Source organism: Leiobunum rupestre, chromosome 1 (assembly GCF_980474605.1).
Source record: "Leiobunum rupestre chromosome 1, qqLeiRupe1.1.hap1, whole genome shotgun sequence".
In the NCBI taxonomy this organism is placed as follows: Eukaryota; Metazoa; Arthropoda; class Arachnida; order Opiliones; family Sclerosomatidae; genus Leiobunum; species Leiobunum rupestre.
In genome coordinates, this window is record NC_143384.1 from 23,835,639 (window position 1) to 23,978,922 (window position 143,284).

A 143,284-nucleotide genomic window follows, 5' to 3' on the forward strand; every position below is an offset into this window, starting at 1 on the left:
TTTATACCGAAGAAATAACTCAAAAGTGTTTAAAAATACATAGAAGGACAAAAAAAAATGTCTTTACAGGCAATAAAGATATTCCGCGAGGGAGGTGCCGGGCGGAAAAGTGTTCAACACCGACGGGGCATTACCCCGCTGTATCGCGATTGCTATCCGCTGAGTCAAAAACGACGTGGAACGCGGCTCCCCGGTAGCTTCCCGAATTCGACGACCAATAGAATGGACCAAAGCCAAACCGTCGCGGCCGAAGGAGCCAAGACATTCTACCGCCACTGCTTTAAACAAATATCGGTGTTCAAGCCCGGAGTACTTCACTTTTTTCTTCGACTCAGCCAGGGTGGCGGCCCAGAGAGGGGCTGCGGACGAAGACGCCAAATATGACGGAGCCAAAGGGTCAGTGCAGGTAAAGTCCCACACCAACGATTTTCCGCCGGTCCATGGAACAAGGGACATTCCATCAGGCCGCTTCCCGTCGTCGCGCGAGAGACCCGGAGGCTCCAGAATGGATGGGACACCCGCGGAAACCAGAGCACGTTTAAGAATATCATTAACTCTTCTTACAGCTCAGGCCGTGTGTCCCGTAAGAGTCGACCTGGGCACCACAATTACACGTGTGAGGCACGCAGATGCGGGCCCCCAAACGCAGACCGAGAGAAGGCGACGGAAGCGCGTTCAGCCAAGAACCGGATTCCTTCGAGATAACCGAGAGAAGACGGGCTTTATCGCGATCATTGACTGCGCCATTGGAAAGTAGCATCGCGGTACTGACATTAACCGGTCCTTCCCATACTCTTTGATGACTCCAATGGTCTGGAGAAGGTAAAACAGCCTCCGTCAAAAGTTCCCAATGGCGAAGAGCATCGCGAAAAACCGGGTCCGGAGAAGAAGCAAAATAGGACGGAAGAATATTTTGCACCAAATCAGCGACGCTGGAGGCCGACGACAAAAACCCCGGAAGCGCGAGTTTTGAGGCATGACGAATTCCAAGGCCGCCTTTAGCCACGGGAAGTGACGATTGTTCCCAAGGAGCTTCATCCATAAGCGTATTGGTGACGTCTTGGAGTGATTTTCGAAGAGTTCCATCGAAAGACCTGAGGCCATCTTCACAAAGCCACTCAGGAGCGCTGCGGAGAAGATACGACAACCTCGGAATGGCCAAAGAGTTTTTAAGCAAGAAGAAACCATGATGCGCCGAGATGTGCTCGAGGTTTCTCGCCATCACCTTTAAAGCCTCAGTCTTACTAGCTAAGCAAGAGGAAATAGCTTCAGAAGATAGTGGCGCACCGAGGAGCACGTAATTTGGTCGAGACAAAATTTTCATTCCAGGTGCTGCCGCGGCGAACATAGATTTAAAATGCTGTTCGGTAAATCCGCCCGAGTTAAGAATTAAGAGCTCGCATTTCGACGGGTTTACTTCAAGGCCAATGTCTGACGAAAGCTCCTGTAAAAGATGAAGATCTTTCAAGACGACATCAGGAACATCACCCAAAGACGAATCATCCAGGTACCACGTATTAAACTCTGATTGCATACGGCAAGCTACGTTCTGCACGAGAAGGCAAAAAAGTGCCGGACCCAAGGGATCACCTTGCTGGACACCCCGTTCCGAAGAAATAAGAGCCTCCCCATAGGTAAGATGCGTCGGGGCCTTATAGCATTGCCGTAAAAACAAATACAATTCCGGATGGTCCCTGTAAACCCGCTCAAGGAGACGATCTCGGCGGATCATGTTGAAGGCGTTCAAAAAATCAATTTTTAAGAGGACTTTTGGATCTGGATGTGGATGGTTAACAAAGCGGCGAGCAGCGTGGGAATCGGCTTTGGCTCCGCCCGGAGTACCAAAGCCCAACTGCGTTGGGCGAAGAAGTGGCCCGAGTGTTGGCGCCATGTGTGTGCACCCCAACTTAGCGACAAGACGGCGAAGGGTGTTGCCGACGGCTACGGGACGGATGCCCCGTCTTTCTTTTTTAGTGCGCACAAAGAGGCCCCATATAGAATGGGACAAAGCTCCGATGGAACTTGGCCAGCGAGCATGAGGTTGCAGAGGTTGGTTAGAGAATTCAGCAAGCTTTCACCGGCCGAAACCGCTCCAGAGCCAATCATATCCTTCAAATGTTGAGGACGCAAACAATCCAGACCCCACGCAGAGCCAGAAGGGAAAGAGAGTACAGCGGCCTTGACCTGGGAGGCAGCCACATTAAGTACCGGGAGGGCCGATAAATCAGCCGCTTCGAACGCGTAATCTTGGTGCGCGGTACCAGAGGGGTGTTTGCATTTTAGGATGTCGAACGTTGCAGAGTCATTGGGCGCGAAAGAGTCTTCCGAGCAGACGACGCGAACTGCGCCGGTGACATCTCCATCGGTGAGCTTAGCGGCCACGACTTTACCAATATCTCTTTTTTGCGTGACACTTTTTTGGCACGAGGCTTGTGAATTGCGCGAACGGGAAGGGTTAACTGGACCCTCTTGAAAGCTTTGGATGTTACTTTTAACCAACGTTGTCAGGGAAACTTGTTTGCCCGCCGACACGAATGGAACTTGAAAGCAAATCGAAGAGAAACAGAATAAACTCTTCCAAGATACCAGGGAATTATCGCGAACGACGTTGTTTATAACGGTTGACAAACCCAATGCCGCCATGTTTCGCGCACCCTTTGGAATACGACGAATAACGCGCTGGGTGGACTTCAGATTAGCGAGCAAACCGACAAGGTCACCATACACTTCGGCAGATGAGGACGAGGAGTCCGGGAGGACTTCCGACGCTGCGGAAGGCTTAAGTTATTCCAAAACTCATAGAGATTTAGTTAACAAAATAAGCTTTTATAAGTTCCCAAGTGATCCAAGTTAGTTATGATGAAGTTGAAACCAGGGTTGGACATAAGGATATTTTTTTTTAGTAGTCAGCCTCACTAGTGAGCCTCCTATCTTAACTTATTTTAGTATTCAATGGCTAGTGGGGGTAAAAATGGGGTATAAAAACTAAAAGGACAGCCAACAATTTGCTTTACCCGTCAGAATTAAAATAGGAATTTATTATCACTTGAGTTACATGACTTTGGCCGATCACAATTTCATTTAAATAAAATGGGATTGATGAATGATGAATTTATGGTACGCCATATTCGCCATTCTTTATGAATATTTAGGTAAATTTTTCACTAGTCAAATTGACCAGTGAGCCCCCAGATTTCGATTTTAGCAGTCAGAGCATTTATTTTAGTTGTCAAATGCCGTGACTAGTGCCTTATGTCCAACCCTGGTTGAAACTAGCCCAAAACTAAGCGAAACTATAAAGTAAATATGGTCTTAACCAACTTGTTAAAATGGGAAAACAAAAACACGTGACTACCATTTCACAGCCACGATTCGGTAACTTCAGAGACCGACTTTACCTTCTCTGGTAACTTGTTCTCATAGTTGGCCGTACGACGGTAAAGAAAAAAATTCCTTCCAGATACTGCAGACATCTAATTAACTTACACCTTTCTTTTACAAAATGTTTTGAATAATAATAATAATTAGATAATTTAGATGAATCGATTAATATTTAAACCACCTTTAGCAAAATAAAATGTATAATAGTTCGTATTTCTTAGGGTAGATGGCGCTGCAGTTCTTCAAAAAGTCACGTGACTACCATCTTTTCAGCCCCCCTAGACTTTATAGTTTCTATTATGTCCAGAGCTTTCGTAGTAAAACGTCATCGATACGTCACTCGTGACGCAGCAGCAACATCAAAACAAGAAGGGCAATGTTAGTTTATAGAGAGGCCTTTTGCCCCTTCAGTATCGACGAAACCATGGACGAATGGTTTCCTGGCCAGCTGTGGAAAAAACCAACTCTGGAAAATTTCGGGGTAGAGCCCAGGAAACGAGCTGGTGAATAATACTGTGCACTTCCCGAGGGTTATTGTTGAAAGGATTATGTTGACAGGCGTTGGATAATTGGATTGGAAAATACCCAATCTCAACACGTAGAAGCTCGTCCCAAAAACATACAGGCTACATTTGGAATTATACTCTACATTTTCAACATTATTTACAAAATTGAAATCACACATCACACTTTGAAATGATATATACATAAAAATACGATTTAGTCCCATTTCACCCAAAATTATTTATCCCAAACTACTTTTCACCAAATCCCATTTCTCCCAAGTCCATTTCACCCAAATCTATTTATCGGAAAAAAATATAAAAACGACATCATACGATTCTTCGAACTTCTAACCCATTTCATGTTAACCAAAACACCAACTGCGATTAATTTAATTTTTATCTCTTTTTTTACTGTTTTTTTTAAAGATTAAACATACAATAGAAATGTATTCAAATTTAAATTAATTTTTATTTCTTTTTTTACTTGTTTTTTTAAAGATTAAACATACAATACAAATGTATTCAAATTTAATTTAATGCCATAAATAAATAACTTTATGAATTTCGGGTGAAGTGGGAATTGGAATTAGTGGCTTTGGGTCAAACGGTACCACTCTTATCTTTTGGATAAATAGATTCATGATAATTCCCAGTGATATTCAGGATAATAGACCGAACAAAACATTCGTAAATTTTACATTATAAATAAAGATACTTGAATTTAAATATCATTTTTGCATCGTTTGCTTATATTTTGATTTAAGAAAAAACGTTTTTAATTTGTCTGACAGTCAGTAGCAGACGCTAGATCATAGGCGCTACGTCGGAGAAGCTTGCACCGTTACTCCATCTAGACTCGTTTCGGTCGCGAATAATGTCATATTAATCATTAATAATTAATTAATATATTACTCCTTTTAAATTAAATTTTTTCGTAGCAGTATATTCCAAAAATATTTAGAAGTAGTTAGAAATTGGGAAAAACCATTAATTTATACCGAAATTTCGGAATTTCAACATTTTTAACCAATTTAAACTCGAAGGCCTATTTGGTCCGAGTTTGGTTTAAGTTTTGTAATTTTTCCAAATTCATCTAGGTTGTAGCTTATTTGCCCTGCTTTTTTAATTTTTGTGTACTTTTATACCTTTTCACGTTTGTCAAACTTCATCGGTGGTTTGTATTAACTTCTATAAACTAAAAAGAAACTCAGTGAAGAACTTAAGTTAAATAAAGTAGTTAGCTATTTTTTCTAATCAAATTTACAGTATTTCTTAAGGAAATTAGACCAAATAAATGTTAAGCTTAACCGATAATTTCACTGAAATTTATGAAAATTAGCATTTTGCGTTGATTCTATGTACTACAACAGAAACACAATAAATTATGTGGACTACACTAGACGATACACTAAATAGCACGAGTGTAGCCCATAGTTCCCACTAATTGTAGAAAAATAATAATAATATAACTATTAAAACAAGTAATTATAATAGGCAGCCTAACAGTTAATAAGCAAATGGAGCCGTATAGCAACGGTCTATACTGTACTATAGACAACCTATTTTAGACTACTTTTAATTAATTGTTTATAGTCCTTATATCAAAAACTTCGCTCTGCGATGGCCGGGAATCGAACCCGGGTCAACTGCTTGGAAGGCAGCTATGCTAACCACTATACCACCATCGCCTTGTATAATAGGCGATCTAAGTTACGCTTTCATAGGCTAGCTCAACTTCATCGTACTCTACAGACGCGTTCTTCCGTATCTCTGAGATTTATCGTGTTATATGGAGCTGTCACGACGTCAGCGTTACGTCAGACTCCCACCAAAAAACAATGTGTTTTTTTAAGCACTTGAAAATAATGCTGAAGTTAGTAAGTTACAATTAAAAATAAATTAATTTATTCAAAAATTAATAATCCTATAGAGAAAGTTCTTACACGTAAAATTTTATAAAATTTTTATTTTGAACGCATAGTTTGACAACAATTATTGTCACGTAATAGATTAATTTCATTGGTTGAATTTCAAATAGTTGCATATCTCAAAGAACTTGTACACCGAAAAATTAGTTGGTCAAATTCGGTGACTAAACTATTTGGCCCTTAAAAGTTGTATAGTATGAACGCCTCTTTATAAGCTGTTTTGTGCGAGGGGGTAGCCAGAGTTCTGATTTATAAATATTTCTAGATTTTCTGAAATATCGAAAATATTCCGTTTATTTCTCGAGATTTCTAATATTTCTTTTGATTTCTCGAGATTTCTTATATTTCTTTGATTTTTCGATATTTCTTTTGATTTCTCGAGATTTCTAATATTTCTTTTGATTTCTCGAGATTTCTAATATTTCTTTTGATTTCTCGAGATTTCTAATATTTCTTTTGATTTCTCGAGATTTCTAATATTTCTTTTAATTTCTCGAGATTTCTAATATTTCTTTTGATTTCTCGAGATTTCTAATATTTCTTTTGATTTCTCGAGATTTCTAATATTTCTTTTGATTTCTCGAGATTTCTAATATTTCTTTTGATTTCTCGAGATTTCTAATATTTTCATTTATTTCTTGAGATTTCCAGAAATATGGAAAATATTTTCATTTATTTCTCTGGATTTCCAATATTTATCCTGGATTTGCGATATTTTCCTTGGATTTTGATTTCCGCATTTCTATCGGCATGGTGATTAGAAAATATTTGTCCAAATAAGCGGATAACAGCGGAAATAAAAAGGCGGTTTTAGGAGTTGATTTTATAAAATAAGAAGTGGTCTTGCCCAACGTGTTAAAATGTTGCTCTTATATGTCACCAGACACGGCTTTATTATTTATTTATTCGCACGAGTAATTTGCACGCGCACTACAAAAAGCTAATATTCCTCGCGCACGAGCGATTTGCACGCGCACTACAAAAAGCTAATTTATTCCTCTGGCGACTGTAGCGCGCGCTCGTAGACTTGTAAAAGTAAGAGACTGTGACGTAAGAGCCACATTAAAACAATAAGGCCACGTTACTATTGAGCAGTTTCTCCTGAAATTGCCTTTTTTAAATCCACTAATTTCGGATACAAAGTAACAATGAACAACGGAAGTACGTCTCTACGCAAACTGAACAGGCTAATTACGATTAAATCTGTTTATTCCGATCTATTAAAAAATAAGGATTACCTATTCCGATTTTGTCAGTGAAACGTTTTTTTTTTTTATAAAAGTCAACCTAATACGTTTTAATATGGATATTGTAATTAATAAAACACAGTTTTGAAATAAAATTGTTTGCAATGTTTCTTTAATTGGAAGTCGCGGCGTGTCGCCATCTGATGGCGAAAAATCGAAATAAAAGCTTGCCTGAACTCCGGTTTCATTTTGACGACGGGATAATTTAGGGATTGCAAGTCTGACATCGTGGCGGCATCTGAAAGTCTTCGTAAGCTAACTTCCTAATGTTAAATAACCCTGCATCAATGTTATTAATGACAGTTTGATAGGTGAAATAAATGACCCAATTTTTAAGTAAACAATATTTATTTCAACCCTTTCAACAATAACTTAAAATCATCTCTTTATAGTATAAAATAGTTCTGCAAGGATTAAACAGGTTTTAAAAATACTTTTTTTAAGCAGGAGAACTATCAATAAGTTTTAAAGAAAGCGGCTGAAAATTAATTGAAAATAAAATGAATGAATAAGTTCGAACTACGAAAAAAAGGTAACAAAATATTAGGGAGTAAATTCAAAATTATTATCTCATTAAAGAGTTTATAAAGCTTATAAGGTCAAAAATAATACTGATTATTTTGTAAACTTACACAAAATAAAAAGCTAAAAAATATCAGCTTCCACATTTTCAATAACAATATTTAGTAAAAATTACTTAGAAAACTCAAGGACCGCTATCCCATAGTAAATTTGTGGTCTCCTCAACGTAACCGTTCATTTGGGGGTGGAAAAGGGGATGAACCGGAATTGGGTACATCTACCGTCTTGTTTTTCAATATTCGTTCGTCTAAAAATTCCTTAAAATTTAAAGGTATTTTGACGTACGTTGTGCCTAAAGTGACGTTTTTCTGCGTTTGAAGCATTCTTCCAAAAGGTGGCGATAGTAGATGAAGGTTACGTTGAGAGGACGTGTTTTGGAGATGATAGCAGTCCTGGAGAATCACTGATTTTCCTATGATTTGAACCTACTTTGGTATAAAAATACAGGAACATTTTTAAGTTGGCACGTTTTTCAGATTAAAAATATAATAACACTTAACGTAAAATTACGTTTTATATTTTTTTATAAGTACTTTAAACACAACTTTGTGAGCATGACTGGTATTAAAAAAAGTATAATATGAAACTCATAAAACGAAATTGAAATTTTTAAACCTGGGCTCTATGGGAACTGCGATTAATTAACGCATAGGGATATTCTGTAAACCCAGGAAATATGTGCTAATGGCGCTCAGGCTGCTCTCGCGCCGAGAAAAAACAACGCTGTATCTGCGCAAGCGCGAAAAACGGGGCATAGAATAGATTCAGATAGGAGAGACATCTGGTGTTGAGTTTTCAAACAAATTTTCGAGCATGATCTGTTAGTGAAACCGAAATTTATCACGGGTGGCGTAATTTACGTAGAAAAAAGTGAGCCCCGTTTTTCGCCCATGCGCAGTTAAGCCTATAGAGGGCTGTTAGCACAAGATTTTCGGTCAGTGAGAGGAATTTATAAGAGACAATAATATGATTAATATCCCTATGCATTAATTAATAAAAGATCAAAATATCATAATATTATCCCATGGAGAAAAGTAAGGAGTGGTTTTGTAAAATAATTCTAACGCCAGGATATTTATTGTCTCCGCCTGGCATCGTTATAGCACCTCTCCTAACCTTTTTTCTATGATTAACCTAAATCTAAAACTTTTTGTGTTTGATCAACGATGACGTAATACAGTTCAGTTCACATCAGAAGTATCCATTGGTTTAACGTCGTCGTACAAACAGCTTAAATTTGAACTTCCATCAAACAGATCAATGTTTTGAAAATCAGCATCTTGATTGGAAAAGTCGTTACAGTCTATAAGGCACATTGGGTTTTCATTTGATACATTCAAAGGCGAGCAGGAATTGATCTGAGTTGAATACGGTAAAGGAGATTTAAAAATAAGAGTCAGGTCTGAATGTCTTGGAATTTCTGTTCCATGTGAGAATTGTTTTAGTTCAGGCAAATCATTGCTGCATTGCCGTTGAGATTCAGATGTGAATGGTGAAAAACTGGTGGTGAACTGAGCTGGGTACGGCGGGGGTGAATCACGATGCGCGTCTTGTTGGCCAAGATTCGGTGAAGCAACATTTTTTATTTGTGCATAATTGGTTGACTGTAAGTTAGACGTGACTGAAAAAGGTTTGCAAGCCGAAGAAACTGAGCTGAAGTGGATGGAATATGGCTGTTGCAATTTATTGTGACGATTAGTTTCTGATAAATATTCTCTTTTTAAAGAATCTTCGTTTGGATGATCTTGATTTAAGTCAACTTGATGGACAAAAGGTTCAAAAAGTATAGGAGATTTGATTTGATCCTGTTTCAATAAGTTTCCGAATTTGGTGTTGAAAGCTGGAACTGTTGATGAATCTTGATTTACATTGTTATTATATAATTCCGTAAAATCTTTGATTTCATTGGAATGTACTCCAGACTTGATTAAACAAGACGCAAATGTTGGAGAGCTAGAACTGAACTGATTCGATTTACTGCCAGTGAACTGATCACAAGAGCTTGATTCTTTTTTAATTTCAACAGGCTTAAACCCGTTAAATGCCTGCTGATTTGTGTTTTCTATCATGTTCACAAACTGGTTTTTCCTTTCCTTTTCGCAACAACATGGTTTGGAATTTTCATAGTCGGATTTCAATTTTAGTAACAAAGGCTCTTTGTGGATTGGCTTTTCAACGTGTTCTATTTTCAAAAAAGGTGATGGTAAAGTTAAAGTCTTCGTACTGGTAGCTAACGTGACCTGATACGGGGTAGATTTTCTAGCTCTACCTTTTTTGGGCTCCAGCTTAAGTGTACTTGATGATAAATTATTGGCCTTTTCCAGTTCATACATTTTTGCGAGAGATTGTAAACGGGCAGAGTTTGATCTGAACTGAACTGGATTTAATAAAGATGATTGGGTCGATGGATAGGTTTCTTTATGGACCCGGTTAATTTTCCCGCGAGTCTTGAACTCAACTGAGTCTGGACAGCGGATTTGTTGTGGTTTAACTCGACTTTGATTAGCATTGGTGTAGTATTTGCCTATCTGACTAGTCTTACTAGTGAGCCGTTGAGAATGATTTGCTACGAAAACTGAATCCGACGAACTAGTTGAAGAATCGGAATCTGAATTGGAACTCAAAATGCTGGCACTACTGTTAATAGTTCTAATTGACATCTTGGGCACATTGGTTCTAGGTACGTCAAGGCTGTACTTTTTAACTACTTCGTTTATTGTAGTCCAAATTTCTTTGTCAGTTTTCCAACTAATTCCATTTTTATTTGGAATTGCTGTATTGGAACAATTTCTATTTTTCGATTGACTAGGTAGTAGATCCGAAATTGGTTCATAATTGAGAATGCTGTGGGATGACTTAGGTTGGTCTATGTTGTAAATGTTTGGATAACTAAAAGTGCTGCTAAATGATGGCAACTCGACTATATTTTTGGTGGGGTATTCTTCGCCCATTAAGGGCCCAATATCCGTTTCGATGTAATCCTTTTCTTTAAACCTGGCCAAGACTTCAAAACTATCGTCTTTTAATGCACTGATGTCAGTCACCATTACTGAGCATAAATTGTTGAATGTTTTTTGCTGGTTTGTACGCTTTTTGGTTAGATGCAAAGTGTCAAACTTAATTTTCGATGAAATATTATCAGTTTGATATTGAGGGAAAGGTGCTTGTGAAACAGTGTCGTGTAAAGACTCATTGGTTTGCATTTGAGTAATTAAGCTTTCGGGTTCGGTCTCAATTAAAGGCCTGACTAGTTCCGGTTTAATTAAAGCTGGACCAATGACGACCCCTTCAGCTTCCTTTGATGGCATAGCCATTTCTTTATTCATCATTAGGGTGGCTGTTTGATGTTCCATAGGTGGTAGCTTCAACGTTTCCAGCACAGCAAATGGCTTGCATAACTCACTTTGGATTGAAGAACTAATTGGAACTGTTTTGTTGAGATGTTGATTAAAAATTTCTGTTTGATTTAAAGGATTTGTAGATGGATTTAAAAGCAAAAACGGCCTAATTGTTTCAAGTTCATTTAAAGTTTTTGCTGTATCTTTTTCGGTTGATTGTGTTGTAGGAAACCAACGCTTGGTCAATTCATTAAGAATAGAAGGTTGCGAAGTTGGAAAATGAATTGGTGGTTTTTTGGCATTCTTTTGACAAGATTTCTTAGCATTTCTTTGAAGAACTAAAGCTTTCATCTTATCCTGCTGATACATATGTTTAGCTGCACTATTTTTATGGAAAGGGTTTGCTGTTTCATGTGACAGATAAATAGCAGGTTTGGCTGATTCATGTTGACTGACAGGCTTTTTTGTTTTGATCTGAGTGAAAGGTTTTCTCGCGTATTGTGTGGTTGAAGAGTTGACCTGTTCATTTTGAATGAATGGTTTTTCAATTTTATGTTGAGTGAATGGATTTCCAGTTTCGTGTTCAGTCAAAGGTACAACAATTTCATTTTTTAATTGAGGCTTTTCAATTTCTTGTTGAGTTGAAGGTTTGTATATCTGGTTGTCGGTTGGTGACTCGCTTCCATTTTGAATCAAAACCCTGATTGATTTTTGGGTAAATGCATTCATAGTATAAACAAAGGGTTGGGGCAATTGGACGTCATTTACATTAGGCTCACAACTGGCAGATGCCACTGCAAGTTTGCCCAAAGAGATTTCAGGCATGACAGGAACTTGAGGTAATTCGTAAGGCATAGGCTTTACAGCCATAAATTCAGGTATTTCGCAAGGCACAGGCTTTACAGCCATAAATTCAGGTACACGTTCATCTTGGGACGGATTATTGCAAATTTCTTGATGCATTTTGCTGACATGTCGCTTCAACGTAGGCGAGTAATGGCACGCATATTCACAGTGTTTGCAATCAAATTGAACCTTATGTTTATTTTTCGCAGGCTGAATTTTTACGGAATCTACAGCTTCTGAGGTTTTGGGAATGGGTTGACTGTGACTAAAACTACTTTCGCTATTTGTAAATTTTGGATTTTTACATGATGGAGAGTTAGGAGATGATGTTGAGTAAGTTCTGAATTTATCTAGTGGTTTAGCTTCTGGTTGGAGGTATATTTCATATAAATTTTCATCAATTGGAGATGTTAACATATTACACGAGTTGCCATTATTAGTATCATAATGTGGTGAAAGTCCATCATTAAATGGCGAAAAAATAGAAGCATCTGATGGAATGTTGGTAGATAAATCACCGTTACTGCTATAGTCAGGACTGGTGATGGGTGAAACTAGATTTGTTTTACATTTATCAGATTCCTTTACATTTTTGATAACCGTTTTTGTTTTTAGGTTTTCTGATTTTGAATGGCTTGAAACATCAGGAATCGCACATTTCCATGATGTCAATGGTTCGCGTTTCTTATGCTTGTACGTTTGGATGTGCCTCTTCAGTTCATAGTTGGTGCTAGTAGAATAGTCACATTCGTTGCATTTAAAAATTCTGCTGCTCTCTAAATGTTTGTTCTTGTAGTGCCTTTTAAAAGATTCGAATCTTACGTTAACATGCATGCATATTGGGCAAATATAGCCCTCCTTGTGGTATTCTTGCTTGTGAAGTTTAAATTCTTCACGCGAATTTAAATTAAGCTTGCAACAAATGCAATATTCTTTGAGTAAGCTGTTTATGCGTTTCATGATTCTTGGGTGGTGTAATTGGTGTTTTTTAATTGATTTTCATTTAATAAACCTATTTAAAAAAGAAATAATATTAGGAGCGAAAATCATTAAAACTCCAGATCACATGTAGCTTGACCATCTTGTTTATGCATTTTCATAAAAATCCATTGCCCAGCTTGTTATTTTAGAAATATCATTTAGCAATAGAGGGCAATACGGTACTAGCAATCTCGCGTGCCAAACAATATGGCGGCCGCTGTTTACAATTGGCGAGCTATCTTATAAGTTGTAATTTGTTTAAGATAAGTATACACTTGACTCTATATCTGGATATTAATTGGAAATTTACAAAATGCCGATAAAATACATCGGAAAACCTTCCAAAAATGTGGGTAAAACCCTCTTCGAAATATTATGCGAATTGAAAAACTTGGGCATTGGTCGAATGGTCATTAGAGGTTGGTTTTTAAAATATAAAGAACCCAGCTATTACATTATCAAGAAAGTAGAACCACAAATGGATCCGGTACGTTACAATTTGCATTTAGTTATAAATAAATGTCACAGATTTACTTACATTTTTTTGAGAAAAACCCATCAATCACCTCACCCGGTGGGCTGGTACCACGTTACTAGGTAGCCTTTTAGGCCTTTGCTGTATTACTTTTTTTTCGAAATGACGTAGTGTTGTTTTTTTCTCGGCGGTGCTGCCTTCTGGTTACTTTAAAAGGAACAATTTCACGCGTCAATTTTGAATCGATATTTACGTTGCTGTTTCGTTTACCAAAAATATTTTGTATCTTTGCAGGAAAATATGTGGGGTTATGTATGGGCAGAAAAGACTTTTAGAGGTGAAACTTTAATTTTGCTAAGATTCCTAAAATAATGTTAATTATCTGACAAAAATAGGTCTAAAGCTACCCCAACTTGAGCAAATACCGTCAACTTACGCTCCAGATTTTAGACTAATTCCCAAAGAAGAAGAATACAAGTTCCTGGAGAATAAACAAGTGGTTCCAATTAAAATTCTACCCAGAGACACCGAATTTCCGCCCTTGATGTCCGAGATATTACGGATAGACAAAGGCTTGCCTAAAGATACACCCCCACGATTGCCACTTAACTACCATGAAAACTCTCCTATGGCTTACAGAAAAGCGAAAGAAGGAGAAACACCCAATATTAAAATAACTTTACAACCAAATATCAACCCAGCACTATTAAAGAAAGTGAAACCGGTTGCTTAAACATTTTTGTGAATTTAGTGTAATAAAATTTGTCATAGCTTTAAAACAAACATAATTATTAAGCCTTGGTACATTTACGTTTTAACGCATTTCATTGCAATAAATTAGCGCAAATAATGTTGAAATAACTTCCTTCTGTGTTACCAACGTTACTATGAGGCCGGAAAATGACAAATATCTTACTCAACTTCTGAAGTTTAGGCTTATACTTTTCAGAAACTCAAGGTGCGTTCGATTGCAATGGAACCTTATCTCATCGAAGATAAGTTAAGACGGTATAGGCAAAGTTAGGCCCAAACACGGTGATGAATAAAGCGTTCGAGTCTCCAACACTCTTATCAGCGGCCTAATCTTTTGAAGTGCACATATGCCTTGAACGCCAGCAAACGTTGGCGGTTATTGGTAAGTAATTAAAATTAGTATATTTCGTACTTAAACTTGGCTTAAATTAATTACGATAAAGTTAAAGTAATGTAATAAATTTAAATTGTAAAATACAATGACAGCGCGCGACAAAACTAGTATTAAATTGCTTCGCGATACCGGCGTCACCATAAATGTTATCATCGCCTCGAATATTTTTAATTTAGCTTTAGGCTTAGAGTTAAAAAGACGAGAGGACGCCAACATGGGTACCCGTGAAAGGGAATATAACGTATAAAATAAAGGCGATTTACGCAAATCTAGATAAATATACAACTAGATAATACCTTCATTGTGATTCACTTAATCAATTTTTGACGCTCAATCAGAAGTGTGAGTAATGGCATTAGAATCTCTTTAGGAGACATTTTTGCACCGAAATCTGCAGAGCATCTCGTGATTTCTACCGTCGCGGTTACGAAAAGTAGATTCGAACGAACGCAAATAAGATTTTGATTTAGATTAGATACTTAACTTACGATATAAAAAGTTTAATAACTTCCTTTTTGGGGTAGTGAAGCTTTAATTTTAACCGCACCTCTTACCAAACCAGGTCAAACGAAAACTGAAACAAAATGGCCAAATCTCTTTTACTTGTACTTTTTCTCGTCGGACTAAGTTGCGGGTTTCATTTTCAAGAGAAACTAGAATACTTGAAAAGATTGGTAAGGAGAGAAACGAATAAAGTATGGAACTTGGATCAGTACCCGAACCCAAAAACCAATTTTGGAGACTGTAATAGACGTCGCCCTTCCATGATTTGCGATCCTGACAGAATTTTGACCGATGATCAAGGTACGTTTCGTCCATTGTTTTATATGTTGCTGTCGTCAATAAGACTTATTTTTAATTTAGAGGTTAATTAATTTCAGCGAATAACCTGGATTTTATAATTTCTCAAATTAAAAACGAAACCATTTGCGTATGTAGCGATTGTTCCCAGCCCAACTCCGGAATATCTGTGGCCGTCGCTGCTATGAATCATATGTACCATGATTATCAGTAAGAAAGATTTTAGTGTTCGACTTCGCGGAAATATTTATGTCGCATTTCGTTCTGAGTCAAACAAAGGAAAATGGCATACGGTAGGGACAACACGATAGTCTCTCAGCGTTTTCCTAGGACAAAAATGGAACATTTGTTTCAACGATTCGAGCTAAAAAAGAACACGCAAAAATTGTTCCCAGAGCCATCTTGAACAATTGGTCTGTTGAAATCGAGAGATCGGTTGCGAACTATTTCAGAGTGCCCGAGAGCAATAAACGAAACACGCGAAAATTAATCGGAACCGATATTCGAGCACGCAAACGGAACGAGAAAAGTTGATCGAGGCAGTCAAATTAGCAAATACCAGTGTAGCATTTGGCATTAAAAAATTGCTTCTTTTAGTATTTTCTGTAACTGCATGGTCCTAACTCAGTTTCAGCAACATACAAAAATAACGCCATTTTAATGTGTTGCTGAAAATTATTCTTCAACGTACGAGTAGTCGCTAGTCTATCGCTATCAGTGATGCTATGGGCTTGCAAGACGGGGTAAACAAGTATGACCTTGAGATATACCGTGTTTAAAGTACGGCCATTCAGTCGTCGAGATAGCGTCGGTACGACCTCGGGGAGCCAAGCAACCGTGCACGGGGTCTGCAAATACACTTACTATAACGTCCCCTTAAGGGGGAAGACTACAGTGGCCATTGTCTACTTTCGCGCTATTTCAAGCTGAACTCTTTTAATTTTGTATTATAACTTATAAAATTAATATTTATGTGTAGAACAGCCTCTTGTTTCGTGCTTAAAATAATTTTGGCAGTTTGAAATTTAAAAGTAATTAAGTTATTACGTTTTAATTCGGACCCCCGGGGCTAAACAAGATGGACAAGTGCCCAAACTACTCTTTAGTTAGGACCTTATATCTCGTTAACTATTATTATTAGAATGATCAAAATTATTTTAAGCACTAGAGGAAGATTCAGCCTAATAAGAAAAATATAATTAAATTATGTAATTGTTAAAACAGAAACGTTCAGCTTGAACTAAAAAGAGGCTTTTACTGTATTCTTCCCCCTTAAGTATATAAACTGTCATAATCAAATGACTAACAACAATAATTTTCTTTGGACTAAACTCAGAACGAAATGTTACCATTCACTTACTAGGGCAGAATATTTTGGTTGATATGCTCTAAATTCTCCAACTCTACCAATGGGCAATAGACGCTTCAATAAAACATCTTCAAGGAAATCGCCAAGAAATAATATTACCGAGAACCAGGACCTGAAAGTTACTGTTTATATAGTGCTTGTTGAAATAATGGTAACTTTTCAACTGTAAATAGAATGCCGTGGTTTTGTTAAGCCTTAATTATACGTCAAAAAAGCTACCTGGTTAAAAGGAAACCCTTTTTGCATACCGTACAAGTTTCCATTATTTCAACAAGCACTATATAAACAATAACTTGCGGGTCCTGGTTCTCGATTTCCTTGAAGGATGATTTATTTAAGCGTCTATTGTGGGAAATTTATTTAAACTTGATAGGTCCACATTATCCAATTCTAGCGACGACATGTCAGTGAAAGCCGAAGAGTTCGCAAAAGGACTGGCTAAGAGGTGGGAATTCGGACAATGCAAGGACTACATAATCATCTTACTGGCTACGGACGAGAAACAGGTTTGGTTTTAACAAAAAAGGCAAATGATACCGCGGAGATAGGACTGACCATAACCTTACTCCTCAGTCATTCATCGTCAGTGGAGAAAATGTCCACAGCGTTTTGAGTGAAACGAAAATCGGCGAAATATTTGAGGAGATAAAAGATCATTTTCGAACCGAAGCTTACTACCAGGGTCTCGAATCGCTCATCAAGTCCATTTACGATAACATTAAAATGATTCTCAAGGCCCCTACCAGAGCCGAGGACGAAACGAATCAGTCCAACGTGGGTCTAACGGTGGGACTGGTGGTCGGATTCGTGGCCTTGGCTGCTCTCTTCGCGGTCGGCGTTCTGGCAATTCGCAAAAGGCAGCAACGAACCGGCGGAGGTGACAAATTCATGTTCGACAGTCACAAAACCAGCGCGAGAAAGGATATTAACAAATCGAACATCGTCAAAGTACCCGTGGTTTTCCCGGGCGCGGTGTACCAACCCTGCAGCATCGAGGACCCGGCTGGTAATTTCAAACGAGGCAGCGACGAAGAAATCAACTTTGAGGAGGGCAAAAGTAGGTTTATTGATTCAAATTCACCGATGAATGACCAACTAGCGGATGTCCACAACGGCCATATTCGCCATGAACTGACCGCCGTTGAGGAAGAAGACAGCAAAGACATTTTGGAAGAGATTGACGTGGACGATCCCGATGAAAAGATTGTTTTTGCGCAAACGCATCCGCCTAAACCGCCTCGTACCTTCGAGACGGGACCCCGAGTTTAGATTCGCTACCTGGTGGCATTGGAGTTTATAAGCTAACTTTTACGGATTACCTCAAGGTAATTTGGTTCATATTGCAATCACTAGGTGACGCTTTGCAAAATTATTAAATTAAGCGATCCGTCAAGTCACTTAGAGCCACGTAGCGGTCAAACAGCGATTTTCGTCTGCTATTTATGAAACACCAATCGTATGCTTAACCATTGAGTTGGGAATATAGTCATACTAGAGGCAAATTTTGTATTTGATGCCTGGGGGTACTTTCTTGAAATCATGTACGAACCAAAACAGTTATCATTGGTCAGTGGCGTCATCTACCGCAAGTTAGCGGTGAGAATATTATAAGCCAGTGGCGCCATCTGCCACTAGCGTGAAACGAGTATAACAGACATTTAAAAAAATTATATTTTCTTTGATGCCACCGGTTCGTACATAATTTCAAGAAAGTGTTCCTCAATACTCTAGCCACAGCAGATAAAAATTGTGGCCCCAGACGCTTCCAACGTTAATCCTACAGTATATTCCCAACTCAATATGCTTAAAGGGCCACACTGGCCATTTAATTTGACCTTTTAAACGCTCATTTCCAGAATAGGATTGGTTGTATCTGCTACCACGTGCTAAAGTCGGGCCGAATTTTTTAAATGCCGGTGTGGTCCGTCAACAGACGAAAATCTGGCAATTTGGGAGCTCCTCACGTTGATCACTACGTGGCTCTATATATACTGAAAAAGCCAATTCCTTACTTCAAGTGCGTTAAAAAAAACTCATTCCTCGGTACTCCAAAATTAAAGCTATAAACTCCTGGTTTTAACCATTTTTGCAATTTTTAACGTAATTATTTTTGTCTTAATCTTTATTTCATTAAAGGGTCCTAAATGGGAAATTAAGCGAAGTAATTTTTCATTTTCTGTTGCATAGCCATGACTCAATTTCACGTAGAATTCTATCGCTAAAGTTCATTCGCCATTATTCTACTTCTGTCATTAACTTCCAATATTTCTTTTTGTCTTCCTCTTTTTCGTTCCCATGGTATTTAGAACACCTTCCATCTTGGTATATATATTTTTTAAAACTTTATTAATAATTAATATTAAAAGAGATGGGTGGTTTCCTAGTCAAATGTTAAATAATATTTAGTTTCGTTCGAAGTATATTTTAATAATATATTGTTCGACTTGTATTTTTCAAATTCAAGCTTGGTTTTGTCATTTGCTAAGCCTTGGTTTTACAAATATATAATCGAGAAATTTCAAAAATAATTTTGTGCGTGAATGATACCACTACATGTTAGTCTAAAAGCAGGTTAGTAAGCCAGCTAAACCCAAACATATACCGGTCATGTCTCACGCAAAAACGTAATTTTGAGATTGGTCAATAAGTGCCAAATGTTTGTTCACATCATGTAAGTTATAAATCTGGAGAATAAGTGTTAAAAATAAGCTTATTATGTACCTTAATAAAGTTTGTACGTCACAAAAATAGATACAAAAACTCATTTGTAATTTGAGTCAACATTTACATATTCGAAGTACGTCAAATATTGTACCACGTAAAATCTAATGTGATGTCCTAATTACTGCTTTGAACCTTAAAGAATCCTCCGGTGTTAGAAAAGTATTTAGCGTTGGCTTCATTGCCTTTTTTCTCAGCCGCGTGAGGATTAACAATTTCAAGACCCTGTAAGGGTGTGAAAGCAACGCTCGAGGCTGTTCCAGATACCGTCCTTTTGACCGTCGTGCTTCCACCATACACTTGTTGCTTTTGCAAGTTCCTCTACAAATTTTAAAATTTTTACTATACCGAAACGCATATTAAGACGAGGGAATCAAAGACTTACTTGTAACGTCTTTGAGATCCTGACTTTGGTTTTTTCATCAATTTGCGGAGCGCGGATTCTCCCAGTGCCACCTTTTCCAACCTGACCCATGCTGAAACCTAAATCATCTTGATAGGCATCTTCCTCGATCTGTAGAAATAGAAATTTCTTATAAAATAATTTGGAAAACTTCAATTTCTTAAACAAAATATAACAGACCTCTCCAAACGTCATTCTGTTAGCTTGACGTCTCAGCTCCGTGACTGCAAAACGTTCCTTCATTTTACGAACCCTCTTTCCGCCTCTTTTCTTTTTGGCTTGATCTATAGGCGCTGGTAATGGTTTGACTTGTTTGACTGGCGGAGGTTCCTGAAGTTTGTCTAGCTTCCTTTCAACTTCTTCACGTAAGCTGTGACCAATGTTGCCATTCGCAGATTGATGAAAACTGTCCACTCTTGCAGCAAGAGTACATTTAGCCGCAACTAATCTGGCAGCTTTCCGTCGTAGATCCTAATAGAATAGTTTGGTTAACCGTTATTTTGAATTAATACGCTTCGGTATATGGTTAGTAAAAATTATACAGCCGCAGGTAATAAAAAAATTAGTCTAGATTAAAAATATGCCTTGCGTAATGTATGAATACAAATTGAGAGGAAACTCGCGTACCGAAGGCGTATTCTGAACAATATCTGAATAATAAATAAATCCAGTATGTGGTAATATAGCAGAGGTAGAAAATCCACTGAGCGTTTTCTTTTGGGACCCCAAAACTAAAATGTTGCAGGCTGGCATTTTTGATAAATTTGTCAAACCACCAGCGACTCCCATCAATTTGGCAGCTATTGGGGCTCCAACAATGGTCGAGATGTTAGGAGCAATGAAAGACATTCTTGATTCAACATAAGCGTATATCTGCATTTTAAAGTTGTTTAGCTCAACAGCCATGTCGCAAGCTTCTGAAACGGTTTTAAGTTCATCTTCGGTGAGTAGCAGCCTAAAATATAAAAATTTTAAGACAACACTAATAGTAAAGGAAAGTAAAAAGAAGAAATTCTAACCCTTGCGTTGTTGACGCTGTAACACTCACTACCATAATAGTTGCTGGGGTCAACATTTGCAGGAGAATTTCATTATTCTTCGCTTTATCAAGATCGTTACCAAGTTCCTTAAAATAATAATAATCAGCATCAATTAAAAATAATGGACTGGATGTAATTATAATCTACATCATACTTACTCTAACAGTTGAAACATACTCCATGGCTCCAGGAACTAAAGATTCCAGTTCAGGAAACCTTTTTGAGTATTTATCACGGCAGAATTTGTGGATTATGTCTAAAATTTGGAAAATATGCATTAGCTTTAGGCATAAAATTAAATTTAGAAATATCTCGTACTAATTTCATTATCAATTTCCACAGCAAAATTATTAGCTTCAACTATAAGTTGGTATTCTGGATCTGATTCGACAGGACCAAGAATTTCATTACGATTATCTTCTATATGTTTTGCTATTTCTTTCATTACCTGCTTCAACTATTGAAAACAAAATGTTTTAGAGAGAATGATATTTGTTTCAAAATATTGAAACACACCTGTTCACTATCCCTCAGTTTGGCAATGGAACGTATGGATTTCCCACTCGTGTCCACCTCCATAGCAATGTCTTCCACATCTTCAATTTCATCTTCTTGGAGCAACTGTTCTTCCTCCGCTTCGCCGCAATCTTCCAAATCAGCCAACAGCTCATCAGCTAACGACATTTTTTAACTGTAAAATGGCACTTAGTTGAAAAAAAATGACCCTTTGCAATTAAATTTTTGTAGTTTAAGCTTATTGTAGTTTTCAATAAGACAAAAATGATAATAATTCGTTTGTATTTACACAAAAATGGAACATTTACATATTTAATTTAAAGACTATGAACTTTCATCATCAGTTTCAGTTTCCATCCCGTCATTAATCTTATGAGCCAAAAACAAATTTATAAGTTCTTTAAACCTATTCTTTACACTTTCTAATGTTCTATTTTTCAAAGTTTTGGACACTTCTTCAAATGAGGTTTCAGATAAACCTTTGCTAACATGAAGTTTCTGACAGGTTTTTAACAAAACGGCATCTTCCTCTTTACTCCATTTAGGAGAGTCTGGTGCTTTAACGTATGAATCATTTGAAACATTTTCAATTTTAAAAATGTCCGCAGTCTCCGATATCACGATGTTAGGTTCATCCAAATCCAAAGGTTCGTCACAATTTGACTTATCATACTCAATTGTATCTTTATCATCGTCATCTTTGAAATATTCGCTTAGTTGCATTTTGGAATGACAGATTATTTGAGCTGGTTTCATGGCTTTACCAGCTTGAGTCTGCAAGTACACATGGCCATCGATGAATCGAAGTCCACATTTTACGCAGTGCTTGCTACGATGAAGCATTCGCAAATCAGAAGTATTAAGGTGGCAAGAACATGGACATTCTTTTCCACCATATGGATCTTCAGACTCAGGTACAAATATTTCTTCAATACCATCGTCATCTTCATCCAACATTTCCGAATCACTATCGGGTAGTTTTAACTCCTCAAAATCAGCCATTAAAGTTTCAGGAGGTTGTTCTTCAGGAAGTAACAAGTTAAATTCTTCAATTAAATGACTGCGTCCCCGTAAGAAGGGGTTAACAGCTGCGTGTAGTTGATCTGCAGTCAACCCATTCTGCGTTTCAAGATGTTTCAACATTTTAAGTACTTTTTGTAGCTGTTGAGGTTGCTGGCCAAACTGAACTTCTAGTTTACGAAGGAATAACTGGGATTTCATAAACAGATTATGGTCTTCAAGTCTATTACACTCTATCGCTTGTTCCGGTAATAAGAAGGCAACAAAGTCATTGACTAGGTTTGGATAGTTGGTAAACATTTTGCTTATGTCATGGTACAATTCAACAGCTGTTCTACTATTAGTTTGAAAGTCGTGCATTGTACTTAGAAATAAATCAAAAGTTTCGGTATCTTCAGACAACGCCTCTTTCACTTTTTGAAAATACGCATTTGCATAGGCTGTCTCTCTAGCTTCACGAAGGGGGTCCGATTCTACCAAGTCCACAGCCAATAAGGGAAGGGTGGATTCCAACTCCTTCTCATGCCTCTTCTTTTTCTTAACATTCAATGTTATTGGGTTTTTCTTGCAAATTGTACTACTTGCTACCATGAGCGCAGCTAAGTCCACCTCATTATCAATATTTTCATCTTCATTATCATCCCCTTCTTCACAAGTATCAACTTCACTTTGAGATCCAGCTTCATTGGCAACCTCATCTGGACACAAAGGCAGCCCGTCGGGGCTTGGAGCATCAGTTCTCTCCAATGAATTAATTTTAGCAGCGGTGCTAATATTAGTACTATCTTCAATATTTGGTTGCAACAAAGAAACAGCTGTCGATGAGGAAATACTGGGATCCTGAATATTCGAACCTTCAACTGGTTTTGGTAGTAAAGATCGATATTGTACCGGATTTTCAAGTACACATTTCTTTACAGGGGATAGAAAATTTAACTGGCCACGAACAACAGCGCGGCTGTTTCTCATTCCATACTTTTTCAAAATTGAAGATATTTGTTTCATTGGCGAGCTAGATTTCAAAGGACTTTTTGGAAGCCGAGGTAGTAATGGTGCCAAAGGTTTATTAGTAGTCGGTGTTGTCACACGGACAGATCTCCTTCTTACTGGAGTTAGGAAGGGACTTGGCTTAGGCAAATTAGCTTTGACAGGTGTGGCAGGTGATATAGGTATTCTCCACTTTCGAATGAAATGCGAAAGCACCCAAAATGGCATATTTCCTGTCGATTTTTGGTCTTTGGGTGCTAAGACAGTTGTCGGATCAAAGGATGGTATAGTGAAAGGTACCAGCGGAGCTTTACCTTGTTTGAAATAATGGGCAATAGGATTATTTTCAGTCGGTTTTGTTTTGCGATTTTTTATTCTCAATTTAATGTTCTCCTCAGTTTTATTAGGAACTAGGTGAGTTTGAATCAAATGAGATACCTTAAACCCTTCTATACGAGAGAATTCCTCGAGCCCATATGCAATAAGAATGTCTTCACATGGAAAAAAGTTTATTTTCCCTACTGCGAGAGGTTTTGGATTCATCATAATACTTGGTAAGAGCTGTGGGTACATAAAGACTTTGCTACTTGCAATTACTTCCTGTAGTGGTTTTGGAATTTTTCTAATAGCAAGTCTATCAGAAGCCCTACTTTTTTCAGATTTAAAACTCTGGGTACAGTCAATTGGCTTCTTGTTCAATTTTGTTACTATATCAATTGCTGCTGGAAGATTATAAGCTGCAAAGGCAGACTTGCGATGAGGCTCAAGGAACTCTTTTTTGGAAAACTGGTCTAGTTCCATCAACAACGTTTGACAAGAATCCGAGTGCTCTTTCAACTTTGGATCAGCATGGGTTAGAACAAAAGTTTGCGTTAGTAGCTGGACATGCATTCTCATTTGTTCTTCCAATCTCGCAGTCATCTCCGGACTTAGGAACATTGAATCGGGACCCAAACTTGCGTTTTCGTCTTCTTCTTGCGCAGTGGTACCTTCTGGAGTTGAAACATCTTGCATCTTTGACGGGGAATTCGTATCATCATCCTCATCCTCTTCGGCATCCACGTACAGTTCAGCTGTTTCCAGCAACTCTGCAATAAGTTCATTTAGTTCTTTCTTTGAGACTTTAACAGCCCTATCATTGCGTAAATCCCATTGGTCAGTTGCTTCAACATCATCTTCTATAAAGTTATATTCAGGATCATCATTAATTTCATCTTCAACATTGTGCTCCATGTTTGGAAGAGGCTTGATAAAGTCACTTAGAAAATTCTTCCAATCATCATCATCACAATCGTAATCAGAATCATACATATCCATGGTGATATCCGGTGCAATAAACGCAGCTTCAATACTTTCTAATGGAGTATCATCTAAAGGTAACTTTGACCTCGTTCTGAAGGATATTTTATCATCTGTTGAAAGTTCTGGTGAAAATAACATCTGACTACCCTCCATATTTTCTGGTTCTTCCGCAACAATAACCAGCCTGCTTTCATCTTCCGACTGCGCAGATCCACTCTCGTGTTCATTGGCTGGTGGATCATTTTTAATTTTGGGTGAGCTAAAATCACTTAAGTTTGCCTCTTCATCTTCATCTTCCTCAACATCTGCAGATGGCTCAAAATCATCATCGTCACTTTCATTCTCAGGAAATTCATCTGCTAGTAGCTGGTGAGCTTTTTGACCAGTTTCACCTTCATTTTCTTTGGATTCATTAACTTGTCCCTTCAGTTGACGTATCTTAGAACGAGTTAGCTTTGGTTCATAAAATGCTTCGGGTACTTCTAGGTTACCACCTCCTTCAGTCTCTGAATGCATTGTATTCCACACCATGGCTAAAACATGTTCGTTTGTTATCACGTGGCGTAATATACTACGGACATTCCTAGGTGTTAATTTATTCTTTTGAGCTGTTTTTTCCAATACAGTATCAATATCTTCTTTCATGCCTTCTAGAATGTTTTCAACTTCAGGTTCTACATTGGTTTTCAATTTCTTACGACCTTTTTTGCCTGGTTTCTTTAATATCCTTTTCAATGAAGGTTGAGCGGAGCTAGTACTGGCTATACTACCATCAATTTCTTCATTCTCCGATGATTTGTCTGGAAACTCTTTTGTTGATATTATATTTCCAGCCTCTTTCAGTTTGATTTCTGGAGCTGCATTGCTATTTATATCCTTTCCATTATCACCATCTTTATCAATGTTTTCTGTGCACGCAATAAACTCCTCTATGCTTTTCAATACTTCATTCTTAGAATCCTTATTAGGGTCAGCAGCCTGCGTTTCATCATCTTGTAAACTTTCCATGGCTTCCATTTTTATATTAATAATAAATTAGGATTTATATTAAAAAAAAAAGTGTTCATAATTTTCGTGGAAACTGAAGGCTCCATCTTCACTGATGGCCTAAAGCACCAAATAGAAATGGAACAACACTGATAGTATAATTCAACTGTATATGTCAGCCTAAAATACTGGAATGGGAATTTTCAAACTATGTTTACAGTAATAATACCTTTTAATATAAAAGAAAATATTTTGGATTTAGTATAATTAAATCACAATATGCAATTTTTAAGTTATTGCGTAATACCAAGTATTGCATAATACAAATGGTATTTATTTTTTCCCTACAAGAGTAAAGAGTTAAGACAAGATTGACAGTACTAAGCCTTGGACCCACAAGGAACTTGAAGGAAGCGTAGGGGCATTACACCGATTTTTTTTAATAAATGCCGGTATTTTCAACCGTCTATATTAATTGAAGGTTTATTTTGAAAAGGAGGAACCGGTTCAAAAGCGAAACTCACCAAATATCCTGCAAGTATTTCGTGAGACAAAAATATATCTATGCCCAAAAGCGGCTTTCGAAAGAGCAGACTGGTAAATGGGTAAATTAAATTATAATAACAAGAATGGATATCACACAGATAAACGGGAAACGAGAATACCTTAGTTCATTTTCACCAGAGTCTGTTATATACTCTATGCTTTCCACAAAACACCCCTTTTCGATAAAGAGCAGAAAGCTTATCTTGTTTGTTTATAAACCCTAGTAATTTTGTTGATAACGGCATTAAAGGTCGCGCAATATTTGCTAATTAACGTAAGACGCGTTAATATGAATGGAATATCCATAAAGCCCCTTACAACCCTGCCATAGAAGTACCGTATTGCGAGTCAAAATGGACACGCATAGCAAATAAAATCACATCATTCTAAGTAGAAAACCCCCTAATTTTTGCGTTATCTCGCGAATGAAAAGGCGAAAACTAATTATCTAATGTTACCAAATCTTGCTATACTCTAAAACATCTTGGATTCTACCAACGAGCCAATGAGCGAGGCGACTAGTATTACCCGCCAATGGGATCCGATCGAAGGAAATCTCCACCTGAGATGACATCAGCCAAAACACGAGGGTGCTCCATAAAACGGGGGAACATGTGCTCTTTCTACAACAAAATTCCGTTAAATTCCTCCGGGATCGCGGCTTTAAAAGCGAGATAAACATTATTATTCAATACAGTCTCTTAGTAAACTTACAGCAGATCGAATATAAGATTTTTCGCGCCTAGAGTTTTCAGTTTTTCCCGGATAATTTTAAAACGAGATATAAACCGTCCTTGGCAAAAGCGCGAAAAAAAGCCCAGTATCGATTAAAGGCTAGGATAGATAAATCGTACCTACTCCGCGGAGGGGGAAAGTGCAGGAAATCGTTAACACGATGGTAGAAACGGCGAATAAACTTCAGCGGCAGTACGGTCGCGTTTGCAAGAACGAAGTGCGGAACACGGACGAGTCTCTCTACTCCGGCTCGCCTCCGCTCAGCACGCTGTTCACGGCGCTCGCTCTCAATATCAAACCGGACCAGTACTACAGTACGTCGCCAAAGATAAACAATAACTATTTCCCTCACGACTTGAACTTTCTCGCCAACATGACGGACAACGAATTGAACAAATTCGACACTCTGCGAAGGGAAGACACTTTAGATCCGTCGTACGCGCCAAAGGTGCTCCGGAAAAACAGTCTGATTACGCGGGTCGAGTCCGAAACATCCTCGGAAGTCAAAGTTTTGGTGCTCTACACGGGAGGGACCATCGGTATGACGCAATCCCGGAACGGCTACACGCCGCATTCGAACGTTCTGGCCAATACTATTTCGCGTTTCCCACAACTCCACGACTCGGAGTACGCTGAGAGGAACTTTAAAGGAGCGGAAACGCCGCCCTTGGTGTTGCCGGAAACCGGGGATCCGTTTCGCGTCATCTACACCATCTTCGAGTACGAGCCGCTGCTGGATTCGGCTAACATGACCATGGACGATTGGATAAGGATAGCGTTGGACGTCAAACAACACTACGAAGATTTCGACGGGTTCGTCATCTTGCACGGTACCGATACCATGGCGTACACGGCGTCCGCATTGTCCTTCATGTTGGAGAATTTGGGCAAGGTACGAACTCGAAGAATTTTCTCAATAGGACTTTCTATAAGTTCAGCAAGCGTAGCTTATTTTGTTTTTATGTAGCTTATTCGTTCAGTTTATGCTTTAAAACAGGGTGCCTTGTCGAATATACTCTTATGTCCAGGGCTTTTCGTAGTAAAACGACATCGATACGTCACCCTTGACGCAGCAGCAACATCAATACTAAAAAGCCAATGTTACTTTATAGAAAGGCCTATTAAGGGTGAAATTTGCCAAATCGGTGAGCGTAGGGATGCACCGATATATCGGCCTTTTTTCAATATCGGTATCGGCCAATATCGGACCGGTATTAGAAAAATATTTAAAAATTAGAAAATTTTTGATTAACTAACTAATGATAATATTTTATTTGACTGGCCGCGCCACGTACTCCAGACTTCATAGGCTAGAACTTACCTTCTTTTAGGGGGTTACGAGTGAAAACAAATTGATTAAAGCTCATGTAAGCATTTTAAATTTAATGTTATTTTACATGATCTATCGTGTTTTCATAGAAATATGAGTTATGAAAGATCGGTTTGTGTGAAAGAAACATACTGGAAAAGAAGGCAACAAGGGTATAAAAAAAACACGTTCCAAAATTCACAGAAAAGCACGTGGCCGAGTTCCGGATGCAAGAAGCAGGAAATTAACCATCCCCCTGACGTCAAAGTCACCTTTCGAAAATGGTTTTTGATTGGTTGAAAAAGAGCGAAATCGCCCAACTGAGCGAAAAAAATAGAAATGAAAATCGCCACACAAAACCGAAAACCGACGGAATTTCCGCCCGGCGTCGACGGAAATTTTCGCCCATTTTCCGTCGACGCCGGGCTTTTTCGCCCAAAAACCGCCAAGTGAAAACCAGGCTTTAACGGGGATTTTTTGCGTCAACGTTCACCGTCTTAGCGTTTTTTTTTGTCCTAGTGAAAATAATCCTTTATTTTGCGTCGGATCTTACCGTCGTGGCGTTTTGCCGTAGTGATAACTAGTCTTAAACAGTAGTATACCAGATCAAAAGAGAAAGAAATTTAAAGTTTTTACTATATTTTCAGACTGTAGTCATAACCGGATCTCAGATACCGCTATTCGAGCCACGCAGCGATGGACGCGATAACTTATTAAACTCTTTAATAATCGCCGGAAACTACAGCATACCCGAAGTCAGCGTTTTGTTCAACAACTATCTCTACCGGGGTAATCGTACCAGTAAAGTTAGCGCCAACAGTCTCAGCGCCTTTGATTCCCCGAACCTGAGCCCCTTGGTTCGCATCGGAATCAAGATACAAGTGGATTGGGCCAACGTTTTCCGTTCCCCCAACATCGAGAAGTTCTCGGTTCACACCAAACTGAATCGAAACGTAGGCCTGCTTCGGTTGTTTCCCAGTATCACCGTCGAGGTGGTCCGGGCGTTCTTGACGCCGCCGGTGCAAGGGGTCATACTTCAAACCTACGGCGCCGGAAACGGGCCTTCACTGCGGAAGGATCTCCTGGACGAGCTGAAACGCGCGACGCAAAGGGGCGTCATCATAATCAACATCAGTCAATGCCCCACGGGAAAAGTCGAAGCGTCTTACGAAACCGGGGCGGCGTTGGCCGACTGCGGCGTCATAGCGGGTTCCGACATGACGCCCGAAGCGGCTCTGACGAAACTGGCGTACGTCCTAAGCAAAGACGAATGGTCGATGCAAACTAAACGCCTGATGGTCGAGACGAATCTTCGAGGGGAACTAACGGTGGCTAAGGAAGTCAAACTAGAAGACTTGGATCTAATTACGGCGGTCATGAAGACCATGCGTCTAAGTTCCAGCGAGGAAATCAACGCCTTGAGGGACGCCTTGTACCCGGTCATCCTCTGCACTTTGGCGTCCAAAGGGGACTTGGATAAGCTGGAAATAATGAGGCAGTTTGGCGCCTACTTATCGGCCTACGATTACGACTTCAGGACGCCGTTGCACGTCTCGGCGTCGGAAGGGAACATCCTGGTGACCAAGTACTTGCTGGAGCACGGCGCCAGCGTTCACATGAGAGACAGGGAATTTAAAACGCCGATGATGAACGCCATAGAAAACGACCGGCACGAGGTAATTGTCCTCCTGAAGAAAGCGGGCTCGCATCTAGTCCTGCCGCCCCAACAAATCGCCGAGCTGCTCAATTCGGCGGTCAGGAATGGCGACATCAAGAGGTTACAGTCGTTCCTGTTGAGCGGGGTCACCTTGAACGAGGCGGATGGCGCCAGTAAGACGCCGTTGCACGCGGCTGTCGAGATGGAGCAAGAGACCGTCGTGCGGTTCTTGCTGACGAACGGCGCCGACGCGCATTTGAAAGACATTTACGGACACACGCCGTTAGATGTCGCCAATATCCTAAATAGGCCGAAGTTGGCGGGCGTCCTAGAGCACCACGTCAAAAGGTTAAATTTCGAAGCGGTCAGGGCGGCTACGGAGAAACCCGACAAGAACGGCGACATTGACGAAAACACGAATCCCGTTGAAGATTCTAACGAAGACTGACTACTCTTATTTTAGTTAACACGCTATTTAATAATTAAGTTTCGTCGATTATAGTTAACGAATAGTTTAACCTATCCTTAAATTTGATGTTAACTGTAGAAGTAAATGATAAATATTTGACGGTTACAAAGATTGTATATAGTATTATATTGTGTAACTAAACAATTATCTATTAACAGGAGAATTTAACGAACTTTTAAAGATCACTAAGTTGAACAGTAATAACGTTCCTATTTGTATCAAAATCTCGGTGTAAATGCCTGCCATTTTCGTTTGTGGGGGGAGAAACTAAGTTAAGAAAAAACTAAACATTTTCCATGGCCAAATTTTGTTCTTTTAAACGTTGTAAAGGGTCTGTTTTTGGCTTGTTTTAAAATAATAAAAAACGAATTTATTTTAAATTAAATTATTTTGTTCTTTTTCATTTCCTTTAAGATAGCTTCGAAGGGTTAGTTGATCGAGTATTATTATATTTTTAATTTATTTCAAATATTATGAGGCTAATTAAATATATTTTTGTAAATAAATAATATTAACTAATACAGGTATTTAAAAATAGGCTTATTCCCAGGATTGGAAAAAAAACACTTTATTTAAACCACACTTTTTTTTGGTTTGAACAAGGTTTTATTTTAAATTAGTTTACATTGTCACTTTTGTACGTTTTGTTAACTATATTTAACCAAAACTTTAATTTGATTTAAAAGAGTTTCAAAAATCTTAGATTAAACGAAATTATATTTTTATTTAGGAAAATATTTTAATTTTCTGTTAAAAAAACGTATTTTTTTATCGGAAATAAAAAATATGGTTGTTGTTTTAGTTTAAAGGAAGTATATTTTAAATCTAAAACTCATCTGCTATAAGCGTCAATCACCTTTATCTTCTGCTAAACCTCAATTATTAAATATTCTGTTCAATAAATGCAAATTTTTTGACCTCGATGAAGCGAGGTTTAAAAATAGACCAATTCTGATCACAGCAAACACGAGAGCGTCGAGGGGAAAACAACGGTTAGGAGGCTGGTAAAAGTAGGTCAATAATTCAGCTTGAAAGGGTGGGTACCTTTCATTCAACGCTATGTCAAAGCGTCCGGAGCCCCGTATTTGATATTAATTGCGACTCAAAAAAAAGTATACTTTAATCGTGACTAACTTCGCAGTTTGCTTTTAAGATAGGGGGTGGGTACATTCTACGTTGTAAAAGGCTTTGGGCGTACAGCGAAGTTAGCCCCCCAGGATAAAACAAACGTCCGTGTCAAGTATAAAATTCACGTAGAACGACTAGTGAAAATTAGACAACACAATTTGGGGTGGAAAATTGCTATTAAAACGGTGACTTTTAGGATTAATAAAAGGTTAGGCGTACGGAAATGGTTATTACGATGATGGTTTTGCCGTGTTTTACTCTTTATATAGGTTACGTAATACTCAATTTAATTTAAAAGGTTTTTCGTTTGTATGACAAGTTATGTTTTGGAATTTGGTTTAATGGTTACCATAACAAAAAAATTATTAATTATTTATGGAGCAATTAAGAAATATTTTCATTACTTATTTTAAATCGAGTTTTTAACAAATTCTGCCTCATACATATGGAAGATATTAAATATTCAATGGTAACTGTAGCATAGAAATATTAATTATTTATGGAGCTATTTAGAAGATATTAAATATTTAATGGTAACTGTAGCATAGAAATATTAATTATTTATGGAGCTATTTAGAAGATATTAAATATTCAATGGTAACTGTAGCATAAAAATATTAATTATTTATGGAGCTATTTAGAAGATATTCAATATTTAATGGTAACTGTAGCATAAAAATATTAATTATTTATGGAGCTATTTAGAAGATATTAAATATTCAATGATAACTGTAGCATAGAAATATTAATTATTTATGGAGCTATTTAGAAGATATTGAATATTTAATGGTAACTGTAGCATAGAAATATTAATTATTTATGGAGCTATTTAGAAGATATTCAATATTTAATGGTAACTGTAGCATAAAAATATTAATTATTTATGGAGCTATTTAGAAGATATTAAATATTCAATGATAACTGTAGCATAGAAATATTAATTATTTATGGAGCTATTTAGAAGATATTAAATATTCAATGGTAACTGTAGCATAGAAATATTAATTATTTATGGAGCTATTTAGAAGATATTAAATATTCAATGATAACTGTAGCATAGAAATATTAATTATTTATGGAGCTATTTAGAAGATATTAAATATTCAATGGTAACTGTAGCATAGAAATATTAATTATTTATGGAGCTATTTAGAAGATATTAAATATTCAATGGTAACTGTAGCATAGAAATATTAATTATTTATGGAGCTATTTAGAAGATATTAAATATTCAATGATAACTGTAGCATAGAAATATTAATTATTTATGGAGCTATTTAGAAGATATTAAATATTCAATGGTAACTGTAGCATAGAAATATTAATTATTTATGGAGCTCTTTAGAAGATATTAAATATTCAATGGTAACTGTAGCATAAAAATATTAATTATTTATGGAGCTATTTAGAAGATATTAAATATTCAATGATAACTGTAGCATAGAAATATTAATTATTTATGGAGCTATTTAGAAGATATTAAATATTCAATGGTAACTGTAGCATAGAAATATTAATTATTTATGGAGCTCTTTAGAAGATATTAAATATTCAATGGTAACTGTAGCATAAAAATATTAATTATTTATGGAGCTATTTAGAAGATATTAAATATTCAATGGTAACTGTAGCATAGAAATATTAATTATTTATGGAGCTCTTTAGAAGATATTCAATATTTAATGGTAACTGTAGCAAAAAATTATTAATTATTTATGGATCGATTTAGAAATATTTTCGTTAGTTATTTAACTTATTTTAAATCGAGTTTTTAACCAATTCTGCCTCATACATATAGAAGATATTCAATATTTAATGGTAACTATAGCAACAAATTATTAATTATTTATGGATCGATTTAGAAATATTTTCGTTAGTTATTTAACTTATTTTAAATCGAGTTTTTAACTAATTCTGCCTCATACATATAGAAGATATTCAATATTTAATGGTAACTATAGCAACAAATTATTAATTATTTACGGAGCTATTTAGAAGATATTAAATATTTAATGGAAACTGTAGCAAAAATTATTAATTATTTATGGAGCTATTTAGAAGATATTAAATATTTAATGGTAACTGTAGCATAGAAATATTAATTATTTATGGAGCTATTTAGAAGATATTAAATATTCAATGGTAACTGTAGCATAAAAATATTAATTATTTATGGAGCTATTTAGAAGATATTAAATATTCAATGGTAACTGTAGCATAGAAATATTAATTATTTATGGAGCTCTTTAGAAGATATTCAATATTTAATGGTAACTGTAGCAAAAAATTATTAATTATTTATGGATCGATTTAGAAATATTTTCTTTAGTTATTTAACTTATTTTAAATCGAGTTTTTAACCAATTCTGCCTCATACATATAGAAGATATTCAATATTTAATTGTAACTGTAGCAACAAATTATTAATTATTTAAGGAGCTATTTAGAAGATATTAAATATTTAATGGAAACTGTTGCAACAAATGATTAATTATTTTTTGAGCTTTTTAGAAGATATTAAATATTTAATTTAAAATGAACCACCTATGGACTGCATTGCTCGAAGACCTATTGGTACGAGCTATTAGTAAGTTTTTAAATTTCTTCAAATTTGTTTAGGGTTTAGCTTTTTTATCCCTTTTCATTATGGACTAATCCTTTTAAATATTTAATGGTAACTGTAGAATATAAATATTAATTATTTACGGAGCTATTTAGAAGATATGAAATATTTAAATAATTACCAAACATAATTAGGTTGAAAAAAATTAAACATTTATTTATTTTAGTTTCAGCAAAAGCATATAAAATCCATCTAGGACGAGATGCTAATTCTGTAATCAATTGCGTAATCACTTTAGAAAAGTCAGAACTACATACTTGTACTGGGGCGTATGCAAAACGTATAATCTCAAAAGATATAATACACCTTTTTCACTACTCTATCATAGCGTATATCAATCATACTTTATACCTTTTGCCTATTCTTTTATATTTGATGAAAAAATGTTATTAATATGTTATATTTTATGATTATTTTTTTATCCGTACTGAAATTTAACATTTTTATACCTTATACCTTTATACTTAAGAACTTTTATTTTATACCTTTTCACTTTTTTATTTTATATCTTTTGAGATTATACGCTCTGACGCCTCCCCCTTGTACATGATCGCTGATGTGTACACCGCGTCACGGCCTAAAACTAACAGAGTGTCTAATTACTCCGCCTGATAATGTAAAATGTAAAAAATTATACTATTTTTCCTCCGAAGTTCCATGTTTCAAGTATCCTTAATTAACAGCAGGGTTGCCACAAAATTTTCAGATTATAATTCCCTGACTATTCCCTGACCATTTTAATAGATTTTCCCAGACTTATTAAGGCCAAAATTTTTCTTTTATATTTTACTTTTATCAGAAGTTAATAAATTTAGATGGACTTATATTTCAGTAAAAAGGTTATTGCAATGTTGAAAAAATTAGTCAAACATTCAAGGACATAAATGATAATCGTGGAATTTGTCATACATCTAGAGTTAAATTACCTTCAAAAAGTGCCCAGATAAAATTGAATTCCCCGACTTTTCCCTGAATTTTTACCAATTCTTAAAATTCCCTGACATTTCCCTGACTTTTAAGGCCCATTTTTAAATTCCCTGACTTTTCACTGTTTTCCCTGACGTGTGGCAACCCTGTTATATCTCGTTAACTATTAATATTAGAATTATCAAAATAATTTTAAGCACTAGAGGAAGGTTCAGCCTAATAAGAAAAATTTAATTCAATTTTGTAATTATTAAAACAGAAACGTTCAGCTTGAACGAAAAAGAGGCTTTTATTGTATACTTCCCCCTTATTTGTGATTTTTATTCATTTTATTTCATAGAAACATGAAGAATCTCCGTGAAATTTTTATATTTTTCTTTCATTAGAAGATAACGATATTAGTTTAATTTTACTGCCAAGGTTATAAAACCTGTACAACGCCTAGTTTTTAGATCACCTTCAAATATTTTCAAATTATAAAATTCCCTGAATTTTTACAAATTCTTAAAATTACATGACCTTTCCATGCATGGTTGGCTGATTTAAATCAAATTGATTTAAATCGTGATTAAAATCAAGATTTAAATCAAGTGTTTTTTTAATTTACAAATCCCACAATGTATTTCAATGCGGAAATAAAAAATGGGAAAAAATTGGTTATTAAAAAAAATAAAATTGACATAGGAAATCTGAGCAAACTAAAATATTTAGTAATTAAAAAAAATCCAATTTAAATAAAAAAATCGATTGATTTGAATTTTATTAAAAAAATCAAAAAAGTGCCAAGGCGGTTTCCCTGCCTTTTAGGCCTATTTCTAAATTACCTGACATTTTACAAATTGATAAAACTCCTTGACCTTTCACTGACTATTTGGGCCCATTTTTTAATTCCAGGACTTTTAACAAATTGGTGGATTTTAAAATTTATTTTAAATATGCCGCCATAAGCGGATAAATAAATTATTAAGCTTGTTTACTTCATAAGGTGGTATCTTATCGCCTGTTCTCGGACTAAAAGTGTACTCTTTTAACCCTAAAACGTTTTTTTCGCCTGTTCCGGGGATGAGAATTACTTCATCCCATAAAATATTCGCTTGTTCCGGAGTATGATTTTGTCTTCTGCAAGCCAGCATTTATCTGCTAAAAAGCCTAAAAAGGCAACCGGGAAAAAGTTTTTACTCCGACTCCCACTATAGAGTAATGGCACTGTGACGTCCTAGTACGTCACCCATGCTCTTTCCTATAGATAAAAAATTTGCGACCAAAATGGCGGCCATTTCCAAAACTACGGAGTGCTACTACTCTATTCGCCACCACAGAATCGGAGTAAAATGACGTCATAGCCTTACTCTTCTTCCCCTACTCGGAAATCCCGGAACAAGCGAAAAGAAACCACCTAGTATGTAAAGGTAGTGTAGCGCGCTGAAGCATAATTTCGAAATCGGTCAATTCATAAATTTGCCCCTACTTTTTAGGCCTATTTTTAAATGCCCTGAAGAATTAAAAATTGATAAAATTCCCTGACCGTTTATAGGTAGGTCTATTAAAATATATGGAAATAAGGAACAATTAAATAATGATAATAAGATTAGTCTCTTAGTCTGACCATAAGTTCAGCCTCAAAATGATTGGAACTTCCAATCATTTTGAGGCTGAAGTGATGGCGCACACTTTTTAAATTGGAAACGACCTTCTAAACCTAACGGTTCTACGAATTAATATTGAATGACCTTGAAGACATAGTTCACGGTCAACAGAACTTCCATAATTCATAGCCAAAGACCCCTTACCAGGGTGAGTTTGTCGTGCTACAGAATTTAAAATTTCACATTGTAACCCGGCCACCTGAATTAAAGGCTTCAAACGTCGCTTGATCTTGGAGGAATAAAACAAGTATACAGGAGTTGCGGAGAGCTGCGAAATCGGTTTCGTCAGTGACCGTGAACTCGCGCGAGACGGAGGGGTTCAAACGCGACTAGCGCCAACTGCATTCGGAATTTTGCAACTATACTCATTTTATATCATTGCTTTCGCGTCGTCTGATTTGTTTTGAAACATTATTAAATTATTTGCGCCTTTTTCCAAAATGACTCGTATTTGTTTGGAGGAATAAAACAAACCAGACGACGCGAAAACAATGCTATAAAATGTGAAGAGTTGCAAAATCCCGAATGCAGTTGGCGCTAGTCGCGTTTGAACCCCTCCGTCTCGCGCGAGTTCACGGTCACTGACGAAACCGATTTCGCAGCTCTCCGCAACTCCTGTATACTTGTTTTATTCCTCCAAGGCTTGATGACTTAGGCCTAAGGTGGTGCCTTGGGTATTAGCCTAGCTGATTATTATTTTTTATTTTATTTTATTAAGCCATTTAGACCCAAAATGTGACGGTAAATTCAATGGTTCTCGGGATAAATTTTTAATGACATTGAAGACCTGGTTCAAGGTCATTTAATTTTTTCTTATCAAATGACCCCCTGCACCGGCTATGCGATCTGAAAATATTATATTCCTAGCAAAAATAGATTTTGAATTATTAACAGTGGATAATCGTTTAGTGGATACCATGTATATTACCTTCTAACAAGAATTGTTAATTTTTGTTCCGGTAAACAACAGTTTAAAAACCGTTCATTTCTTTTAACTTTTCTACGATTTTCTCTAAATTATTCCCAATTATTTGTTCATTTTCTTACTAAAACACTACGAAACTAAAACCAAAACGTCTTCTTGGCCAAAATATTTGTACATAATCGAAACTAAAACTTTGTTTCTGGCTTTTGTAATATACAAAACCGAAACCAAATATACACATTTTAAAGTGATACTGATTTTCTATAGTTGATTATTGGCTAATAATAGTCTACTAGACACAGAGAGAGGATCTAAACTTGTTTTTCTGTTTAAGTATTTAACAAAGATGTTAAAGAGTCAAAGAAGTGTTAAGCCCAATAGGACTATATATGCCATTTAATTTACTAACTTTATGAATTTTAAAACCAAATCTATATTTAGTTAAATAAATCTTTGATTTTCACTTGAAAAATAGAAACGATTTAACCATTTTATCACCAAAATAAACTAGTATCTAACCATGTTAACAATAACAGAAGTATAGACTAGAATGACTTTGTATAGGAATTTATCTTATAGCTAAATCTAGCAATTTAACTAACAAAGGAGACCCCCCGAGGTGTAACACACCGTTTTGGTTCAAACTCGGGGGTTTGGTAGACCTTCATGTAACTTGAAAAACCCTAAAGGGAAATGTCTCCATAGGCAACCGTTTTGCCATGGCAACCAAAAATGTTTTTGACAAAACAAATAGGAAATTTTCCCATTGAATATAACATGGGAATCTGACCAATTTTAAGGGTACCCCCTCTATACAAATTTTAATCAATTTCGAACTTTTGCATTATTTTTTATTTTTAGCATTTTAATTTTTTTTAAATTGGTCAGATTCCCATGTTATATTCAATGGGAAAATTTACATTTTGTGTTGTGAAAAACATTTTTCGTTGCCATGGCAAAACGGTTGCTTATGGAGACATTTCCCTTTAGGGTTTTTCAAGTTACATGAAGGTCTACCAAACCCCCGATTTTTAACCAAATCGGTGCGTTACACCTCGGGTCGTCTCCTGTAAGTGGTGGGATTTGAAATGGGCCAAACATCAAAATTATAGGACTAAGGATTTTATAGGACTTTTTGGGGATTTTGCTCTTATACTAATTTTTTGAACTCGCATTAAATATTAGTAAATAGAGAACAGTGTGTACAGTTAAACATAATTAACACAAGCGAAAAAATTATTTAAAAGTAACATAAACGTAAGCTGTTTACGGGTGTTTATCCAACCCTTTTATAAAACTACGATTTGTCTCATAACATCTTAAACAACACTACATTTTCCAAACAATTGGTTACGCCATAAGTGTATAATATTGTTCCATAAGTTGGTCACTTTGGGGAATATTTTAGTGAGAGCTAATAACGGAGTGACGTCATCACAAGAAGAAAATCTCCCCCTAGCGAGGCGCTGTCAAAGGCTACGTGTGACGCGGGAGCGAGCGGACGCGAAACGGCGCCGAAACCCGTAATGCAGTCTGTCTGGTAAACTTTTCCCTGTGAAGAATAGGAAGTGTCACACTTATGTAACAAAATACACTTATGGTAATGCTTATAGAACTCCTCTCACTTCCCTTTCCCGCATTACGTAATTTGAGAACGGCCCCGTAACGATAATACGTATTGCTGGAAAAGTGCTAAATGTGGTTGGTCATACACGGCAGAAAATCACGATAATAATAATCCAGGGGAACCGAAATATATCCAGGGGCGCCGAAATATATCCAGGGGCGCCGAAATATATCCAGGGGAACCGAAATATATCCAGGGGCGCCAAAATATATCCAGGGGCGCCAAAATATATCCAGGGGCGCCGACGTATTGCCAGGGGAACCGAAATATATCCTGGGGCGCCGAAATATATCCAGGGGCGCCGAAATATATCCAGGGGCACCGACGTATATCCAGGGGAACCGAAATATATCCAGGGGCGCTGAAATATATCCAGGGGAACCGAAATATATCCAGGGGCGCCAAAATATATCCAGGGGCGCCAAAATATATCCAGGGGCGCCAAAATATATCCAGGGGCGCCAAAATATATCCAGGGGTGCCGACGTATTGCCAGGGGAACCGACATATATCCTGGGGCGACGAAATATATCCAGGGGAACCGAAATATATCCAGGGGCGCCGAAATATATCCAGGGGAACCGAAATATATCCAGGGGCGCCGAAATATATCCAGGGGCGCCGAAATATATCCAGGGGCGCCGAAATATATCCAGGGGCGCCGAAATATATCCAGGGGCACCGAAATATATCCAGGGGCGCCGAAATATATCCAGGGGCGCCTACGTATTGCCAGGGGAACCGAAATATATCCTGGGGCGCCGAAATATATCCAGGGGAACCGAAATATATCCAGGGGCGCCGAAATATTTCCAGCGACGCCGAAATCTATCCAGGGGCGCCGAAATATTGCCAGGTTCGCCGAAATTTATCCAGGGTCACCGAAATTTATCCAGGAGCGCCGAAATTTATCCAGGGGCGCCGAAATGTATCCAGGGGCGCCGAAGTATTGCCAGGGGAACCGAAATATATCCAGGTTCACCGAAATATATCCAGTAGCGCCGAAATTTACCCAGTAGCGCCGAAATTTACCCAGGGGCGCCGAAATATTGCCAGGGGCGCCGAAATATTGCCAGGGGAACCGAAATATATCCAGGGGCGCCGACGTATTGCCAGGGGAACCGAAATATATCCTGGGGCACCGAAATATACCCAGGGGCACCGAAATATACCCAGGGGCACCGAAATATATCCAGGGGCGCCGAAATATATCCAGGGGCGCCGAAATATATCCAGGGGCGCCGAAATATATCCAGGGGCGCCGAAATATTGCCAGGTTCGCCGAAATTTATCCAGGGGCACCGAAATATATCCAGGGGCGCCGAAATCTATCCAGGGGCACCGAAATATTGCCAGGTTCGCCGAAATTTATCCAGGGGCACCGAAATATTGCCAGGTTCGCCGAAATTTATCCAGGGGCACCGAAATATATCCAGGAGCGCCGACGTATTGCCAGGGGCGCCGAAATATATCCAGGGGCGCCAAAATATATCCAGCGACGCCGAAATCTATCCAGGGGCACCGAAATTTATCCAGGGGCACCGAAATATATCCAGGGGCACCGAGGTATTGCCAGGGGAACTGAAATTTATCCAGGGATGCCGAAATATATCCAGCGACGCCGAAATCTATCCAGGGGCGCCGAAATATTGCCAGGTTCGCCGAAATTTATCCAGGGGCACCGATATATATATCCAGGGGCACCGATATATATCCAGGGGCACCGATATATATCCAGGAGCACCGAAATATATCCAGGGGCGCCGAAATATATCCAGGGGCGCCGAAATATTGCCAGGTTCGCCGAAATTTATCCAGGGGCACCGATATATATCCAGGAGCACCGAAATATATCCAGGGGCGCCGAAATATATCCAGGGGCGCCGAAATATTGCCAGGTTCGCCGAAATTTATCCAGGGGCACCGAAATATATCCAGGGGCGCCGAAATCTATCCAGGGGCGCCGAAATCTATCCAGGGGCACCGAAATATTGCCAGGTTCGCCGAAATTTATCCAGGGGCACCGAAATATTGCCAGGTTCGCCGAAATTTATCCAGGGGCACCGAAATATATCCAGGAGCGCCGACGTATTGCCAGGGGCGCCGAAATATATCCAGGGGCGCCGAAATATATCCAGCGACGCCGAAATCTATCCAGGGGCACCGAAATTTATCCAGGGGCACCGAAATATATCCAGGGGCACCGAGGTATTGCCAGGGGCACCGAAATATATCCAGGGGCACCGAGGTATTGCCAGGGGAACTGAAATTTATCCAGGGATGCTGAAATATATCCAGCGACGCCGAAATCTATCCAGGGGCGCCGAAATATTGCCAGGTTCGCCGAAATTTATCCAGGGGCACCGATATATATATCCAGGGGCACCGATATATATCCAGGGGCACCGATATATATCCAGGAGCACCGAAATATATCCAGGGGCGCCGAAATATATCCAGGGGCGCCGAAATATTGCCAGGTTCGCCGAAATTTATCCAGGGGCACCGATATATATCCAGGAGCACCGAAATATATCCAGGGGCGCCGAAATATATCCAGGGGCGCCGAAATATATCCAGGGGCGCCGAAATATATCCAGGGGCGCCGAAATATATCCAGGGGCGCCGAAATATATCCAGCGACGCCGAAGTCTTGCCAGGGGAACCGAAATATATCCAGGGGCGCAAAAACATATCCAGGGGCGCCAAAGCATATCCAAGCGCGCCGAAATATGTCCAGCGACGCCGAAAACTATCCAGGGGCGCCGAAATATATCCAGGGGTGCCGAAATATATGCAGGGGAACCGAAATATATCCAGGAGCGCCGAAATTTATCAAGGGCTGCCGAAGTATTGCCAGGAGCTCCGAAATATATTCAAGCGGGCCGAAATATATCCAGGGGCGCCGAAATATATCCAGCGACGCCGAAATCTATCCAGGGGCACCGAAATTTATCCAGGGGCACCGAAATATATCCAGGGGCACCGAGGTATTGCCAGGGGCACCGAAATATATCCAGGGGCACCGAGGTATTGCCAGGGGAACTGAAATTTATCCAGGGATGCCGAAATATATCCAGCGACGCCGAAATCTATCCAGGGGCGCCGAAATATTGCCAGGTTCGCCGAAATTTATCCAGGGGCACCGATATATATATCCAGGGGCACCGATATATATCCAGGGGCACCGATATATATCCAGGAGCACCGAAATATATCCAGGGGCGCCGAAATATATCCAGGGGCGCCGAAATATTGCCAGGTTCGCCGAAATTTATCCAGGGGCACCGATATATATCCAGGAGCACCGAAATATATCCAGGGGCGCCGAAATATATCCAGGGGCGCCGAAATATTGCCAGGTTCGCCGAAATTTATCCAGGGGCACCGAAATATATCCAGGGGCGCCGAAATCTATCCAGGGGCACCGAAATATTGCCAGGTTCGCCGAAATTTATCCAGGGGCACCGAAATATTGCCAGGTTCGCCGAAATTTATCCAGGGGCACCGAAATATATCCAGGAGCGCCGACGTATTGCCAGGGGCGCCGAAATATATCCAGGGGCGCCGAAATATATCCAGCGACGCCGAAATCTATCCAGGGGCACCGAAATTTATCCAGGGGCACCGAAATATATCCAGGGGCACCGAGGTATTGCCAGGGGCACCGAAATATATCCAGGGGCACCGAGGTATTGCCAGGGGAACTGAAATTTATCCAGGGATGCCGAAATATATCCAGCGACGCCGAAATCTATCCAGGGGCGCCGAAATATTGCCAGGTTCGCCGAAATTTATCCAGGGGCACCGATATATATATCCAGGGGCACCGATATATATCCAGGGGCACCGATATATATCCAGGAGCACCGAAATATATCCAGGGGCGCCGAAATATATCCAGGGGCGCCGAAATATTGCCAGGTTCGCCGAAATTTATCCAGGGGCACCGATATATATCCAGGAGCACCGAAATATATCCAGGGGCGCCGAAATATATCCAGGGGCGCCGAAATATATCCAGGGGCGCCGAAATATATCCAGGGGCGCCGAAATATATCCAGGGGCGCCGAAATATATCCAGCGACGCCGAAGTCTTGCCAGGGGAACCGAAATATATCCAGGGGCGCAAAAACATATCCAGGGGCGCCAAAGCATATCCAAGCGCGCCGAAATATGTCCAGCGACGCCGAAAACTATCCAGGGGCGCCGAAATATATCCAGGGGTGCCGAAATATATGCAGGGGAACCGAAATATATCCAGGAGCGCCGAAATTTATCAAGGGCTGCCGAAGTATTGCCAGGAGCTCCGAAATATATTCAAGCGGGCCGAAATATATCCAGGGGCGCCGAAATATATCCAGCGACGCCGAAATCTATCCAGGGGCACCGAAATTTATCCAGGGGCACCGAAATATATCCAGGGGCACCGAGGTATTGCCAGGGGCACCGAAATATATCCAGGGGCACCGAGGTATTGCCAGGGGAACTGAAATTTATCCAGGGATGCCGAAATATATCCAGCGACGCCGAAATCTATCCAGGGGCGCCGAAATATTGCCAGGTTCGCCGAAATTTATCCAGGGGCACCGATATATATATCCAGGGGCACCGATATATATCCAGGGGCACCGATATATATCCAGGAGCACCGAAATATATCCAGGGGCGCCGAAATATATCCAGGGGCGCCGAAATATTGCCAGGTTCGCCGAAATTTATCCAGGGGCACCGATATATATCCAGGAGCACCGAAATATATCCAGGGGCGCCGAAATATATCCAGGGGCGCCGAAATATATCCAGGGGCGCCGAAATATATCCAGGGGCGCCGAAATATATCCAGGGGCGCCGAAATATATCCAGCGACGCCGAAGTCTTGCCAGGGGAACCGAAATATATCCAGGGGCGCAAAAACATATCCAGGGGCGCCAAAGCATATCCAAGCGCGCCGAAATATGTCCAGCGACGCCGAAAACTATCCAGGGGCGCCGAAATATATCCAGGGGTGCCGAAATATATGCAGGGGAACCGAAATATATCCAGGAGCGCCGAAATTTATCAAGGGCTGCCGAAGTATTGCCAGGAGCTCCGAAATATATTCAAGCGGGCCGAAATATATCCAGGGGCGCCGAAATATATCCAGCGACGCCGAAATCTATCCAGGGGCACCGAAATTTATCCAGGGGCACCGAAATATATCCAGGGGCACCGAGGTATTGCCAGGGGCACCGAAATATATCCAGGGGCACCGAGGTATTGCCAGGGGAACTGAAATTTATCCAGGGATGCCGAAATATATCCAGCGACGCCGAAATCTATCCAGGGGCGCCGAAATATTGCCAGGTTCGCCGAAATTTATCCAGGGGCACCGATATATATATCCAGGGGCACCGATATATATCCAGGGGCACCGATATATATCCAGGAGCACCGAAATATATCCAGGGGCGCCGAAATATATCCAGGGGCGCCGAAATATTGCCAGGTTCGCCGAAATTTATCCAGGGGCACCGATATATATCCAGGAGCACCGAAATATATCCAGGGGCGCCGAAATATATCCAGGGGCGCCGAAATATATCCAGGGGCGCCGAAATATATCCAGGGGCGCCGAAATATATCCAGGGGCGCCGAAATATATCCAGCGACGCCGAAGTCTTGCCAGGGGAACCGAAATATATCCAGGGGCGCAAAAACATATCCAGGGGCGCCAAAGCATATCCAAGCGCGCCGAAATATGTCCAGCGACGCCGAAAACTATCCAGGGGCGCCGAAATATATCCAGGGGTGCCGAAATATATGCAGGGGAACCGAAATATATCCAGGAGCGCCGAAATTTATCAAGGGCTGCCGAAGTATTGCCAGGAGCTCCGAAATATATTCAAGCGGGCCGAAATATATCCAGGGGCGCCGAAATATATCCAGCGACGCCGAAATCTATCCAGGGGCACCGAAATTTATCCAGGGGCACCGAAATATATCCAGGGGCACCGAGGTATTGCCAGGGGCACCGAAATATATCCAGGGGCACCGAGGTATTGCCAGGGGAACTGAAATTTATCCAGGGATGCCGAAATATATCCAGCGACGCCGAAATCTATCCAGGGGCGCCGAAATATTGCCAGGTTCGCCGAAATTTATCCAGGGGCACCGATATATATATCCAGGGGCACCGATATATATCCAGGGGCACCGATATATATCCAGGAGCACCGAAATATATCCAGGGGCGCCGAAATATATCCAGGGGCGCCGAAATATTGCCAGGTTCGCCGAAATTTATCCAGGGGCACCGATATATATCCAGGAGCACCGAAATATATCCAGGGGCGCCGAAATATATCCAGGGGCGCCGAAATATATCCAGGGGCGCCGAAATATTGCCAGGTTCGCCGAAATTTATCCAGGGGCACCGAAATATATCCAGGGGCGCCGAAATCTATCCAGGGGCACCGAAATATTGCCAGGTTCGCCGAAATTTATCCAGGGGCACCGAAATATTGCCAGGTTCGCCGAAATTTATCCAGGGGCACCGAAATATATCCAGGAGCGCCGACGTATTGCCAGGGGCGCCGAAATATATCCAGGGGCGCCGAAATATATCCAGCGACGCCGAAATCTATCCAGGGGCACCGAAATTTATCCAGGGGCACCGAAATATATCCAGGGGCACCGAGGTATTGCCAGGGGCACCGAAATATATCCAGGGGCACCGAGGTATTGCCAGGGGAACTGAAATTTATCCAGGGATGCCGAAATATATCCAGCGACGCCGAAATCTATCCAGGGGCGCCGAAATATTGCCAGGTTCGCCGAAATTTATCCAGGGGCACCGATATATATATCCAGGGGCACCGATATATATCCAGGGGCACCGATATATATCCAGGAGCACCGAAATATATCCAGGGGCGCCGAAATATATCCAGGGGCGCCGAAATATTGCCAGGTTCGCCGAAATTTATCCAGGGGCACCGATATATATCCAGGAGCACCGAAATATATCCAGGGGCGCCGAAATATATCCAGGGGCGCCGAAATATATCCAGGGGCGCCGAAATATATCCAGGGGCGCCGAAATATATCCAGGGGCGCCGAAATATATCCAGCGACGCCGAAGTCTTGCCAGGGGAACCGAAATATATCCAGGGGCGCAAAAACATATCCAGGGGCGCCAAAGCATATCCAAGCGCGCCGAAATATGTCCAGCGACGCCGAAAACTATCCAGGGGCGCCGAAATATATCCAGGGGTGCCGAAATATATGCAGGGGAACCGAAATATATCCAGGAGCGCCGAAATTTATCAAGGGCTGCCGAAGTATTGCCAGGAGCTCCGAAATATATTCAAGCGGGCCGAAACATATCCAGGGGCGCCGAAACATATCCAGGGGCGCCGAAACATATCCAGGGGCGCCGAAATATATCCAGGGGCGCCGAAATATATCCAGGGTTGTTAGAAAAACAAAGAGCGCTTAAGTATACCAACCCTGTTTGTGTAGTGTAAACTTCCGGATAATATATACAGGGTGTTTTTTTTTGCTCGAAAAGTGATTATTTTCAAAAACTATGTTTTCTAGAAGGTTGAAATTTGTACCGTACATTATACGTGCCGGGGGACACTTTCTACCAAAATTGAATCTAAATCGAAAAATATTTTCACGTTTTTTGAAAATAAAAATTTTAACCGCTAGGTGCTATAAGAAAGTTGTAGAGCGTCACCAAAAACGTACAAATAGCGTTGGCGCGAAAAAAATAGACGTCTTTTTTACTGAAAAAATACGACCTGAAAAAGTGACAAGTTGAGCAAGCTAAAATAACTTTTTTTTAATTCCATTGGGAGAGTAGTGTAACTTTATGTAAGTCAGAAATTTGTTAATCTGGTGTTTAATGCAATAAACACCGCTGAAAAATCGAGGAGACAATGGCGAAGAAGGTATTACACGATTTAATTTCGTAGGATGAAAAATTCGAATTTTTTGAAAAAAACAAAAGAGACAAACAAAATTTAAAAGTACTTTTCGAAAATACCACCTTCGGGTGCGATGGAGGCTTGGGCGCGAACAATAATATTGTCGAAGGCGCTTACAATTCGTTGACGCAGCTCTTCAAGGGTCTCAACCGGAGTGGCGTACACCAGATTAACAAATTTCTGACTTTCATAAAGTTACACTACTCTGCCAATGGAATCCAAAAAAAAAGTTATTTTAGCTTGCCCAACTTGTCACTTTTTCAAGTCGTATTTTTTCAGTGAAAAAGACGTCTATTTTTTCGCGCCAACGCTAATTGTACGTTTTCGGTGACGCTCTACAATTTTCTCATTGACAATTTTCTTATAGCACCTAGCGGTTAAAATTTAAATTTTTATTTTTCGAATTAGATCCAATTTTGGTAGAAAGTGTCCTCCGGCACGTATAATGTACAGTACAAATTTTTACTTTCTAGAATAGTTTTTGAAAACAAAAATCACTTTTTCGAGCAAAAAAAACACCCTGTATATTTCAATAACATAATACATAACTATAAGTTAATAAGCCCAAAGTATTTTCCATATTTCCTTTTGCACATACCAGCCAAAACCCAAAACCATTTCTTGAATTTTCTTCAATCTTCAGATTGATGAAAGTAAGAAAAGAAAATATTAAAAATTATCTTTCTTACAATAAGTAGTAAATCGCCAAAGGAGAAAACAACGAACAAGCCTTTGGAATGTTCTAATAATTCAAAGTATAGTGTTATATGTGTATGTATAATTTGTAAACATAGAAAAAGCTCTAGACCGCAGACATACTTCCCGAAATTGTCGACCTCGAGAGTGGTAAACACGCAAAAATAAGCCAAAACAAGATAGCCCAGGCCATAATATTAGCCTCATCACCATCTCTATTTCCACGCGAACAATTTTTAAATTTATAAGTTAAAAATTGATAGACATTAAAAATCGTTAAGACTGAAACAAAATCTTTATTCAAATTAGATTTTTTAGTTTGAAATGGTCGTTTATCACACCAAACACTTGATTTTCTATCAGTATATCAATTTACATATTTCAAAGACATGTACAGCTGAAAAAACGCTAAGCCTCGGCTGCACAGTAAATTGCCGCGTATGATTACAGACACTGGTTTTTCTATGAGTATATCAATTTACAATGCCATACGAGGGGTTGGACATTCAGAAAAATCCCGTACGCTCAGTGAAAAATCCACAGAAAAATCCAAAATCCGCGAAAAATCCGGCAAAGATTTTCTATTTGTAAACAAATCCACAAAATACTTGGAAAAATCCACAAATCCACAAAATCCATAGAATAAATCTACAAATCCACAAAATCCATGAGAAAATTCAACAAATCCACAGAAAAATCGAAAATCCACGAAAAATTCCTCAAATAATTTTGGATTTTTTAAAAATCCTGAATTTTTCACAAATCCACGGGAAAATCCAAAATATCCCCAAATTCCAAGAGAAAAATCCATAAATAAACAAAATCCAAGAGAAAAATAAACAAATCCACAAAATCCAAGAGAAAAATCCACAAATCCAGTGAAAAATCCCAAAAATCCACTGGATTTGCAAACCCTGTACGTTTTTTAACGAATGTCCGACCCCTCGATGCCATATCTCAAAGGATAAATAAGTAACTAAGTAACTAACTGACATGGTTAGATAGAGGGAACTCATACCGATAGAACGACACCCCAATTATATGTCTATTAAAAGCCGTTGAAGATAATTTAATGTTTAGCGGGGTAAGATTCGGAAATAAGAGTGGCTCTGAATTCACTTACACCACCACCGCCAACGACAGCATAGAAAATAGCAGCATCTTCCCTTCTATAACTAGAGGGGATGAGGCTAAAAAAGGGAAGGCCTTCGAACGCGCCAGATAAAACTAGTAAATACCAGTTCGAAACGTTCAATCATAAATTCCAATTATAATATTTGTGAACCAAGGGGGCTTACAGATTAGAACCTCTTTCACGTGGGGAAAGTGTGCTCTAAGTTTAACTGCCTTCTTCTAAGAAGACCACAGAAATGCGCTCTACCATAAGTTAATAAGATAAGATGGTGCCTTGGGTATTAGTCAATCTGATTATTATTATTATTAGATGCAAATAAAGTATGACAGTTCATATAAAATGGTATTTTTGTTTACCCATTCTACAACGAGCTTTGATACAGAGAACGTATTTTTCTATACCGAGAACTTGTTTGTATACCGAGAACGTATGTTTGTACACCGAGAACGTATGTTTGTACACCGAGAACGTATGTTTGTATACCGAGAACGTATGTTTGTATACCGAGAAGGTATGTTTGTATACCGAGAAGGTATGTTTGTATACCGAGAACGTATTTTTGTACACCGAGAACGTATGTATGTTTGTACACCGAGAACGTATGTTTGTACACCGAGAACGTATGTTTGTATACCGAGAACGTATGTTTATATACCGATAACGTATGTTTGTATACCGATAACGTATGCATGTTTATATACCGAGAACGTATGTATGTTTATATACCGAGAACGTATGTATGTTTATATACCGAGAACGTATGTATGTTTATATACCGAGAACGTATGTTTGTACACCGAGAACGTATGTTTGTACACCGAGAACGTATGTTTGTATACCGAGAACGTATATATTTATACCAACAAAGTATAAATGTATAACAAGAATGTATATATTTATACCAAGAATGTACATATTTATACCAAGAATGTACATATTTATACCAAGAATGTACATATTTATACCAAGAATGTACATATTTATACCAAGAATGTACATATTTATACCAAGAATGTACATATTTATACCAAGAATGTACATATTTATACCAAGAATGTACATATTTATACCAAGAATGTACATATTTATACCAAGAATGTACATATTTATACCAAGAATGTACATATTTATACCAAGAATGTACATATTTATACCAAGAATGTACATATTTATACCAAGAATGTACATATTTATACCAAGAATGTACATATTTATACAAATAATGTATATTTATACAAATAATGTACATATTTATACCAAGAATGTATACATCTATACTAAGAATTTATTTTTGTATACCAATAATGCATCTATTTATTACCAAAAATACATTTTTGTACACCAAGAGTCCAAGAATGCATCTATTTATTACCAAAAATTAATTTTTGTATACCAAGAATGCATCTATTTATTAACATAAATTAATTTTTGTATACCAAGAATGCATCTATTTACTACCAAAAATTAATTTTTGTATACCAAGAATGCATCTATTTATTAACAGAAATTAATTTTTGTATACCAAGAATGCATCTATTTATTAACAGAAATTAATTTTTGTATACCAAGAATGCATCTATTTATTAACAGAAATTAATTTTTGTATACCAAGAATGCATCTATTTATTAACATAAATTAATTTTTGTATACCAAGAATGCATCTATTTATTAACATAAATTAATTTTTGTATACCAAGAATGCATCTATTTATTAACAGAAATTAATTTTTGTATACAAAAATTAATCAAGTCGGAAAATTTAGGGAACCAATTAGATACTGGGTCTATTTCATTTATTGGGATTAAAGCTCAAAATGGTCTCAACATATTAATTATAGCTAAGTATAAATAGATACGTTACTGATAGAATATCTTATATACTTATGAAAATACGCTCAGATAGTGAAAAGCCGATAAAATAAGCCCTTGGTCGGTTTAACGGCATAATTCCGAGTAATTCGATACGATCAAGAAATGTTAATGGAATTATCGCAATTTTTACTTTTTAAATAATAAAATGCATTTAAACGTTTAAACGTATCTGTAGTTTCAACGACCAGGAAGTGTGGTATCTTGGCCACGGTTTATGTAAGATTGCAAATTCAAATTTCCAACCGAAGGTTAAAAATAATGTAGAATACGTTTATTATATCTTTAATATTAAGCTCAATAAAACTCTTTGTCAAAAAGAATAAAAACCAAAAAAAATTATAATTTTGAATATGTATGGTTTTAGATGTAGTTATCAATAAAAAGGTCCTTTAAAAATAATATGAAGGCCTTACCGTCTCTAAGGACTTAATAAAATGGAGGTTTAACCGCCTCCAAGGGACTTAATAAAATGGAGGTTTAACCGCCTCCAAGGGACTTAATAAAATGGAGGTTTAACCGCCTCCAAGGGACTTAATAAAATGGAGGTTTAACCGCCTCCAAGGGACTTAATAAAATGGAGGTTTAACCGCCTCCAAGGGACTTAATAAAATGGAGGTTTAACCGCCTCCAAGGGACTTAATAAAATGGAGGTTTAACCGCCTCCAAGGGACTTAATAAAATGGAGGTTTAACCGCCTCCAAGGGACTTAATAAAATGGAGGTTTAACCGCCTCCAAGGGACTTAATAAAATGGAGGTTTAACCGCCTCCAAGGGACTTAATAAAATGGAGGTTTAACCGCCTCCAAGGGACTTAATAAAATGGAGGTTTAACCGCCTCCAAGGGACTTAATAAAATGGAGGTTTAACCGCCTCCAAGGGACTTAATAAAATGGAGGTTTAACCGCCTCCAAGGGACTTAATAAAATGGAGGTTTAACCGCCTCCAAGGGACTTAATAAAATGGAGGTTTAACCGCCTCCAAGGGACTTAATAAAATGGAGGTTTAACCGCCTCCAAGGGACTTAATAAAATGGAGGTTTAACCGCCTCCAAGGGACTTAATAAAATGGAGGTTTAACCGCCTCCAAGGGACTTAATAAAATGGAGGTTTAACCGCCTCCAAGGGACTTAATAAAATGGAGGTTTAACCGCCTCCAAGGGACTTAATAAAATGGAGGTTTAACCGCCTCCAAGGGACTTAATAAAATGGAGGTTTAACCGCCTCCAAGGGACTTAATAAAATGGAGGTTTAACCGCCTCCAAGGGACTTAATAAAATGGAGGTTTAACCGCCTCCAAGGGACTTAATAAAATGGAGGTTTAACCGCCTCCAAGGGACTTAATAAAATGGAGGTTTAACCGCCTCCAAGGGACTTAATAAAATGGAGGTTTAACCGCCTCCAAGGGACTTAATAAAATGGAGGTTTAACCGCCTCCAAGGGACTTAATAAAATGGAGGTTTAACCGCCTCCAAGGGACTTAATAAAATGGAGGTTTAACCGCCTCCAAGGGACTTAATAAAATGGAGGTTTAACCGCCTCCAAGGGACTTAATAAAATGGAGGTTTAACCGCCTCCAAGGGACTTAATAAAATGGAGGTTTAACCGCCTCCAAGGGACTTAATAAAATGGAGGTTTAACCGCCTCCAAGGGACTTAATAAAATGGAGGTTTAACCGCCTCCAAGGGACTTAATAAAATGGAGGTTTAACCGCCTCCAAGGGACTTAATAAAATGGAGGTTTAACCGCCTCCAAGGGACTTAATAAAATGGAGGATTAACCGCCTCCAAGGGACTTAATAAAATGGAGGTTTAACCGCCTCCAAGGGACTTAATAAAATGGAGGTTTAACCGCCTCCAAGGGACTTAATAAAATGGAGGTTTAACCGCCTCCAAGGGACTTAATAAAATGGAGGATTAACCGCCTCCAAGGGACTTAATAAAATGGAGGATTAACCGCCTCCAAGGGACTTAATAAAATGGAGGTTTAACCGCCTCCAAGGGACTTAATAAAATGGAGGTTTAACCGCCTCCAAGGGACTTAATAAAATGGAGGTTTAACCGCCTCCAAGGGACTTAATAAAATGGAGGTTTAACCGCCTCCAAGGGACTTAATAAAATGGAGGTTTAACCGCCTCCAAGGGACTTAATAAAATGGAGGTTTAACCGCCTCCAAGGGACTTAATAAAATGGAGGTTTAACCGCCTCCAAGGGACTTAATAAAATGGAGGTTTAACCGCCTCCAAGGGACTTAATAAAATGGAGGTTTAACCGCCTCCAAGGGACTTAATAAAATGGAGGTTTAACCGCCTCCAAGGGACTTAATAAAATGGAGGTTTAACCGCCTCCAAGGGACTTAATAAAATGGAGGTTTAACCGCCTCCAAGGGACTTAATAAAATGGAGGTTTAACCGCCTCCAAGGGACTTAATAAAATGGAGGTTTAACCGCCTCCAAGGGACTTAATAAAATGGAGGTTTAACCGCCTCCAAGGGACTTAATAAAATGGAGGTTTAACCGCCTCCAAGGGACTTAATAAAATGGAGGTTTAACCGCCTCCAAGGGACTTAATAAAATGGAGGTTTAACCGCCTCCAAGGGACTTAATAAAATGGAGGTTTAACCGCCTCCAAGGGACTTAATAAAATGGAGGTTTAACCGCCTCCAAGGGACTTAATAAAATGGAGGTTTAACCGCCTCCAAGGGACTTAATAAAATGGAGGTTTAACCGCCTCCAAGGGACTTAATAAAATGGAGGTTTAACCGCCTCCAAGGGACTTAATAAAATGGAGGTTTAACCGCCTCCAAGGGACTTAATAAAATGGAGGTTTAACCGCCTCCAAGGGACTTAATAAAATGGAGGTTTAACCGCCTCCAAGGGACTTAATAAAATGGAGGTTTAACCGCCTCCAAGGGACTTAATAAAATGGAGGTTTAACCGCCTCCAAGGGACTTAATAAAATGGAGGTTTAACCGCCTCCAAGGGACTTAATAAAATGGAGGTTTAACCGCCTCCAAGGGACTTAATAAAATGGAGGTTTAACCGCCTCCAAGGGACTTAATAAAATGGAGGTTTAACCGCCTCCAAGGGACTTAATAAAATGGAGGATTAACCGCCTCCAAGGGACTTAATAAAATGGAGGTTTAACCGCCTCCAAGGGACTTAATAAAATGGAGGTTTAACCGCCTCCAAGGGACTTAATAAAATGGAGGTTTAACCGCCTCCAAGGGACTTAATAAAATGGAGGATTAACCGCCTCCAAGGGACTTAATAAAATGGAGGATTAACCGCCTCCAAGGGACTTAATAAAATGGAGGTTTAACCGCCTCCAAGGGACTTAATAAAATGGAGGTTTAACCGCCTCCAAGGGACTTAATAAAATGGAGGTTTAACCGCCTCCAAGGGACTTAATAAAATGGAGGTTTAACCGCCTCCAAGGGACTTAATAAAATGGAGGTTTAACCGCCTCCAAGGGACTTAATAAAATGGAGGTTTAACCGCCTCCAAGGGACTTAATAAAATGGAGGTTTAACCGCCTCCAAGGGACTTAATAAAATGGAGGTTTAACCGCCTCCAAGGGACTTAATAAAATGGAGGATTAACCGCCTCCAAGGGACTTAATAAAATGGAGGATTAACCGCCTCCAAGGGACTTAATAAAATGGAGGTTTAACCGCCTCCAAGGGACTTAATAAAATGGAGGTTTAACCGCCTCCAAGGGACTTAATAAAATGGAGGTTTAACCGCCTCCAAGGGACTTAATAAAATGGAGGTTTAACCGCCTCCAAGGGACTTAATAAAATGGAGGTTTAACCGCCTCCAAGGGACTTAATAAAATGGAGGTTTAACCGCCTCCAAGGGACTTAATAAAATGGAGGTTTAACCGCCTCCAAGGGACTTAATAAAATGGAGGTTTAACCGCCTCCAAGGGACTTAATAAAATGGAGGTTTAACCGCCTCCAAGGGACTTAATAAAATGGAGGTTTAACCGCCTCCAAGGGACTTAATAAAATGGAGGTTTAACCGCCTCCAAGGGACTTAATAAAATGGAGGTTTAACCGCCTCCAAGGGACTTAATAAAATGGAGGTTTAACCGCCTCCAAGGGACTTAATAAAATGGAGGTTTAACCGCCTCCAAGGGACTTAATAAAATGGAGGTTTAACCGCCTCCAAGGGACTTAATAAAATGGAGGTTTAACCGCCTCCAAGGGACTTAATAAAATGGAGGTTTAACCGCCTCCAAGGGACTTAATAAAATGGAGGTTTAACCGCCTCCAATAATACAGCTAGTTTCAACACTAAATCAATTTACTAGTATATAGCCTATTTAAATAAAAATTGGCCATAATTCGTTATGTTTTGTAAGGCCTACGGTTGTATCTTATCAATAGACTAAAAACCACCCCATATTAGTATTTTGTTTTTATTGAATGAAGGTTTTCTAAAGTAGGTGGGTAGCAAATAGTACGAGATCCATCAACCAATACGGCAATTGTGAGATCGAACGATCTTAGGAATTTTGTTTACAAATATAATCATCTTTTCTATACTATCAATAAAAACAAGTACATGTCTTAAGCCTTGGCGAACTCCCTAATTTTCGCGTCCTCAGATTGGTTGAAGAAGGTCACGTGGGCCGTAGGAGTGACTTCTATTGGCTGTAAAACACGGAATTTAGGCCTGCAGGGCACTGTCCTTTAGGTTAGATTTTTTATCTTGAAAAAAATGGCGCCACGATAATGTTTTTCAAGTGAGTTTTGGGGGCTCGATTTTTTATCAAATTTTTGCGTCATAGATAATTTTTTATATGGTATTTAACAAAAAAAAAGAGATTGACGTAAGTGAAAATCCGGAAATTAAATGTAAACAACTAAATTTTGAACTATTTTCAGACATTTTAAGCCTTTCTAAGTTTCTACCAAGGTCAAGTAGTTAAAGATCGTCCACTAAAGCCTTGGCCATATCGCAATTTGTTTTAATTACGTCATTGCGATGTAATAGATACTAGATAGGTTAGTGGGGCCTAACAACAGTATGATTTTATCGGAAGACATTTTTGTTGTCGATTTCTTTTGAGTACTTTTTGTCAAGTCACAAAGTTCCGACATAATATGTCAAAATCATCTAAGTTCAAATATTTGATAGGATTATTCAACATTTGGTTTTCTGCTAAGTCATCGTCAATCTTCATAGTCCATTTAAATGCTCATTTTACGTAACATTTTATACTTTCCGCCCCCCTCAAACTACCCTACTCATGTGGATCATTCGCAATTATATAAAACAAAAAAGGAATAATTGTCTATCAACATTTTTATGATTTATTAGATAACTATTAAAACCGTCCACCCAACAAAATCATTAAATTAAATTTCATGATGTATATTTCTATAATAAATTGCAAAAGTATATATATATATATTTTTAGTTTCATGCCCATAAGTTAAACCCCAAAAGGTTTCCACTTATTTGTTGGGCCTCCTTCAAAATTTCCACTGTTAGGATTAAGTTTAGTAATAAGACAAAAAAAACTATATTTTGCACATTTTCAGGCATAATTGCAAATATAAAGCTACATTAGACAGGTTAAGTCAGCCATCGGAAACTTGTAGGAATAGCTTTATTGAATACAATCTACAGTCCTACAAGTTCTTCCCTACATGTTTTCAAGGGGTGGTTTAGCCTGTCTAATAAAACCCTGTTACTAGGTTGAAATATGTTTAGAAATTGTTAGATTAGAAATCCAAGTGTTTGCTATTATTACGTCAGAAATAGCGAAAAAATCAGACGATTAAGATAATGAAATAGACAAGTAAACATCTTTTTGGCCTATCATTAATTTTGTTTCTGTGCTGCAAAAGATAAACCTCAAAAATCAATGTCTGGATGTAAATGAGGCCATGAATTTAATTATGATACTAATTTAAATCATTCCCTCCATTATAATATTTGAGCCAACCCTTAAATCTATTAATTAAATCCGCAGTTCAAGGTATATAAAAAAAAATTATTTTTAATATATTAAGGAAAATGAAAGGAATTTTCAATGGCATTAATGAATTCACTAAAAACCTTAATGGCTTTTGCAGACTAGTTTTCCCCTAGGGAGTTTGGATGCACTAATTTAGTGTGGGAAAGCATAGAGACATATCATGTTTTTATTGCGTCAGAACATTCGGAATTTTCGGTGTTTAGGGATGAAGTAAATTAATGGGTTGGAGTTAGAGCCTCAGGGTCATAATTGACAGGTGCGAGTCTTTTATTCCTTAACCAACGGGAAAACCTGTTATTGATGTTTGCAAGCGTTCAAATAGAAATGTCAAACATCTTTGCAGGCATAATTGATTCACTTACAGCTTTCATTTAAATTTATGGGGATTTACACTTTTAGGTAAATGTTTGAATTTGGTCACCAAATCGGGCAAATCATATGCTCCAAATGTTTAAGCCTTGCCCATTATTCTCAATTAACGTAGACTAAAGAAAATAAATATATATTTACTAACCTTAATATCCAAATGCACAGGTATTTTGTTGATTGAAATAGGCCCTTGTGTCTCGAATATAGGTTTTTATTACTTTGCCTTAACAATTAAGCAAATTCATCCAAAACACCGGTATCTTTTACGGTCTCTGCCATTTTGAAAATAATTTCCAGTATATGCGATGCTGTCGATATCTACCGGCAAATTTTAAAAGCACTTATTTTGACCGCGAATTTTAATCAATTTGCTCAATGATGGTGTGAAAGTTCGAAAAACCTAAGCATTGAGCTTTCTAGCACCGCTTATTCATCGATAATCAAATCTATTATCTGTCTTAATTATTTCTCCAAGTTTTTTCCATTGTTTTTGTTGTTAATAGTGTTAATAGTATACCAACACAGTAGTCTTGCAGATAAATGTTCTACCCATATACCCCATTATTTCAAATAAAAAAAAATTAGTGGAAATTAGTCATTAGGGTGGTTCAAAAAAATGCAAATATCGAAATGTTTTGGTGCACATTGATTTTTTTGTTCATTTTGGTGGGAAAATGACCCAGGGAAAATTTTAAGTAAATTCATTAATATTTAGGACTGCCTCAACGAGGTAATGTTTTACCACTATGAACTAACCCATTTATAAGCAAAAATCAAGTTATGTCACTCAAATATTTTACTTGAACCAAAAATTTATTATTTATTACTTATTTAAGTTTTTACAAGGTTTTTTTATGGAAATAAGTACCGGTACACAATAAAATATTTGGCATAAAGCCCCACTAAACCAGGTCATAACTGCTGAAAATCACAAGTTAGGACCTGTTAATTATTTATTGTGTATCGGTACTTATTACTATAATAAACCCTGTGTAAACTTAAATAAGTAATAAATATTAAATTTTTCGTTCAAGTAAAGTATTTGAGTGACATAACTGATTTTTGCTTATAAATGGGTTAGTTCATAGTGGTAAAACATTACCTCGTTGAGGCAGTCCTAAATATTAATGAATTTACTTAAAATTTTCCCTGGGTCATTTTCCCACCAAAATGAACAAGAAAATCAATGTGCACCAAAACATTTCGATATTTGCATTTTTTTGAACCACCCTATTAGTCATTCTGTATTATACAAAACTCATCAAAATAAATTTTAAACAATGTAAATAAGAAAGACAAGAGTTTTTACTAAAAAGCTTAGTAACAGATACACCATGTAAGAACAACAAAAAATTCACACAAAAACCATTCATTAAAAATAAATTAACTTTTACTTAAAGTTTTCATGAAATTATCTAAATCATATTCCATTTCGTACTGATCTGTGTCCCAAAGCTCCGGCATATTTTCTAACACCGACTTTACACTTTTATTCAACTTTTCTTGCTCCAGGTGGGACCCTTCGCTGAAACTTCCTTGGTTATTCGGTGATTTCTGACTGTTGATGGCATCGAGAGTGAATAGATCGAGAAGTTGGTCCGTTCCCATTGACTGCAAACTGGAATTTTCTTGACTTATGACAGTATTTGCAATATTCATTTTGAACTTCTGCAAACTGTTACAAAATCAGGTTAGAATTTTAACATCCTAAAAACGTTCGTTTGATTTACCCCATAATTTTTTCCTCCAATGTTCCCCTTGTAATTAAACGATATACGTTGACTACTTTCTTTTGGCCGATACGGTGGGCTCGGTCCATGGCTTGTAAATCTTTCATTGGATTCCAGTCATGTTCCACAAAAATCACAGTATCAGCCCCAGTTAAATTCAAACCCAACCCACCAACTTGGGTTGTTAGAAGTAAAAGATCTATTGATGGATCATTGTTGAAACGATGTACAACAGAGTGTCTTGCTCCTGGAGGAATGCTACCATCCAACCTCATGTACGTTACACTTGGCATCTGGTTTCTATTGATTAATTAGAGTGATTAATTTGAGCAATTGAAAGTATTGTTTTACAAATTGATTACCTTAACAAATCTTTTTCCAAAATGTCAAGCATGCTTTTCAGTTGACAAAAAACCAAGGCTCTATGTTGATTGACAACACATTCTGGTTCTGAAAGACTGGAATTTCCTTGTTCACCAATTCCACAATCCAGTAATAGTTGTCTAAATGAAGTAGAATTAAAAATGGCTAACCAAGGATTAACACTAGATTGCTTACTTTAAAGCTGACAATTTTGCTGCATGTTGGGGTTCATGTAAACTGGAATTTTGTTGCTTTAGTTGAGATGTAATTACCTCAAACTCAGGATGTTGTGGATTAAGAACCAATTTAGGATGGTTACAAACTTTACGTAAATATTGAAGGGCCTATAATAAAAATAACCGAGACTTAGCAAAAATGAAGCTTAGTCTTAAAAGAAGTATGAATTATATCAAAAAAAGTTCCTAACACACGACACCAATCAGTTCTACCTGATAGCAGAAACGTGAAGTTTCATGATCCACCATAAATATGGAAGTTCATACTCCCTTTAACCAAAAAATAAGTAACCTGAAAGATATGAGATGTATTCTTGGCCACTTTCTCGCTTTCCTCTATGAGGTCATCCTCCAAATGTTTTCTTGCTCGACTCTTGGCAAAGTCTTCATAAAGTTGTACTTGCAGGGGACTAAGCTCGCAGTAATAATCTTGAATTATTTTAGGGGGCAAGTCTTGGAGTACATCTTCTTTCATCCTTCGAAGAAGGAATGGCAAAGTTTGTCGGTGAAGTGACTCCATAGCCAAAATACCAGCTTCTTGTTCCTTGGAGGATGATTTGGCATCTCGACTTTGAAGAATAGGCTTGCTGTAACGAGCATTGAATTGCTTTTCTGTTCCCAAAAAACCAGGCATCAAAAAATCAAACAGTGACCAAAGTTCCAAAACATTATTTTGTATGGGTGTGCCGCTGAGTATTAAACGATGATTTGCTTGTAATTGCTTGATAGCTCGTGACAGCTTAAAAGTTAAAAATCAAAGAATTTACTTGGTTGGTGCTTAGAGAAAAATTTTGATTAGCAACATAACAAAAATTATTACTTTGGTTTTCCCATTTTTAATGATATGGCCTTCGTCCAATATACAGTAGTTCCAATGTCTTTCTCCAAAGAAATCAATATCATTTCGTACAATATCATACGAAGCGATAATCACATTATGTTTCTTGACCTTCTTCCTCAACCTCATTCTTTCTACCGGTGGACCCGTGTAGTGCAACGGATTTAGATACATTGAACTAACAAACTTTTCAATTTCATAAACCCAATGTCCAGTCAGAGTAGGTGGACAGACCACCAGTGAAGGCAAGGGCTTACAGTCGGGGCTGGGGGATTCCTGTAAATATTGAAATTTCTTCACTTTTAACGCTCCTAAAATCAGTGGTGTAGTTGGGCCAGGGCGTCACCCCGGTGCTTTTTTCAAAGGCAGGGCGCCGCCCCACCTTGGTTTTTCCATTTTGCCAGGGCGCGCCTTGCTTCTATTTTGTAAATAATTTTTCTCGAATAAAGGGTGTGTGAATTTATTATAAATTTTGCCCGGAGGAAAATACCATAACAATTTCAAATAGTTACCTAGGTACGGCCAGCTTCGATCACGCTAAAAATCGAAGTTGAACATACATTTATAGCGGCTGGTGCAGCAAACATCGAAGTTGGCTGTACCCAGGTAGCGCCCCTGTTCTTTTTTATTAGGACTACACCACTGCATAAGGATGAAATTAAAATATATCTTACTTTATACTTAGATTCTGCTAAGAAGTGATCCGCAGATAGGATACAAATTGATTGTAATGTCTTTCCAAGACCCATATCATCACAGAGAATACCATGTAGCTTATATTTGTTCAAGAAAGCTAGCCAGTTAACTCCCGCTTGCTGGTAGGATCTCAACTCGGCTTTAATCGTGACTGGAACTTTGAAGCTTTCCAATTTCTTAGGGTCTAAAAGCTGTTCAAGAAACTTGCGTTCCTGTTCTTTTCGTTTTGTAATGGCTAAGCTCTCCTTTGGAGGATCTTTAATCACTCCCTCCAGCGGCATTAAACGAATCAATGAAGCAAAACTATGTGTAGCTAATGAACGGATGGATTTATTTTGATCACTCATGCGTCCCAGCATAGGTACGATTAGGAGAACAATGTAAGGAATTATTTCCAGGCCTAGGTGCTCAATAATACACGAAATAGCTTCAATAGCTCCTTGTTTCTGACGGCAATCATCAGTCGAGCTCAAATTGGAAAGAATTTTGTTCAAAACTAAATCCATAGTCGGTTCAGTGATGACTTTACTAAGTATTCCCAAGCATAGGGAACTCATGTGACGAACAGAAGTGTAGGGATGGTCTAAGCAGGCCGCGAGACGAGGTAAAAGTTTTTCTAGCTGGAAAAAATATTTAATGATAAAAATAAAATGTTAATAATAGTGTGACCAAAAAATAAGCAAAATGAAATAATGCTAATAATGCTAATAAAGCCAAACCTAAATAAAAATGTTTACCTCTGGATAGAGTTTGGGATTAACTGATGATGCTGTGACCTTTAAAACTAACAGATTGTTGACCAGTTCCTGAGCTTTTTCTTCATTTTCTTTGTTCTTTGATAAATCTAGAGTAAATTCTTAAATTAGATTAAGTCTAATACTACAATCTAATCAAATAATTATCACCAATACTCTGGCAGTCTACTTCTTGAGTTAGAGGTTGAAAGAATAAATCCCACAACGTTGGTAGTTTTTGAGGTAGTGATTCGCCAAAATAAGACGCAGCTTCCACAAAGACACTTATGGCTCCATCCCTTTGAATTCTATTCTGAATTTCAGCCTATATATATACAAAAATAATTGAAGTACAGAAAGAAAGAACCAAATATTAAAATAATACCTCTTCTTCTGATCGCACGGTACTAGAAGTACTAGCTTCAGAACCACTTTTCTTAGAAACAACAGAGTTAGAACGTTTAAACAAACTCGCTTTCTCTGCTAACTAAAATTAGACTAAATTAATGAACGAAATAATGGGACCGTTAAAATGTAAAGAAAAAATACTTTTTCCATGTTATAGAGAGTAAGAATTCCATCGCATTTGTTGCAAATATTTGAAACATTATTGACAGGACGCTTGCAGCTTTCGTTACTGCCTGATCCTTCAGAGTTATGGCCAGATGTTGCTGGAGAAGGCAGGTTTGAAATCATCGGAGCAAAGTTTGTGTCCGTTAACATGCAGTTAATTAAGTTTTTGATGATTTTAGGGTTAGGACATGGCGTTCGAGTTATGCAAAGTTCCATTAGCCGTACTAAACTCACTGCAGATGTTTTCTATAAAATTAATATTATTACATATAAATTTATTTTAAAAGTTTGCTCGTTCAATTTACTTGTAATTGTTCATTTTGTTCTTTCTTTAACGAATCCATTAATGGTCTGATAATGGGATTTAATTTTTCAGGAAGAAATTGTAGAAAAACAAGGGCACTTGCGATTGTTGATTGAACCCTTTAAAAATCAGCTGGTTAAACTTGAATGGTAAATGAAGTCACGGCAGTCAGACTTACGCAATATTTAGAGAAACTTGATTATGACTAGTTTCAGTAACAGTACGATGTAGAGATTTCCGTCTATCCTCTAATACTTCTAAGGTTTTAGGCTTTAACTTAGATCCAGCAATAACTTTATCAAATACGGTAGTTGAAAGTAGAGTGGCTTGCTCCAATGTTAAAACGCCACTTGGTTGAAAAATCGACTCCAAGGGCAACTTATGATGCTTCACAAATGCCATAAAATCTCGGCACTCTTGCTGCATACGAGTGAAGGAAATGGCAATCTCATCAAAAAGAATTTTCTCATTAAGACATTGCAGGCATTTCTCTTTAATAGACATTGGACATTCGTTATCAGTTTCTTCTCTCGCCCAATGAAAAGCCACCAAGCCAACAGCTAAACGTTGTAATGCAGATTTTGAATTAAGATGGAACAAAATCAGGCGGGCAAAGCAATCCACAGGAGATTCCATCTGGGGTGTGTAAACAATACCCGGGACTGGTTTTGTAACATACTTGGACAAATGCCCCAAAAATCTGTAAAGAAAATCATAATTAATAACTAAAAAATGAAGGCGTAGTAAGAGAAAATAGCGATCATACTTTGAAGCCATAATCCTGGCTTTCATGACGTTTTTCTCCCACTGAGCAGTATTATCACACAAGATTTCAGAACCACCAATGTAATATTGCTCGCACATTGAAGAACCATCACTTCTACGACTCTTAGTAACTTTTTTCTCAGTTTCTTTATTCTTTTTCTTAATGGCTAACCAGGAATGTGTAATGGCGGGATCAATGGCTACTCTGGCTGGATGCATCATGAGGCAAAGCCAGCCACTAACAACTGGACACGCGGCATTCAGGAGATCAATTAAAGGGCTACGGTTGATTAATTGATTCCAAACCTTTGTGTGAATGTGAATAAAGAATAGCGTTAATTTTTTTAAGTCAAATGAGTTCATAACATGACAAAACCTACAGTGTACAAAAGCTCGTGAATATTTGAACTGTTTTCAACGAGGCAGCGTTGAAAAATTAATCTTAAGGCATCTGGCAGAATTGGAATTAACCATGATTCGCACAGCTGATTCAAAATACAAAGCAATGAGCAACTACAATGGTTAAATAAAAACCAAAATAAAACTAACGTCATCTTTATGCTCTGTAGTTAACATCTGAAGAGCTTGTAAGACTGATTTACGAACCACTGTTGAATTGTGACCTAAAAAGGGCCAAAGACGAGGCACTAACGTCGATAAATTTGAACTGAAAAGAGACAATTATAAGTATTTCAACATCAAATTTAACAAAAAATCCTAGTTCATGAACCTTAGTTTAGCTTCGGAGGGATATGAAAGTAGAGAGGCAAGCAGCATTAAAATGCTACTCGTGGAAGATGTAAGATCGTCCAATTCGGGAAGCATTTCCCATATTATTGTTAAAACTGATGGTACCTAAAAATTGTGCAAAAGAGTTAATATAACAGGGAAAAATGAAAATAACTGATTCTACCAAAACCATACCTTTTCCGGCAGTGAAATAATAAGTGATTTTGTAATTGGAACCAGCGCAGCTGCAGCCGCCGCGCTTACATCATCAACTGGATCTTGAAGACCCAGGAAAACCGGATCAAATATAACCGGCATCAACTTGGACCTCATATCCTGCTTAAAATAATAAATTTCAAGCAAAAATTTACACATTTATAAAGATGTAACATACCTCTCGAACAACAAGTAAGTATTTCAAGCCAAGTAATCCTCCATGTCTGGCTTCCCATTCTTTACGACGAAGTAATTGAAGTAAGACACTCAAAACACCATCCACACCATTTGGCCACATCAGCTTCAATATTGCTCCTAAGCCTTGAGCACAGGTCTCGCGGACAGGAGCCACGACTTGGTCCGAAACATAGTCCCCAAACTTATCTAATGCTAAGACACAGATCAAACGTAATGACATATCATCCAGCCAGTGTTGATTAATGATGTCCATCTTAAATGATTAAATTGCAATGCATTAAAAGATATTTTCACTTTACTGGAAGCAAAAATAATGAGAGCACTGTCGGCCTGCAGAGGAAGACATTCAAACTACCTGACTAACAATTTTGGGCGAAAACTAAACTTCATTGAGGAAAATATGCCATTCTTCGACTGAAAGGCCTGCCAGGGGAAAACTAAAAATTTCAAGTGGATTAACAGTAGTGTTTTTGCCGTATCTGTTCAATATTTCTAGATTTTCGTCTCTTTAAATTGCTGGGGGTTTTATGTTTGATGTTTTTCTCCCTTGTTTGTTCAGTTTTATTTCCGCATTTTCCCATTAATTACTCAAACTTATTGTGAACCATTAACCATTATGACAGTTCTCACGGTTCGTACTATTTATCATTTTAGATGTTGTGTGTTAAACATCTCTCGCTGCTTGCATTTTTTTTTTTTACAAATTATCTTGTTGGTTAGTTTTTCTACTGGAAGATCTATCGGCTGAAATATCGCATATTTTCCTCAAAAGGTTAAGTATTCCCTCTAAGTCTTGTTTGCACTATCGCATAGTTCAGGGATTAATCATACCTGATCCATTGGTAATTCTGTAGACCGTCCGGCGCCTTTTCCATGAATTCTTATAATTTCACGTAAAGCTGTAGCTGAGCCATGACGAACTTCCCAAGATGAATTAAACAAATCTTGGGACAACTGGTCACAAAACAATTCAAAAGGCCAATCTTTCCCCTGCAATTAGTAAATGATTAGAAAATATTACAAAAAAAATTTAAGTAACCTCTTACATCTTCCCATAAGCTTTCATTATCAGGAACACTGTCCCAAACAGTCACATCAGGGGACGATTGATCAACAAAAACATTCTTCACTTTTTTAAAAGGTGGAGGATCACAAGTGGTTGGACTTTGGCTGGAAAAACCAGAGTCTCTAGATCTTTGTTTGGAATACAGTCGGCTACGTCTTCTATTCCGTAAAGTTTCTCGGTTTGAGCAACTTGCGGCATTCATTTCAGTTTCAAAAACTTCGGCTAAATTTTTCTATAAAAACAAAGAAATATGAATTATTATTATTTAAAAAAAAAAAAGCTGCTACTTCATGGCTTTAAAAACACTTAAATTTAAATCTGAGCTTTCGGACTGTGGTCCTTCTGCAGCGAACGACTATAACAATAAACCAAAATATTTCTATACTCGGCCATTGTAAGTTTTTTTAAAGCCATGAAGTAGCAGCTTTTTTTAAAAATAATAATAATTCATAATTAACCATGGCTCAAAGTTTCAACATTTATAGTATAAAGAAATATAAATTTATGAAAAACTATAAAAATTAAATAAAACTTACTTTATTCTCTTCACCATTGAATGTTTCATTTTTAACATACAAATCTTCATTGGAAAATATTTCGTTGGTGTTCAAGCCCATTTTTTCAGCTAAATCTAACCCTAACCGTTTGTTGAGTTTTAGTCGTTGCTCAGCTAGATGTAGTTTGGCACTTTTCCCTTTAAAAACATATTATATAAGACCAAAACAGCTTTAAAGTAATAAGTATATTAGAAATACCAGTTGGATGATCTATCGTCTCATATTCTGATCCTTCAGAGCCCAACAGGTCAATACCATTACTCATAACTTTGTTGATATCAAATTTATCAAAATTCATGCGGCCTTTTAGAAAAATATCAGGTTTGGTGTCATCTGCATTCTCTAAAATATATTTTAAATATTAATAATTAAATCATAAACCTACTGAGAAAATAATTATTACCTTCACTGGCAACTCCAATTGGCTCCCACTGAGGCACATTGCTAATTATTGCTTCGACAGCCTGACCAGCTGCAATTCTTGTATCCCAAGAAGAACTGTGCAAATAATGACGAACCTACAAAAATGTGCAAGTTTTATTGAGCTGTAAATTGCTTTTGGAAAGAAAGTGAGTAGTACCTTGCTCAAAAGATTGTGAAGTTCATGAGGGTGAAGTTTTTGTACTTCTCCAAGTTGGAGAGCAGCTGCCTTACGTGTAACTGCCGAGGACCCAGTCTCAAGTAACAGAAATAAACGGTCAAGTCGGGATACCATAATGAACTTTCAAATAAGATTTAAGATGACATGTTTATGCTTGAATATAAAGAATGTGGGTTACTATGATATAGTGTGGCATTCTATTTGGAATGCAAAACTTTGAAACATAAACGCACTTGGTAAGTTCAATGTTGCTTCTAAAAATGTTTAGTTGGAAATTTGATTTTAAAACTTAAGTTAAATAGGCCTTTGCATTCATTAAACTTGTGATTTTTCCGGGTGTTTACGTAGCCAATGACCACAGCCAAGGGTTCATATTCGAAGTTCATAAAAGTCAATTTCATACCTATTTCAATTCATTTTTATCCAAAATCCCATGACGGTATTACATTGGCAATTAATAAATTTATTGTTAGACGAACATGCCACATGAAACGTACAATAAAGAACGACACGAATCGCTCAAACCTCCTATTTATACTGAGAGCCATTTTGACTGAAAGGCCAAAAATATACCCGAAGTTGCCAGCTTTCCATTCTTATTTTCAAAGCTAAAATTATAGAAAAATATCGCCCAAAATTATAAAAAGCAGAAACTAACACCATACTAATTTTTCTTTAAAACAAATATATTTCTTAAACAATTTTAGAGACATATCGAAAAATAATTAATTGAAGTTATTTTATATTTTATAGCTAAAAGTTAGTAGTTTTTATGCTGAAATCGCACTTTTATAACCAAATTCTCGGAACATTGTGCGAAATAATTTACATATCTGGCAACTTGAATTGTCGTGAGAATAGCCCACGTGACTAATAAAGGAACCAATTGGATAATTTTTATCAATAAGTTTATTTAATTAGATCACCAATCACATTTCTTGTTAGCTTTTCGTCTGCTTAATAATTTATAATGCAGCTGCTAGATAGACAAATTGTTTCTTGGTCCATGATTACAGAATACTACAGTCTAAAAAGTTGCAAATAGCAAAGGGGATAATTTTAATATATAAAAAGTGGATAATATCAATATATTGGATTAAAAAAACTTAAATACACAACGACGTCGTGACTATAATCAGGTTTGCTGGCTATCACATCGTTTTCTTTTGGTTTCGCGTACTGCCTCCGACCAGACTTGTAAATAGCGGCAGTCCAGTCCACGCGTCAAAAACCCCGGAAAAAAATCACGGGACTCCTAAAAAAATGTCTTTAGAAGGGGCTAAAGAGTCCACGGGACTCCCTCAAATTATATCGTTAGCTGTGTAAAAAGAGGGAAAATTTCGAGAATTAAATAAGAAGGAGAATTCTTTTTCTCTTTGAGGCATCTGTATCTGGAAGGACGTCCTTCCAGTCTGTATAGTGTATACTGACCGCCACTATATCAGCTTTCCGAATATTAGTCGGACTCCCAACTACTACTTATCTGTGAGGCCTATAGAAATTTACAATGACCAATGAAAAATTTGGAAAACTTGGGCCTACCAGGGAAAAACCTCTTTTAACTTAAACAGGTGTGGCCCGTGTGGGGAATGGAAATTATTAGTCCATAATTAATAGTCTTGTTCTGTATTCCATTATTATAATGGACGCTTCAATAAAAGATACTCGGTTTCCACTCCCCTCTCCAAATTCATCTGGGAAGGAGCTATTTTCGGTCGGTCGGTTAAACGGTTAGAATGGCTAGCCAAATAGTCGTATTTAAGCCAATAGGAGACGCGTTTTTGCCCTCATGAGAATTTTGCGTCAGATAAAAACGCGTCGGCTCACGTGTATAAGGAACATACTAATGTTAGTTTTCGATAATATATTTTAAGGTAAAATATATAATGTTACTAAAACTAAGTATAAGAAGATAATATTATTATTATTATCATCCTCTTATGGTATAAATAATTAAAATTATATGTAATATTTTTATATTACCGGGCAATTTTAAGGCTTCTCATGGAGGCAGAGTTAATTCATTTCGTATGAAATTATCTTTCGGAAAAAGATGAAAACTAATTCCTTTAGAACTAAACGTATTTCTTTTGCAGTACGGTATGCAACAAGTGTTTCCTTTTAACCAGGTAATTTTTTTGGCATGTTAAGGCTTAGCAAAAAACCGATGTTACGTTCGAGAAAGTTTCCAGCTTTCTAATATTTCAACAAGCACTATATAAATAGTAACTTATGAGTCCTGACTGTCGGAAATATTACTTCTTGGCAATTTCTGGGAAGATGTTTTATTTAAGCGCCTATTACCATAAAAATTTTATAGGCTTTGCCTGGTTAGGTGCCATTTATTTTCGAATATAATATGGAGGAATAAAGAGAGATTAAAGAACATATAAATTTAAACGAGGGGGGGGGGGCAAAGAAAGAGGGAAGAGTCCTGGACTCGTCGGAAAAATAGATCGGCAGAGGGGTCCGCGTCCAGTGGACTCTCTGAAAAATATACACTATTTACAAGTCTGCCTCCGACCAAAGATAATTTAAACTCGTACCCTAGATTCGAATACTGAGAGCTTTCCCATTGACGGTTTGGTTACGAAGCGTTTACCCTTTTCCGGCATGTGACCTCAGAAAAATCGGGCTCCATCGGTTGCGGTAAGCTGCAAACCATGGAGCGAATTTTTTCTGCGTTGAAGCGGGAAGGGGGTAAACGCTATCGGCAACGCGCGAGAGAGTGATTTCGAATCTATTGTACAAGTTTAAATTATCTTTGCTCCGACCACGGACCGTAAATGCTCCGACCAAGGAAGATATAGCGTGATATCTTCCTTGCTCCGACTGTGACATGTTCGCAACTTTGCGACGAGCTACATCGTTAAATTTGTAATAGCATATGTAACATAATTACTCATAAGTATGCCACTAGCTCTATTTCTTCACATAGAAATCTTATACTCCTACCTAGAATGCTGCCGTCTACGGGAGAACCTGACGCCAAGTCATTTTGTAGCAACGACTAATGATTACATAGTCTTTGCTTAAGCTTCAGCCAACATAGTCTTTGCTTAAGCTTCAGCCAATCAGCGGCCATTCATTGACTACGGCAAGCCGCTAGCGCCATAACATGGCGGTTAAAAATAGTAGAAGCTCAGACGATTTTTACAGGGTCCATCCGTTCCAAGCTCGCAGAATTCCCATAGGTTTTTGCTGGAATTTTTCACATGAACCACTTCAACGTGTTTGAATTTTTATTTAATAATAGTGTTAAAATTTTTTGAACTTTTAGTTTTGTTTTCATATTTACTTATTATAAGGAATATTTCAATGTCATTGTGAGGAAGATAAATAAGATTTCGTTTATGTTCGCTTTGAAAATATTTAAGCCTAGGCCTGACATAGGCCCAACTTTTAAAATAGCAGGCAATGTCAATGCAGGGAGTACATAACGGGAGATGAAAAGAGGGGGGTTGTTTGGTTCTGCTGCAATGAGCTACTGTAACAGTTCAGCAGGCGCCTCTGCAAAATACGGGACACTTCCGACTATTTAACGCCATCTATTATCAGCAGCCATGCGGTTTTTGTTGAGAAATTCAAATTTTACACGTGGTGAATATAAGCATGGACTATTGTAATATTGTTACATAAATCGACTTTCAAAAGTAAAAAAAAAATTGTAATTATTTTAACAGATCTTATAATTATTTTATATCATTTTATACAATTTATTTTTCTATTTTAGGGAATGTGTTTAAAAAGGCCATGTTAAAGGCAAAAATCGGAAATATATTAGCCAAACCAAGGCTTAAGGTTTGAAATATGATACAAAATTATATTTACATTGATTTAGTACTATGATTTCAGTTGTAAAGAAACTTGGAATATTGCCAGTTGTAAGATAATTTAAATATTTACAATTAGGATCTACGTTATCTAATGAAAGACGGCAGCATCCACTTCCTCTATAAACAACAAAGCCACAAAAATTAGGTAGATGGCGCAAAAAGCCGTATCTTGTCCCGTATTTTGCCAACCTTTCCACCCACTTTCAACCCACCCCACCTCGATTCTCTGGCTTCTTGGTTGAGAACCCTAAAAGATCCGTCAAAACGACTTCCGTTCTGTACTCCCTGGTCAATGGTAGTTTTGGGAGAAGCAGTGACTGAAGGTCCTTAGTATTAACCTTTGTACTTAAAGGTTATTTCACATTTAAAGTAAGTAATATTATATTTATTATTATGTTTGTAGAAACTTAGATAAACAAAAACCTTATGAAAGAGTAATTATATCCCAGAAAAAATATATTACACTAGAGAATGACACTTATGACGAATTGACGACAGTCATTGAATTAAACAGCAACAATCATACTGATAATGGTCTTATTTTTCAAAACTTTACCTTCTATTTAATATGCTTTTTCTGTTAGAAGCTTAGCCAAGATAAATGTCTCACACTCTGTCTAAATTAAACATTCCACTGTTAAACAACATAAGATATAGTACTCAACGAAGACCGATATTTACAATGTTAAATAAAGTGTTTTTAAAAAAACGGATAATGCAGTAATTATAGTCCTGAGTTGTCGTTCCACTAGGCTCACTGAACTTCCTGAAGTAATTTTTACCAAATCATCAATTTGAAAGCCCGCTGTTTGTTAACATTTCAAATTGCCCCGAGGCTTAAGGAAACCCAAACATTTACGTGTACAACGACACATTGCCGTCCACCGCAAATCGTTTTCTACATGTGGAAATGAAACATCGAGGAGCCTTAACAACAAACAACGCAATTGACGGATTTTGAAATGACGTTTTAGCGCGCGACACTACCCGTACATGTCTTGGGCACACAGCCTTCTTTGCGTGCTTTTTTTACCATAACATGTAGAGGTATTTTCACGCGCAAAATGAATTTTAAAAGCCGTCAATAGTTATCCAAAACGTTTGCATATAAGAGAAAAATCTTTACGAGTAAAGAAACAGTCTACCATGTTTAAAAACTAGATCACTCGATCACGGCCCCCTGCACGCGCTCACCCCCCTGCACGCGAGCGCGTGCAGGGGGGTGAGCGCGTGCAGGGGGCCGTGACTCGATTGAAGTGGGCCAATCAAATGCGGGTTTTTAAGGTGACGTAATCTAAAATCGAATTATTATTTTCAGTAACTCAAACTAGATCGTGATTGGCTGATAATGATGAAACCTCCGAAAATGTAATTGGCCCATTTTGTATTTATACATAATCATTCTATGTTATAAGGGGTACGTTCAGCAGCAGACTTGTAAATAGTGTATATTTTTAAGAGAGTCCACTGGACCCGGACCCCTCCGCCCATCTATTTTTCCGACGAGTCCAGGACTCTTCCCTCTTTCTTAGCCCGCCCCCCTCGTTTAAATTTATATGTTCTTTAATCTCTCTTTATTCCTCCATATTATATTCGAAAATAAATGGCACCTAACCAGGCAAAGCCTATAAAATGTTCATGGTAATTATAAAAGAGACAGTCAGTAATCGAACTACAGCATCAATGTTTACATATTTTCATATATAATCGTGATCGGGTAAATTAAAATGCTCGTAAATATTATCACAATTAATTTAACCATTAAAGTCTTCATTCCAAACCCATAGAGCTTAAATTTTGGTTTTCTACCTTTATTCATTTTAATAAAGCAAACTTTTGGTCTTCAATGGCACTGGTTCAATTACTGTGCCTAATCGAATACAGAGCAAGACTATTAATTATGGGCCAATAATTTCCATTCCCCACACGGGCCACACCTGTTTAAGTTAAAAGAGGTTTTTCCCTGGTAGGCCCAAGTTTTCCAAATTTTTCATTGGTCATTGTAAATTTCTATAGGCCTCACAGATAAGTAGTAGTTGGGAGTGCTACTAATATTCGGAGAGCTGAAATAGTGGCGGTCAGTATACACTATACAGACTGGAAGGACGTCCTTCCAGATACAGATGCCTCAAAGCAAAGAATATATTCTTTGCTCAAAGAGAAAAATAATTCTACTTCTTATTTAATTCTCGAAATTTTCACAGATATTGCGTCATCCGTACCCTACGTAATATTTGACGTCATATTTGATGTCATATTTGACGTCATCGAATCTCAAATGCCGATAATGCCGTCGTCCAATTAGCTCTACGTCTGATAAAACGACGGCCATTATTTTAGTAAACAACAGTGCTTCCACTTTGAGGGATTTTATCCCTTTTTAGGGATTTTTCGACCTAAAAGAGATTTTATTTTGGAAGAGAGGGAAAAAGGGAAAACTGAGGGATTTTTTTCGAAAATTAAGGATTTTGGGAATTTTCCTAATTTTTGCTAGAAATATTTTGGTCTAGTACTTCAAATACCGCGCTTCTACCTTTGTTGGAATCCAAGATTGAAATTAACTGGGATTCGGAAGTGTGTCATACATTTTAAAATATTTTTAAGAAAAAACATTATCTTTACATAAGGCCTAAAAATTATAAATCTTATGGTTTTAGTAAAAGAAATTGTGAAAGGGATAAAAAGGGATTTATTAGAACCGACAAAGGGAGAAATGAGATTGTCCAAGTGGAAGCACTGGTAAACAAACCGGTTTGAACAACCAAGTCTTAGGAGCTAAAATGAACTACAATATAGTGTCAAGTTCTGTTAATGTAATTAATTTGCAAATTAATGAAATTCTCGGAGACTCACGTTCTACAATAAATTTACATTGTCAAATAAAAGAAGCAAGTTTATTGGAAAAAATAGTTGAAATTCAGCTTGAGCTTTTCTGGCGCATTTACAAGGTTGGAGTCTTTGCAGATTCTTTTGAAACTAGGCCTACTCTTTGATCCGAGTTTCGCGTTGCTCGAAGACCTATCGGTACGAGTTATTAGTAAGTTTTTAAATTTCTTCAAATTTGTTTAGGATTTAGCTATATTATCCCTTTTAATTATGGACTTATCTACTTTTTCGCGTATTTTATCATCTAACTCTTCTAGGCTTGATATGGGTTTTAATGACGCTGGTGGAATATCCCACTTCGACGACTTGTCCCATTTTCGGAAAGCGATCACTTATTTTTCAATTTCCCCAACCTTTTATTTTTCTAAATTGCTCATTATTTGATTTCATCCGCACAAACCGAGTGAGTTTATAAATTTCAATAAAGCTACATTGGGCTGACTAAAATTCCGACGCAAAAAATTCATTCTCAATTTAGAGGTTCCGCTATTTATACTACAAACACGATAAAAAATAGATATACACAAAAAACACAATAACGATAAGCAGGAATCCATAACGCTACTTGGAATGAATAACGGCTTCGATTCCCCGCCGTTGTGGCGGAACATAGTAGGCGGAGCTTATAAGCCTTTGTTTGTCACTGAATTTGACGTCATTTAAGGCGGTATAAGCGTTTTTAGCCCCTCCCACAATGTTCCGCCACAAAATACCACAGGGGATATGGGGAGATACTCATTCCAAGTAGCGTTATGGATTCCTGCGATAAGATATAATAAACACTATTTGAATAAATAAAAAAAAACGGATGATTTCGTTACATCCTCCGCCCGAAAAACAACACTTTTTCCTTTTCAGTTGAATTCTAGAGGGTATAACAGCGGTAGTGGTGTTTTGATGTAATTGCCATTAACATTTCGAAGGGTACAAGATCTCACGACTTCGTCTCTACCAGGGTGAAGCTCACTGACTCTTCCGATCTTCCAGAGATGCCGAGGTAGCTTGTCTTAATCCTTCAGGATTACGATATCACCGATTTGGAGTTGAGGTTGATTGTTTTTAGCTCTATATACCCTTTGTGCAGTTCGCAACTCAAAAGATATTCTTCTCGCCATCTTGTCCAGAACCGATTTATCAGAGTTTGACGATATTGCCATCTCTTGGTTAGGCTTTCTCGAGTAGATTGAAGCTCTTGCATGGTAAATCTTCTGGTCGGGAGTGCATCGAGTCGTTTACCAATCAGGAAGTGGGATGGTGTGAGCGGAGAGAGATCATCTTGGCTGTTGGAATCGTACGCAATTGGACGGGAATTGATTACCGATTCGGCTTCTGCAACTGCGGTTTCCATTTCATAGTTCTTACCATTCTCTCCCACATACCACTCCACCATGGCGCTCGGTCAACTATAAACCTCCACTTAATTCCTTTCTCTCCAAAGTAGTTCTTGAGTTCATCAGTTACCACAAATTTTCACAATTTCGACAACTCCTGATCGGCCTTTTTGAACGTTTTGGCGTTGTCCGAGAGAAAGAGAGAACACACTCCCCGTCGTGCTATGAACCTTCGTAGAGCCATTAAAAAATTATCTGTACTTTGACTCGACACCAACTCTAAGTGTACGGCTCTTGTAGTGGTACACGTAAAAAGTGCAATGTACCCTTTAGTTTGAAAGTAAGACTTCTTCGTTACGTCATACGTTTTCAGCGGAACTGGTCCAGCAAAATCGACGCCCGTACTTTCAAATGGTGCGCCAGGGTTGATTCGCTCTGGTGGTAACGGTGCAGTTTGTGGTTCGATAGGTTTCGAATTTTCTCTCTTACAGACTCGGCACTGATACAGCAGTTTCTTGATCGTTTGTCTCGCTTTGGGAATCCAGAACCGGTTACGAAGGTTGGCCATCGTAGCTGAAACTTTCATGTGCATGACTTCTTGATGGGCTCTGGTGATGACTAAGTGAGTGAATGGATGCGATGCTGGAAGGATAATCGGATGTCTCTCATCTGGTGATAAGTCAGCAAACTGAAGACGTCCTCCTAGTCTTATGATTCCTTCTTTATCTAGAAATGGCTTGAAATCCAAAATTAAAGAGTCTTTAGGAAGAGCTACTTTGTTTTCGAGAGCCGATATTTCTTTGGAAAATATCTCCCCTTGAGTCTTCTTTATCCAATAATTTTCACCTGCTTCGAGCTCCTCTAGTGTCAATGGATCGACGGTTCGTTTTTTTATAGTTCTTAAAATTCTGGACAGCTCTCAATACCCAGGCTATTATTCTGATAGGACGCTTGAATTTACTGTAGTTGGAAATCGTCAGTAAAGGTGAGTTGTTTTCAGTGTTCACGTGAAAGACGTCTGTGGTGTCTGTAGATGCCCTCTTTTCGATGTCAGTTTCGTCTTTCTCTTCAGCTAATAGTTCTCTATTAGCTTGCTTCGGCCATGAAGATCGAGATTCCTTCAGGAAAGAAGGTCCATTCCACCACAGTTGACTTTCTATGAGATCGCCAACTGATAGTCCCCGTGTCAAGAGATCTGACGGATTGATTTTTCCTGGTACATGATTCCACAGCTTCGGCTCATATGCTTCTTGGATTTGACTGGTCCGGTTACTGATAAATGGCTTCCAAATCTTTGTGACGCCTTTAATCCAGGATAGTACAATGGTAGAATCGGTCCAGAAGTGCAGTGATGGACTTTCGTCTTCGAAATCCTTTTTGACTGTGGACATCAATTTTGTTCCAACGATAGCTCCCAGGAGTTCCAGACGAGGAATGGTTAGTTTTTTTCAATGGAGCTACTCGACATTTGGAAGCTACCAACGTTATTTGATTTTACTATACGTACATAGATTGCTGGCGTCAGTAAAGCAGTGGAGTTCAACCTTTTCTACGATTTCTTCTAACATATAGGCTCTTGGAATTTTTAGTTCGGATAGCCTCGATAACTCTAGACACCAGGATTCCCAACGGATTTTGAGATCTTCGGGTATAATGTCTTCCCAATGTTTAGTTCTTTGCCAAAGTTCTTGAAATAAACATTTAATGCTGATGGTGAAGGGACTCAGGAAACCAACCGGATCGAAAACACGGGACGAAGCCTGGAAAATGAACCTTTTGGTGTCTTTTCGTTGACACAAAAATTCCAATAGGGCTGAGACATCAAATCGAAATACGTCACGGTTGGGTTGCCATGCGATACCTAGGACCTTCAAAGAGACATCTTCGGGCATTAGACTTTTCACGGTTTCGTCGAGAGTTCCACGTAACTGTTTCGTAAGCCATTCAGAGTTAGACTGGAATTTTCGAAGAGGCAATCCTGCTTTTGGCAGCGCAGTTATGGCTTCCTTGGCAACATCCAAAGTTTCATGTTCGTCTTTGGCTCCACCAAGTACATCGTCGACGTACAAGGAGTTGGTTAAAAGATCGTAAGCCTTAGGATATTTTTCCTTACATTTTTCCATATGGTGACTGATTGTTTGGGCCAAAAGGTACGGACTTGAGTTGATGCCAAACAAAACTCTGGTCATTCATTTCTTCTTTCCCTGGATCTAGCTGACAATTTTTGACCCAGAGAAACCTCGTTACATCTCGGTCTTCTTCATTCAGTCCCACCTGGAGAAAGGCTTTTTCCACGTCAGCGGTGAAAACAACGTTGTATTTTCGAAATTTGAGAAGGAGGCCCAATAGATCGACATTGAGACTTGGTCCGGGATGTAAGCAATTGTTGAGTGACAGCGATCCGATAGAGTGAGCTGAACCGTCAAATACGACTCGTATCTTGGTTGTTGAACGTTCAAGCTGGATTACTTCTCTGTGTGGAAGGTAGAATGTTCTTCCTGGTGTCTCGTTATCGGGAGCTCGTTCTGCAATACCATTGGAAAGGTGAGATTCAATTATTTCGTTATATTTTGAAAACATCATCGGATCCTTGCGGAATTTCTTCAGTTGATATTGAAACCTTCGAAATGCGACATTATAGTTGTTATTTTTCAGTACGGCATCTTCCTTCCATGGCAGACCAACTGAATAGCGTTGCCCATTGAACTTGATCTTTGATTTGCTCCCTCAGTGACTCATAGATGTCGGATTTATCGTTGCACGTCTCCACAATACCCAAGGTATCCAAATCCCAGAACGCTTTCAGGTTTTCGGAAATGCGTTCTTCTTCATCTGGTTCCTGGATGAAAGTTGAATGTATAGAAATATTATAAACTGCGTTACTTTCCTCCCTTGTTGTTTTCGGGTCTTAAGATCCAAGAAGAGACCAGCCAAGTCGAGTATCGATGACCATCAGTGATGAATTGATTCTCTCCATCTTTCCTCGCACTATCTGCCATTAAAAGTCAGCTCCGACCAAGAGTGATATTTCCATGTTAGGCTCATTTACTCCCAGAAGGACATCAGCCAATTGTAAACATTTTCTATTCGCAAATTCGATTACTTCTGGGCTAGGGAGACTTAGAATAGCTCCTGATATTTTTGGCGTCTATAGCGCATCCATCGTTGTGGTCTCGGAATTGTGGAAATTTCCAAGTTCGAACTGGACTCTTTGGCGTTTGACTCTTTGTACATTAGCTCCAAATGCTTGAATATTAAGTTCTTCTTTACCCATACATGGTAGACCCAGTTTAAAAGAAACGCTTTCTAGTAGGAACGTGCGATGGCTTCCCGAGCCCAGTAGGACTCTGACGACTACTTCTTTGTTCTTGTGAATTACTCTGGCCCAAGCGGTTTGGAGATAAATGACATTACTCGGACGTTTATTGTGTATAGTGGACATCAAATTGGTAGACCCTTCAGACTCAGGAGGCTTTGCTTTTTCGACATCTGGATACAACTTCTCGCATAGAACTTGATTGTGCCGCTGTCCACAATTTGAGAACGTGACTCCTTTCCTTCGACAAAACCGGGCTTTATGACCCTTTCGAAGACAAACATAACACTTCGATTCGTTCTTCAGGATCTCTCTTCTCTGCGATACTGTCAATGCTTTACACGATTCTATGGAATGACCACCTTGGCAGAAAATACACTTCAAGTCTTTTGAATTGTTTACAGGCTGGACTGTCGTATTGAAAGCGGATGTTGATGGTAGCGGGTTCTTCTTTACTTGATAATCTCTCGAAGAATTTCTGGGTCTGTCCTTAAGATCTCGTTCCGTCTTTTTCAATTTCACCATTCGCTCTCGACTTTCCACTTCATCTTGAAGAAAGTTCATTAGACCGCTAATTTTCAGGACATCGTCTTTTCTAGTGGCTTGCGAGTATCGAAACACCATGTCTGTTGGTAGAAGTTCGGTGACAACTGGTATGATGAAACTTCCGTATGCTTCTGGATCCAAATCTAAAGACTCCAGACCAGTGGTGGATTTACACATTTCCCAAGAGTAGGCTGTTCACATTTTGCCGCCCTTACCTTTACAATTGTCAGTTCCTATATTATTTTTTTACAATATATATATGTATATTTTTTATTGCCTTATTTACGAGTGGCCCTTCATGCCACACGAACTTACCATCAGTCCCTACACTTAATATTCCCGTTAATCCGCAAGTTTTGATGGAAAGGGGAAGCCGAAGATTTCGGCGTAAAACTCCTTTAACCAGTGGGGAGAGAACTTTCAAACTCTACGCAGAAGGAGTGGTACCGGATTTTCAGGCAGTGCCACAAGCTGGGATCGAACCCGGCTCCTCTTGCTGCGAGGTGACAACTTCGAATTAGTGGAATTAAAATATAATATATAACGGTACATTAGAATTACCTAAACAAATTTTTATGTCTTCTTGCGTGGTCGTGCACACTAACACATCATAGAAAATATGGAAGTTTGAGGGAAACAAAAAGGTTTTGTTTTACTTTCGGGCGTTTCGATTATGTAAAATTTTCGATTTTGAAGGTTAATTCAGGCTGAATATTGAATAAACTTGGTGAACCCATATGTATCAAAAAACTAATGCAGTAATAAAAAATACAGAAAATAAAAAACTTACAAATTTAAACGTCAGTGAGTAGCACGGTCATTACTACTTGAGTTGCCGCCGGACTCAGGAAAACAAAATTCGTATTTGGAATCTTGGATAATACTAATACAGATGCATTTATATTTATTATTTAATTTATTTATTATTTATATTTTACTCCGTAACTTAATTTTTTTAACGTGCATCAGATAAATTTTGCAAGATAAATTTTTATATTTTTTAAATAAAATTAAGGCAACTTCCAAACGCCGCCACTGCGCCAACTAAAAAAAATTGCTTACCTAATAGTCCTATAAATTTTTGCGCCCCCAAAAACCCTCGAGTCCGGACACAGTTGCGTACCCTATTTCGCCACCCCTCACTAGTAGTCGGACTTGTATGAGTGGGGGGAAGTCCCGGTAGTGGAAAGAGTTAAAATATATTTGCCGCAATTTTGCTCTCTTCTCACTCATACAAAGTATGGGCAGAGACGCAGAGGCCGATTAATGGTTGGGGGCAAGGAACTGGGTGTTTAACCATAGAACTTATAGAAGTTTGCGGTACGTTGAATGTACAATGAAATTAAAGAGGGAAAAGTCAACTGAAAATGTCTTGTAGACTTATTTAGATATCAGAAAACTGTCTTACAGAAATCAAAAAGATTTCTGTAAAACGGCTAAAAAAATTCGGTCCCGAAATTTGCCGCCCCTAAAATCTGCCGCCCTAGGCTCCAGCCTTTTCAGCCTTATGGTAAATCCGCCACTGCTCCAGACTCTTCACACTGACGTTCAAGGAATCGAAGAATCTTCTTAGCTCTTTCGCGTCCGAAGATCGTCTTACTGGTTCCAAGTCTCTGATTTTCTGCGTGTGCGTTTGGATCTGAGAATGTCTGCTGCCGAATCTCTTCTCCAGGAGGTCGATGGCCGTTTGGTAATTCTCGCCGGTGAACTGTAATCCAGCGATGCTCATTAGGGCGGTTCCACCAAGGTAACTTTTCAAGTAGCTGAATTTGTCGCCTTCAGATATACTTTGATTGTCGTGAATCGTTGAATGGTACTGCAGCCAGAATCCTGGCCACTTGGATTCGTCTTCTGCGGTAAACCTTTCTATATTGATTCGTGGAAGTTTGATAGACGGAAGTGATACGCTTTCTCTCGAACTCCTTCGACCAGGAACTGTAGATCTCGCATTTAGCTCATTTACTCTTTCTTGACACATAGCTTTAGCGTTAACGATCTTATCTTGCCAGTCCTCAGATTCAATAATCTCTATCTCGTATTCGTCTTCGTCAGTTATCTGGTCTTCAATTAACGAGTTTACTTCTTTCAGCTTACTTTCCTTGTCTTCTAGTTGAAGTACATATTTCGCCAAGTCAGATCTGGTTGGCTCTGTCTCCAACACTTCAAGGGCTTTGCTAATCTTGTTCACAAGTTTAGTTACGAGACCCCTCAACGTAGCTTGCTTCTTTGATAACTTCTGCAATCCATCCATCGCCGCTTGAATGATTGCAGCTTAATTCGAGACAATTACTGGGTTCTTGCAAACAGACAAGTAGATATTCTTCTCTATTTCAATTCCTCCCTGGTTTCGGCACCATGAAGCGTAGTAGGTCGATGACGTCCTAACTAGCACTGAATTTATAACTAAAGGTAGAATTGAAATATCGACACCAACATTTAAAGATCAACAATTTTATTTGACGACTGAATCGCAAGTTACATGATGAAGAAACGTTGAGAAGACTGCAGGTAAAGTTCCGCTATTTATACTACAAACACGATAAAAATGTACCGAATATTGTGCTCAAAAAATAGATATACACAAAAACACAGTAACGATAAGATATAATAAACACTATTTGAATAAATTAAAAAAACGGATGATTTCGTTACATCCATTGGCTTAAATAAATATGTTACTAGCCAATAGTGTGACTCGCAAAATTACTAGGATGAATAAAAAGGTTAAAATCTAACGTAGTCCATCTTTTTACTGATTCGTGGTGAAACAAACCGTTAGTGAAGATTTTTGAATGGAAAAAAGGTACAGTGGCATACTTATTAGTAATTATGTTACATATGGTAATAGCTTATGTCTCTTAAACCACGGCAAGCCGTGCTTATACGTTTAACTTGTGAAATTTTATATCTATAACGGTTATTTAACCATGGATTAACTAAATAATGATTTAACGAACTAGGTAAGTTTTAATCTAAGTAATTTATCTCCGATTTTATTAAATTTCCAGAAAAATTGCCTAACCATAAGTGACCTTAAGTTTCTTATATTTTTTTTTCAAAAATAATAAACTTTATTTTGGTGCACATGACAACTAGGTCTTCGCACCATACCCACCCTGAAACAGGTACTCAAAAACAAAATAAAAAGAAAAAATATATATACAGAAAGATAAAAGTTGGCAGTCCTTTCTACTGTTTTTTTTTCCTTTTTTTTTCGTTTTGTTTTTAACAACAAAAAAAAAACACAAAAAAAACGACTATTTATGTCTGCTTTGTATTCTACTTGCGCTTTAAAAAATACTGGCCGCTCTATATATATGTGATATAGATGGCTGTATCAATCGAAACATCATTTTCAGTTTCCACTATTTTAAATTTTTGCGTCTCAACTTTCTGACCCGTAGACATTACTGCAGCTAAACATAATTAATTTGCATAATGTTACGCATTAGTAATTAAGGCCATATGAATAATTAATCGAAATTGTGGCTACCAGGGGTCGTCTAAACTGTCTCGACGTTGAAAGCTATTTCCTTTGCGTGGTAAACATCCGGTGAACCGTGAACACTATTTCAATAGACGAGGTTTACTTTCAACGGGGGCGCATTCGCCGGATCGCGACGTTAGTCTCTCTCATTTTGGCCGTGAGAGAAAAACCCTGCGCGCGCAGGAGCGTACTACGTCACAAATTCCAAAGTCCTCTGAGGAGCTAGTAATTCGGGAGGGCTAAGGCGATATTTACGTTTGTCTCATTGTCTGTCTGCCGCAGGTTTTTTTTGAACCACTATGATAAAACAAACATAAATTTTTAACTGTATTATTTTTTTATTACAATTTATATTTACTTTTATATTACAATTTATATTTAATATTATATTACAATTTATATTTAACTGTTTTCATTAAAATTTATATTTCATTGTTTTCATTAAAACTTATATTTAATTGTTTTCATTAAAATTTATATTTAATTGTTTTCATTAAAATTTATATTTAATTGTTTTATTACAATTTATATTTATTTTTATTCTTTTACTTATCATTCTATTTCATTTCATTAGATAAGTACATAAAATGTGTAAGACTTATTTAAAATTCATAAGAAATAAATTATTAATTAATTTGTACTTAATGGTTTAAAAACATACATATTTTTTGTTAAAAACTATTACAAATGATATCATAGCCAAAGCCACTTCTAAACAACCTTATTATTTTACAATTTTTAATTACTCGTATGTTACTCTTATCCGCCCTTCGTTGAGCGTCGCTCTCTTTATTGAAATGTCTTGAACACTCTCTAGCATTTTTAATATTGATGCCTTCTGGTTTACCACATTGTTCTAACTACTTATTTCTAGTATTTATATCTCTATGGAAGTTGTTATTTGTAGTATCTTGGTCACTAGTTTCTTGGTTGGAGTTGTTACAACCCAATACGCAACCGCAACACTTCATTATTGGCATAATTGAAATTTTAAATAGCGCAAACTATTCCATATTTATCCTGATATGAAAAATAATTATAAAAATCATTAACGGTAAGCCTAAAGATTCATATAGTTAAGAATTGTTTTAGACTTGTTAAAAAAAAGTATTATCTGGGATTAATATACCTTTACAGTTCTCAAACAATTACATATTTTAAACTGAGGAATAATTAACAATAAATATTTATTTCTGTACTATATATTCTATTTATTATTTATTTAACGTACCTTTTATCTTCCAGAGTTCCAAAAGTTTATTTCATATCGTGCTGCGGCTTTGTTTGCATAGACGCAAAAATATTAGGCCTAACGGAGATTTTCGCGTTGCCGGCGGCCGTCGCGTGGATTCGGACGGGGTGATCTTGTTTCTTCTCTCTCGGAATTTGTGACGTCAAAAGCTCGAGGCGTGCCTCTTCTTCCCGCCCCAAAGGTTTTCCCCCCACAACCGGCGCCCAGCGCGTCCGCGTGAGCCAACCTTATAGTGCGGCTAGCATTTTTACGAACCTTGGTTTACTTTATAACATCGCCGGAAGTGAATAACCCTTGTATATCTGGAGATTAAATTTCTATTCCTCTTTATTTTCTTGGAAGAACACGGGATCTCAGGATGTTCGCGTGACCACTACCAAGAAAATTAAATTTATTAACGAAGTTGACCCTCACCAAATGTTAGCTTATGACTTAAACCATATGTAAGCATGTCACTGTATAACATTTCCATAGAAAAAATTTCAATGAGACCTTGTTTCACACGGCAGATGACGGTACTTACAATAGAGTAGTAGCACTCTGTAGCTTTGGCCATGGCGGCCATTGTGGGCGCGAATTTTTTATGAATAGGAAAAAGCATGGGTGACGTCGTGTGACGTAGCACTGCCATTACTCTATAAGCGGACCCAAAAATTGAAAAATGCTTATAATCCTTGCGCTACTGAAAAGGTTACCATGGAAATTAAATCACGTGATCGCGAGTCATGAACAAAACTATAGATTGTGAACAAGGTTTTTTTTAAATAAAATGCTTTTATGGCATACCTCATGAGTCATTATGTTACGTATGCTTAAGCCCATGGGAACTAATTCACCCATGCATTTTTTACGGAAATTAGATGTTGAACCGGACAGAAATGCTAGAGGTTATATTCCCTTTAAAGGTCCACAGGATTGGTTGAAAAATTCGTGACGAATTTCACTTGTAAATCCGCCACATTTAAATGATTCTCCCAATGTCCTTGATATTATCATGAATGTATTCATTTCAACCATGAATATCTAACGTTAGTTGCAAGGATGACTGGCCTTTTGGAGCACACCGGGATCTCCGGTGCCAGCTGTGCCCGTTTTATGTGGGCCACTGTGTGCCCGTCGTTCCCCTTTAGGAGCTCTCTCCAAAGGGTTTGACTCTTACCTACGTAGGTAGGGTGTCGGCTGGAGTGGCTATAGCATCCACTCTTAATCCCACTGCTGTGTGCGAAGTGGGAATTGGTCCACCCATTGCTGCACCTTCTGCTTGGGCTTGCGTCTAAGGTGTGACTATCAGTAGTAGGGTACTACAACCCATGCTGGATTTGTCACCTATCTGGGCTTGGGGACGCTTGCGTAGGGCACTATGATGATAGGCCTCCGGTGGTATGGCCCCTGTTGCTAGGTTCTGCAACATAATGGAGTTTTAAGCTGGAGTGGTATATCCCTGTGCTTAATTAATCCAAGGCAGAAATATATCCGCGCATGCGCGATTATGTTTAAAAAACATTCGGTTCATGTGCCACCTTCGCGCAGTCGCAGTTATGCCTATTGTTTCCCGATAGAGGAATGGTTATAAGCTTTTGTGAACTTCCAATTAGTCTAAAATATTATAATCACTAATCAGTGTTTCAAAGTACATTTATAAAGCTTTCAAATAAACCTAATCTTACTTTTATTGCTTTCAGCTAAGCGAAAATATCTTTTTTGGGGGGTCGTTTTCGTGATAAGAACGTTTCTTCTACTCACAAAGGAAACGTTTGCGAGGAAAAAAAAGTGCAGAAATGTCTGGAAGGAATGAAAATTGCGCGAAAACTTCATAAAGCTTGGACTTCTTATTTCTTGCAAGCTTTAGAAAAAAGTATATTTTTTTGTTAGGGCCTAAAACCTTTTTCAACTTTCATCGCCTGATGTGACTTTTTGCTCATAAAAACTGAACTATTACAACCTGGGGGAAATTTATAAATGGATTTCGGATGTGATAGAAACCTTTCTCCAAAAAAAATTGATAGAAGCATTTTTTAATAAGAATATGTATTTCTATCGGAAAAAAATCCCTTTTTTGATGGATAAATTTTGATATAAAAGTATTGAATTCTTCTCCTCCTAATAGCGTAATTTGCGATCGATTTAATTTTGCTATCATGTTTGACTTTGAGGATATTATAATTTGCATGGTTTTTGTACTTTACAAGCCGTAAGTAGGTTTTCGAAGGATGATTTTATACAGCGCGAAAGCCTTATTCTCCTTGGTGTAGCCACGTGGCGCAATTTCGCTCTCATTGGCGAATTTTTCGATTTTCTTCGCTGAGTTAGCTCGCAATCAACGAACCCAGGAATTTAGGCCTAGCTTAATTTATTTATTATGGAGAAAAGAACTGGGTTAGTTTCCGAGAGTTGGACTTTGATATTTTCGATTTAACAATGTTTTGGAGTAAAATTATTTGTGAATTGAATATTTTTAATAATGGAAGTTGAAACATTAGGCCTTGGACGCGGTAAATCTCTGCCGCTAGCATCACATTGGATTAAGAAAATTCAACACCACACACACTCCTATATCCCGTCTCCCTTAACAATTTCCCTATCATTATACCCCGACAGAATATTTATCTTTTTTTATTACATTTATTTTGTAGAAGTTTAGGATCCGATTTGTCGGTAAGCACGGAGACTTCACTTTCCTCGGCCATTTTCGCTACTAAAGAATGCATGGATTTTGCGTAAAAACCGCGAGAGGCGCATTTATACAAAATAAATTCGGCAAATATGGTTCTGCTTTTTTTACAGAGGGAAAGGCTATGGCAGATAGCGCATGAGCGGTCGTTCTTTTTATCTATAAGATAATTTACCCCCCTGCATGGTCACTTGCGTTGCCCTTTAATATTATGTTTCAATATTTACTTGGCATTATGGATTCATTATTTCCTTTAAATGTTTATATTCTATTTCATTTATATTTGTTTTGTTTTTGTGATATATTAACATCGGTGGCATGAAGTTTGGGTTTGTCTGTAACTAAATTTATTACGTGGGCAACTAGTTTAACACCTGGTATGAAGATTATGTTTGAAAGATTCGTCATTTTGCTTTGCTGTGATCTGTAAACACTGGAAATTATTTTCACATTTATTTTGATTCTAATTTGGCATCCGTATTTGATTCACACCATGGCAATTATTTTAAGGCATACTAAAATTTCTGTCTACTAATTGATGGTTTCTAACGTAGAAATTAAAATGTTCTTGAATTGAAAACAGTTTAGAATCGGTACAAAATTGGTGCACGGGACTCTCCATAAATAGAAATAAATATTCTTGGTAATAATGTTATTTTTTCTTGTATGCAAAATGTATCTCTTTGCGGTGCTGCCTCCGTGTGCCTTTAAATTTTCCAACTTCCCCCCTTGTGCGTGATTACATTGGACCAATTTCCTGAACATCTTTAAACTTTACATAAGCAGTGTACTGACAATTGTGAATTGACTGATTTTTAATCTTATCCCAATATTTTTCCCTCGACATTTAAGTTATTTAAAGGGAATATAACCTCAGCTATTTGGTGTGGAACACCAACGTTTGCAGCTCTGGCAGCTCTTGCCTTTGACTTCAGAAATACTTGGCGCCACTGCACAGGGTAATTTGAAAAATTGAAGGGGTCTTCCATAAAGATGACTTTGTAGGTTATATTCCCTTTAACGTTAAAATATAGTTAAAAACTATTAAAATATAAAATTGAATCTCCTAAGAAGCTGATCCTGAGTTTTTTTTCTGTATTGTAACGTGTGGGACAATTCCGTTCGCTCGTGTGTAACGGGGGATACGTCCAGAGATAGGCAAAAACTAAATTTCCGAGCTCACGCTCTTCTCTTTTAGTACAAGAGGGGTAGCCCGCGCTCGCGCTCTTTTAAGAGGAAGAGCTAGAGCTCGCGGTCTGCTCGTAATGAGAAGCGCCCTCTCTCAGAGGCCGATAGATTCTGGGAAATTCACATTCAGAAAAAGCACCACGTGATGTGATTCGTGAAGTAAGGCGGGAATCAATTGTTTTAAATTTCGCTCTTTAAGGGCGGCGCTGAAGCTCGCGCTCTTCTCTTTTCTCCGGAAGAGTGGAGCTCGCGCTCTTCTCTTTTCTCCGGAAGAGTGGAGCTCGCGCTCTTCTCTTTTCTCCGGAAGAGTGGAGCTCGCGCTCGCGCTCTTCTCTTTTCTCCGGAAGAGTGGAACTCGCGCTCGCGCTCTTCTCTTTTCTCCGGAAGAGTGGAACTCGCGCTCGCGCTCTTCTCTTTTCTCCGGAAGAGTGGAACTCGCGCTCGCGCTCTTCTCTTTTCTCCGGAAGAGTGGAACTCGCGCTCGCGCTCTTCTCTTTTCTCCGGAAGAGTGGAGCTCGCGCTCTTCTCTTTTCTCCGGAAGAGTGGAGCTCGCGCTCTTCTCTTTTCTCCGGAAGAGTGGAGCTCGCGCTCTTCTCTTTTCTCCGGAAGAGTGGAGCTCGCGCTCGCGCTCTTCTCTTTTCTCCGGAAGAGTGGAACTCGCGCTCGCGCTCTTCTCTTTTCTCCGGAAGAGTGGAACTCGCGCTCGCGCTCTTCTCTTTTCTCCGGAAGAGTGGAACTCGCGCTCGCGCTCTTCTCTTTTCTCCGGAAGAGTGGAGCTCGCGCTCTTCTCTTTTCTCCGGAAGAGTGGAGCTCGCGCTCTTCTCTTTTCTCCGGAAGAGTGGAGCTCGCGCTCTTCTCTTTTCTCCGGAAGAGTGGAGCTCGCGCTCGCGCTCTTCTCTTTTCTCCGGAAGAGTGGAACTCGCGCTCGCGCTCTTCTCTTTTCTCCGGAAGAGTGGAACTCGCGCTCGCGCTCTTCTCTTTTCTCCGGAAGAGTGGAACTCGCGCTCGCGCTCTTCTCTTTTCTCCGGAAGAGTGGAACTCGCGCTCGCGCTCTTCTCTTTTCTCCGGAAGAGTGGAACTCGCGCTCGCGCTCTTCTCTTTTCTCCGGAAGAGTGGAACTCGCGCTCGCGCTCTTCTCTTTTCTCCGGAAGAGTGGAACTCGCGCTCGCGCTCTTCTCTTTTCTCCGGAAGAGTGGAGCTCGCGCTCTTCTCTTTTCTCCGGAAGAGTGGAGCTCGCGCTCGCGCTCTTCTCTTTTCTCCGGAAGAGTGGAGCTCGCGCTCGCGCTCTTCTCTTTTCTCCGGAAGAGTGGAACTCGCGCTCGCGCTCTTCTCTTTTCTCCGGAAGAGTGGAACTCGCGCTCGCGCTCTTCTCTTTTCTCCGGAAGAGTGGAGCTCGCGCTCTTCTCTTTTCTCCGGAAGAGTGGAGCTCGCGCTCGCGCTCTTCTCTTTTCTCCGGAAGAGTGGAACTCGCGCTCTTCTCTTTTCTCCGGAAGAGTGGAGCTCGCGCTCTTCTCTTTTCTCCGGAAGAGTGGAGCTCGCGCTCTTCTCTTTTCTCCGGAAGAGTGGAGCTCGCGCTCTTCTCTTTTCTCCGGAAGAGTGGAGCTCGCGCTCTTCTCTTTTCTCCGGAAGAGTGGAGCTCGCGCTCTTCTCTTTTCTCCGGAAGAGTGGAACTCGCGCTCGCGCTCTTCTCTTTTCTCCGGAAGAGTGGAACTCGCGCTCGCGCTCTTCTCTTTTCTCCGGAAGAGTGGAGCTCGCGCTCTTCTCTTTTCTCCGGAAGAGTGGAGCTCGCGCTCGCGCTCTTCTCTTTTCTCCGGAAGAGTGGAGCTCGCGCTCGCGCTCTTCTCTTTTCTCCGGAAGAGTGGAGCTCGCGCTCGCGCTCTTCTCTTTTCTCCGGAAGAGTGGAGCTCGCGCTCGCGCTCTTCTCTTTTCTCCGGAAGAGTGGAGCTCGCGCTCGCGCTCTTCTCTTTTCTCCGGAAGAGTGGAGCTCGCGCTCGCGCTCTTCTCTTTTCTCCGGAAGAGTGGAGCCCGCGCTCTTCTCTTTTCTCCGGAAGAGTGGAGCCCGCGCTCTTCTCTTTTCTCCGGAAGAGTGGAGCCCGCGCTCTTCTCTTTTCTCCGGAAGAGTGGAGCCCGCGCTCTTCTCTTTTCTCCGGAAGAGTGGAGCCCGCGCTCTTCTCTTTTCTCCGGAAGAGTGGAGCTCGCGCTCTTCTCTTTTCTCCGGAAGAGTGGAGCCCGCGCTCTTCTCTTTTCTCCGGAAGAGTGGAGCCCGCGCTCTTCTCTTTTCTCCGGAAGAGTGGAGCCCGCGCTCTTCTCTTTTCTCCGGAAGAGTGGAGCCCGCGCTCTTCTCTTTTCTCCGGAAGAGTGGAGCTCGCGCTCTTCTCTTTTCTCCGGAAGAGTGGAGCTCGCGCTCTTCTCTTTTCTCCGGAAGAGTGGAGCTCGCGCTCTTCTCTTTTCTCCGGAAGAGTGGAGCTCGCGCTCTTCTCTTTTCTCCGGAAGAGTGGAGCTCGCGCTCTTCTCTTTTCTCCGGAAGAGTGGAGCTCGCGCTCTTCTCTTTTCTCCGGAAGAGTGGAGCTCGCGCTCTTCTCTTTTCTCCGGAAGAGTGGAGCTCGCGCTCTTCTCTTTTCTCCGGAAGAGTGGAGCTCGCGCTCTTCTCTTTTCTCCGGAAGAGTGGAGCTCGCGCTCTGCTCTTTTCTCCGGAAGAGTGGAGCCCGCGCTCTTCTCTTTTCTCCGGAAGAGTGGAGCCCGCGCTCTTCTCTTTTCTCCGGAAGAGTGGAGCTCGCGCTCTTCTCTTTTCTCCGGAAGAGTGGAGCTCGCGCTCTTCTCTTTTCTCCGGAAGAGTGGAGCTCGCGCTCTTCTCTTTTCTCCGGAAGAGTGGAGCTCGCGCTCTTCTCTTTTCTCCGGAAGAGTGGAGCTCGCGCTCTTCTCTTTTCTCCGGAAGAGTGGAGCCCGCGCTCTTCTCTTTTCTCCGGAAGAGTGGAGCCCGCGCTCTTCTCTTTTCTCCGGAAGAGTGGAGCTCGCGCTCTTCTCTTTTCTCCGGAAGAGTGGAGCTCGCGCTCTTCTCTTTTCTCCGGAAGAGTGGAGCTCGCGCTCTTCTCTTTTCTCCGGAAGAGTGGAGCTCGCGCTCTTCTCTTTTCTCCGGAAGAGTGGAGCTCGCGCTCTTCTCTTTTCTCCGGAAGAGTGGAGCCCGCGCTCTTCTCTTTTCTCCGGAAGAGTGGAGCCCGCGCTCTTCTCTTTTCTCCGGAAGAGTGGAGCTCGCGCTCTTCTCTTTTCTCCGGAAGAGTGGAGCTCGCGCTCTTCTCTTTTCTCCGGAAGAGTGGAGCTCGCGCTCTTCTCTTTTCTCCGGAAGAGTGGAGCCCGCGCTCTTCTCTTTTCTCCGGAAGAGTGGAGCCCGCGCTCTTCTCTTTTCTCCGGAAGAGTGGAGCTCGCGCTCTTCTCTTTTCTCCGGAAGAGTGGAGCTCGCGCTCTTCTCTTTTCTCCGGAAGAGTGGAGCTCGCGCTCTTCTCTTTTCTCCGGAAGAGTGGAGCTCGCGCTCTTCTCTTTTCTCCGGAAGAGTGGAGCTCGCGCTCTTCTCTTTTCTCCGGAAGAGTGGAGCTCGCGCTCTTCTCTTTTCTCCGGAAGAGTGGAGCCCGCGCTCTTCTCTTTTCTCCGGAAGAGTGGAGCTCGCGCTCTTCTCTTTTCTCCGGAAGAGTGGAGCCCGCGCTCTTCTCTTTTCTCCGGAAGAGTGGAGCTCGCGCTCTTCTCTTTTCTCCGGAAGAGTGGAGCTCGCGCTCTTCTCTTTTCTCCGGAAGAGTGGAGCCCGCGCTCTTCTCTTTTCTCCGGAAGAGTGGAGCCCGCGCTCTTCTCTTTTCTCCGGAAGAGTGGAGCCCGCGCTCTTCTCTTTTCTCCGGAAGAGTGGAGCTCGCGCTCTTCTCTTTTCTCCGGAAGAGTGGAGCTCGCGCTCTTCTCTTTTCTCCGGAAGAGTGGAGCTCGCGCTCTTCTCTTTTCTCCGGAAGAGTGGAGCTCGCGCTCTTCTCTTTTCTCCGGAAGAGTGGAGCTCGCGCTCTTCTCTTTTCTCCGGAAGAGTGGAGCCCGCGCTCTTCTCTTTTCTCCGGAAGAGTGGAGCCCGCGCTCTTCTCTTTTCTCCGGAAGAGTGGAGCTCGCGCTCTTCTCTTTTCTCCGGAAGAGTGGAGCCCGCGCTCTTCTCTTTTCTCCGGAAGAGTGGAGCCCGCGCTCTTCTCTTTTCTCCGGAAGAGTGGAGCCCGCGCTCTTCTCTTTTCTCCGGAAGAGTGGAGCTCGCGCTCTTCTCTTTTCTCCGGAAGAGTGGAGCTCGCGCTCTTCTCTTTTCTCCGGAAGAGTGGAGCTCGCGCTCTTCTCTTTTCTCCGGAAGAGTGGAGCTCGCGCTCTTCTCTTTTCTCCGGAAGAGTGGAGCTCGCGCTCTTCTCTTTTCTCCGGAAGAGTGGAGCCCGCGCTCTTCTCTTTTCTCCGGAAGAGTGGAGCCCGCGCTCTTCTCTTTTCTCCGGAAGAGTGGAGCTCGCGCTCTTCTCTTTTCTCCGGAAGAGTGGAGCCCGCGCTCTTCTCTTTTCTCCGGAAGAGTGGAGCCCGCGCTCTTCTCTTTTCTCCGGAAGAGTGGAGCCCGCGCTCTTCTCTTTTCTCCGGAAGAGTGGAGCCCGCGCTCTTCTCTTTTCTCCGGAAGAGTGGAGCCCGCGCTCTTCTCTTTTCTCCGGAAGAGTGGAGCTCGCGCTCTTCTCTTTTCCCCGGAAGAGTGGAGCTCGCGCTCTTCTCTTTTCTCCGGAAGAGTGGAGCTCGCGCTCTTCTCTTTTCTCCGGAAGAGTGGAGCTCGCGCTCTTCTCTTTTCTCCGGAAGAGTGGAGCTCGCGCTCTTCTCTTTTCTCCGGAAGAGTGGAGCTCGCGCTCTTCTCTTTTCTCCGGAAGAGTGGAGCCCGCGCTCTTCTCTTTTCTCCGGAAGAGTGGAGCTCGCGCTCTTCTCTTTTCTCCGGAAGAGTGGAGCTCGCGCTCTTCTCTTTTCTCCGGAAGAGTGGAGCTCGCGCTCTTCTCTTTTCTCCGGAAGAGTGGAGCTCGCGCTCTTCTCTTTTCTCCGGAAGAGTGGAGCTCGCGCTCTTCTCTTTTCTCCGGAAGAGTGGAGCCCGCGCTCTTCTCTTTTCTCCGGAAGAGTGGAGCCCGCGCTCTTCTCTTTTCTCCGGAAGAGTGGAGCCCGCGCTCTTCTCTTTTCTCCGGAAGAGTGGAGCTCGCGCTCTTCTCTTTTCTCCGGAAGAGTGGAGCTCGCGCTCTTCTCTTTTCTCCGGAAGAGTGGAGCTCGCGCTCTTCTCTTTTCTCCGGAAGAGTGGAGCTCGCGCTCTTCTCTTTTCTCCGGAAGAGTGGAGCTCGCGCTCTTCTCTTTTCTCCGGAAGAGTGGAGCTCGCGCTCTTCTCTTTTCTCCGGAAGAGTGGAGCTCGCGCTCTTCTCTTTTCTCCGGAAGAGTGGAGCTCGCGCTCTTCTCTTTTCTCCGGAAGAGTGGAGCTCGCGCTCTTCTCTTTTCTCCGGAAGAGTGGAGCTCGCGCTCTTCTCTTTTCTCCGGAAGAGTGGAGCTCGCGCTCTTCTCTTTTCTCCGGAAGAGTGGAGCTCGCGCTCTTCTCTTTTCTCCGGAAGAGTGGAGCCCGCGCTCTTCTCTTTTCTCCGGAAGAGTGGAGCCCGCGCTCTTCTCTTTTCTCCGGAAGAGTGGAGCCCGCGCTCTTCTCTTTTCTCCGGAAGAGTGGAGCCCGCGCTCTTCTCTTTTCTCCGGAAGAGTGGAGCTCGCGCTCTTCTCTTTTCTCCGGAAGAGTGGAGCTCGCGCTCTTCTCTTTTCTCCGGAAGAGTGGAGCTCGCGCTCTTCTCTTTTCTCCGGAAGAGTGGAGCTCGCGCTCTTCTCTTTTCTCCGGAAGAGTGGAGCTCGCGCTCTTCTCTTTTCTCCGGAAGAGTGGAGCCCGCGCTCTTCTCTTTTCTCCGGAAGAGTGGAGCCCGCGCTCTTCTCTTTTCTCCGGAAGAGTGGAGCTCGCGCTCTTCTCTTTTCTCCGGAAGAGTGGAGCTCGCGCTCTTCTCTTTTCTCCGGAAGAGTGGAGCTCGCGCTCTTCTCTTTTCTCCGGAAGAGTGGAGCTCGCGCTCTTCTCTTTTCTCCGGAAGAGTGGAGCTCGCGCTCTTCTCTTTTCTCCGGAAGAGTGGAGCTCGCGCTCTTCTCTTTTCTCCGGAAGAGTGGAGCCCGCGCTCTTCTCTTTTCTCCGGAAGAGTGGAGCCCGCGCTCTTCTCTTTTCTCCGGAAGAGTGGAGCCCGCGCTCTTCTCTTTTCTCCGGAAGAGTGGAGCTCGCGCTCTTCTCTTTTCTCCGGAAGAGTGGAGCTCGCGCTCTTCTCTTTTCTCCGGAAGAGTGGAGCTCGCGCTCTTCTCTTTTCTCCGGAAGAGTGGAGCTCGCGCTCTTCTCTTTTCTCCGGAAGAGTGGAGCTCGCGCTCTTCTCTTTTCTCCGGAAGAGTGGAGCTCGCGCTCTTCTCTTTTCTCCGGAAGAGTGGAGCTCGCGCTCTTCTCTTTTCTCCGGAAGAGTGGAGCTCGCGCTCTTCTCTTTTCTCCGGAAGAGTGGAGCTCGCGCTCTTCTCTTTTCTCCGGAAGAGTGGAGCTCGCGCTCTTCTCTTTTCTCCGGAAGAGTGGAGCTCGCGCTCTTCTCTTTTCTCCGGAAGAGTGGAGCCCGCGCTCTTCTCTTTTCTCCGGAAGAGTGGAGCCCGCGCTCTTCTCTTTTCTCCGGAAGAGTGGAGCCCGCGCTCTTCTCTTTTCTCCGGAAGAGTGGAGCCCGCGCTCTTCTCTTTTCTCCGGAAGAGTGGAGCTCGCGCTCTTCTCTTTTCTCCGGAAGAGTGGAGCTCGCGCTCTTCTCTTTTCTCCGGAAGAGTGGAGCTCGCGCTCTTCTCTTTTCTCCGGAAGAGTGGAGCTCGCGCTCTTCTCTTTTCTCCGGAAGAGTGGAGCTCGCGCTCTTCTCTTTTCTCCGGAAGAGTGGAGCCCGCGCTCTTCTCTTTTCTCCGGAAGAGTGGAGCCCGCGCTCTTCTCTTTTCTCCGGAAGAGTGGAGCTCGCGCTCTTCTCTTTTCTCCGGAAGAGTGGAGCTCGCGCTCTTCTCTTTTCTCCGGAAGAGTGGAGCTCGCGCTCTTCTCTTTTCTCCGGAAGAGTGGAGCTCGCGCTCTTCTCTTTTCTCCGGAAGAGTGGAGCTCGCGCTCTTCTCTTTTCTCCGGAAGAGTGGAGCTCGCGCTCTTCTCTTTTCTCCGGAAGAGTGGAGCCCGCGCTCTTCTCTTTTCTCCGGAAGAGTGGAGCCCGCGCTCTTCTCTTTTCTCCGGAAGAGTGGAGCTCGCGCTCTTCTCTTTTCTCCGGAAGAGTGGAGCTCGCGCTCTTCTCTTTTCTCCGGAAGAGTGGAGCCCGCGCTCTTCTCTTTTCTCCGGAAGAGTGGAGCCCGCGCTCTTCTCTTTTCTCCGGAAGAGTGGAGCTCGCGCTCTTCTCTTTTCTCCGGAAGAGTGGAGCTCGCGCTCTTCTCTTTTCTCCGGAAGAGTGGAGCCCGCGCTCTTCTCTTTTCTCCGGAAGAGTGGAGCCCGCGCTCTTCTCTTTTCTCCGGAAGAGTGGAGCCCGCGCTCTTCTCTTTTCTCCGGAAGAGTGGAGCCCGCGCTCTTCTCTTTTCTCCGGAAGAGTGGAGCCCGCGCTCTTCTCTTTTCTCCGGAAGAGTGGAGCCCGCGCTCTTCTCTTTTCTCCGGAAGAGTGGAGCCCGCGCTCTTCTCTTTTCTCCGGAAGAGTGGAGCCCGCGCTCTTCTCTTTTCTCCGGAAGAGTGGAGCCCGCGCTCTTCTCTTTTCTCCGGAAGAGTGGAGCCCGCGCTCTTCTCTTTTCTCCGGAAGAGTGGAGCTCGCGCTCTTCTCTTTTCTCCGGAAGAGTGGAGCCCGCGCTCTTCTCTTTTCTCCGGAAGAGTGGAGCCCGCGCTCTTCTCTTTTCTCCGGAAGAGTGGAGCTCGCGCTCTTCTCTTTTCTCCGGAAGAGTGGAGCTCGCGCTCTTCTCTTTTCTCCGGAAGAGTGGAGCCCGCGCTCTTCTCTTTTCTCCGGAAGAGTGGAGCCCGCGCTCTTCTCTTTTCTCCGGAAGAGTGGAGCCCGCGCTCTTCTCTTTTCTCCGGAAGAGTGGAGCCCGCGCTCTTCTCTTTTCTCCGGAAGAGTGGAGCCCGCGCTCTTCTCTTTTCTCCGGAAGAGTGGAGCTCGCGCTCTTCTCTTTTCTCCGGAAGAGTGGAGCCCGCGCTCTTCTCTTTTCTCCGGAAGAGTGGAGCTCGCGCTCTTCTCTTTTCTCCGGAAGAGTGGAGCTCGCGCTCTTCTCTTTTCTCCGGAAGAGTGGAGCTCGTGCCCAAAAATAGCTCTCGGACTCTTTAGAGCCCAGAGCCCGCCGATCTCTGGATACATCGGGACAGGGATAGGTACACCCGTGGCGGCCATCCACAAACTCTGCCTCCCAGACGCTTGGGATTACAGGATACGATAAGGCGGGCAAGTAAAATTGCTCGTATTTTCCAAAATAATGGGAATAAAAGTCTAAATAATGTCAAATAATATTACTGTATGTATAGTTAAAGAGATTAACTCAGATTAATTTAAAATTTTGTTCTTTGTGTTACACGTTATGATAGATTTTTAAGTCCTGAATCCGAATATATATACATATTAGCACTTTCAATTAGTATTTAGTTTTATATTTTAATGTAAAATAATGGTATTTCAATAGCCGCGTCAAAACTTATAGATTGTTGACGTCATGAGTTTGGTCGATTTCGGCGCGCTCGAGCGGCGGGGAATTTCCAGTAGTATTTTCTACTATCGCGTAGAGGATTTGTAAGCGCGTTTTTTGACTTTCTTCTCGCGGACCACGCGGTTCGAGATTCTCGAATCACGACTTCACGAGCCGGCTACGTGTAAAAATAGAAATTGAAGAAAAAATCGATAACAAGGTATTGTTTATAAATTATATCATTATTTCTTATACGTAGTCATTATAACAATATTTATATTCTACGGAAAGATGCCACCGAAAGCACCGAAGACCGTGGGCGCCGCAGTGAATTGCGCAGTTCCTTCCTGCAGTAATAATAACAACAAAAGTGGCATATCTTTCCATTACTTTCCATCGAATGAGGGTCTTAAAGCTAGGAGGATTCAAGTGTACCAATCCTCCTAGCTTAAAGCGTGCGAAAGCGGGAAACTCGGATCAAAAGAAAGCGATGGGAGTAAAATTTCCTCCTGTAATCCCCTAAAAATTCTATCTCCAGCTCGTTCTAGTAGCAACCAATAAACATCAACCTATCTATGACGTAGACAGTATGTGATAAAAAAAAGTTACGCTATCTTTCTATTTTAAAATTTGAAATTAATCTTGAATATTTTTATTTATACCAAATGTTTTATAACTATATTTTTCTTTACTATATTTTCCTATAATTGATGAAAAAACTTCATATACGTAGAAAATTCTGACACTATCTCTTTAACATGATTAACTAATTGTTTGGGATACATTTTAGTATTTTCAAAATTCTGGTCATAATTTGAAATGACGTTAAGCCTTGGCTATGAGCGAACCGGGGTGAAGAGATTTCGCACGTGTGAACCAAGAATTTTCGTCGGCGGTCAAAACTGGCATTCAAACTGACCCAAACTGGGTTTTAGGCTCTAGTGTGAACGTGGCTTAGCAGTCTGATAACTTCGGTTCATTTTCCTCTGAAAATATCATACCCTAGGTAGCAGGTAGCCCATTAAGTATATTTACGGTTGGGACCCCAGAAATTGGTCATTAGTGGGGTTTTGTCGATTTTCACATTGAAATCTACATACATTTCTGCAATTAACACTTCCGCGCCATCTATCTGGGACCTTGAAAAGCACCAAAATTGTTTTTCCGTTTTTCTTCGAAAGTGTAAATGTTAAAATACAAAAGGATTTTTTTTAATGAATATTAAATATTGATAAAAATTATCAGGCTTAGTTTATTAATTTAATAATGTTAAAAGCTTTTTTTATTAATGGACAGGGTCAGGGTGTTTGAAATATTGTTCCTAATGGAAAAGGTGGTTGACATAGCGTTTTGATAATTTTTTCTTTGTGGTAAAGTTACTCTTAGGTTGTTAACGCATAGTGTGCTAATTATGATCAAGTTCAGTGTCTTTGATATATTTTTCTAAATGTAGGTATTGTTGAAAACAGGGGTGTAGGAACCAGGGGGGGCAAGGGGGGCAATGCCCCTCCCTAGAAATTGGCTGGGAGGTAGAGCATAGCGCCGAACCATTTTTCAACGGCGGCGGCGGGAACGATAATTAGTTCGGCGGCGGTGTGGCGCTCCGATTTGCAGGAAATAATCGGCGGCGTTGAAAAAAATCGGCGGCGGCGGCGCCTAAGGGAAAAAACTGTCCCCCCCCCCTCAGAAATAGCGCCAGCCTGTTAATAGACCGCTAGAACTTAAACTGTTAAAACGAGAAAGAGGTAACTTTGGTTACATAGTATCATATGTAACTTATTTAATCATAAGTGTGCCAGAAATAACTTTTTCTCAATGAGACCTTGTTGCAAGGATATGACGTAATTGACGTCACTTCCCAGTCGATGACGGTTTTATCGTCATCAAAAGTAGTTCTGGTGGGGAGGTAAGGAAGTTAAAACCAGTTTTACGCGACGTTAGTGCTGTATTTTCTTTGGTGGCTGTGAAACAAGGTCTCATTTAAATTTTTAATACAGAGATGTTAAACCGAGGGGTCGGACATTTACCAAAATCCCGTACACTTTGTCTAAAATCGCAAAATCTTTTAACTCTCTCTATGGTAAATTAACATTGAAATCCCAAAATCACTTCAAAAATAATGATAAAATCGCCAAAATCTCTACGAAATTCCGAAATCCCGTACAAAATAATGGCAAGTGTCCGACCCCTCATGTTAAACAGAGGCACACTTATGAGTAACTATGTTACATATGATACTATTAAACTAAAACATTCACGCTAGTAATAACAATACTGTACTTATTTACTACCATTTCACTATTCACTCTTTTTAGAAACGTTTACTGTTCGCCGCCGTTATCGTACAGACAACCAACAAGCCAGCCCTCTACCGCAGTAATTTTATCCCTCCAAAACCGGTTTTTTCATCACACTCCCCGTAGACTGTAAGGTCATGGCGGTCGATTGGGAAGGCGCGTCTATTATCACAAATTGTTTTTCTTTGTATCAAAGAAATTTTTAAAATATAACAGACTAGTTATTGCTGAATAGAGCTGATACGTTTCTGTACGAGGCTAGGCAACTCCGAAGCCGTTTTCGTTTCTCTCTCTCCGATCCCAGCTTTCTGGTGCAGAAAATTGTTTGTGTGCGCGGTGCAGTGGTGCCAGATCTTTTGGAAATCGTAGCACTACCAATAGAATTTCGAACTAAAAACGCAATTATTATACTTTAATAATGGAAATTAATTCGGCGGCGAAATCAAAATGTTACGTTATTAAATTTATCGGCGGCGGCGTTTCGGCGTTATCTAAATAATCGGCGGCGGCGGCGTTTGATCGGCGGCGCTATCCTCTACTGGGAGGGGCAACTAATGTTATTGCCCCCTCCAACTTTTTGATCAGTTGAAATCTTCACAATTCTCAAATTATCATTTTAAAAGCATAAAAAGCTTATAGAACCACAACAGACTGTGTTTAAATTTCAGTCTTATCCCGCCAATTTTGAATTTACATAGTACATGCATTCGGAGAAGCTACACCCTCAAACTTCTAGAACGTTCTTACGCCCCTGGTTGAAAAAGTGCTTCTTTTGTTAATAATTAGTCTTAGCTTGTTGTAGTGCGCTTATTAAGTTAATGTACGTGGTGTTTGAAAATCCGTTTAAAATTTTATTTTAATTTGCAAGATATACTTAATACATTGGGCGGGTAGGAGTTGTGTGTACTTATAGGTCAGCAACATCTTGTTTTATTGTAAACGCCTATTTTATGCAAAATGTATTTCGTAGTTGTTGAAGTGGCTGAATATGTCCTATCCTTCCAAAATTAATTTTTATACTGTTGGTTAGTCACCATCTTTTAGTTGTCTATAAGCCACATTTTAGTCCCTAGGTATTTGTATGTATTAATGTCACGTACAGTGTAGCCTATGCCACCGTCGCCGCCGCCAAATATATAATTGTATTTTAGTATAATATAATTGTATTTTAGTATAATATAATTGTATTTTAGTATAATATAATTGTATTTTAGTATAATATAATAGTATTTTAGTATAATATAATTGTATTTAAGTATATTATAATTGTATTTTAGTATAATATAATTGAATTTTTTGTATAATATAATTGTATTTTTGTATAATATAATTGTATTTTAGTATAATATAATTGTATTTTAGTATAATATAATTGTATTTTAGTATAATATAATTGTATTTTAGTATAATATAATTGTATTTTAGTATAATATAATTGTATTTTAGTATAATATAATTGTATTTTAGTATAATATAATTGTATTTTAGTATATTATAATTGTATTTTAGTATAATATAATTGTATTTTAGTATAATATAATAGTATTTTAGTATAATATAATTGTATTTAAGTATATTATAATTGTATTTTAGTATAATATAATTGAATTTTTTGTATAATATAATTGTATTTTTGTATAATATAATTGTATTTTAGTATAATATAATTGTATTTTAGTATAATATAATTGTATTTTAGTATAATATAATTGTATTTTAGTATAATATAATTGTATTTTAGTATAATATAATTGTATTTTAGTATAATATAATTGTATTTTAGTATAATATAATTGTATTTTAGTATATTATAATTGTATTTTAGTATAATATAATTGTATTTTAGTATATTATAATTGTATTTTAGTATAATATAATTGTATTTTAGTATAATATAATTGTATTTTAGTATAATATAATTGTATTTTAGTACAATATAATTGTATTTTAGTATAATATAATTGAATTTTTTGTATAATAGAATTGAATTTTTTGTATAATATAATTGTATTTTGTATATATAATTTTAATGGTGAACCAAAGGGGGCGTAGCGATAGTTTTCGATCGCGAATAGTCATTCTACTTATATTTAATTTCAACTGTAAAAAAAATAAATGTGATCGTCTTGCTAAAAATATGAGTTAAAATTTTAATTTTTGCTAAATTTTGAAATGTCAGCCACGAAATTTAATCCCAATCCAATTATGGAAACCTTACTGAACTAAAAGCACAGACCACCTACTCCAAGAGGCAAGAGGGACATGTACCGCTGGTTGTAATTTACATTTTTTTAATGTTTCGAGTGTGATGCGGCTATTTTAAGAGGGCGCCATCGCACGGCAAGTAGAGGCAGTTTTGAAGGCATAAAGACGAGCACGTGCGACAATAAAAAATGTATCGTAGCAACTAGCTCGCGCACGACTTTTTATTTTAATTTCGTAAAATAAAGGATTTTCACGCGCGATTTTCTGTTTGTTGTAAAAAACAAGCCACATCACTTTTGCGACACCTTTTTTCGAGATTGATGCAAGTCCATCTTACGGTAGGTGGTCTGTGCTATAAGTAAAATATAAAATAAAAATTGTCTAGCTTTGACTGAAATGGACTGGAGCAAAAGTCAAGTAAGTCGAGATACATGGAAAGAAATTAGAAATAAGAATCATCGATAATTTTTACATTATACAGAATAGTTATTTAATTTTGGACGCGGCTTTAACCTTCTCTTTGGTATATTTCAATTATAAGTCTTATCATTGCAATTATTATAGGTAAATTAGGTGTAACACTAAAATGTTTTGATCAAAATGGGGTTTTTTGACTTGCTAGGCTTTTGCTTCTAAATACTTAGGTATGAACGTATGACGTGATTACGGTCGACAATTGGTTAAAATTTTAAAAATTGAGAGAACAGCCATTCGTTATCTTGCAAATTAAAAACCACTTTTTGAGAAATGGGCTGAGTTGATATTCCTTATCATTCCTTCGTGGCATTGCTGTCAAAAAAAAAGATAAGTAAGAAGTGACGAGTTTCCGGTTCCGTAACTTGGGAACAACTGCTTCGCGATACCTTAGTTTAAAAACATCTTAACTCTATCTTTAATGCAGCTCGAGTTACGGCGTTTTTAAATTCGGGTAACGTTAAACGTTGATTATAGTTTTATTTAGTTCCATTTTCCGCTACAGATGGCGACTATGCATCGTTAAACAAGAAAACGAAAAATAAACGCGTATAGTGACAGTGCATATACGAAATATACAATGCTCGATGTAGAAACGTCGTGGAAGATTACAAATTAATGGGATGTCTCTTATTTTTGGAAATGATAACTAAAATCGTCCCATTGAAGGGGTTTTTCACCGTATCTTGATTTATTGAATAGCATTTTTATTCAACACCATGTAGAAATAGAAGGCAAGAAAGACTGGGAAAAAGTTTAAAAGTTCGGTAAATAATATCGTTATAAATTCATTTAAACAACAGCTTTGTAAATTTAGCATTTTATAATAATAATAATAATAATAATAATAATAATAATAATAATAATAATAATAATAATCAGCTAGGCTAATACCCAAGGCACCACCTTAGGCCTAAGTCATCAAGCGACTTTTAAAGCCATAAAATTAGATTCTGGTGACCGGGTTTCAATGCGTAGGAGGGTGGTAGCAAGCCCTTCACGCCGTTTTCGAAATTCATCGACCACTAACATCAAAAGTAAATATTGAGATAAAGTCTAATAGTGCCTTCAGATTTTACCTTCCACCATGCTTGACAATTAACATCCTTTTTAAAGAGCTATCGATCACGTGTTTTTTTCCAACAATAGAAAAGCACTTTATTCGACATATTTTCCCGTGAAAAGTAGTACATTCCGGGGAATTTTGGGATACATTGTTTCGGTCCTCGCTTTCGACGTCTCGAATGATCGAATCGTCCGCTTCTGTTTCAGCAACGCTAGCCTAGTATTTTACTTCGCGCTCGGTTTTGTTTGCACATCGTTTAAAGATTTTAATTAAGTAATTAGTTCAATACAGTGAATAAAAATGCCACGTAATTAAGCAACCTTTGCCGCCGATTGCAGTTTTAAACGCCCCGAAAGTTCAATCTACACTGTGTAATTTTTATTTAGGGATGCATTTGAAATGAGAGCAAAGGCTTCAGTCAGTAAACAAACCCAAACCGAAATTTTAAATGTTATGTTTCCATCCTCTGTTGTATTTTAAGCATAGTTTATCTAGTATTTTCTAAAGACTTCCATCCATCAACAACGACTCGCAAATAGCTTTATAGGTTACATAAAATGATCTTCATAATTCTTCAACAATGCTTCAATACCATAGAAATCTCATAGATAACTAGAATGCCGCCGCCTACGGCCGAGCTTGTCGCCAGTTCGTTTTGAACCTTCCGCCAATGCTAGCTAAACTAGTACTAATATTAATTAATTAGTTTTGAATCGTACATACTCTCGCACTTGGTCTTTAAATCAGGACATATCTTTTTCAATAGTTCTAAGATTTCAACAAAATTCTCTATTATCATTTTCGTCGTCTGACCTATGTCCCCGAAGCTAGAGGCCTGCGCCGATCTGATATGGGTCGGCGGCGGCGTTTGACCCAAAATATACCGGCGGCGGCGGCTTACGCCGGTGTTTAGGCCTACGGCGGCGGCGTCTTCGGCGTGGCCAAAATGACCGGCGGCGGCGGCGTCTTCGGCGTGGCCAAAATGACCGGCGGCGGCGGCGTACGCCGGCGTTTGTGTCAATTTTAGAGCTATTTCTTGTAGCGACAGTTTAAAAAACACGCGACCAGAAGGGCAAGGGCAAATACCAACTCGTACTAGTCCTTCCATGGACTAATTAATGTACTTCGCACAGAGACGCCCCTTTCCCGAATATTTGTTTCGGGCGATTGTTAAATATGCGCTCTAGCGGCGGAGTTAGGAACTATCTAACTAATGATAACCGGGGAAGAAGGAAAAGGGGTGAGGGGAGGGAAAATACAAATGTAGCTCAGCAGCTGGAAAACACGTGGGACTGGCTTAATTTGTAAAACGTTTGTTTTAATGTGTTAATGTGTGAAGTACATTAATTAGTGCATGGTCCTTCCGAGGTAGACCACTGGCCTGACGCCAAACGACCTCCAAAATTATTCGCAGTTATGCCGGGTCGAAATTCGGTTGAAGGCTCGATATTGGCTTTTTATATTTTTGGTCGTGCTCCACGATAACGCTCTGCAGTGGCGTAGACAAGGAGGGTTCAATGTCAACCCCCTGGGCCTACCTTGACTATGCTAAATTGACACCCCCTTCTCGACACCCATCTTAATATTAACATTCTTGGACCCCCTTTGACGAAATTCTGGCTACGCCACTGACGCTCTGAGCCTTCCAATCAGAAATAAATCCGAGTTACGAATAATATCATTTTTGCTGCCGAAGGTTATCATCGCACGGTGAACATACATATTGCTATTTTGCTATGTTATTTTCCATTTAAGTATAATTAAAGGTATTATGATGTGATTTTACAAACGTATTGGACGTCTAAAATGCAGTATATCAAATGCTTCATTTATTGAAATTAAAGTAAAAAATTAATATCAGTCTCGGATTGGCCATATAGGTAATCTGCCCGATGGCCTGGATTCCATGGACCGTTCATGAAGTGGGCCTCCGTACACATGGTAGCGTTATAGTTGTTAAAGCTGGAACCCTTAGTCTTCTAGCAACCAAAAAATATTAGACCCAGTCTGCCACTGATTATTATAATGCAATTTTAGAAAACATCGATAAACCAAGCAACATTTAAATTTAAAGATAATTAAAATGTGGATAAGCCTTGGTTATATTAGTGAAAATGCTATTACTCTGCGTCGACCGAAATCCGAAAACCAAAATTTGACGTTCGACGTCGTGTTCCAATGTAGTTATTTTCGCGTAAATGAAAACCAAGCTTAATATACCAAAAAAAGTATATAAAGAAAAAAAAACGGCGGCGCGCCGTTCTTAGTATCGGCGGCGGCGGCGGCGGCGGCGTGCGCCGATTTCCGAACAATCGGCGGCGGCGCAATCGGCGCGTTCAAAATTATCGGCGGCGGCGTTTATCGGCGGCGCAGGCCTCTACCCGAAGCGCGAGATCTTGTTGGGCGCATATATAGAATTTCCACGTGAGTAGCTAACACCACTCTATTTCGAATAACGTCCAGTTTATGGTGGTCATTAACCTGAGACGCTATTGTGTCGCGGGATTTCGATTCCAAATAGTCTAAGTGCTTTTTGTAGGATTGTTGGTGCAGCGAAATATTTTTCCAATCAATATATCCATCAATAAAAGCTGTATTTCTGCCGTTGATAAAATGCCGGCAACAAAAACAATAAACTTTATCTTTAGCTACGGAGTACTCAAGCATTGGGTACTTGGCGTACCAAAAGGAATTAAAGCCTCGATTTTTACCACCAATCAAAGAGTGGGAGAGGAAGTGAGCGTAGGTTGAACGGGTAAACAATCTTTATCCAACTAATATCTAAAATGTTCAACGGTTCAATAGTTAAATTAGACGAGGCGTTGAAGCTCTTCAATGTCAGAGTTGCTTTTGTGGTTTTCTGTAACCTAGGAGCAACAAACATAGCACCACACACAAAGAGAACGCAACCCGTCAAAAGTCGTGTACAATTTTCAATGCTAGAAGCTTTAGCGCCTGCTGCCGTCGGAAGGGGAAAATTCGGAAATTATCTTCTCCCCGCCCGTTAAACGTTCAGCGTAAAGGCTCGTCCAATGAAATTTGTACACAACACAGCGTTAGCGTGTTTAAAGGCAAGCTGCGTTCTCCTGGTGTTTGTTGCTCCTAGCTGCAATCAACTACGCGTTATTCTGTCAGCGAGGGCCACTATTGCTGTAACAATTTGGTCGCTCGGGAACCCAGCTAATGGACATTCACGTTTTTGCATAAGATGTACCACCATTAGGGCTAGAAGGTTAACTAACACATATATCGGTAAGTGTCCTCAATTTGGAAGGCTAAATGCGGAGCCATAGCTGCCGCGACATTAGGGATAAAGTAAAATCTGATATGTGGTATCGTGCTCCACGGTCGCTGTCTACAAACTACAGGGACTTAAAATATTTATTACGAGAACATTTTTCGTTTACTTAAAACTTAAAAAACTACTTGCGCCAAAGCTAAAAGCGACAAAGTAAAGTATTAAGAAATTAGAAATGATATAATTTCATCAAGAATAAATTCAACCATCTTATTTTTGTTTGTCCTCCCAGGCATACATTATCCCAACAGAAAAATTTGTTGGTACCTTGGTAAAGACGCAACTTTGGTGCTTGAGGTCCTCTCGCAAAACTCGACTTAAAGGCCTAGGATTTCATCTGCCGGGTTTCCTTTAAGTTTACTTCTTGCCGCGCAAATATCCTGGTGGTAGGCCAACTGCAGAACACGTTTGCGCGGCGGGAAGTAAACTTAAAGGAAAACAGGCGGAAGAAATCCTAGGCTTTTAAGGCTTTTTCTGATCATGAGGACCATTTATTTCCTCATATTTTTGTGATTTTCGGCGGTTCGGCCAAGCCTGCAGGGCTGTAATTTACACCCACAAGTTGATATAATCTGTTTAACGAAGGCAGACATTTTCGGTGCTCGTGCTTTACCTATTCTTTAAATGAGTTTCATTTTTACCTTGCCCTTGGAAAAATTGTTTGGTCGAGGGTCATTCTGGCTATAATTTCCAAGAACGAAGTGGGCTCTGTTCGTAGTAGGCCCCTAAGAAACTAGTTTGTGAGCTCTTTCTCGGCCGGGCCCGAGGACTTTGTCATTCTTTTCACTACATTTCCTTCTTTGCGACATCGGCGAGTGCTCTTTTATTATTTTACAGGATATATTTATAAGAGTTCTGCCTTGTGTATGTCTTACGATATGAGAGGTTGCCAAGTCCTCACTTCGCCAAGGGCGACGGTGCCCCTAGATATGGCTCTCGTTATTCGGAGAACAAAGGGTACACGACGAACGAAACAATGGTGGCTACTGAATTTACTCTTAATATCAGTTCCGGAATAAAATTTTGCTAATTGGCAAAACTTATGATATAATATATTATTAATTGCCATATCTAGGTTGTGAATATATAATTTATTGAAATATCTATGTTATGAATATAATTAATTGTCATATCTATGTTATTAATATATTATAAATTGTCATATCTATGTTATTAATATATTATTAATTGTCATATCTATGTTATTAATATATTATTAATTGCCATACCTATGTTATGTTACTTATGATAGAATATTATTAATTGCCATACCAATGCTTTGTTACTTATCATAGAATATATTATTAATTGTCATACCTATGTTATGTTACTTATAGTAGAATATATTTTTAATTGTCATACCTATGTTAGATTACTTATGATAGAATATTATTAATTGTCATACCAAAGTTATGTTACTTATGATAGAATATATTATTAATTGTCATACCTATGTTATGTTACTTATCATAGAATATATTATTAATGGTCATACCTACATGTATGTTATGTTACTTATGATAGAATATATTATTAATTGTCATACCTATGTTATGTTACTTATGATAGAATATATTATTAATGTTCATATCTATGTTATGTTACTTATCATAGAATATACTATTAATTGTCATGTCTATGTTATGTTACTTATGATAGAATATTATTAATTGCCATACCAATGTTATGTTACTAATCATAGAATATACTATTAATTGTCATGTCTATGTTATGTTACTTACGATATAATAATAATTTATAATTAGTTACCATAGCTATGTTATGAATGTACATGTATAATTAATCGCCATATCTATGCTATGTATCGATTGAAAGAATATATTATTAATTGTCATACCAATGTTATGTTACTTATCATAGAATATATTATTAATTGTCATACCTATGTTATGTTACTTATGATAGAATATATTATTAATTGTCATACATTGTTATGTTACTTATGATAGAGCGCTCAATCTGAAAGTAGTGTTGGCGTAAACGCGGAAACGTTGTAAAAGTTGAAGAAACTCTGCGACAATAAAAAGAGTCTTAAGTTAATGGCAAACGCGGCCGAGTCTTTTTGTTGTCGCTTTAGTGTTCGATACGAAGGAGCAGCCCGCTTAACGGGGCTCCTTTTACGGCTGTTCTTTTGTAAGTTTCTCCGGCGCCATCCCATTTTTAGCTCCGCGCTGTTTGCCAGGTACCTCCTGTCTTGCTTTCCCAGACAGCCGGGTTCTTCGTAAAGTTATCATTTGCCATTTGACATCTGACGCCAACCTCGCGTTTTCTACTCGCAGCTAACTCCCTTTTTTACGCGGCGCCTCGTCCATGCCGCCGAATCATATTCTGATTAAATATTTAATAAATTTCGTTTACGTTTTACGCCGGTGGTGGCGCCAGGGGTAGGTCACTCGGTCTAGCAGCCCGAGGAGCTGGATTCGATTCCAGCTTGTGGCACTGCGTGGAAAATCGAAGCTACTCCTTCCGAGTTGAGTTTACAGGTCGTCGCCGTTAAAACCAAACCACGTAACTTGAGATACGTGGTTTTGTCAAAATTGACATATTTAGATTCTACACCCCAATTTACGTATATAACATTAAAAACATTAATAGGTTGCAATTGAATTTTTTTTAAATCGAGAAAACATTTAAACTTATTTCGCGCAAAAGCACGTATCTCGCTTATTTTCAGCTCCTATCTCACTTCATGACGCAAAACTACGTATCTCTAAAAATTCCCCTTTAGCAAAATATTTTTAAATTGAAATCCTCATAAAGAGTCAATATTGAAACGAAATTATTTAACTATAAAATTAACTCGCGTGTAAAAACCTAACACGCGATTTCACAAGTCCCTGCAAAATTAAAATCCATTTTTCTCAAAAAGGCCACCGAAAAGATACGTGGTTTTGTTTTAACGGCGACGAGGTTCTCTCCACGCTGGTTAAAGACGTTTTACCCAGAGTTCTTCAGATTCCATTTGTACACGGTAATAGTCAGTTTAATGAGCTGTTGGCTCGCGTGGCATGAAGGGCTTGCTACCATCTGTCACGCTAATCAGTGGTGTAGTCGGGCCAGGGCATCACCCCGGTGCTTTTTTCAAAGGCAGGGTGCCGCCCCACCTTGGTTTTTCCATTTTTCCAGGGCGCGCCCTGCCTCTTTTTTTCAACTGGCCAGGGCGCGCCTTGCTTCTATTTCGTAAATAATTTTTCTCGAATAAAGGGTGTGTGAATTTATTATAAATTTTGCCCCCAGAAAAATACCATAACAATTTCAAATCTTTACCTAGGTACGGCCAGCTTCGATCATGCTAAAAAAACCTAATATTTAATATTAATAATATTAAAATCTGATTACTGAGTTTTTCTCGGTATCACGAATGTAGATGGCGACTTAAGCGCCGGACTGAATTTAAGCCTTTTGGCAACCTTATTCGGGTACGTCTACTTTTGTCGGTGCGTTAGTGCGGGTTATTATCCCGGGGCCCTTCCAATGTCAAGGTCGGGATAGTATTTTCTAGACGTTTCTTTGATGTGTTTCGTCCGTCACGCGACCCGTGTTATTTTAACGGCACTACGCTATATTTGTTTACTTCGGTTCGGACTTTTTGTTAGAAGAGCTATTATAACTTCTTGAGATTATATTTTCTACGCCCCCTTTCGGTCGAGTCTTTAGCTTATTTTTGTGCTTTAATTTTAGAGCGAGTTTTATACCTAATCGATGTTATGGGTTATACCAAAAGTCTATAATATTGTCCCATACGTTTGTCACTTTGGGGTATATTTTAGTGAGAGCTAGAAACGGAGTGACATCAGGACAAGAAGAAAATCTCCCCCTTGCGAGGCTCTGTCCAATGCTACGTGTGACGCGTTAGCGAGCGGACGCAAAACTGCGACGAAGCCCGTAATGCAGTCTGTCTTGTGAATAGCTCTCAGTAAGAGTTTTGCACGTGAAGAATAGGAAGTGTCAAACTTATGTAACAATATTATACACTTATGGTTATACGCGTAGACTGTGTTTTTTTTTTTAAAATCTTTATCGATTAAAAATTTTATAACTTTCATTATGACTCTTTCATGTTATATTTTGTGACATTTATGAAGTGTTTCGAAGTGATATTTAAAGGAGGTTTATTTTAAATATAGCGCTACAGTCTGTGTGCGCGATAGGTGTTCCGCGGAACCCTGGGGTTCCGTAAAAGGGTCACAGGGGTTCCGAGAATTCGCAGCGCGGCCATCTTTGTTTGTGTCAAGAGTTTAAAATGAGTAAAAAAAATGAGTTGGGGTTCCGCCAGAATTAGGTGGATAATTTAGGGTTCCATAGCAAAATAAAATTGGGAACCGCTGGTATAGGGGCACCAAAATTGGTCCATAGTATTATATTAGGGGGCGCCAAAATTGCAGCTCGCCCCTGGCGCCATTTTCTCTAGCTACGGCCCTGTGTGTTTAACGTAATTAGCGCCAGTTAGCCCAATGTTTTAGTAACCCTGGTCTCAGAAATGTAAAATTAGTAAGAGTTCAATACAAACATGGAAATTTGCACTTCCTTTAACCATAAGTAACATAATAACAATAAGTAGGACAATTAACGAGATTTACAACCAAACTGATTTTCATAGCTATTGCGTAAACAAGATGTTTTCTCAGCACAGAGCCCTCTAGTGTCTAAAATACGCGAGACTTTCGTTAAGCCGAAATATCTGGTTTCCGTAGATGGGCGGAATATTAGGCTAAAATGATAAAAATTAAAAAAGTTTTTCTCGGCGCCACGAGTTCATGTTTTTTTTATAACGCATGATTCGCACGCGGGCTTCTAAACTAAGCCAAAGCCCTTCGCGACTCTAGAACGTGCTCTCCGATATTAGGCTTAAATTTTTATCAAAAAGTAGTCATCCAAAACGATAAGTCGCGAGTCCAAGTCGCAGCTTGAAGAGAGTATCAGTGCCGAAAAAAGGTTCGGTTAGAAAATTAGCATTAAAGCAATAGGAAGTGTCATACTTATTGTTATTATGTTACTTATGCTTTAACTGATAGTGCATTGTGGTAAACTAAATTGTTAGGGTATAAAATGCAAAAACTATATCTATTGAACGTAGCTTCTTGGCTGAAATGTTTACTTAAATAATATTTAGAAACTCAAAATTCTTGGGTTTAGCTTATTTGGACGTTTTACTAGTACTAAAAATAATTTAAAATTTAACAATATTTACCGTAATTTACCATTATTTAACAAAATATTCCTTTTGCAACACTACGAGTTGTTTACAGAGTTTAAGAGAGTTTATTAACCCGGCCAATTGAATTAATGGCTTCAAAAGTCGCATGATGACTTAGGCCTAAGGTGGTGCCTTGGGTATTAGCCTAGCTGATTATTATTATTACAAAGTTTAAGAAATGTTATTGAATAGTTTATTACATAGTTTAAGAAATTTTATTGAATAGTTTAAAAGAGTTTAAGAAATTTTATTGAATAGTATAAAAGAGTTTAGAAGATTTTATTAAAGGGCTTTAGAGGGTTTATTACATAGTTTAATAAATTTTTTACATAGTTTAATAGATTTGTTTACATAGCTTAAGAGTTTTTTACAGAGTTTAAGAGAGTTTATTACAGAGTTTAAAAGAGTTTATTACAGAGTTTAAGAGATTTTATTAAAGTTCTTAAGTGAGTTTAAGAGATTTTATTAAAGTTCTTAAGTGAGTTTAAGAGATTTTATTAAAGCGCATAAGAGAGGTTATTACAGAGTTTAAGAGCGTTTATTATAGAGTTTAAGAGTTGATTAAAAAGTTTAAAAGCTGATTAAAAAGTTTTAGAGTAGATTAAAAAGTTTACGAGTTGATTAAAAAGTTTAAGAGTTGATTAAAGTTTAATAGTTGATTAAAAAGTTTAAGAGTTGATTAAAAAGTTTAAGAGTTGATTAAAAACTTTAAGAACGTTTATTATATAGTTTAAGAGTTGATTAAAAAGTTTAATAACGTTTATTATACAGTTTAAGAGCGTTTATTATAGAGTTTAAGAGTTAATTCAAGTTTTTTAGAGAGTTTAATTAATAAGCTACCGTTCTATTTAGTTACATTTTCTACGAAGGGATAAAACCTCACTGGCAACTCTGTTTACGACCAAAATAAACCGAAGCAAATAAGACAAAAGCGAAAATAGAAAAAGCTATTTCCCTTTGTAAATTATTCGCGTAGGCGCTATGCGTGACAGCCTTTCATTTGACATGAATTACTCACGATACACTTAAAACACATAACGCTGTTTTCTTTGCGATGTCGTGTCAGCTTTCATAGCAACGTTTTGTTAAAATAAAGCGAACGAAAACATAGCTTTTCGCTTCGTCTATTAGAACATTAGCTCTCAAATAATAATACACATGCTTGTAATAAGCGGTGTTTTTTCCACTTTGCCGAAGTCATTTTACTGTTTTCTTCTAATGTACAGGAAATTAACTATTGGGCGCTTACGTGGATTTGTTTACGTTAAATATAATAGAAAAATTAGGCTTAGAAATTTTACTACATGGGGTTTGGTCTCTGCATGGATTAAATGTTTCTGAGAATCTAATCGATGACTTGGGCCTTAGGTTGGTTTTAGCATAGCTGATTATTACTTATTATTATTATTATTAATAATATTAATTATAAGTCATGTTCGCTTATTGAAAACCGGGATTTCTCAATACTATTAGCAGTGAGTTTTCAGGAAATTAGCTATAGTGGACGTTAACTTATGTTAGATTTAAAATAAGCGACCAAAGGCTTAGATATATTACTGTTTTGGTGTTTTTTTTTTATTATTTACTAGGGCTGTGCAGTACTCGAGCATCATCGAGTACTTGGCCTTTTTTGAGGTCGAGTACTCGCACAAGTAATTTTCAGAATACTCGTCAAATACCGAGTACCAAAATATTGCATGTTCGGGTACCCGATTACTCGAATAAGCTGCTCTCTAAACTCGTCGAGTATTTGTTTTTTCTATCCTCGTTACTTCAAAGTTCAAAGAGGGGTTTTTACAACTTTTTGGGGGGCAATAAACGGTACCTACCAAGTTGTGGAAACTGTGGGTCTTTTAAATTAAAGGGATATTTTTCAGCATTGAAAGTTACTTTATACTCCTTTTAAATTTAAATCATAAATACTTGAATAAAACCAGCTCCTAATCAAGTACTCGATAACCCGACTTGTTAAAAATATTACTCGAGTTTTTTTTAGTTACTCGACTCGAATAAGGGAAAAGTTTCCCCTTAATCAAGTACTCGATTACTCAACTCGACTTCAATCGATGAAAAAAAAATTGATAGTCGATAACCGACTCGATTGCCTAAAGCCACTAATCACACCTATTATTTACTTTTGATAATTATAAGCCATATGAAAGAGTTATTTGTAAAAGCTATTAGTAGAAACTTTGTCGGGTTAAAGACCTTTTCACACGAGCCAACTTTTCAAATCAAAATGCTGAGTCTGCAAAAATGGATCAGTGATCCATTTCTTTCTCGCGTACGTTTTTGGTGGATCAAATCATCGAACTTTTATTCACACGAACCAAATAGTTGGCTCAACTCGAGTTGACTCATCTAGTTGGGTCAAAAAGTTGGCTCGTGTGAAAACGCCTTAACACTATTCAATAGCCAAGACAGCCACGTCATTATAAGAACAGTTGCATTAACAAGGGGACGACCCGAGGTGATAATCACCGATTTTGTTCAAACTCGGGTATAATGTTCACCTCCATGTAACTTGAAAAACTTGCAAGGGAAAAGTTGGGATGGGCTTTCGTTTTGCCATGGCAACCGAAAACATTTTTGACAACATGATTTGGGATTTTTCCATTGAAAATAATATGGGAATCTGAAGGATTTTAAACCTTTTAAAAAATGAAAAATTTTGCAAATTTCAAAAACGTTGAAAATACATTTAAATTGATTTTAAAAATTAAATTTAATCAAGTTTAAATGCAATTTGGTCAATTGGGGGACCCCTAAAATCCTTCAGATTCCCATGTTATTTTCAATGGAAATAATTCCAAATCATATTGTCAAAAACGTTTTCGGTTGCCATGGCAAAACGAAAGCCCGTTTATAGGAAAAAAAGTGTTTATATTTACATTATTTATATTCTGACTATCCTATCACAATGAGGGTTTTTTTTATCTGAGAACTAAAACATGGTAACCAGGGGCGTAGGAACCGGGAGGGGCAGGGGGGGCAATGCCCCTCCCTAGAATTTTGCTGGGAGGGGCAACTAATGTTATTGCCCCCTCCAACTTTTTGTCAGTTGAAATCTTCAAAAGGCTCAAATTATCATTTTAAAAGCATAAACAGTTTAAAGAACCTCAAATGTGTTTAAATTTCAGTCTTTTCCCGCCAATTTACATAGTAGTAACAAGTACACTGCATTCGGAGAAGCTACAATCCATTAAAAATTAAAAAACATTCTCCAGACCCCTTTTCGTTTATCTTTGCCCCCTCCAACTTCTACAACGTTCCTACGCCCCTGATGGTAACTGTAAATACGGTCTTTTGGCTCTGAGGTTTCCGCAATTGCATCTGGGAAAGGCAGGCAGTGGTCCCGAAATGAGAAAATAATAGTTTTTCGCGGTTGGAGAAGAGGCTCTAAGGAGGTTTTTCGTAGGTTTGCTGGAAGAGATCAGTTCCCGATGATTGCATTGTATAGTAAGCCTCGGCTATTGGCAATTTTCGTTGTTTTGGCTCTGGGTAGGATGCATTCTCTGTCTTTGATCCCTGGTGATAATCTGGGCTATTTTCGGCGGAGAGCAGAAATTGGATCCATTAGTCTGGCCGATGTCGTGTTTGGAATAAGCTTTTCCCATTTTAGCGCGTGTTCTCCCTCTCCCGGTAAAAGCGATTACCGACATTTATGTCTATTGTGGCCTACTGACGCCTGTAGAAGTGTTCCATTAGCAGTACACCGGTGTTCAGAAAGAAGTTACCTACCGGGAGTAAAAGGGATTTTAACCGCGTTTTCAGTGGCGTAGCCAGAAATTTGTCAAGGGGAGGGTCTAAGTATATGAATTTTAATGGGGTGGAAATTTAGTACAGTCAAAGGTAGGGCCAAGGGGGGGGGGGGGGTTTGGACCTGGAAACCCCCCTGGTCTATGCCTCTGCGCGTTTTGTCATAAGTGAAAACTACACTATAAATTTGTTAGATTGATTCGTGTACATAATAGGATATATACAATAACAATCAGCTTTTAAAGCAATATAAATTATTCTTCTAAAACTTAATTTATAAGCCGAAACTATAAAGTCTAGGGGGACTGAAAATATGGTAATAACGTGACTTTGTGGAGAACTGCAGCGCCATCTATCCTAAGAAATACAAACTATTATTCATTTTACTTTGTTAATGGTGGTTTAAACTTTGATTCATCTAAATTATCTAATAAATATTATTTTTTAAAACATTTTGTAATAGAAAGGTGTAAGTTAATTAGCTGTCTGCAGTATTTGGAAGGAATAATTTTTTCCTTTACCGTCGCACGGCCAACTACGAACACGAGTTACCGAATCGAAGTTGGCTGTGATATCGTAGTCACGTGATTTTGTTTTCCCATTTTAACAAGTTGGCTAAGATTTACTTTATAGTTTTACCTTTTGAAATACTATATATTTCAATTAATAGTTGATTTTATAAAATGTCTTTACGCTTGTCCAACTTGTTGAAATGTTGCCCTGGAATAGTTCAGCCAATGCCTAAGAATGAGTTCATAAACTCTTTAGTGGGAGAGAAAACGAATCCACAGCTGAAGCGGGGAGGCAATATTTCAACAAGATGGCCAAGGTTATTTTATAAAAAGAACTATTTATGAAAAAAAATTGAAATGGTTTCTTTAGATATACCAGATTGAAATAATCCTAAATACACACGTGGTAATTAAATTTAATTTAAAATGAATTTTAATTTTACTGTTAAATGTTAAAAAATCTATAAAATTAACCAAAACGTTAATCTAAATACAATACTTCAATAAATTTATGAATAAATACAGGAGGTTTTCTATAGAAATACCAAATTGAAATAAAGTTATAATTAAAATTATTTTTTATAAATTTAAATTATATTTTGTTACACGTTAAAATCAATTAAAATTAATAAAATAACATTAATTACAAACGTGATAATTAAAATGAATTCCGATTATTATTTTTATTGTTAAATGTTAATAAATTCATCGAAATTAATTCAATAAATTTTTTTATTTACTTTCTTCAATTGAAAGCTTAGCCTTTGACTGTAGTAACGGGTAAGGTTTGTTTTCTTATAGAAGACATAAAAAAAATGTAGAAACGTTTCAACCACAAGAAAGGAAATATCAATTCTGAATTTCTTCTCGACGGGAAGAAACCTGCCCCGAAAGTCCAAAATGAAACCGGTAAACTCCCGGGCTGGGGTCTAATCACTGGCCGGAATCACCGGAAAGTCCATTTGAAATCAATCACAATAAATCTCCCGCTGCGCTAACCGCGACTTCACTATCAATTCCCCCTTAACTTACAGCCGTGCAAACCGTACCATACACCCCGACTATTACCTACGCTACCAGCTAAGTGGCGGGGATATCGAAAAGCGAGAGTGACTCTAACGCCATCTGCTATCGCGTGGCGTAATCAAAGACGGTGTCTCCCCCTACATTCTATTTCCGGAACTTTTTATCCCCTTTTTCGTACACCGGCCTGATGGCTGAAGCTTTTTTATTATTATATTAGGATTGGTGGCGGGCTGGATATCAAATACGGGGGATCTAAGTAGGAATTCCAATAGTGGACTAAGCACGCCTGACTCCGTCGTATAAAGAATGTGAAATGATGATTTTCTCGCGCGAAGAATCCCCTCTCGCTTGATGGATTACTTTCACGTATCGCCGGCGTGAATTTAGCAGCTATTACGGAGCTCAATGGCCTAGTTTTAAATGATAAGCTTTCATATTATTATTATTATTATTATTAGAAGTTTATCACTCGGTTCATACAGCTATTGGAAAACCGTTTTTCCTGATATTTCCCTAATTTCCATGTTTTTCCATCGATATTTCCATGATTTCTCCGGGTTTATCCAACGTTATTTCTCTGATATTTACAGGTTTTTCCAACGATATTTCCCTGATATTTTTAGGTTTTTCCAACGATATTTCCCTGATATTTTTAGGTTTTTCCATCGACATTTCCCTGATTTCTCCGGGTTTTTCCAACGATATTTTCCTGATATTTCCAGGTTTTTCCATCGACATTTCCCAGATTTCTCCGGGTTTTTCCAACGATCTTTCCCTGATATTTCCAGGTTTTTCCAACGATCTTTCCCTGATATTTCCAGGTTTTTCCAACGATATTTCCCTGATATTTCAAGTTTTTTCCAACGATATTTCCCTGATATTTCCAGGTTTTTCCAACGATCTTTCCCTGATATTTCCAGATTTTTCCTACGATATTTCCCTGATATTTTCAGGTTTTTCCAACGATCTTTCCCTGATATTTCCAGGTTTTTCCAACGATATTTCCCTGATATTTCCAGTTTTTTTCCAACGATATTTCCCTGATATTTCCAGGTTTTTCCAACGATCTTTCCCTGATATTTCCAGATTTTTCCTACGATATTTCCCTGATATTTCCAGGTTTTTCCAACGATATTTCCCTGATATTTCCAGTTTTTCCAACGATATTTCCCTGATATTTCCAGGTTTTTCCAACGATCATTCCCTGATATTTCCAGATTTTTCCTACGATATTTCCCTGATATTTTCAGGTTTTTCTATCGACATTTCCCTGATTTCTCCGGGTTTTTCCAACGATATTTCTCTGATATTTCCAGGTTTTCCCAACGATATTTCCCTGATTTTTCCAACTATATTTCCCTGATATTTTCAGGTTTTTTCATTGATATTTCCCTGATTTTTTCAGGTTTTTCCAACGATATTTCCCTGATATTTTCAGGTTTTTCCATCGACATTTCCCTGATTTCTCCGGGTTTTTCCAACGATATTTCTCTGATATTTCCAGGTTTTTCCAACGATATTTCCCTGATTTTTCCAACTATATTTCCCTGATATTTTCAGGTTTTTTCATTGATATTTCCCTGATTTTTCAGGTTTTTCCAACGATATTTCCCTGATATTTTCAGGTTTTTCCATCGACATTTCCCAGATTTCTCCGGGTTTTTCCAACGATCTTTCCCTGATATTTCCAGGTTTTTCCAACGATCTTTCCCTGATATTTCCAGGTTTTTCCAACGATATTTCCCTGATATTTCCAGTTTTTTCCAACGATATTTCCCTGATTTTTCCAACTATATTTCCCTGTAATATTCAGGTTTTTCCATTGACATTTCCCTGATTTTCCCAACGTTATTTCCCTGATATTTTCAGGTTTTTCCATCGACATTTCCCTGATTTATCCGGGTTTTTTAACGATATTTCTCTGATATTTTCAGATTTTTCCAATGATATTTCCCTGATTTTTCCAACGATCTTTCCCTGATATTTCCAGGTTTTTCCATTGACATTTCCCTGATTTTTCCAGGTTTTCCAACGATATTTCCTGATATTTTCAGGTTTTTTCATCGACATTTCCCTGATTTCTCCGGGTTTTTCCAACGATATTTCTCTGATATTTCCAGGTTTTTCCAACGATATTTCCCTGATTTTTCCAACTATATTTCCCTGATATTTTCAGGTTTTTGCATTGATATTTCCCTGATTTTTTCAGGTTTTTCCAACGATATTTCCCTGATATTTTCAGGTTTTCCATCGACATTTCCCTGATTTCTCCGGGTTTTTCCAACGATCTTTCCTTGATATTTCCAGGTTTTTCCAACGATATGTCTCTGATATTTCCAGGTTTTTCCAACGATATTTACCTGATTTTTCCAACTATATTTCCCTGTAATATTCAGGTTTTTCCATTGACATTTCCCGGATTTTCCCAACGTTATTTCCCTGATATTTTCAGGTTTTTCCATCGACATTTCCCTGATTTATCCGGGTTTTTTAACGATATTTCCCTGATATTTTCAGATTTTTCCAATGATATTTCCCTGATTTTTCCAACGATCTTTCCCTGATATTTCCAGGTTTTTCCATTGACATTTCCCTGATTTTTCCAGGTTTTCCAACGATATTTCCTGATATTTTCAGGTTTTTTCATCGACATTTCCCTGATTTCTCCGGGTTTTTCCAACGATATTTCTCTGATATTTCCAGGTTTTTCCAACGATATTTCCCTGATTTTTCCAACTATATTTCCCTGATATTTTCAGGTTTTTGCATTGATATTTCCCTGATTTTTTTCAGGTTTTTCCAACGATATTTCCCTGATATTTTCAGGTTTTTCCATCGACATTTCCCTGATTTCTCCGGGTTTTTCCAACGATCTTTCCTTGATATTTCCAGGTTTTTCCAACGATATGTCTCTGATATTTCCAGGTTTTTCCAACGATATTTACCTGATTTTTCCAACTATATTTCCCTGTAATATTCAGGTTTTTCCATTGACATTTCCCTGATTTTTCCAACGTTATTTCCCTGATATTTTCAGGTTTTTCCATCGACATTTCCCTGATTTATCCGGGTTTTTTTACGATATTTCCCTGATATTTTCAGGTTTTTCCATCGACATTTCCCTGATTTTTCCAGGTTTTTAAATTGACATTTCACTGATTTTGTCATGGATACTACTTTGATATTATCAGGTTTTCCATTCATATTTCTCTGATACTTCCAGATTTTCCCATTGACATTTCCCTGATTTTTCCAGGTTTTCCAACGATATTTCTATGTTTTCCATAAATACTTATCTGATATTTCCAGGTTTTTCCATCTACATTTTCCTGATTTGGCCATCGATAGTTCTCTGATATTTCTAGGTTTTTCCATCGATATTTATCTGACATTTCCAGGTTTTTCCACCGATATTTCCCTGATATTTAAAAGGTGCAAGAGCAGCCAATGTTTTAAGATAACTTTAAAAACCTAAAGTTTTATCCTTTTATGTCGAAAACCCTTTGGTAGTGTTACTCTTCCTGGCATTGCTAAGTTAACCAATCTTTTCACGAAGAGGTTTAGGGCAGTGATGGGCATTTTTGGAAAATTCAATCTCAGCTCACAAGCCGCTCATGCTAGCCTGACATACTTGCATCTCACGGTTTTCTCAAGTTAGGTTTAAATAATGTATCTCACTCTCGTATCCGCTCACGTCAAACGGGTTTAACTGAGAGCTCATCTTTTTCCTTATTTCGATTTTGTAAGGGGAGCGACTGCTCTCATCCGCTCATTTTCGAATTGAATTCTGCCAAAGCTCTCTCGCGCTCAGCTCAAAGAAAATATAATAACTTCCGCTCGTCTCATCAAAGGGATCAACGAACGTAGAAAACTGAATCAGTTCTTTATAAACCCCTGAAAATCTCAACTAAATATAATCATTATACCTACATAATCAACAAAATAAATTCTACAAGTACCAAAATAATACAAATTCTGAAAAAACAACGTAAAAGTGTTGATTTAATAGCTCAGAATATCAACTTTTTAGTCTAATTATAACTCGCTCGTCTCAGTTTGTTGTGATTTTAAAGACAGTTCGGTTCTTCTCCCGCTCAGTCTATGACTAAGTGCAATAGAACTTATTTTATATTATGGAATACTCATGAGTGTATTTAATTAAGATTTAATAAGATCAATAAAAATAATACATTCTTAACAACTTAATAAATTACAATAAAGTTGGACACAACGTTTCGAATCTAACTGGACTCTTTGTCAAGTGTAACAATTTTACGTCGAGCATGTCTATTTATTAACAATATACAATTAGTATAATGACGTCATGTTTTTCCCGGTATATATATAACGGGGAGCAACATCAAACATTTTTTTATGTCGATAACGTAGATATAATTGGAGAGACGATGATACTGTATTCTACATCCCATATTGGGGAAATATCGTTATCTTTAATTCGGTTTAAATTGCCACATTTTTTTAATAAGGATTTTTTCTGCAAATTTTCGTTTAGAAGTATGTTTTTCAGTACGAAGAATTTGTTTATGATTAAAATCTATTATATGGCCAAATTTTTTTGTGTGAATTGCTAAACTATAAACGTTGGTGTTAAAACAGGTCTCATGGGCTCTCCAACATATCCATCGGGACACGCACTGCAAGGGATTTGGTAAATTACGCCATCTGTATTAATTTTATTATTATGGTTATTGATTTGGTTTTTAGTAGGGTTTTTAAATGTTTTTCCCTTTCTATAAATTACATGTACATTTATATTTTTGAGTTTTCGTTCAAGGGCATTATTATTTGTACCTAAATAAGGGAGTTTTAAATATATATGTTTATCATTAGATTTAAATTGTTTTAAATTGATTAGAGTTAAATCGTGAGTTTTTTTATGAGGTGGTTTGGGTAACCACTAGTTTTTAATTGGGAGTCGATAATATCTTTATTATTTGAATTATTGGAGTTGTATTTATTTATGCGGCAATGAATATTTTTGGCTACATTATTTTTTATTTTAAATGGTTGGAAAGATCTAAAATTCAAAAATTTTCCAGAGTGCGTTGGCTTCTGGTATAATTGAGTTGTTAAAATATTATCAGAATTTGTGATTTTTATATCTAAGAAATTTATCGAGTTTTTGTTCTTCTAAAGTGTTAAAAATGTATTATTTTTATTGATTTTATTAAATCTTAATTGAATACATTCATGAGTATTCCGTCATATAAAATAAGTTATATTACTGTTACCACCATGACAAAAATCAGTGCTTCTATATGACTAAGAAGAAGACGCACCGATTTTGTTCAAACTCGGTTATAGTGTACACCTCCATGTACCATAAAAAACCTGCAAGGGAAAAGTTGCGACGGGCTTTCGTTTCGCCATGGCAACCGAAAACGTTTTTGACAACATGATTTGGGATTTTCCATTGAAAATAACATGGGAATCTGAAGGATTTTAAGGGCCCCCCTGTCAAACCTTTTAAAAAATGAAACATTTTGAAAATTTGTAAAACCGTTAAAAAAAAATTAAATTGATTTTAAAAATTAAATTTAATCAAGTTTAAATGCAATTTGGTCAATTGGGACACCCTTAAAATCCTTCAGATTCCCATGTTATTTTCAATGGAAATAATTCCAAATCATGTTGTCAGAAACGTTTTCGGTTTCCATGGCAAAACGAAAGCCCGTCGCAACTTTTCCCTTGCAGGTTTTTCAAGTTACATGGAGGTGTACACTATACCCGAGTTTGAACAAAATCGGTGATTATCACCTCGGGTCGTCTCCTTGTAAGTGCAGCGCTCATCTCTAAAGTCCGCTCACCTTCCGGCCGAAATAGACACTCATTTAACAAAACAAAAATTTGAATTATCATTAATAACTAAATATAGAAGCAGCTCCACTCTTCTTTGAAAGTGACCGCTCATTCCGACTCGAAACGCTCCGACCCACTCTAAAATGAGCGGAGAGTGCCCATCACTGGCTAAGGGCTACTCATTTCATGATTGACATTTAAACTAAATAGCTTCCATATAATTATATGGATGTAAAGGCAAATCTTCAGTAAGAAAAAGGTTTTTATTATGTAAATTTCTACTATTTAGAGCAGACTTTCTGAACACTCAAATTTCCCCGAATTTTCACTAAAAGTTGGAAATTTCCCTGATATTTGGATGACTTTTCTGTCGACAATCTAACCCCTTGATAACAGGTTTCCCAGGTCAATATAAACTCTATCTCTTAGGAGATAAATATAAATTTATGCCTTAAATTGTCTACAACGACTCTATAAATACCCTCTCTTAATCATTGAAATCTTTAATGTCCACTGTAATAAGATAATTAAAAGAATAAAGTAGAACATGGATTTTCAAATTAAGGAAAGCTTTAGGACTCGTGAAGCCTTTGTCAATCGATGACAACCTATGACAACATCTTCTCTAGAGGCACCACATTATCTCTCGAGCAACAACCTTTTCTCTAGAGGCACAACATTATCTCTAGAGCAACAACATTATCTCTAGAGCAACAACATCTTCTGTAAAGCAGAAACATCTTCACTAGAGACAACAACCTTTTCTCTAGAGTAACACCATCTTCTCTAGAAGAACAACCTTTTCTTTAGGGTAACAACATTTTCGTTAGAGCTACAACATTTTCCTTAGATAAATAACATTTTTTACTAGAGCAACAACATCTTCGCTAGAGACAACAACCTTTTCTCTAGAGTAACACCATATTCTCTAGAGCTACAACATCTTCTCTAGAGTAACAGCTTTTTCGCTAGAACAACAATTTTTTATCTAGAGCAGCCATATTTTCACTAGAGCAACACCATCTTCTCTAGAACAACAACCTTTTCTCCAGGGTAACAACGTTTTCGTTACAGCTACAACATTTTCTTTAGATAAATAACATTTTTTATAGAGCAACAACACTTTCGTTAGAGCTACAACATTTTCTTTAGATAAATAACATTTCTTCGAGAGCAACAACATCTTTGCTAGAGACAACAATCTTTTCTCTAGAGTAACACCATCTTCTCTAGAGCTACAACATCTTCTCTAAAGTAACAGCATTTTCTCTAGAACAACAACATTTTCGCTAGAACAACAATTTTTTATCTAGAGCAGTCATATTTTCACTATAGCAACACCATATTCTCTAGAACAACAACCTTTTCTTTAGGGTAACAACATTTTCGTTAGAGCTACAACATTTTCTTTAGATAAATAACATTTTTTCTAGAGCTACAACATTTTCTTTAGATAAATAACATTTTTTCTAGAGCAACAACATCTTTGCTAGAGACAACAATCTTTTCTCTAGAGTAACACCATCTTCTCTAACCTCTAGAGCTACAACATCTTCTCTAGAGTAACACAATCTTATCTAGAGCTACAACATCTTCTCTAGAGTAACACCATCTTCTCTAGAGCTACAACATATTCTCTAGAGTAACAGCATTTTCGCTAGAACAACAAATTTTTATCTAGAGCAGCCACATTTTCACTAGAGCAACAACAATTTCTTCAGAGACAACCTTTTATCTAGAGAATCAAATAGCCTTTTCTCTCTTCTCCGGTGTGGATAAAGAACTAGGACCTTAACATATACTGCAGGTGACCAACCCAATATAGGATATTAAGGACAATATCAGGAGTAAAAGTAAACACAAATAAAGAAACCAAAAAGAGAGTTCAGAGTAAATATCTAAGCTCGTGTTTAAAAATGTGAAAGCGTTCTAAGAGAAACTATATATCTTAAGTTGTGTGAGAAACAATTTTCTAAAGTGATCACGAGTTCCCTCAACCTTGTTTGTTTGCATGCTTAAAAGGATTAAAAACAGTTCAAAACATTTCCGCTCTTCCTAAGATAATAACGCGTTCGTCTAAAGGAAAAAAAGGCAGCCGAAAAAACTGCAACTCCGCTAAATTGTGTATATTTTCCCGATCTCATCGAAAAGCAATTTGTCTGTTGTGCTAGCGTATTTCCATATATCTTCCGCAAGGGGGCAGCAGTTACCCTCATATCCGCCCACCCAGCCAGAGTCTGCCTCCTAATACCTGCCCAGGGATCCGACATCAGGAAAAAGAACCGTAACTTCTAAGACTTCCAACCTGACTCGCGTACAAATCTAAATATAGAGGGAGCCACTGGATGAAAAGAAACCTCGATTCGTTTTCTCTCTCTCTTTTATTGTATTCTGTTATTCGTTTCTCAATAGAGAGGTTAAGTGGAGTACTCTAGAAGTTTGAACAATAACGTCGGGACTCACGTGAACATTTTAGACGTTTAAATTTTCCCGTTTGTACTTCGGAGTCGAATATTTAAAGTGTTGGTTGCACGAAATTATAGCTATGGATAATTAATGATTCATTAGAAAGAGAAAACATTTTATAGCAAGTACCGAAAATTTCATCAAAATCGGTTAAGCGGTCTTTGAATTATTATAAAAAGAAGTCAAAATGGTGGAAATCGAGTTTTTCGGTTAATTTCCAGACTAAAATAATTGTCGGCACCCGTGACGTCAGAAAATTCATTGGCTAATTGTCTGTAATACATTTCTTTACATCTGCAAATAAAGCAGGTTGATTTAACACCCATGGAAAAATTCTACGCAGTAGTAATTGAAATAGGCATACACAAGGCTACGTTGTAGAAACTTTATATGAAACCGAAGCAAGCCTTGTAAGACTTCTATTATTTTATTCTTCATAAAAACGTCTTGTCGCACGCGTCGCGTAAAAAAAAAATATTTTTATTTCGATAATAAGCCTAATATTATGATTAAAAATCTCGGGTTTGAAAACTTGTACAAGTAAACAGAATCCTTCCAATTCAGTTCCTTCTACTTGAGGAATAAAACTACAGCTTCGATTTGCTCGAGAAAAATTTGCGCAAAATTTATGGATTTTATTACTATCGACTTTTCCTGCAACCAACACTTTAAAAACTTCAAGACGACGCCATAATACTGATAATTATAATTTTCCAACTCCACAAATCGAGACAGAGCTATGACAACCTCACATTTATTTGTTTGAATAGGCGCTTAAATAAATCATCCTCCCAGGAAATCGCCAAGAAGTAATATTCCCGAGAGCCATGTTTTTGCTAAGCCTTAAAATGTCAAAAAAGCTACCTGGTAAAAAGGGAACGCTTGTTGCTGCCGTAAAGGTGAAAATTATCCATTATTTTAAATATACATAAAAAATGGCGAATATTCATCAATCCCATTTTATTTAAAACAAATCACAACATGGTTGTAGAAAATCAAGAGTCCACCTCAGACAAGTTCTGATTCAGAATCTCGATCTCAAATTAATGCGTCATTTGATGATATTATCAATGAAAATATTTTAAACTAGTCAAAGACTCTTAAGTCGTGAAAAAAATTGTGATCAGCCAAAGTCACGTAACTCAAGTGATATTAACTTATATTTTAATTCTGACGGGTAAAGCAAAATGTTGGCTGTCCTTCTTGTTTTTATACCCCCACTAGTCAGTGACTACTAAAATAAATTAAAATAGGAGGCTCACTAGTCAGGCTGACTACTAAAAATATATCCTTATGCTCAACCCTGGATCCGACGTTATTGTTAAAACTTCTAGAGCGCTTTGCTTAACCTCTCTATTATATCTGTATGTCTCGGAGGTTAAAAGCTTCTTTATTTTTGCATTGATTTCCAAATCACTGCGAGGGAGGAATTGAGTAGGATTTAAATGGATCCCAAGACCAGACATTTCGTCCTCGGGGTTTTCCAACAAAAAAAACGGTTCAGCTTTTCTTTATAGATTCCATTGATTTCGATAAGTCTAAAAGGACAATCTTGTTTCTCGTTTTTCAAATCGACAATTCACGTGCGTTTCTTTTCCTTCTTATTGGTGTTTGTGATTGCGAAAAATAACAACTAAAATAAGTGAATTTCAATATTCACTAGTTTAAAAGGGTTTTAAAGTTCGATATAAAACAAACTCTTTCTTTGTGGGCAGCATGACTACTGACAGCAAGAACTAATTTACGAGAGGAGGAACTGCAACTTAGAGCCCCGGTGCTATGTTGTTCTACCGACGCCCCGCCCCTTTTCAAGCTCCATCTTGATTTTAGGTCTAGAGCGCCATCTCTGGAAAGGAATGTTATTATATTAATTATTATAAATATATTATACTTACACGTTTTATTTTGTAATTTGAGTATATATTATATTAATTTCACTGTATTCATATTATTTAGTTGTTATTAATTTTTGTATACAGGGTGTTTCAAAAGGTTATGCAAAAAGGTTAAGGAGTTGTTGGGGGTGAGTTGAAAAGTATGCCTGTTTTTTCCCCATTTTCCTACGATGAGTTAAAAGAAAACCAAGCAGCAGGGACTTTAAATAGTGTTTAAGTTTACTTTTTTAGGATGGCTACCTCGATTTGTTTACAAAGTCCTTTTTTACCTATCACACGAACGAACCGAAACCTTAATGTTCGCATTTCCCTGCTGCTTGGTTTTCGCTTGACGCAGCCTACCTCCAGGGGCTAGTTGGCCACACTTTGAAGCTCTCTGGCGCTCTTTTCACTCATCGTAGGAAAATGGGAAAACAGGCATACTTCTCAACTCACCCCTACAGCTCCTTCATATTATTGCATAACCTTTTGAAAAACCCAGTATAATTCCATTTTAATTATTAATATCTAATGGTATGAAAAGGTACTCATATTAGACAATCAAGAGTTGTCTGATCAACATGGAAAATAGTGGACAACATACTTTTTACTAAAGAAATTTACGAATTATATTTCTAAGAGACTGACGTTGCTTTCCAGCTTTAAATTAAACTAATTGTTCTAATTGATATTATCATATGTAACATACTCATAAGTGTGCCAGAAAGAACTTTTTCTCAATGAGACCTTGTTGCAAGGATATGACGTAATTGACGTCACTTCCCAGTCGATGACGCTTTTATCGTCATCAAAACTAGTTCTGGCGGGGAGGGAAGGAAGTTAAAACCAGTTTTACTCGACGTTAGTCCGTATTTTCTTTGGTGGCTGTGAAACAAGGTCTCATTTAAATTTTTAATACAGAGATGTTAAACAGAGGCACACTTATGAGTAATTATGTTACATATTATTAATGAAAATATTTTAAACTAGTCAAAGACTCGAAGTCCTTCAAAAATTGTGATCGGCCAAAGTCACGTAACTCAAGTGATACTAAATTCCTATTTTAATTCTGACGGGTAAAGCAAAATGTTGGTTGTATTCTTGTTTTTATACCTCCATTTTACTCCCACTAGTCAGTGACTACTAAAATAAATAAAGATAGGAGGCTCACTAGTCAGGCTGACTACTAACAAAATATCCTTATGTCCAACCCTGGTTTCAACACAGAAAAAAAGGTAGCTTCCAATTTCATCCGCAAGATGGCTTTGAATGACCATTAAAATTGGCTTCCTTATCGTTATGTATCAGAATCACCCTGTATTTTCAAAGCTGCTTTTCCATTTGGTTTCGTAAAGCTGTAAAATATATCGCTTTTATGCAAAAAAATATGGCTTTTTAAGACTTTATTTTTTTCCATGGAAAAGATTTGTTTTTTTGGTTTTTTCGGTCCATAATGTTCTCTCCGGGTTTGCAGCTAGAGCTCGCTATTTCGCGAAAAGTGCCCCTGTGGGTTAGTTTCGTCTCGGTGCTTCTCCTCTTGAACCGTCGGGTCGAATTTACTGCTGGCGTTTTGCCTTTAAATCTAACCTTTTATTTTTCTTCTACCGTCTTGCGTTGCTCCCAGATCTATTTTCTTTTTATATTGGACATTTTGATTAACATTGCGCGGGTATTTATTTTTTTGAATTTACTTTGCAAAACGAAAAGCAGCATAAACAAAGTGTTTGCGTTTTTTGGGGACACTTTTTTTTCTTCCAAAATGAAAGTCGAAATGCGGTCGAGAGAAATTGACCAAAGGGGTTCACGCATTAGCGGGTAAATTGATTTTCATTTAGAAGACTGAAAAACACTTCTGGAATTTTGAAATCGAAAGCAAAATTGGTTTCAGAATCTTTAAAAAAATTTAAAAGCGATTTTTAAAAATCATTATCTAGATCTCAATATCATTATTTAAATCTCAAAATAATTATCTAAATCTCTAAATCATTATCTAAATCTCAAAATTATTATCTAAATCTCTAAATCATTATCGAAATGTCAAAATAATTATCTAAGTCTCAAAATCATTATCGAAATCTCAAAATCATTATCTAAATCTTAAAATCATTATCTAAATCTCTAAATCTCAAAATAATTATCAAAATCTCAAAATCAATATCTTAATCTCAAAATAATTATCTAAATCTCAAAATCATTATCAAAATTTCAAAATAATTATCTAAATCTCGTTACACATTCTGTATATACTAATACTATGCTCTAATAATATGTCGGCCTAAAAGCTACAGAGAGATCCAATGCGCGTCTCTATAATATTCTATATATACTCTGCACCAATAATATGTCGGCCTAAAAGCTACAGAGATATCCAATGCGCGTCTCTAAATATTCTACATATACTCTGCACCAATAATATGTCGGCCTAAAAGCTACACAGAAAACCAACATGCGTCGCTACACATTCTATATATACTCTCTTTGTTGAATATTTTATTTTAAAATTTATTAAAATGAATTAAAAAATTAAAAAATTAAAAAATTAAACGGCACTTGTACATTTAAATACTGAGGAAATAAGATTTAAACCACTTAGTGTACAATAAAAGTTTTTATTAGAAAAACGACGACTAGTTTCGTTTCCCGTTCGTTAACTTCATCAGGTCTGGCGCCAGACCTGATGAAGTATATACTCTCTTCCCTAAGATTAGCAAAGGACTATTTAATACTGTTTTAACAGCGGTATTCTTTGTAAAAAAAGTTTGCAGAAATAAGAGCAGACGACAACTGGCAGGCATTTTTTTTGCGTAAGTTTTTTTTTAGTTTAAATGAACGCGTGGTGTCAGCCCAAAGCTTTAGATACCAAAAGCGGAAGTGGAATGTTTCTTACAGAGGTTAACAAAAAATAGCCCGCCGGGAAAAATTCGTCTACCGACTTTACGGGTAGGTCAAGACGTTTGTCTGCGGTACTAAAGTAAATACCATTTGACAGTCCCCTACAAGTCACTCGTAAGGTACGGTATACACGAACTTAATACCAAGTGAATTGTTAGCTGACCAACTATCGGGTATTATCTCTCGACGACAACTATTTATAGCGGCGGACCTTTTGGCCGTCGCGGTCCACCGTAATTCTCCGTTTATCGCGCCACAACCCGATTCGCTGGTGGCTCTCCCCGGTGGCCAACCCACAGATCGAATAGTCGATAGCAATAATCGGACGCCGGAAGAAGTTAGTACTTCCGTTTTAGCTTCCTTCCCTCCGGGATTTGTAGCTTCCCTCTTCCGTTAAAAGCCAGGTAAAACTATCTCCACTTTTGCGATAAAGTTAAAGGTTTGGAGGTCATCTATCTGAAAGCTAAGGCCTATTCAGCTCATCTTTTTTGGACAACGATGCTTTGTTGCAATTGTTAGTGAGGGTAGTTTTCGACTCTGGTTCACCAAGCACGTGTACACGCTTAAAGTGGAACGGCGAAGCTTTCCCAAATATGGCCTTATTTCCGTATCAAAAGATTAACAAAACGTTCAATATACTAACACGTACCTTTTTTTGTCTTGAAAAAATAGCTTTGGACCCAAAAAGTTGAAACGAAAAATAACGCCAGGTGTTTGGGTTTGAATTTTCGCCGCCATCTTAGGGGCTGCCGTCAGCGCCCCTAACCCCGTATGAGCGATTTGCGAACTATCCTAACTTTTAAAATCGCGCAATTTAGGCGGTTTTCGCCATAAATTTTAGTTTTTAATGGGCTATAGGGCTAACTGGTTAAAACTTGACCGTTCCCCTTTATTTAAACTATCAGCTAGGCTAATACCCCTGGCACCACCAAGTCGTCTAGCGAATTTTAATGCTCATGCCCCGCGAGCCAACAGCTAGCTACACTCACTATTACCGTTAACTATTCGACTACAATGCGTAGGAGGGTGGTGACAGAGTCTACACCGTGAACTGTTAGTCAAGGTCAGAGTATTAGGGCAACACATTTTACTCTTCGTGAACAGTAAAGAGAGTAAACTGATAAAATTGTCCGCTTATCCAGAATTTATTTGGTAAAATGGCCACAGGCAGTCATTTGTTGCACAGAATCACAGGGTTCGTACGAAATTTCCGGATTTAAATTCCCTGACATTTTCCAGGTTTTCTCTGACCAAAATTGTCCAATATTTCCTGACTATTTTTTGTAGAATTAATGAATGGTTTGAGGTAAAAATCTTGAAAATTATTATCTTTCAAAAATTTATTTGCCTGATTTTTTTTGGTCATTTTAAAATTCCCTGACTTTTCCCTGACCTTTTATAAACATTTTCAAATTCCCTGAATCAGAGTAAAATGCCGTCATATGGTTACTCTTGTTATCCTACCACGAAATCCCAGTACAAGCGAAAATAAACAACGTATTTTTGGTTAACACGAGTTGCTCTGTGTCAATAGAGAAAAATATCCACGTGCTGGCCACATTTGTTGGACAAGTTTTGAAGAACGTCTGCTTTTTACGACCGAGGTAGCGAGTGTCGGCTCGACGTGGAGTGGAGTAAAACGTTTTTCATCAGATGTCGCTAGCGTTGAAATCAAAACAAGATGCTTAAGCTACATTTTGACCCAAAAGGCGGGACATAAAAGTACCCCTCGCGTTAATTGGCTCGTTTGTAATTTTGATGATAACTTAAATTATAGTAATTTTTAAGAATGTATTTTATATGGAATATATAATTTAGGTTAAAGTCCACTAAGTAGAGTATAAGTTGTCTAATTATAATAATTATAAATGGTTCTCTGACCACGTTATTGTTTCGCTATTTTAAATTTTAGCTTCCTTTGCCATTAATAGATGGCACCACGCTCTCCAGTAAAGTCGTTTTTGTTTTCGAAGAATCTGATAGATTCATTGCCATCTTTAATAACCACGGTCTTATCATAACGCAGGTGGCAATGATAAAGTCGGTACACAATTATTTTAATAATCAAAGTTGGCCAAAAATTCTTAAAAAAAATACTTATTCTGCTATAAAATATGTCAATTTATATTAATAATTGTAAGCTAGATTAATATTTACTTTTAATTTCGTTCAATCAAAGGGATGTAATACTTAAATCGTTAAATTTAAATATTGGCGCTAAGCCTCGGCCACAAAAACTAGTCGTTTTCAAAATGTAGCTAACAAAAGTACTTGTGGAAAATATTTCACAATTCGATTTGCGACTTGTGTTGGCCAACATCGGTTGACAAAAATGTTGGCTAATGTGAATAGGTCTTTACTTGAGTTTGATAGTATAAATAGTCGGGATTTTAGTCAATAGATGGAGCCACAAAGTTATATTGCAATTGGCGGCTGTCCAACATAGGTAGATTGTGTTTTTATAGTGCGATCTCTCTGCTTGAGTGGATTTGATGTATCGGATTTTATTTTTGACATTTTATGGGAAAATTGTTCCAACTTTATTTGTTTAGATGGAAAAGTGTTCTTTTTTTATCGGTTTTGAGGTTTTAAATCTCATATTGATTATCGATAACAGCTATTTGATTTAGATAGAAGTTATTTTAATATTCAGATGAAAAGGCTAAATTTAGAAAAAACAATTAACTGTTTAATCGATGTCAATTTATTAATTAATCGATTAATAAACTAAACTAGATTAAAAGTGAATAGATAGATAAATAAATTTAACTCGATTAAAAACGTGATCGATAAATAAATTTGTTAATTAATCGACTACCTTTTAATCGATTTCCATTTGTTAACTAATCGACATCCTTTTAACCAATTTCATTTTATCTAACCAACTACCTTTTAATAGATTTCAATTTGTTATCTAATCGACTACCGTTTAATGGATTTCAAATTGTTAACTTATCAACTAATCGAGCAACTTTTAATCGATTTCAAATTGTTAACTTATCAACTAATCGAGCAACTTTTAATCGATTTCCATTTATTAACTTATCAACTAATCGACCAACTCTAATCGAGTCCAATTTATTAATTTACTGACCAACTTCTAATCGAGTCCAATTTATTAATTTACTGACTAACTTTTAATCGAGTCTAATTTATTAATTTACCTATAACTTTAATTGAGTCCAATTAATTAATTTACCTATATCTTTAATCGAGTAAAACTTATTAATTTACCGACCAACTTTTAATTGAGTCCAATTTATTAATTTACCGACTAAATTTTAATCGAGTCCAATTGATTAATTTACCTATAACTTTTAATCGAGTCCAATTGATTAATTTACCTATAACTTTTAATTGAGTCTCATTTATTAATTTACCGACTTACTTTTAATCGAGTCCAATTTATTAATTTATTGACTAACTTTTAATCGAGTCCAATTTATTAATTTACCTACTATAATCGAGTCCAATTGATTAATTTACCGACTAACTTTTAATCGAGGCCAATTTATTAATTTACCGACTAAATTTTAATCGAGTCCAATTTATTAATTTAACGATTATAATAGAGTGCAATTTATTAATTTACCGACTATAATAGAGTCCAATTCATTAGTTTAACGATTATAATAAAGTCCAATTTATTAATTTACCTACTAACTTTTAATCGAGTTCAATTTATTAATTTACCTACTAACTTTTAATCGAGTTCAATTTATTAATTTAGCTACTAACTTTTAATCGAGTCCAATTTATTAATTTACCTACTAACTTTTAATCGAGTTCAATTTATTAATTTACCTACTAACTTTTAATCGAGTTCAATTTATTAATTTACCTACTAACTTTTAATCGAGTTCAATTTATTAATTTAGCTACTAACTTTTAATCGAGTTCAATTTATTAATTTACCTACTAACTTTTAATCGAGTTCAATTTATTAATTTACCTACTAACTTTTAATCGAGTTCAATTTACTTATTTACAGATTAATCGATTAATAGGGCTGTCAATCCCGCCGCTTTTCCGTTATGATAATTGAAAACAATAAGACCAATATGGCACAACCTTCGTTCAACTTTAACCCTTGAAAGGTCTTAGCCTTCAGACGTCGGGGTAAGTCCCCACGTTTTCAGGCAAAGCCTATAATCCATTTCCCGCGCTGGTCGCTGGAGGGGTTCCATAATTTGGCTCGAGAAAGTGACGTAGCGGCGGAATGGGAGGCGGGATTTCACGGGAATTTGCCCTTACACAATAAGCGACGACGCGCGCGAAGGGACATCGTCCATCACGATCAGGGCTGCCAGCTCCGCTTTCTTTATTTTCCCCTCCATACTCCCAAGTGCCGAGTTAAAAGACAATATTCTCCGCTAGGCTGCGCGACGCGATCGTCATAAGTCCACTCGTAGCGCCACCCAACGGACGCTTTCAGTAACTCCCTCTCGCGGCCACTGTCCGGAAGACATATCAACCTTTCACGACGTAGTGACATGTTTGGTTTGCTGTAGTCCCAGAGCGAGTTGTTAGGGCATGGTTTTGAGGTAGAGGGCGGAGGTTAGCGTATTCTTCTTTTTGAGCCGTGGGTTAAATTAAAATTTCCAAGAAATAATAATGTTATTTCGAGAAATTAAACTCCTTATTTTTTTCTACATTATAAGGCATTTCTTTAAACCAAAGTAATATATCCGCGTCGAAGGATCACGCATTATATATTAACAGTGAAGCAAATGAAAACTTAAATAGTGCCATGCATTGTCGATTTCGTGGATTAGTGTAACAAACCCTGTTGTATCTTAAATAATTACCAGATTTGAATTTTGTGCTTTTTTGCTAACCTATATAAAAATTGGAAAATTACACAGTCTTTTAAATTATGAATTTGCTCATTTTTATACCTATAAGTCAATCAAGGATGATTTCATATATAACATATTACTAAATCACTTAGATTTAGTTCAAATTAAGTAAGAGTCGTTTTTAGAATTTTAATTTCATAAAATTATGTTGTTACCCTTGTGACGTCATAAAATAAAATAATTATATTAAAAATTAGATACGTACATTTTTATTTCAGAAATTCGAACTATAAATTAGACAACTTAGTGTATCCCTTTAAGGAAAACATAAAAATTAATATGCAGCCTAACTTATTATTATTATTATTATTAATAACCAAGGCTAATACTAGCGCCGTCGTTGTAAATTAGCTTTACGACGGCGCTATTGGCGCCGAAACGGCAGTAGCTTAGTTTTGTAAATAAAACTTTTTATTGTACAATAGTGGTTTTTAATTTAATCAATCAAAATTATCTTGTTACCCTTATGACGTCATAAAACGAAAAACATTATGCACGAAGTTATGACCAACTCCAAAAAGCAAGCAACATTCGTCAGCTAACCTCCACTTTCCGACAAACTATGGATCACCGAAAGCGGAATTAGCCGGAATCTGCCTTCGCTTTCCAATGCCAGGTTAACGTGGTCTCCCGGAGTCGGTGCCTGCGAGGCGGAAATCGAAAATCATTTAGACTGATCCTTCGTTGACTGGCTTCCGCGGGTGTTCATTCTCGGTTGGATTCTATGGTCCGAATCCTTTCTCTCTCTCCGTGTTTTGTTTGTCTTTCTAATGGTCAAGCGATGACCCTAAGGGTCATTTTCTTCCAGGCTACGAAACAAAAGGGATTTCCGTTCCTTTCTTTTTACCGCCGCTGTCCAATAACACGGCGACTGTAACGTTAATATACGCCGTATTAACGCCACATTTTTTTTACTTTGACGTTAAGCCTTGGTCTTGCTCGAGGCACTGTCACCATACCAAGAGGGGTTTTGTGACTGGTTTGGTTGGTTAGAGCGGGTGAAATGAAAGGGGTTGCGAAGAATGCGGTACTGGTAATAACACCGGGTGGCTTTAGTGTATAATAAAGAATGCCATCTGGTGACGCTGCCGGCTACTTCTAAGCCTTCTTCTATATCCTATCATTCAGAAGTATAAAATATACAGGACTTTTCGGGGCCTAGGCCATTTTTTTTAATCAAGGGCCCCAATGATTGAAATTACCTAAGGGGCTATGGACCTCTCATAAGCAGGCTTAAAGGGAGTATAACCTTTTCAGGAATTTGGGGCAAATACATAATTCCCTCCCCTCATTTATCTCACCACGTGTTGTACGTAGTGTTAAATACAGTCGTTTTTGAGGAATTATCCCACTAAAAGTATCCCCGCTTTGGTAGTGCTTTAATTTCTCATATCTACTAGAACGCCTTTCGTGAATCTAAAACCACGTACCTTATTATTATGAAATTAATAAACTATAATGAAAATAATTAATTTATAGCTCGGATATTGTTGTTTATATGTTAATTAAGGGTGCATTTAAAAAATAAACACTAAATATGAAAAATTAACAAAATTCACAATTTTTAAGTTAAGTCACTTATATCTTATTCCCAATTTATACATTAAGTCACATAACTTATTGTCAAATTATAAAACATTAATTAGCTAGACTAATACCCAAAGCACCACCTTAAGCCTAAATCATCAAGCGACTTTTAATGCCTAAAGCAGGCGGCCGGGTTATAAGGCGTAGGAGGGTGGTGGCAAGCCCTTCAAGCCACAATAGTCAACAGCTCCCTAAACTCACTATTACCGTTAGTCTCTACAAGTTTTTATGGGAGGGAAAAACGAAGAGCTCGGGGAAAACCCCCTGCGAGAGAACTTGCAAACTAAACGCAGGAGTTGTTCCGAGTTTTCACCCATCGCCACAAGCTGAGGTCGAACCTTGCTACGTTAATTCCCTCAATTATTACTTATTACCAATTTGTACGTTAATTTACTCACTTATAATTCATTACCAAATAATACATAAATTAACTTATAACTTATTCACAATTTATACGTTAAGTCACTTATAATTTATTCACAATTTATACGTTAAGTCACTTATAATTTATTCACAATTTATACGTTAAGTCACTTATAATTTATTCACAATTTATACGTTAAGTCACTTATAATTTATTCACAATTTATACGTTAAGTCACTTATAATTTATTCACAATTTATACGTTAAGTCACTTATAATTTATTCTCAACTTATACTTTAATACCCTTATAATTTATTCACAATATATACATTTAGTCACTTATAATTTATTCACAACTTATACTTTAAGTCCCTAATAATTTATTCACAATTTATACATTTAGTCACTTATAATTTATTCTTAACTTATACTTTAAGTCCCTAATAATTCATTCACAATTTATACGTTAAGTCACTTATAATTTATTCACAACTTATACTTTAAGTCACTTCTAATTTATACGTTAAGTCACTTATAATTTATTCACAATTTATACGTTAAGTCATTTATAATTTATTCACAATTTATCCGTTAAGTCACTTATAATTTATTCACAACTTATACTTTAAGTCCCTTATAATTTATTAACAACTTATACTTTAAGTCCTTTATAATTTATCCCCAAATTGCGCATTAAGTCACTTATAACTCATTCCCAATTATGACTTAACACCTTTCACATTTTGAGTCGAATATGAAAAAGCTCTATTCAAAAACGCCCGTAATAATAAAGACTCATAAAAATGTATTGGCAATTATCTTTTTTCCGGGCGAACTGAAGTATCCATCATAGCAGCGGGAGGCCAGTCTCTGACAGGTGATTTTTTGAAAGCCACAATGATGTATCTTCCTCTTGACAGACAACCATTTTTTTCCCAACCGACGAGAACCAGTTTACGGTATGGATTTCCTCGCGAAGTCAGTGCTGCCGGGGAGACCTCGCTTTCTATGCCTCTAAAAGGCAAACTCTCGGTGCTACCGGGCGGTCAAAAGTACCTCTTACAATTCCATTTAAAGAAGCGATTGTGGTGTTCTGTGAAAGCTAGGAGCAACAAACACAAGGAGAACCTAGCTAGCCTTTAAACACGCTAACGAAGGGTTGTGTGTACATATTTCATTGGACGAGCCTTTACGCTGCACGTTTTACGGAAAGGGGGAAAACAATTTCCGAATTTTCCCCTTCCGACGGCAGCAGGCGCTAAAGCGTCTAACCAATGAAAACTGTATGCAAGAAAATCCACGAGTTTCTGACTGACGGGTTGCGTTCTCCTTGTGTGGGGTGTTGTGTTTGTTGCTCCTAGCTGAAAGACTCGCTAGGTGTCCCAACCCACTACGGAATACGTTATTAGTTCCGCAATTGGGTTTAATTAAAAAAAACTGTTTTTGTGAGTCTCTTTTTCGAGAGGACGTTCCCTGTGACTCAGGCGCCACTGACAGAGACGAGCCAGCCTGTCACTCTGCCTTTATTTTTCTAGCGCACTCAACTCTCTCTTCGCAACTGAATGATGGATTGTTTCGTAGACCGACCTAAACTAGCTGTTATTCCTAATTACTAGTTGGGATTTGTTATATCGCGAACGTTTTTTCGAGATTAAAAGGGTTATTGATGTTGTTAGTTGTGTTGTACGTCCTTTACATTCTTGTTATTTATTAATATTAACAAGAATGTATTTATTTATACTCAGGGAGAATGAATATGTCGCGATTATTTTTAGCGTTTCTCCAATGCCAGCCGTTGGGGCCCCCGGTATGCTCCTCCGCTTAAAACAATTCAAATATAACTGCAATCTCATTGGTTCTTAAAAATTACGTTTTTCGACGCGATTAACGCTGCTGCGAGGACGCAAAAAATAAGACCCCCTCCTTTTTTCCTCCCTCCCCCCTTAGCGTGACGGGGTTAGGCCTCAACATGTCCGTCGATAGTCTCGACATATTCATTCTCCCTGAGTATAAATAAATACATTCTTGATATTATTATTATATGTTGTATACATTATGTTTCAAAAGATTATGCCAAAATCGTAAGGAGTTGTAGGGGGTGAGTTGAGAAGTATGCCTGTTTTTCCCCATTTTCTTACGATGAATTAAAATTGCACCAGAGAGCTTCAAAGTGTGGCTCCATCTTGATTTTAGGTCTAGAGCGCCATCTTTCGAAAGGAATGCGAAACATTCTTCATAAGTGTTATTATATTAAATATTATAAATATATTATATTTATATATACACAAACACGTTTTATTTTGTAATATTAATAAATATAATATTAATTACACTGTATATATATATTATTTGGTTGTTATTAATTTTTATTTACAGGGTGTTTCAAAAGGTTATGCAAATATTTTGAGGAGTTGTAGGGGGTGAGTTGAGATGTATGCCTGTTTTTTTTTGTTTTTTTTTTCATTTTCCTAGAATGAGTTAAAAGAGCGCCAGAGAGCTTTAAAGTGTGGCCTACTAGCCCCTGGAAGTAGGCTGCAACAAGCGCAAAACCAAGCAGCAGGGACTTTAAATACTGTTTAAGTTCACTTTTTTACGCTGGTTACCTACGATTTGTTTTTCGGTTGAACTTTCAGCTGTTGCGAAGATTTTGAACGAGCAGTCAGCTTTCATATATTCAATTTAAAACTCGGTCGGTAGGCGGCGATACTTATGACCAAAATGTAAACTACGCACGAGGCCTATAAGTATAGCACTGCCAATGAGGCTCAAGATGGCGCTGCACAGCACTTGGAGGAGGGGGACTTCATGTCTTGTTCCAATTAATACGTGAGACCGTGCGTGCATAGCGCGCCATTATTAAAATAAAAATGGCAAAGCTTCCTAGTTTTGCGTATCGGCCTCTTCGCGAACTGTTACTGGTCTATGGAATTGTTGCTTTTATAAAATGTCTTTACGCTTGCCCAACTTGTTGAAATGTTGCCCTGGAATAGTTCAGCCAATGCCTGAGAACGAGTTCATAAACTCTTTAGTGGGAGAGAAAACGGATCCACAGCTGAAGCGGGGAGGCAACATTTCAACAAGATGGCCAAGGTTATTTTATAAAAAGAACTATTGTAACGGTGCCCCAAATATCGCCGAAGACAGTCCGACATCCCACCAAAGGCGCGTCAAAATTCTAAGAAGGAATTCTTCTCTTGAGAAGAGTTCTTCGTGAGAACTCGCTAAAAAGCGTCAAATGTAAAATGATTCTTCTAAAGATGGCGGCTTACGAACGTTGTAAACTAAGCCTTTGACAATAAATATTATTTTTACAGGATTACACGACAATATACGAAGGAAGAAAACATTTGATTTATAATTTAAGAGGAAATGTTTCATCGGAAATTAACTTAACATTCGGTTTTCTTTGAAATTCATTTTCGCCCACAAAAATATTATAATGTTTATTTTCTTCAGCATCAAGTAAACTGATTAGAATATTAGCTGCCATTTTTATTTATATTATCCCTATTTTTTGACCAAGTGAGAAGATATTACGTCACTTCCAGCTAGGAGCAACAAACACAAGGAGAACGCAACCCGTCAAAAGTCGTACATTTTCTTATGTACAGTTTTCATTGGTTAGACGCTTTAGCGCCTGCAGCCGTCGGAAGGGGAAAATTGTTTCCCCCTTTCCGTACAGAACCCTGCGTTAGCGTGTTTAAAGGCTAGCTACGTTCTCCTTGTGTTTGTTGCTCCTAGCTTCCAGTGAGAAGGACCGTCAAAATTTTGAGTGAGAATTTTCACCTAGGAGCAACAAACACACCACCTATAGATTCTCACTATCAAGGGAAGAATTCTTAGAATTTTGACGCGCCCCAGGAGAGTAGAGCTTCCCCTTCCGAAACTTTACGTAAACACTCAGCAACAGACTATCATTAACGGTTCAGTGTAATACTTATATTTTTGACGTTACACTTATGATATTATGCATTGGTAAATTTCTCAGTGTTTAAAAGTGTTTCATTTGTAAAGTTGTCTGTGACGTATTTCCGGTAATAATGGGAGTTTTTCTAGTACTTTTCTTATAAGTTAGTAGTTTCCTAAATTCCGTGGGCAAAAACGGTGGTTACTAGTTAGATTGGCCCTGCAGTTAGAAGATTGAGCTAAAGCCGATTTCGCACTCAACGGAAAGTAGACAGGTTAAGTCACCCTTAGAAAACGAGTGTAGAAGGTACACAGCTTGGAAGCTGGACTAATGATGAGAGGGACGTTTCGGTACCACCATAAGTAACATAATAACGATAAGTATGACAATTAACGAGATTCACAACCAAACTGATTTTCATAGTTATTGCGTAAACAAGATGTTTTCTCAGCACAGAGCCCTCTAGTGTCTAAAATACGCGAGACTTTCGTTAAGCCGAAATATCTGGTTTCCGTAGATGGGCGGAATATTAGGCTAAAATGATAAAAATTAAAAAAGTTTTTCTCGGCGCCACGAGTTCATGTTTTTTTATCACGCGTGATTCGCACGCGCGCTTCTAAACAAAGCCAAAGCCCCTCCCGACTCCAGAACGTCTCTCCGATAGGCTTAAATTTTTATCAAAAGGTAGTCATCCAAAACGGTAAGTCACTAGTCCAAGTCACAGCTTGAAGAGAGTATCAGTGCCGAAAAAAGGTTCGGTTAGAAAATTAGCATTAAAGCAATAGGAAGTGTCATACTTAATATTATTATGTTACTTATGGTACCACTAAATTTCTTTAACAAACGGCGAAAACTCTTACTCTTATCCCTCTATCGGTAAAAATAGGCGTAACCTGTCTAATATCAAGCAATAGGCGCTTCAATAAAACATCTTCAAGGAAATCGCCAAGTAGTAATATATCAGAGAGCCAGGACCTGCAAGTTACTGTTTATGATGAAATAATGAAAATTTTCACATGCAAATAGAACGTTGTGTTTTTTCTAAGCCATATTATGTCAAAAAAGCTACCTGGTTAAAAGGAAATACTTGTTAAATACCGTAGAGGTATTATTTCAACCAGCACTATATAAACAGTAACTTGCAGGTCCAGGTTCTCGGAAACATTACTTCTTGGCGATTCTCTAGAAGATGTTTCATTGAAGGGCCTATTACGGATGTTATCTCAATGAGGTAGAATAAATAGAGATCCAAATATGCCTTCCAGTATTTGTTGAGTTGGAGAGCTAGGCCTAGTAATTGCACTTAATCAAATCGTGTTGGCGCCATCTATCGTGTTATTGGAAAACTAAACCCTAATATATGTTGCAAAAGTGTCTGTTTATAGAAACAGATGGCGCCAACACGATTGGATAAAGTTGAAACTTAAGCCTAATTCTAATGATATTTGGCCCTTGGGCGAACACGCCTCGACGCAAAAAAATTATTCGTAATAGCGCGGACTCTGAACTTCCACGCCACTAATTTGCCGTCGAACGTGAAACTAGACTAAAACGCTTAAATAACGACGCGTAACTGCAAGGATGGCGTAAAAAAGGGTTTCCCGTGGAGCTAGGCGTTTCTTAAGCCTTTGCGTCTCCATTTACGCGGTAAATCGCGCTTAAACTGAGTCTCCTCAAATGTTTACACAACGTCCTCATTAGAAAAACGATTTATCCATATAGTCTGGCAGGTTTAACTTGTTAATCTCTCTTCCCGCCGCTAAGCCTCGGTAGCTAAGGGCTAGGCTAGAATATTTTGCCTTTCATCAACATTAACTTTGTTTAGTTTCGGGGGTCCTTCTTTTCATTTCGATACTTATCTCCGGTCTCGACGGCCACTGTTATTTTATCTCCCCGGCGTAAAGTGTTTTTTCGGCCGCTACCTCGTCCTCATCATCATTTCGAGGCCGGTTCAACGAACTCTAAAGCCGATGATATGCAAAAATGTGGGCGCCCCAATTTTTTTTACTCTTGGGCCTCTCGCTTTCAGTGTTTATACTATTAAGTTAAAATAAATTAATTTTAGGATCCCTAAAGACTGTTAACTCATTAATACAGGGACGTTTCGACTCTCCTTCGTTTAAAACGTAAAACACTTGCCATCTTTCTCCCCGCGGAAAGAGTGGCCATGTTTAATAGGATTAGCGTTGACCTACTGTTTTCCTTGAGCGCTGGCTCCGATAACTAGTTACAGAACGTGCCCCTAGTTTCTTGTACAATCACGTAATTAACTGGTTAAAAAATAACTAAGGAGGTAATTTAACACAAGGCTTAATGGAATTAATGCCGAGTTGACGACTATAGTGTGTTGCCAATGTTCGAAAACAGAAATTACCATTGCTAGATATAATTCCCTCCCCTAAACTTCTAACGACGTGTTGAACGTAGAGAGAATTTGAAATTCAATGGTTTTATAGAAATTATCGCACTTAATTTATACCCGCTTTGATACTAATTAATTATTCATATCTACTAGAACGCGTTTTGTGAATCTAAAACCACGTACCTCATTATTAAGAAATTGTATTTGAATAAATATCCAAACTATAAAGAAAATAATTAATTTATAGTTCGGATATTGTTGTTTATATGTTAATTAAGGGTGCATTTAAAAAAGAAACACTAAATATGAAACAATAAAGGTTTCAAGTGAGAAAACCTCTTCAGGGCGGGCACGCTTCCTCTAATAGAAGAATTGGGTGTTTCTACTATCGTTCTACACTAGCGCCATGAGCGAGAAAAGAGGGAAGCTATGGCGCACCCTACCCAACAAGGAGGGTTCTACTCCCTTTAATTAGGAGACTAAATGACGGGCTATTATTCATTAATTGGGGTGATAATGGGTTGTAGGTATTGGTAAAAGTAAATAAACACAAACAGAAAGTCAGACGATACTAGCGACTTTAGCGGGATTCTGCGTAAGCTCTCTAGTTCGTTTTTTGGGGCCAGTTTACAAATATACCTTGCTCCAATTAGTATCGCACCGCAAATGGGTAGTTTCTCAGATTACATGACTCTGGCTCAGGTTCCAATTAGAGACAATCTGTTTCTGTGACCTGTATCTTATTACCAATTACCATTTTATAAATGATAGTTATCTGAACAAAACATTTTGGAATTTAAGTTCCTGAAATTAACATAGATGGCACCACGTGTTCCGTGAAGCGTTAAGTTTAATTGAAAAATGTATTTTCAGTTAAAATCGAGGGGCAGAGCATTCCCTCGATTTTTAGGACACCCATGAACAACTAAATCATGTTTAAATCCGATTAAGTACAAACCTGCAACTTTGGCTGTAGAAAGATTAAAAATGATTAGGTCATGATTAAATATTTTATCTGATTGTTAGAACATCTTGTAACTGCCCTTCGTTTAAAATTACAAAAACTTTAATCGAAAATAGGCGCTTAAATAAACCCCTTTCTGACTGTCTTGCCCCCCCCCCCCCCGGTTGAAAAGTGCTGCCAGATCTATGCATAGAAAATTCTCAGCTTTGGCAGTATAAATAGAAACCATAGACCAATAAGTTATATGTCCAGTCGCAGCATAACAAACTCTAGAATCGGCT

At 38.2% G+C, this 143,284-nt stretch overlaps 9 protein-coding genes and 1 non-coding gene across 13 annotated transcripts; 3 read left to right on the plus strand and 7 right to left on the minus strand.

Annotated features, from left to right (window-relative positions):
• Nucleotides 1-5,503: 5,503 nt before the first annotated feature.
• TRNAG-UCC (transfer RNA glycine (anticodon UCC)) lies at nucleotides 5,504-5,575 on the minus strand. The gene has a single exon. It is a non-coding gene; the product is annotated as a tRNA-Gly (tRNA).
• Nucleotides 5,576-7,454: 1,879 nt separating this feature from the next.
• Nucleotides 7,455-13,481, minus strand: LOC149961917 (uncharacterized). The gene is made up of 3 exons (XM_090177270.1): nucleotides 13,348-13,481; nucleotides 11,468-12,840; nucleotides 7,455-11,428 (listed from the first exon to the last, which is right to left on the minus strand). The coding sequence occupies exons 2-3, from the start codon at nucleotides 12,786-12,788 to the stop codon at nucleotides 8,826-8,828; spliced, it is 3,924 nt and encodes a 1,307-aa protein (XP_090033396.1). The 5' UTR covers nucleotides 12,789-12,840; nucleotides 13,348-13,481; the 3' UTR covers nucleotides 7,455-8,825.
• Nucleotides 12,970-14,118, plus strand: mRpS34 (mitochondrial ribosomal protein S34). Its single transcript, XM_090177334.1, has 3 exons — nucleotides 12,970-13,296; nucleotides 13,579-13,621; nucleotides 13,680-14,118. Exons 1-3 carry the CDS (start codon nucleotides 13,123-13,125, stop codon nucleotides 14,015-14,017), a joined length of 555 nt encoding a protein of 184 aa, XP_090033460.1. The 5' UTR covers nucleotides 12,970-13,122; the 3' UTR covers nucleotides 14,018-14,118.
• Nucleotides 14,119-14,228: 110 nt separating this feature from the next.
• LOC149961919 (uncharacterized) lies at nucleotides 14,229-19,354 on the plus strand. Of its 3 annotated transcripts, XR_016481140.1 has the most exons (6): nucleotides 14,229-14,419; nucleotides 14,994-15,235; nucleotides 15,313-15,442; nucleotides 16,996-17,107; nucleotides 17,175-17,926; nucleotides 18,738-19,354. XR_016481140.1 is itself a non-coding variant. In XM_090177309.1 (5 exons), the coding sequence occupies exons 2-5, from the start codon at nucleotides 15,016-15,018 to the stop codon at nucleotides 17,868-17,870; spliced, it is 1,158 nt and encodes a 385-aa protein (XP_090033435.1). In that variant the 5' UTR covers nucleotides 14,229-14,419; nucleotides 14,994-15,015; the 3' UTR covers nucleotides 17,871-18,758. The 3 variants fall into 3 exon arrangements, 2 of the variants coding, with proteins under 2 accessions (XP_090033435.1, XP_090033441.1); XM_090177309.1 differs by having other exon boundaries at nucleotides 17,175-18,758; XM_090177315.1 differs by lacking the exon at nucleotides 14,229-14,419 and adding an exon at nucleotides 14,613-14,773 and having other exon boundaries at nucleotides 17,175-18,758.
• Nucleotides 19,350-57,467, minus strand: Prp31 (pre-mRNA processing factor 31). The gene is made up of 9 exons (XM_090177297.1): nucleotides 57,346-57,467; nucleotides 21,282-21,456; nucleotides 21,084-21,222; nucleotides 20,924-21,021; nucleotides 20,745-20,851; nucleotides 20,353-20,680; nucleotides 19,906-20,196; nucleotides 19,708-19,836; nucleotides 19,350-19,643 (listed from the first exon to the last, which is right to left on the minus strand). Exons 2-9 carry the CDS (start codon nucleotides 21,447-21,449, stop codon nucleotides 19,440-19,442), a joined length of 1,464 nt encoding a protein of 487 aa, XP_090033423.1. The 5' UTR covers nucleotides 21,450-21,456; nucleotides 57,346-57,467; the 3' UTR covers nucleotides 19,350-19,439.
• mute (gon-4 like protein muscle wasted) lies at nucleotides 21,466-26,695 on the minus strand. 2 transcript variants are annotated; one of them, XM_090177257.1, is made up of 3 exons: nucleotides 26,582-26,695; nucleotides 26,102-26,298; nucleotides 21,466-25,697 (listed from the first exon to the last, which is right to left on the minus strand). In XM_090177257.1, the coding sequence occupies exon 3, from the start codon at nucleotides 25,605-25,607 to the stop codon at nucleotides 21,606-21,608; it is 4,002 nt and encodes a 1,333-aa protein (XP_090033383.1). In that variant the 5' UTR covers nucleotides 25,608-25,697; nucleotides 26,102-26,298; nucleotides 26,582-26,695; the 3' UTR covers nucleotides 21,466-21,605. The 2 variants fall into 2 exon arrangements, with proteins under 2 accessions (XP_090033383.1, XP_090033374.1); XM_090177248.1 differs by lacking the exon at nucleotides 26,582-26,695 and having other exon boundaries at nucleotides 26,102-26,551.
• Nucleotides 26,754-30,678, plus strand: LOC149961922 (L-asparaginase). The gene is made up of 2 exons (XM_090177284.1): nucleotides 26,754-27,750; nucleotides 28,815-30,678. Exons 1-2 carry the CDS (start codon nucleotides 27,019-27,021, stop codon nucleotides 30,270-30,272), a joined length of 2,190 nt encoding a protein of 729 aa, XP_090033410.1. The 5' UTR covers nucleotides 26,754-27,018; the 3' UTR covers nucleotides 30,273-30,678.
• Nucleotides 57,468-58,487: 1,020 nt separating the features above from the next.
• Nucleotides 58,488-67,293, minus strand: Hel89B (histone acetyltransferase 1). Its single transcript, XM_090177345.1, has 26 exons — nucleotides 67,040-67,293; nucleotides 66,786-66,959; nucleotides 66,609-66,723; nucleotides 66,404-66,547; nucleotides 66,185-66,342; nucleotides 65,629-65,880; nucleotides 65,414-65,572; nucleotides 64,563-64,835; nucleotides 64,364-64,504; nucleotides 64,170-64,294; nucleotides 63,989-64,106; nucleotides 63,820-63,924; nucleotides 63,441-63,745; nucleotides 62,853-63,374; nucleotides 62,676-62,793; nucleotides 62,347-62,616; nucleotides 62,183-62,284; nucleotides 61,969-62,122; nucleotides 61,801-61,907; nucleotides 61,042-61,683; nucleotides 60,350-60,643; nucleotides 59,822-60,268; nucleotides 59,489-59,637; nucleotides 59,293-59,433; nucleotides 58,931-59,230; nucleotides 58,488-58,875 (listed from the first exon to the last, which is right to left on the minus strand). The coding sequence occupies exons 2-26, from the start codon at nucleotides 66,918-66,920 to the stop codon at nucleotides 58,584-58,586; spliced, it is 5,568 nt and encodes a 1,855-aa protein (XP_090033471.1). The 5' UTR covers nucleotides 66,921-66,959; nucleotides 67,040-67,293; the 3' UTR covers nucleotides 58,488-58,583.
• Nucleotides 67,294-74,998: 7,705 nt separating this feature from the next.
• Nucleotides 74,999-78,898, minus strand: LOC149961924 (uncharacterized). The gene is made up of 7 exons (XM_090162086.1): nucleotides 78,092-78,898; nucleotides 77,541-77,698; nucleotides 77,014-77,479; nucleotides 76,721-76,952; nucleotides 76,367-76,642; nucleotides 75,821-76,240; nucleotides 74,999-75,720 (listed from the first exon to the last, which is right to left on the minus strand). The coding sequence occupies exons 1-7, from the start codon at nucleotides 78,896-78,898 to the stop codon at nucleotides 74,999-75,001; spliced, it is 3,081 nt and encodes a 1,026-aa protein (XP_090018212.1).
• Nucleotides 78,899-80,204: 1,306 nt separating this feature from the next.
• LOC149961925 (uncharacterized) lies at nucleotides 80,205-80,972 on the minus strand. The gene has a single exon (XM_090162087.1). The coding sequence runs from the start codon at nucleotides 80,970-80,972 to the stop codon at nucleotides 80,205-80,207; it is 768 nt and encodes a 255-aa protein (XP_090018213.1).
• Nucleotides 80,973-143,284: the final 62,312 nt, after the last annotated feature.

What these genes read in the sequence shown, in the direction of transcription:
- LOC149961919 (XM_090177309.1), top strand. Translation starts at nt 15,016, where the DNA reads ATGGCCAAATCTCTTTTACTTGTACTTTTTCTCGTCGGACTAAGTTGC. An exon ending in CATATGTACCATGATTATCA is followed by an intron (nt 15,443 to 16,995) that starts GTAAGAAAGATT and finishes ATCCAATTCTAG; the next exon opens with CGACGACATGTCAGTGAAAG. An exon ending in TGGCTACGGACGAGAAACAG is followed by an intron (nt 17,108 to 17,174) that starts GTTTGGTTTTAA and finishes CTTACTCCTCAG; the next exon opens with TCATTCATCGTCAGTGGAGA.
- mRpS34 (XM_090177334.1), top strand. Translation starts at nt 13,123, where the DNA reads ATGCCGATAAAATACATCGGAAAACCTTCCAAAAATGTGGGTAAAACC. An exon ending in TAGAACCACAAATGGATCCG is followed by an intron (nt 13,297 to 13,578) that starts GTACGTTACAAT and finishes GTATCTTTGCAG; the next exon opens with GAAAATATGTGGGGTTATGT. An exon ending in GGCAGAAAAGACTTTTAGAG is followed by an intron (nt 13,622 to 13,679) that starts GTGAAACTTTAA and finishes TGACAAAAATAG; the next exon opens with GTCTAAAGCTACCCCAACTT.
- Prp31 (XM_090177297.1), bottom strand. Translation starts at nt 21,449, where the DNA reads ATGTCGTTAGCTGATGAGCTGTTGGCTGATTTGGAAGATTGCGGCGAA. An exon ending in AACTGAGGGATAGTGAACAG is followed by an intron (nt 21,223 to 21,281) that starts GTGTGTTTCAAT and finishes TGTTTTCAATAG; the next exon opens with TTGAAGCAGGTAATGAAAGA. An exon ending in AGTATGTTTCAACTGTTAGA is followed by an intron (nt 20,852 to 20,923) that starts GTAAGTATGATG and finishes TATTATTTTAAG; the next exon opens with GAACTTGGTAACGATCTTGA.
- LOC149961924 (XM_090162086.1), bottom strand. Translation starts at nt 78,898, where the DNA reads ATGTGTAAATCCACCACTGGTCTGGAGTCTTTAGATTTGGATCCAGAA. An exon ending in TACTGACGCCAGCAATCTAT is followed by an intron (nt 76,241 to 76,366) that starts GTACGTATAGTA and finishes TGATGTCCACAG; the next exon opens with TCAAAAAGGATTTCGAAGAC. An exon ending in ACTGACGATTTCCAACTACA is followed by an intron (nt 75,721 to 75,820) that starts GTAAATTCAAGC and finishes CATTGACACTAG; the next exon opens with AGGAGCTCGAAGCAGGTGAA.
- LOC149961925 (XM_090162087.1), bottom strand. Translation starts at nt 80,972, where the DNA reads ATGGATGGATTGCAGAAGTTATCAAAGAAGCAAGCTACGTTGAGGGGT.
- LOC149961922 (XM_090177284.1), top strand. Translation starts at nt 27,019, where the DNA reads ATGGTAGAAACGGCGAATAAACTTCAGCGGCAGTACGGTCGCGTTTGC. An exon ending in TGTTGGAGAATTTGGGCAAG is followed by an intron (nt 27,751 to 28,814) that starts GTACGAACTCGA and finishes CTATATTTTCAG; the next exon opens with ACTGTAGTCATAACCGGATC.
- Hel89B (XM_090177345.1), bottom strand. Translation starts at nt 66,920, where the DNA reads ATGGTATCCCGACTTGACCGTTTATTTCTGTTACTTGAGACTGGGTCC. An exon ending in ATGAAAGCTTATGGGAAGAT is followed by an intron (nt 65,573 to 65,628) that starts GTAAGAGGTTAC and finishes TACTAATTGCAG; the next exon opens with GGGAAAGATTGGCCTTTTGA. An exon ending in ACTTACTTGTTGTTCGAGAG is followed by an intron (nt 64,505 to 64,562) that starts GTATGTTACATC and finishes TATTTTAAGCAG; the next exon opens with GATATGAGGTCCAAGTTGAT.
- mute (XM_090177257.1), bottom strand. Translation starts at nt 25,607, where the DNA reads ATGGAAGCCATGGAAAGTTTACAAGATGATGAAACGCAGGCTGCTGAC.
- LOC149961917 (XM_090177270.1), bottom strand. Translation starts at nt 12,788, where the DNA reads ATGAAACGCATAAACAGCTTACTCAAAGAATATTGCATTTGTTGCAAG. An exon ending in CACACAATACGCGAGAAAAC is followed by an intron (nt 11,429 to 11,467) that starts CTTTCACTCAGA and finishes CTGTCAGTCAAC; the next exon opens with ATGAATCAGCCAAACCTGCT.